Raw genomic sequence first — 144179 nt, 5'->3', positions numbered from 1 at the left:
TTGCAGTGTGCTGCTAGTTGGCAGTTTTTTACTCAAAGGTGGAATCAAGGATGGCAAAGCCAATTTTAAAACCCCTTAGCCACATCAGTGTTTATAACTCATTATCCACATTTGCAATCTTTCCCCAAAGCTCAGAAAACAGACTCAGTCTTCACCTTGTTACTGTCACATAACTCCAGCCCAGTGGTCCCTTGCCTGACCATATACTTTCCTATTGATTCTACATTAGAATAAGGAGATGAAATCCACTGAGAAGTCAAAGGCCTGTCTAGGATCAAATGTTCATTCATGCCCCCACTGGGGACTCAGGCCTCTACCTTCTCATTCTTTCTGGTGACTCATTCAGTCTAGTACAGATTCAAAAACCTCAGTGTAATTTGAACCTGATGATGGGGGAATTTCAGAGCCTGGTACCTATGCAGATTCCAAGCAATAGGGAAACTACTAATGTGCTGGGCTGAGCATTCAGGTAGCTACACTGAGCAGGAAGGAGGATGGATGGGGCACCCAGAGGGTGGAAGACAGGGTCCTGTGGACAGTGTATCTTGGTCATGGAGGTCTTATCAATATGTGGTGCTAAAGAGGAGGCTTAGGAGTTGCAGCCATGGGAAGGACTCTCCCAACAGCAAGAATAGCATGTATGAAATGTGGGGCACTCAGGAATGCAGTTATCCCAGAAGCTAGGTAGGATGTACGCTGTGGATGGAACAGAAGGTTCAGGGACAGTTAGGTGGTAATCAGACCACCTTTGGTCCATGGACAATGATCAGAGTTTCATACTTTATCCTGCTACCCTATCTTGCTCTGGTAATCATGGCATTTTCCCAGTCATGTTAATTAGCAGCATTCATCCCCATGGTCAGACCTATTAGTGGTCAGGCCTGCCCCTCTTAAAGTAGACATTAGCCAGGAAAGTGACAATCAATTATATGGAGTGGAAGAGTGTAAGCTGGTTATAGAGAGTCTTTCCTGAACTGTGAGAAGTCAGAGGTCAAAAAGAATCACAAATTAACAGCCAGGTATTCTGGAGTGAACAAATGCCTTGATCTGTGGGATGATCAGGGGAGCTCCATTGTAGAGAGCGATTATGCACCTGAGTTGACTGGTATGGGAGGGAGCAAATGAAGCTAGCCAAGGACAACAACCACTAGGAGGAACTTAGCGGTTAGTGCCTGCAGCTATCCAAAGGGCCTGACCACACATTGTCCAGATGTCAACATCTCAGAGGACATGGGCTCCAGGAGGTGAGGAAGAAAGTCTAGGCCCAGAATGTCTTCATCCTGGGCTAAACTTTCATAGCCTCTGGGCAGAGCTAAGACATCCTGGACTTGGATTTAGGCTAGAATTGAATGGTTTCTACTCCTACTGGAAGGCAAAAGTGGAAACTGAATGGCTGTATCCTGAAAATCAGTTACTTACAGGAATAGAAACTGAAACCTTACTCCACCAATGTTCCCCTCCTTGTGGAGCTGAGGCAGGCAGCCAGACTGAAATCTACAAACAGCCGAGCAGTGAGCAGGGGCAGCACAATAACTCTACTGTGAAGTGAAGAAAGAAAACCCAGGAAGACTGAACTCTCCCTTTCTAGCTCCTCTCCTCTCCTTCTCTATTGGTTCTTCCTCAGAAGAATTCAGCTTTCCACAAGTGACTTCTGCCTTCTGGATCCACCTGGGACTGGCAATTGCCTCTGCCTGAGACAGCAACCTTTCCCAAGGGAGGCAGCGATATCCCAGGAGAACTGCTGACATCTCCTCACAGCCACCCCTCTGAAGCAGGTAAGAGAAGGGATCCAAAATACAGCTTGCTAATAACTCTGCTAATAGAATGACATTAAAGGTGGATCCTTTACACCAAGGGCAGAAGAGTTTCAGATGAGGCTTACTGCACTCAGGGTGTGTTCATAGCTCCTCTCTGACATCCTTCAGGTGCTACATAGCACTCTAATATATTTTTTTGTGCTTCCAAAACATCCAGTGTGGAAGTAATATGCTTCTCTCTTACCTACATATTCCTACTGTTTTGGTTCTTCTGATATGGACCAATTTTTTTAGGAAGAAGATGGGATATGCCCTCCACATTTTCTAGAGCCTAAGCTGGAAATGTTTCCTGTGAGGTCAGACTCCCAGGATCTGAATTAGCCACAGGCAATATCTGACAGAGCCTGAAATTATGACATCCTATGTTTTCCTTACCTGGATCATTCAGGGAATTAGTATCTGAGGTTGAATTTTGAGCATGATGTATCAGAGTGACCTTTTTGCCTGACTCAATTCAAATATTTTATCTTCATGGAGAAACTAGCTCTGTTGCTGGGCTCCAACTCATTCCTTATAGACTTTTCCTAGAGCATTCTAGGTATAGTACTGCACCCATTGATCCCGGAGAGGTTTGCCACCCTTTTCTGGAATAAATTAGCACATTGATATTTCCTTAGTCTTTCCTGATGATGATGAAATAAACAATAAAACAAGGGTTTGGACCCATATAGGATCTATGTTCAAAAACTATTTGTTGCTTCAGATCCATTCTAGTCCAGTCCACATTTCTTTGATTCCCTTTGATAAGCGCTCAGGGTAGTTGAAAGAAACTTAAACTACATAGAACCCTGCATAGGAAATCCACAAAAAGCCTTCTTTCTTTATTTTTTTCAATTAAGTCATAAAATGTATTTTGTGGGTCACAGCCAACATTAAAGTAGTGGAATAGAATTCAATAAAATACCATTCAACAGAATATAATAGAATAGACTAAAGATAAAAAAAAGTAAATCATGTGACTTGATCTTCATTCAGGTCTTTGCCTGTGATTGAACATGTGTGCACGATTATCACGTGAAATGCATCTCTTACAGTGGATTTCAGTCAGAAGACTTTAAAGATGCTACTCACAGGGTTTTGTTCTTCTTTTTAAGCCTAGCTGTTTTTCCTCTAATTTAACCTCCTTGTTGGGCTCCCTTTGGAAGCTAGAATAGTCTGCTCCCCTTCCTTAGGTCAGAGGTATAATTTGGGATGGGCCATCGAAGAAGGGAGTATAGGGGCTACGATAGTATACTCTGATAGACTTTCTGCAAATGTCAATTTTCAGCACTGTGAGCCCCAGAGTCTTAAAGCTGTCCCATACTAACCCTCAATACTGACTCTCCCTGGAGGATCATGCAACCTCACCCAGAGTTATCCAGGTCTTTCCCTGGTCTCTTTGATACATGGACCTCAGCAGAGGACTGTTTACAAAGGCCCTTGGTATTTTATCTCATCTGGGTCTACTATACAGTTGTGACCAGCATCAGGGTTCAGGGCAATGGACCAGGGAATCAAGCATTGAGGGCAAATAATCTGGATGTTGGGTCCAGAGCTATAGGGTCATATATACCTTTTCTCACAGAGCACAGAAGTAAGTGCTCAGTTGAGGAGACAGGTTGGAAGGGCCTGACTTAAGTGAGATTTGGCTACATAATTATTCTCAAAAAGTGTAGGAGTAATGCCTACTTCCCCCATCCTTGTTATACAGGTCAATACCTTGTCTCAGCCCCTCCCCATAGGAGAGCAATTGCCAGAGGTGTGTGGAGAACAGGCTTTAGTTCTTCAGGTGACAGATTTAAAGAAGGATAACTAATTGTCCTGTCAATTTGTAATGAGAGATTTATAAAATATATTTCTTTTCATTAGATAGAAATGGATCAAATACCTAGTAGGTACCAGAGGCATTGGGTAAATAATCTAGAGGAATTATTTTATTGGAAGTGACAAGAATGTATTAGTATGATAATAAGCATGAACTGATACTTCCCAAATCTTCTTTTTTCAATTCCAATTTATCATTATTTGCCACAGTCTGGCTGGGCACAAAATCACGAGCCACTCAAGCAGGAACAAACTTTATTTTTTGAAACTGCAGCCAATGCCCAGTACGCGCCCGGGAAGATCACACGCAGCGTTCTCCCCAACCCCAGAGCAAGTTCCTCCCCCGGAATTCCCTCCTACTGCACTTCCCCAACCAATGGGAACTCTCCAGGAGTCCTGCAGCAGGCCAAGGTGAACAGCAGGAGTCCAATATCCATATGAATGTAAATCTTAACATAATCATATCATCTCAATGGCTAGCTGGCGTCACCTTTCAACCAAAAATGCCATGCAACTTATTACTTGGCTGTGGCTCTTAGCAATTATTATTTTATTGTGAGAAAACAGAACCCACTCAATCAGGATTTAAGAACTATATTCACTCTCTTGGGCTTCCATCTCTTAGGTCTTGGGAAGAGATGTGGTGACTTTCAAGGTAGAAAATACTATATGGAGGAGATGATCTACTCTTCCTTTCCCTAAGTATTAATGTTCTCTAAAAAGACATTTTTCAGTTGATGAAGGCAGAGTCCAAATAAAGAAAGCCCCACTCTGGTTTCTGGAAGCAGATTTTGCTTTGTGTCATTCCCTGACCTCTGATGAGTCCCGAATCCTGATCATATATCTGTGTGTAAAGGTTGTTCTTTTGTTCTGTCTCATTAATGCCTCTTGAACTCTTCTTCCCCTACTTGGTAGGGATTTTTAGGAATTCTCTGGATCCTCTGCTGCTGTAGCACAAAAGCAGCCAGACACTACGTGTAAGCAAATGGGAATGATTGTATCCCCAGTTTTACTGATGGACACTGAAGTCTGAATTTCACATATTTTAAATTTGTCACAAAATATTGTTCTTCTTTTAATTTTTTCCCCCAGTCATTTAAAAATGGAAAGCCTATTCAGGGATGTGGTCCATTACCTGTCTTAGTCCATTTTCCATTGCTCTAATGGAGAATATCTGAGATTGGGCAATTTATAAGGAAAAGAGATTTAGTTGGCTCACTGTTCTGTAGTCTGGGAAATTCAAGATCAGATAGCCACATCTGGTGTGCCACTTCTTGTTGGTGGGGAGTCTCTGCAGTCTCAATGAGGTAGAAGACATCACATGGAGGGAGAGACACCTACTTTCAACCAAGTTGAAATACCAGGTTCTTTCACTTGATCTATCAGGAGAGAATTCAAAGTGATATAGATCCATATATAAGGTTTGATCATTTGTAGAACAATCAGGGGGAATGATTCAGGGGATGCTCACTTCTTTCTGTCCTTTTTGGATTACTAGCCCCAAAGGATCCCTAACATTAATATTAAGACTTTCTAAGATCCCTAATCTAAGATCTACAGAGCCCGATCCAGGGACAGAAAATTCCTTGCACACAACCTGGAACTCACACAGAATATTTTTTCCCTGGGTTCATGACTGTGGTGAGGTCTATAATGGACACCTAGTATCTCTCTGATTATTTCATTAGGTACCTCCCTCTCCTAAACCTCCTAGAATAGGCTCCAATTAGTGGGTACACTGTTGGAATTTCCTTTACAATTATACATCAATGATGGTATGATAGGAAGAGACAGAAGCTAATTTCTATTCTTTCCCAAAATTGTTAAAGGTGAATTCAAGTAGTTGCAAATGCAATTGATTGTTATAACCAAATCAGTGACCTCAAGGGAAGTACCTAGCATCAATAATCATTATCTCAGGGAGCTAGATTTCTATTACATATGATTATCTTTGCCAGACAGAAAAATAGAATCACATTCAGAAGTTCAATTTTTGAATCCCTCACACACCTTCTATGTAATTAAAGATTTGTTATTTATTTATAATTCTCTGTTTCTTCAAACATAGTCAAGGTTGAAGATTAGGATTTGAGGAAGATTAAATGAGACAAGGCATGAAAAAGACTCAGCACTGACAGATTCACAAATATATCGCTTTCATACTGTGCGATTAAAGTTGGAGGGAGGAAAAAGAACCAGAGGAAGTCTTTATCAGAGACTATAAGACAACCAAAGAGCCTTCACCAAGAGGACTCTAACATACTGTGGATCCTGCTATGAAATATTCACATGAATCCTGGGAGCAGGTAGCATGATTTCCTCAAAGCACAAGGCAGAAAACTGGGATTTTAGGAACTTGTTTATGTTGCAAAGATCTGAGCTGATCCTCAAGGGATTCTCAGATTATTTCATCCATGGGGAAGGTGCATGTAGACCTTGGAGCTAGAAAATCAGCAGCTAGAAGAATATGGAGAGTATTGTTGTGCTGCAGGTAGGGACTACCCCAGGAGAAGAGCAAGGACAGTGGTGTCTTCAGGAAAGTTGTGAAGAGCAAGATACAGCACCATGAAACCTACATGTGTTCATGTTATGAAATTTATCCTACTGAAAGAATAGCAGGCCTTCTGGGACAGAAACCTGACTACACCAGTTGTGAGTACCATATAGGACCTCAGAAGCTTCAGGGGACCCCATTTGTGGGCCAGCTAGGGAGCGCCTTATAGGTCAGGAAGATTCTATGAGACACAAAAAAGCAACTCTGCAGCTAAAGAAATGGTCTTGAATTTCAAAAATTTCATATTCATGCACAAAGAGGTGATTAAGTACTTTTAAGAAAAGTACCATAGCAATCACAGATAAATGTAGGATTATGAAAGTCCATCAGCCAAGAAAAGTCTATGTGTTACAACCTTGAGTCGAATCCACTGGATAATTCCAACTAATTGTCTTTATAATCCTGTTCTACAAATGCTTTCAATCTCATTGCAAGAATTAAGCTAATAAGAGAAACATGTTCATATAACGTCTTGAATATGTATATGAATAACACTATCAACAGTTATACATAGAAATATAAAAATTTAAGTGCTGACTTAAAATCAGTAGATTATTCATAAAGTTGTTCTGACTTGTCTGTTGAAGCTGTAGTTATTGGTGAACATCATCTCAGTTTTTTAAGAAACACAATACTGCCAGAAAAAGAAAAAAAATCACTTTTAATAGGATTATTAACAATAATTGAACTGTTCTTGATGAAAAAAGATAACCCCAGGGAGGACTAGCACATCTTTATCAGTGAATTACTCACTATAGAAAGCTGGTCTTACCAGCATTTCCAGTCTCTTCCCACAAAATGGGGCAGAATAAGAATGTGTGCTCCCACCTCAATGACTTGCCTGACATTCTGCTGCTCAAGTTCATTGGGTCACAGTCCTGATTTGGGGCTAACCATTGACACATAAGCCCCAAGCAATCTTAGGAACTCCATAATCCCTAAGAATGTGTAAATTTCCTTAATGAATACTTTGCTTGCTCTGTTTGTAATTGAAATTCTTTGCTATCTCTTTTGTTGTATATCTGAAACCCTGGGAATGAGATGTGAACTCTCTTGATTCCTGTGTCACACTGTGTCTAACTTCCTCTATTCTATTTCTGCAGGTGGCTCCACTACTCACAAATATGGCAAAAGCCCCCAGGTCCTGTTACACTCCATTGTCTACATCCTTCACTTCTGTTGTGTCATACCATACAGGCTGGAACATTTTACCTGAAGAGATGAGCAGAAATATTGAGAAGTCCTTGAAAGAAGGAAAGCTGTTGGAAGTGGTCTCTGTGTTCAGGAGGACTGTAGAGACAGTGTCCAGAAACCAAGTAAACATTGCTGTGACTGGGGAGTCAGGCAATGGTATGTCATCCTTCATCAATGCATTGCGAGTCCTGGGACATGAGGATGAGGCCTCAGCTCCCATTGGGGTGGTGACAACCACCCAGACAAGAGGAAGCTATTCTTCTTTCCACTTTCCCAATGTGGTGCTGTGGGACCTGCCTGGCTTGGGGACTACTGCTCAAAGTCTGGAGAACTATCTGAATGAGATGCAGTTCAGCCAATATGACCTCTTTATCATCATTGCATCTGAGCAGTTCAGCATGAATCACGTAAAGCTGGCCAAAGCCATTGAGGGGATGGGAAAGAGGTTCTATGTTGTCTGGACTAAGCTGGACAGGGATTTCAGCACAAGTGCTCTCTCAAAGGGACAGCTATTACAGAATATCCAAGAGAATATCAAGGAAAATCTTCAGAAAGAGGGTGTGTGGGAACCCCCCATATTCCTTGTATCTAACCTTGACCCTTTATTGCATGACTTCCCAAAGCTTAGGAATACATTGAAAATAGACCTCTCTAACATCAGGTGCCGTGGTTCCTTAGTCATGCTTTCCCACATTTGTGAGAAGATCATTAATGATAAAGTGAACTCCTTGAAGGGGAGGTTATCCACAGAGCATGTGGAGGATATTCTTGGCATCAGGGATGCTGATGACTTGGGGAAGTGTCTGGAAGCCTGCCGATTGCTCTTTGGTGTGGATGATGCATCACTTCAGCAGGTGGCTCATAGAATGGGGACATGGGCTTTTGAGTACATGACCATCATGAAGTCCCAGGATTTGCACACTCTCTGTGGAGGTGACTGGAAAATGAAATTCATGACTTGCTTAATCATGAGGGCATTCCTAACACTTTTTAGATATATACCATTCTTAGGTAATCCTGTCATCCACCACTTCAGATTCATGAGACATAGGCGCATCCTTGAGTTAGTTGCTCAGGACACCAAGAACATCCTGATGAAGATTCTGAAAGAATGTATGCTCTCCATCTGATATCAATTTTGGGAATAGTCTAGCTGGCTCATTCTTAGGTAGAATTGGCTTGCTTCAGGATACCATTCTCAGTTTGATCTCTCTTTCTCTACTAAGAGAATCAAGTTATTTCCACTAGGAATCAAGAGATTCAACTGAACACTTTCTATTTCTTTTAAGGTTTATAATTCTTTGAAAGGAGTTAAGAAAATCACTTATCTTCCTTTCTCTAATCCTAATATATTCTTCTTTTGAGGAACAAGTATTGTTGAAATCATTAATGAAGTTTCCTGGGTTTAGTATATAAAAATTTTGATAGTAATTGTTAATGGTGATATAGATCTAAATTAATCTGTTTTTCCACTAAGACCTTAAAGTTAATGAGTGAAAATTGTGGAGTAAACATTCTACCAGAAACTCCCCAGAATGTAAAAAGTATATGTATTTTCAGGGGAAATAGAGAAACTGCATACTTGATGTTCAGGGCTATGTAGCAATGGAAATGAAATCACATTCTAGGTTGTGTGGAAGCAACCAGACTAGTCTTACATGTGTTAATGAAAAAGAAACTCAAGCAAGATCAGGATGCTGGCATCAGAAGAAATTTTTCATATTTTGTATAAAATTAACAACTCAATTTGAAAAAACACTTTAATTCAATGAGTCAAACATGGAAATTTTAAGTATAGGTGAAATATTTAAGAGATGTTGAGATGGAATAAACTTTTCCGACACAGAATTTTTGGAGGTAAACATGCAGTCCTAAGTTATAATATGAATGAGATGAGACAAATTGAGTTATGTGGTACTCAAAGCAAACTATAAAGGTACAATGGTATGAGGATGGCCTTAGACCTGAGCCTAAACAACTCCATTTTAAAAACTCCAGTTTGAAACCTGCAGTCTCACCAGACATGCCTAATGGAGCCCTCCAGTATGGCTCTCAGGCACAAGCAAGTCATTTCTCCCCACCCTGAGAAACTCATGTGAAGCCTCTGGCAGGCTGTCTTTGCCCAATAAGAGGGAAAAGCGCTGAATAAGAGAGAAAGGTGAAAAGATCAGGATGGGGACCACCAGATGAGATGTTTTAACCCCAGGGTAAATGATGTCACTGAGAGATTCAGTGGCAGCAGATAAGGGGTCAAAAGCCCCCAAATTTAGTATAAATAATAGAGCAAGTGAACAGATATTCAGCCAGCTGACAATAATGCTCTCACGCTGAGAGCCTGATAAGGACCTGGACTGACATCCCAACACTTTTCTTCATTTGCTGATCCTCTGCATTTTCCTCACCACTCTCAAACTCTACAGCCACATATTGACCCTGGTGAGAGCCACAACTTCTCCCTAGACCCTCTCCTTAGCTGGCTGTCAACTCCACCCCAGGAGAAGTCTGCCTTTGTTCCTGACCTGGGTGAGTGTGCATCTGCTGGTCTTAAAGCCTAAGGCTTGAGACTTTTAATCTGACACTTGAACTTGGCATGCAGAGGGATTGTCTGTCATTATCCTGTCATGATTAAGTGTGTTTGCAGTGCTTAGAATTAATCTAGAATTGTTAGCTGTGAATTGATGATGTCTATTGCAGTGCCTAGCATTAATAATTATCATTGTCTTAATTAAGAACCTATAGAATAAAAATTGTATTGAGTGATTTGAGTGAATAAAGCATTTACTAGGGCAGAAGTGCATGGAAATTCTTTATTTCTCCCCCTTGGACTACATAAGTCACACCTTTTGACCACTGTGACAAATGGGGGCTGGAGTTTTAGCTCAGTGGCAGAGTGCTTGCATCGCACATGTGAGACACTGGGTTCGATTTTCAGCACCAAATAAAAATAAATAAACAAGATAAAGATGTGTCCCTCTATAACTAAAAAGAAATTTATAAAAAAGGTACAATAGACTAACATCACTCAGTGAGTTCAGAGTCCATTGTTAGTTGGCACAATGAAGTGGAGAGAAGTGATAGAAACAGGCTTCATCTCAGTATTCATGTCTCCTCAGCCTGCCTTTCTCTCAACTTCCTTTTTAATTACAAGTCTCAGGATAATCTTTTTAAAAGATATATGTTATTCTCATGCAGAAGGCAGTTTGAGTGATTTCATTCTAAATATTTTTCATACATTCTGAAAGTACTGAAAGCAGAAACTGCTGGGAGCCATCAGCCAAGTAGGTATGACAATTTCCTTGCCAGCGTACTCCCATGCTATCTAGTGGAAGGACTCCTGAAAGGTGACCTTGCTCAAGGACCAGGGCGGATCCTAGCATAATAGGAGATTAGGGTGTTCCCCATTTAGAATAGGGCGTATCCTGCTGCTGAGTTCCTCTTGAGTTCTTAGGGGTCAGACAGTATATATTTTGGGAGACAGAAGCCCAGGAGTGGTGATTTGGGCAGAGAACGGGGATTTCCCCAGAACGTGTTTGTAGACGGCCGGTGTGAGTTCGGGAATAAAGAATTGCTGTTTGAATCTACAAGCTGTGTGGTGGCTCATGATTTGTGCCCAGCCAGAGACTGCGGCAGAAACTATTTTCATTACCACCACTTTCTCTGGTGCAGACATGCTGGGACTATCAATCAGAAGCTTGTCTATCATATGCAGGTAAATGTGGAGGTCTTAGAAAAAGTTTCACTACAATCTCAGTAGAAGGTGAAACACTTTTGCTCCACAGCTCAGAACATCTGTTTCTCACAATCTCCAACTGGTGATGCTAGAAACACAGTGCCAACGTTTATTCTTTTAGATTTCTTGATTCAATTTAATTTTTAGAAGGCATGCTAATTTTCTCTATCACTAAACTCGTGTAAGTTTTTGCCATAAATTTTATAGTGAAAATGGTACTCAGTATGCTGTAATAATGTGCCTTTTTGAGAAGTCGACTATTTGATTGATCCTCTCAACTTTGTAGAAAGAGAGAAAGAAGAAAAAATTCTGAGGTCTGTGAGTCACAAAATATCTCTCTGGTTCAATCCAGTGATAGGGCTTATTTTCATATAAATTTGCATTTATCTTGCTCCCAGGGTAAGGCCTGGGACTGGAACCTCATCTCTCAGAGCATGCTCATGGTCTTAGGGGGCCACTCTTGCACCCGGCCTGTGTTGAGGGATGATGTGAAGGGATTATGATAGGGACTTTGTGAGTGGCCTGTGGGGACCAGCTAGCTGGATGCCTCTCTGACTCATCCATTTAGGCCAAGAATTTCTGTAGGGCTGGTCATGGGGTTATCAGGATGAGAAGGAGAGTTTTATGGTTTGAGTGACAAAGAAATTGAGTTATCTCTTTGGAGCCCTTGTCAATCTCATCTAAAATGATTCTTCTAACTGAATGGGGGGAAAGCCAAAGTACTGAATTAGAAGAAGAACCTATTGAGAATCTGGCTGTATTCTGGTAACCACTCTTCAACTCAGGAAATGAGGAGAAAAAGAAGAAAGAAGATGAAAGAGAAACACTGTGTTGGTTTTCTAGGACTATTGTAACAAATTATCTCAGTACAGGTTACACAATATAAATACTTTCTCACATTTCTAGATGCTTAAAGTTGCAGGATCAAACTGCTGGCAGGGTTGATTTCTCTTGAGGACTCTAAGCCATTTTTGAACATGGTCACCTTCTTACTGTGTGCTCACCTGTACTTTCCTCTGTGTTTTTATAGTCTTTAAATACTTTCTTTGGTTTAAAAGGACCAAGATTGTATATTCCATTTAACCTCAATTACCTCTTTAAAGGCCCTATCTCACATTTATGGTCAGTGCTTGAACTTATAAATTTTGGGGCAGCATAATTAGATGAGAAGAAAAAAATCTAAAAATACCTTTTAGTACTAGTTGTCCTTATGTAGAAGAGAATCATGTGTCTGTTAACATAGAATTGTGTCTCTGAGAAGACTGGAATATTGTTGTGAAGTACATGGAAAGACCTGGAGGGAACATCTAGTAGCTCAATGAAATCTTAAAATGTTTGATCCGGGAAGTTGCTGCAAATACAAATGTGTTCTGACAGTTTTTTAACCTGTTGAGGCAGAAATGGAGGTCATAGTCACCAAGTCATAAGTGTACATTTGAGGCATAAGAGATAGGTCAGTCCTACATAAACCTGAAATACTAATGGAAATGAAAAAAAATATATTAAGGACAAGAGATCTTAGGCTAGTTTGTTTTGCAATGCATTCTTTTCCTTTTGTGCAATATTTAAACCAAAACTCAAACCCAAACAACAACAAAAAGACATGTTGAAGCAATTTCACTCCTTGGTGGCTTGCAGAATTTTATACACAGATGAATACAAAGAAATGTGCATGGATGTTAATAGCAGCACTGATGTAATGTGGGAATAAAATATTGTAAAGAGCTCCAAACTGAAATGTTCATTGATAGGAAATTCATAAATGAAATGTTATATATTCACAAAGTGGAAAACATGTCATAGAAATGATTGTAAATAAAAATAAATTAAAAATATATATACACAAAATCTGAGGCTATAGCCTCAAAATGTTTTTGAAAAAGACTCTTTAACTATGAGTTAAAAGAAAACAAAATAAATTTGATTTTGTTGAATTTGTTTACTATGATTCTTTTGTGAATTCACTAATAGTTAAATGACATCTTTACAAATAGAAATTATGGTTTTATTATCATTTCTTGAACAGAAATGTCTCAAACACCACCTTCCATTTATTTGTTCTTCATTATTAATTTTAATATATAATAATGTAGAATTTATAGCCTTAACAAAACTTACTGCATGAGATGATACTGTCGATCAAAAGGGAGGGACCATTTGTTGTGAAGGATAATGTAGGCTTTGTGAAGCTTTTTATGGATTTAAAATAGTTAAGGACAATGAATGAACTTGAGAAACTGACAGGTGGTTTCTTTTTTTTTTCAATTTTTCTTCATTTATTAAAAGGACCATATTTTTCTTATAATTTTAAGGTATTAAATTACTTTTTATGAGTTTTATTTTTTTATTTGTTTTAATTAGTTACACATGACAGTACAATGATCTTGACATATCATACATTTGCATCAGATGGGATACAATTTCTCATTTTTCTGAGTGTACATGTTATAGAATCACATTGGTCATGCAGTCACGTATATATCCACAGCAATAATAATGTCTATTTTATTCTGCTGACCTTCCATTTTCCCCTTCCCCTCCCCTCCCCTCCCCTCCCCTCCCATTACTTCACTCTACCTAATCTAATGTGACACACTTCTTTTTATTTTTCCCTCACATCGTCATACATGTATTCTGTATAATGATGAGGGTCTCCTTCCATCTTCCATGCAATTCCCCTTCTCCCTTCCTTTCCCTCCCACCTCTCTTCCCTATCTAGAGGTAATCTTCTTCTCATGCTCTTCCTCCCTATCCCATTTTGAGTCACTCCTCTTATATCAGAGAAGGCACTCAGCATTATTTTTTGGGGGGGATTGGCTAACTTCACTTAACATTCTGCTCTAATGCCATCCATTTCTCTGCAAATGCCATGATCTTGTTATTTTTTAGTGCTGAGTAATATTCCATTGAGTATAAATACCACATTTTTTTTATCCATTCATCCATTGAAGGGCATCTAGGTTGGTTCCACAGTCTAGCTATAGTGAATTGTGCAATCCAATAATAAATCAATTTAAAAAGTAGTATAAAAGAAATATTAATTACCATACCCTAAATTATAAAATAGAAAAGAAAAATGCAAAGTAATAATGGAACAAAGACTTTGCTTTTGAAAGGTAAACGAGATTGATAAACCCCTAACCAAGGTAATCAAAGGAAAGAAAGAAGACACAAAGGATTAAAGACAGAAACAAAAACAGTAATATTTCAACATTCACCACTGAAATCCAGAGAACTTCCAGGAATTGTCTGGAAAACTTATTTTTCAATAAACAGAGAAATCTAGAAGACTAGTATAAGGACTTGCATGTCAATAAATGGAAAAATCTAGAATATATGAATGAAAAATAGATACGAATCTAAGAGATTCAAAATTTGAATCAAAGGGATAAAAAAAGCTGAATAACAAGCAATTAGCTTGAAGCATTTGTAACAAGCCTCCAGGACAAGAGGTGAATACATGGATAAATTTTATTAGATATTCAAGGAAGAACAGATACCAGTGTCCCCCACCATTATATGTAAGAGAAAAGAAAAGACACTTCCAAAGTAATTCTACAAAGTCAGTAGGATTAAAATCACAACAAGGAACAAAAGAAAAAACTACAGGTCAATATCCTTGAGGGACATAGTCTAAAAATCTTCATAAAATACTTGCAAAGTATATTCAAAAATACATTAAAAACAATAAACATTGCCAGGCATAGTGGTGTATGGTGTGTATCCCAGACTTTCAGGAGGTTGTGTCACTACTTTGTAGTTTCAAAGCCAATTGGGCAGTTTAGAGAGATCTGGCCTCAAAGTGAAAAATAAAAGGAGCTGAAAATGTGGCTAGTACTCCTTAGTTATATCTCTGAGGTCATACACACATGCATGTGCGTGTGTGCGCATATGCACACACACACTCTTACACACACACACACACACACACACCCTAAACCATGTTCAAATTGGTTTTGCTCAAGGGATGCAAGAATAGTTCAATACATGCAAACAATAAAACTAATATACCTTATAAAGAATCAAATACAAAATCATATGATAATCAATAGCTTCAGGAGAAGCCTTTGGCAAAATTCAATGGCCTTTCAAGGACGAAGCCCTGAGTAACTACAAAGAGGAGGAACTTACTAGAACTTACTAAAGACCAAGTATATCTTTCCCTTCATAAATAAATTCTTTCTATGCACCCCAATTCTCAGCTTCATATTCATTAAGCTGTACTTTTGGCTTGCATACTAATTCTCTTATTCTATAATGACTTACCAAAGAATTGATTAGTGTATTAGTGTCAGGAGGGGGCAAAATTGCGACATATGCAGTCGAGGGGAGAAATAAAGAATGTCCAAGCGCTCCTGCCCCTTTTCAATGCTTTATTCACTCAAATTACTCAATACAGTTTCACTCTATAGGTTCTTAATCAAGAAAACAACAATCTTTAATGCTAGGCACTGCAATAGACATAATCAATTCACAGCAAACAATTCTAGATTAATTAATTCCCAGCAAAAAATTTTAGAATAATTCTAAGCACTGCAAAACACACTTAATCATGACAGGCTAATGAAAGACATTCCCTCTGCATGCTAAATCCAGAGGTCTTAAGTCTTAGGCTTTGAGTCCAGCAGATGCACACTCATTCAGACCTCGGTGATCAGGTCCAGAACCAAGGCAGGCTTTCCTGGTGTGGAGCAGACGACTGGTTGAGGAAGGGCTTGTAGGGAGGAGCTGTGGCTCTCACCAAGGTCCAGAAGAGGCAGTAGAGGTTGAGAGTGGTGAGGATCACACAGAGGCTCAGGAATGACGACAAGTGATGGGATGTCTGGTGCTCAGAAGGCTCTCCAGCTCCAGTGCATCCTTGTTTCGGCTGGCTGAATCCCTGTTCATTTGCTCTATCATTTATACTAAATTTGGGGGCTTTTGACCCCCTTTTAATACTTATGAGCTACCACTGGATTTCTCAGTGACATTATTTATCCTGGGATCAGAAACATCTGGTCTGGTGGTCTCCACCCAGATCTTCTGGCCTTTCCCTCTTATCAGGCGAGGACAGCCTACCAGAGGCTTCACTCTCTTTTTTCAGGGTGAGGGGAAGTAACTTGTTTGAGGCCATTCTGGAGGGATCTGTGGATGTGCCTGGTGAAACTGCAGGTCTTTTAAAATGAAGTTAAAATGGAGTTGCTTAGGCTCAGGCCTAAGGCCATCCTAACAGTCCACCCCCTTGACTCACAGTGTCCATGCCCAGGGGGTGCCTGAGCTAGGGTGCTGTAATTAATGCAGAGGCATCACCCATTCTGCCAGCCAAAGGCCAGACTCCATATATGTCCAAAAGTCTTTTCTCACTGTGGTTTGTTGTATTGTTCCATAACCAACAATAGTGACCATAGTCCAATTACATCTAGTTGAGACCAAATTGGTCGTAATGTACCCAGGGATTTAATTATAATATAATCAAAATAAGGTGGTATGAGAGGATTGAGCCATTTATAAGTTTGTGTTGTATGCAAGTCCCAATAGACTAATTCTGTTACATTGTCCCAATTTATCTTAATAGTCACTATAAGGTTGTCAAATGCTCTGAGACATATTGAATCTAAATACTGACTAAAATACAAGAATGAGGGTGGTTCCTCTAGTTGTACATACATAGGCATTGTAATTCCAGCTTCTATCAGTCTGTGTTCATAAAAATACAAACTTCCATCTTGGAAAATAGAGCCTGGCTTTTCCTGAATCCACCCTGGTTCTACCCATTCCTGTAGATAAAAATCCTTATGGAGCTCTCTGAGATCTGGGTTAATGCATTGCCGTAGGTTTGCACATGTATATATTGTAGAGTAAGGGAAAGAATCCTTAAAGGATTGGATTCTAATTTTATTTTTTTCTGGTTTGTTCCCATATTATGTCTTTTTTAAACTTGTCTGTAAGATGTGGGAATTGACCTGGGTTTGGTGATATGGGCTTTGGTCCTGCTGTTAAGATCAGTATTGGGGGAGGGGCGGGAGCGGCGCCGCCTCCGCCGCCTCCCGGGTGGGCGCCCTTCGCGGTGGACGCGGGCGGCCCTGGACGAGGATTTCACCACCTTAAATGGTTTTGAGTCAGTGAAGCTGTATCCCCTTAAGAAGACCGACAGCCCGTCGCGTGAACTGTAGAATTTGCAGACAGATTTATATTGGGTGCATAGTGGCGTAATGCGCTCAGACTCCTGCGAGTTCCCCTAAGTTCTTAGAGGACCGCTTTGCCTTCTGACTCAGAATTGCAAAGTTCGATAAAGAATGGCCCTTGCGGACAAGCACACAGTGAAGCGGCAGCGATTGGACAGGATTTGCGAAGGTATCCGCCCCCAGATCATGAACGGGCCCCCTGCACCCCCGCCCCTTGGTGGCACTGCTGGACGGCAGTGACCGCACCGTGGAGATGCCCATCCTGAAGGACCTGGCCACTGTGGCCTTCTGCGATGCACAGTCCACTCAGGAGATACGCGAGAAGGTGTTAAATGAGGCCGTGGGCGCCATGATGTACCACACTATCACCCTCCCCAGGGAAGACCTGGAGAAGTTCAAGGCCCTGCGGGCGATCGTGCGGATCGGCGGTGGCTATGACAACGTGGACATCAAGGCTGCCGGCCAGCTTGGGATCGCTGTGTGCAACATCCCGTCTGCAGCTGTGGAAGAGACGGCCGATTCCACCTTCTGCCACATCCTCAACCTGTACCGCCGCAACACGTGGCTGTACCAGGCCCTGCGGGAAGGCACGCGGGCACAGAGTGTGGAACAGAGCCGCCAGGTGGCCTCAGGAGCGGCACGAATCCGTGGGGAGACACTGGGCCTCATGGGCTTTGGTCGCACGAGGCAGGCGGTTGCTGTTCGAGCCGAGGCCTTTGGATTCAGCGTCCTATTTTATGACCCCTACCTGCAGGATGGGATCGAGCGGTCCCCGGGCGTGCAGAGGGTCTACACCCTACAGGACTTGCTGTATCAGAGCGACTGTGTCTCCTTGCACTGCAGTCTCAATGAACATAACCACCAACCACCTCATCAATGACTTTACTATAAAGCAGATGAGGCAAGGGGCATTCCTTGTTAATGCAGCCCGAGGTGGCCTGGTGGACGAGAAGGTCTTGGCGCAGGCCCTTAAGGAGGGCAGGATACGAGGGGCAGCCCTTGATGTGCATGAATCGGAGCCCTTTAGCTTTGCTCAGGGTCCTTTGAAAGATGCACCAAATCTCATCTGTACCGCCCACACGGCCTGGTATAGTGAACCAGCATCACTCGAGATGAGAGAGGCAGCTGCCACAGAGATCCGCGGAGCAATCACAGGTCGCATCCCAGAAAGCTTAAGAAACTGTGTCAACAAAGAATTCTTTGTCACATCAGCTCCTTGGTCAGTAATAGACCAGCAAGCAATTCATCCTGAGCTCAATGGTGCCACATACAGGTATCTGCGGGGCATAGTAGAAGGGATCATCCCTGGAGGCATCCCGGTGACTCACAACCTCCCCACGGTGGCACACCCTTCCCAAGCTCCCTCTCCCAACCAGCCTACAAAACATGGGGACCATCCAGAGCACCCCAACGAGCAATAGCAGAGAATGCTGAAAGGTAATCATTCAGATAAACTTGGGACCAAGAGACAGTGAAAATGGATGAACTAAAAGAGAAGGAATTTGACAGTCTTTTTAACTGACCCTGGACATATGCATCGTTGGTGTTGCAGTGTTAAAAGCTACAAGAGCTAGAAAACTGAAGATGTCGTCTGCTTCCGGAAGTGCTGAAAGAATAGGACGTGATTTATTAACGACCAACTTCTGTTATTGTGTGTTAAGTTTTCCATCTGTGCATCAAATCACAAAGAATAAATAGAGCTTTTTCCTTTATCAGTTCCTTGGGCACAGCAGGTCCTGAGCACCTTGCTCTAGAATGTTGCATCAAGAGTTCCAAACATCAAAATAAAAAAATATTAAGAGGAAATCCCCATCTTATGACTCTAGTCCCTTTGGTCTACAGGGGCTTGTTACCTCTTTTTGCTAATAGGAAGGCAAAATTGCTACAAAATGGGGAAAAAACTGCCTGTGTTAGACACCTGCCTGTATAGGATTGAAGACAGTACAGGCTCCTGTACAGAAGTGTCTCCTTCACAGCTGAACTGCATACGGAGCAGGCAAGTTGGTTGTAAGTTCAGTTGTACCCTCTGATGATGCAAAAAAGAAAAAAAAAAAAAAAGAAAAAAGTATTAAGTTTCACAAGCTGTTTGTACTCAAATATATTTTCTCAGTTTCAGATCCTCAGCTATTTTATTGAGTGGAAAGTCTTGAACTGCTAAGAGTTCAAGAATAATGTTGCATTTCCTTATGTCTCAGGAAACACTTTTTATGGTAACTTGTCAGATTGTCTATGAACAAACCCACTTTTTTAGACATTGATAAATTCTTTAATTCACGTGATATTTTATACAAGAACACTTCAGATGTGTTATTAGATGTGACTGATTTTAACAAATCCTATTAGATTTGTATCAACTAGTTACATGTTCTATTCATAGTCTTTTGTGAATCATTGCCTTTTTGTTTAAAAAGATGGCCTATTTTGAGCCTTTGTATAGGTACATTCCTGTTTTTGTCCCAAAAGGAAAAATGGCTATCAGAAGTATGTTTTGTTTTAGTGTGAGTTACCCTTACTGTACTTGTTTATTGTAAAAGGTGGACATTTAGCGTTCAGTGCAGTTTTCAATAAAAAGTAATTAAAATTTCAAAAATAAAAAGATCAGTATTGCAGCCTGTTTAGGTATTACACCCGGTAGTATTTCTCTTGGATAATATGCTTTACTCATAAAAATTACATATATGAAAGAGTTGCAATTTGGGATCTTGTATCTAATGAGAAGGGATGAGTCTACATTATTAATTGGGTCAGAGAGCAGCAGGACAGCTAAATTGTGGGTAAGATTATAAAAGCTTAAGCTTTTGTGGAGCAACAGTAGCAGTGGCAAATCTATTATGTTCTAATAGCACTATATTATCTATATTTCCTATATTCTGACAAAATTCTATATTGAAATGGGAGTCATGAAAATTAGAAATGAATAGATGGGTTATTTGACTTTTAAAAGCATCCCAAATGAGTGGTAGTTTATATGGGTATATCCACCCACCAGCATAAGCTTTGTGTGAAATCCAAGGGTCTAGTAACAAGCATAGCTCTGAAGTATACACTAAAAAACTACAGTGTTGTATATGAGATACAATGGCATGACCTTTCTTTACATTTTTGATTAAAACACCTGTCAAATCCTGATAAATGGTCTTGCTTTCCCGTGTTTCCAGTTTCTCTTAAATCGTAAATATCTTAATTTTCTAGTGAATCTGTTACGAATTATCTGCCACAGCAACTCAACTAAGGTGGATCTATATAGTACTTCAAATCTCGTAGCACACAGCAGAGTCTTAAACCTAAATTGAAGATTACTTACAACAATTTTGCAAGAATCATAAGGTTTGTTACAATCAATATAAGTCAAAATGTTAGCATCAAGTGGAAGGTGGAGGCGATTTTCAAACAATGTCATAAAATGATATTGTGAGTTCCACAGTGTGTTTCTCAGGAAGTCCAGGTAGGTGTTAATATAGATAAGTGAGTCCAGTGGTATCCGTGTCAGCTGTAAAGTGCAGGTAATATTCATATATTCTCATTAGTCAGAGGTGATTGTAGAGTGGTCACACAGCCAACTTCAGCAACTGCCCTGGATGCTGCACCTCCTTCACAGTGGGCAGAAAACTTTCCAGGCTGCTGAGGGTAGTCTGCACACTGCCCTGGATGCTGCACCTCCCTCACTCCCTCGCTTCCATGCCACCCTTAATCCCTACAATGCTGGAACATGCACATCAGGATCCCAGCAGCTGCCTGAAACCCACTTCAGCCCTGCCAGTCTGGGACAGGGGCACCACAACGAGCAGCCTCTGGAGAGCCACCTCTAGCCACTTGCACACCCCCGTGCCTGCATCAGTGGCCTCTCAGTTGGGGAAGCAGTAGGCCTGACTGCATGAGCAGAACCTGGAGGTTCTCTCAGTAATTAATTTTTCCCAAAATTTAGTGAGGTTAGTACCACAGTGAATATGTAAATCAAGGAAGTTGAATAGGAACTAGAAGCTACATTCCATTTCCTCTGGTATAGAGGCATCTCTGAAAACCAAGGGGAAAGGGCTCTTCAGAAAGACTGGAAAAGAATGCCTATCAGCAAGCAGAGAAGCCATTCTTCCCTAAGGACTGAGCCCTTCCTGCCAGGCCATGAAGGTAAATACACAAATTTTCCTTATGGGAGGCCATGAGGCTGGACAGTATCCAAGGAGAGGGGAGGTGGAGAAGGAGAAGGCTTCAGGCCTGAGATGATGCAGATAGAGTCCCACTCTGTGTGGTAAACCCACATGCACTGCTACCGGAGGGTGAGGATGGAATGTCGGACTGGGATTTTATGTGGGGCTCATGGCAGGAAGGGAAGGGCTTGGGACAGGAAAAGGTGTTTTTAGGCTCCCTTGTCCCACTGGAGTTGGTCATGGGAGCTGGTTGAATTCCAGGATTGGACCGGGGTTCTGCTGATTGACAAGTGTTGTAGTCAGGAGATCCCACTGATTGACGGGCATTTCTGTTGGTGCCTGATTGATGTTTCTTTCCTGTGCGGGCTGGGCTGCTTTGTTAGAACATGGCCAGTGCCACCGACCAAACAGTCATCAGTGGGGTTTTGTCACAAACATGCACATTTGGGGAATTGACGTCGAGAAGGGCTCTTTCACTTTTCCATGTCCATGTAAAGTAGGAATGGTAGACTAGCTCTTTCTCCAGATGCCTCCCAAGGTAGGCAGCATGAACACAGGTTCCTGAGAGTTGTGGTTCTAGGAGAGGGCAGCCAGAAGAAAGTCCTGCACTGAGTCTGACTAAAAGACTTGGAGCAGCAAATGATTATGACTAAAAAGGATCATTTCAACTATGATTTTTGGAAATATGATAATTGATTTTTGAGCTTGATTAGACCTTTCAAAAATACCTAGATATTTAAAATGTCAGATATATAGCAAGAAAAACTGCCTTGATTACTTCATATAGCTAGTCTTTATTATAAAAATCATTAGTGCCATAATTCACCTGCTTAGAAAAACTTCCACTAATGGCAGAGTTACTTTCTTCCCAGAACAGCTTTTAGCTATCTGTCTCCCCAAAGACACACCCAACACTAGATTTGGTCACTTACCTTTTATTTCTACTATTCACTGACCATGACATGACACCCGAGTGCTCAGTCTTTATCTCTTATTGGTTCCAGTATTATTATTATTATTATTATTATTATTATTATTATTTGATTTCTGGTCTTTTCTTAAACATATAGTTTCTCTCCCCATGATTCCTCCCTTCAGCATCTTGTCCTCCTCCTCTCCAGGGTCTGGGATCTCCATGTGGCTTCCATCTCCATGATTCCTCTCTTCACTGCCTGTCCTACTCTTGTCTAGGGTCTGGGCCTTCCATGTAACTTCCTTCCATGATTCCTCTCCTCATCGCCTGCTCTCCTCCCCTCCAGGGTCTGAATTCTCCATGTAACTTTCCTTCCCACGATTATTCTTCAGCATCTGTCCTCCTCTTCTCCAGGATCTGGGCCCCTTTAGATCATGCCATTTTTTTTCTCAATACCTTTCAGGAGCTTCTCATCTACCTCAAAGTAAGAGCCAACTTACTCAAAGAGGCCAGTGAGGACCGGGGTGGGATACAATCAGAGCCATCTTTGTTGCTGTGCCTCTTTCCCACTCTTCTTTCCCTGGGTCACTCTTTCCTCTCATGCTGCCCTCTCTGGTCTTCCAGACATAGTGAATACACTCTGACTCAGGGCTGGGCTCCCTGCCTGGAAAGCTCTATCCTTCAACCAATGTGGCTAGCTTTCTCCATTCCTTCAAATCTTGCTGACAGGTCCTCTTCCCAATGAGATTTTCACTGTTAAAAAGAAAACCCCAGACCCAAACCCTTACTCCTTGTTTCTCTACCATTTCTATATGATGATTCATTTTTTTTCTTTCTGTGTCCTCTCTTTCCATGGAAAGCAAATTTTCCAATAGGAAGAGATTTGTGTCAGTTTTTTCACTGTATCCTGAGTTCTCAGGAGAACATTTGGACTTCCATATATGTGCAAAAAATACTTCTTGAATGACCAAATGACTACCTTTGAAGTTATGGGAGGGTAGCATGCCCTTGGGGTTCCTATGACTTGAGAAAAATTAATTTTTATGTGCTAAGTTTTTCACAGTAAGTTTCCCTAGGTTATAATGATGTCACTGTGGTCTGAACTTGTAAATTAGCAATGACTTTTCTAAAACTTTATATTAGTAATTAAGGTCATCCTTTGAGTTTATTAAGAGAGTGAAATTCTAATCTTTTATAAATTTGACATTATCTTTGTCATCATGACTCAGCAGCTGTTGTGTATCACTGTTAAATCTATATCACACCATTCTTAGACAATGTGTGGGTTGCTTTTCCACATCTGGTCCTTGCCCTGTGCTCTGGTGACATAAATATGTAACTGTCTCAGCCACAGAAATAATTTGTAACACTGCTTTTACATTTAAAAATGTACTTAACAATTATAAGACTACTCTGTTTAGGCATGTTACATTGGGAGGAAAGTGGGAAACTTGGTGTGGCTGAGGCACAGTGACAAAGAGAAAAAGAAGGAAGTTAGACCACTGCATTGGGGAAGCACTCTTTCTAATGCAAGAGTTTAGAGAGCAAGGGAGCAATGACACTATGCTGTCCAATCTTCAGTAGCGTCATTTTCACTACTGTATTGAGAATGACTTCAGAACATATGACCATGGTTAGGAGAGCACAGAACAGCCCTGGGTCAGGGTGACGGTGGGTCTTGATTACATCACCACCAGGATGTGTTGATGAATTCTCATGGGTTATGTGAAGAGAGTTGTGGCAACCCAGGTGCTTTACATGTAGGGAAAGGCTATAGAGAGTGAATTAGCACAAGCCATAAGCCGATCCTTTGTGTCAGCAAAAGCCAAGCCTGGGAAACATTCCTTGCCAAAAAGGAAAGGGTTTTAACAGCCTGACACTCAGCTCTGATGTTAATAGTTATTAGATGTTCCAAGGCATTGTGCTTCCTGGGTGCAGCAGGATAATAGCAAGATGTACATAGCACTGTAACACTAGGATAACTGCAAAAAATGTTCTAGCTATGTAACTCTTTAGTGCACAAAGAAGCCTCTCTATATGTCACAAGTCTTGTACAATTTACATTAGCCCATGCATGGTTAAACTGATCATGAGACTTTATATAATAAACTTGTGGGGCTAGTTCTGGGTCATTGTTCCAGCATCAGAGGGCAGTGTCCCACCTGACCCCAGCTTTACTTGAAAATGTCTCCCATTGCCCTACTTGAGATCATTTGATGATCCTATTTGAATCATGGCAAAGGTGATGCCTTTTTGAGTCTGCAAGCTAACATAGGAGGATCATAAGTTCAAAGCCAGCCTCTGCAACAGCGAGTGCTAAGCAACTCAGTGAGACATTGTCCCTAAATGAAATTCCAAAATAGGGCTGAGGATGTGGCTCAGTGGTCAAGGGCCCCTGAGTTCAATCACCAGTACCCCAAAATATAAATAATGAAAAAGATTTTGTGCAGAAAAGTTAAAATTAAGGCTTTGTTTTGACTTTATTAATTTTGACCAGATATGTTGAAATGAAGCAATAACCTTATTGCATGTATTTGGTCAGATGTGTGTTCTTGGAGATTTATACAGTGATCATTTTCCAAAGAGCAATTGAAGTAATGTCTAAAGATAGTAATCATAAAATTTTTAATATAAATATGAGAAAAGGCTTCAATTAAGGACAAGGCTGATAAATTCTTCTGTTATGGTACCTTCAACATAGTCACATTTCTGTGTGAGAGAAGAAAGGAGGCTGCTTTTGGAAAGTCATGGTTGTCATTACTTGAGGCAATAAACTATTAGTTCCCAATGGAATGGTGACCTCCACTCACTACTTGATACTTGATTGGGCACCAGATATAGGTCCCACTCTATGCTGCCAGCTCCATTGCTGTCAGCTGACCCAGTATTCCTGTCAAAGGGTGACTGTGCCTGCATCAGAGGAGATTGATGATCCCACCTCAGCAGGCAAGCACAACCCATTTCTAAAAAAACCTGTGCTCCTTGTGGCAGCTTCCCCCAGAAATTAGACTGCAAAATAGTTTGCTTGCTTATTGTGTCCTGGGTGGTAAAAACAAGAAAAAACCTCATTCCTGAGCTCCCTCAGGATAAATGACGGAGGATTATATACATATAATAAAAATCCTTAGAAAATATCTTATTTCTCTTAGAGATGAACCCTGGTTAAGTAGAAATTTTTAGTTTTTAAAAAGACAGAGAAAAAGAAAGTATAAAATGGAATCTTTTTAATTCTTACAAATAGAAATGTTAGTTGATTTTATTCTTTAAATAAATTCATTCACAAATAAAGACTCCAGTTTGCAAGGAGTGAATATACAAATTAAATTTAATATAGTCTTACCAATCAAATTGACCTCTAGCTATTTCTAGTGCTTCCCACTGTTTTATTTTGAGTTTTAATAGGGAAAATTAGACCTTGGTTTAGGTGAAAGAAGGGCTTCTTAACTGTTTTGGGTAGGGGATATTTTCATTCCAAACTTCACAACTCAGGTTTGTCTCCGGGTCCCTGATGACTGGAGATGAATGCAAGCATTTTGCCTTGCAGAGTTAAAGACCTACACTCTTCAGCAGATGCACACACGCCCTACTCTTCACCAGCTACACATGTATGTACACAATCATCCCCAGCCTCAAAGCTGAGATTCTGCAAGCCCCTTTGCCATCTGTCCAGGAGGAAGGTGGTAATCTGATACGCTCTGTCACAGGATGGCCATCTGCAGTCCTGGTTCCCTATTTGAGATCTGAGCTCCTAGTAAGAAATCTCTTCAATTGCTTTCTCAGGTTACCCAGTACTCTATGTCATCAAATATTTTGAAACTAAATCAATGGAGAAAAGTTATATTGAGAGAAATTTCTTTTAAGCGGCGAAGGAATCCAGGTGAACATTTTAGAAGGTTATTTACAATTGTATACAGTTGGGTATTAATTGGAGCTATCAATCGGTAATCAGGCTGTGAAATATTACATTCAAAAAAGAAACTGATTTTGACACATCCATAGAATTAATACCTTTGATCAGTTGGAACTAACATAGTGAGCATAATTATTGTAAGCAAATTTAATTCCAGTACTAAAATAAGTCCACCTGTGCCATACTCTTGGACAGCCTAAGTAGAATGTGCTGTGGTCAAGTGATAGAAGACAACTCCATGAAGAGTACTGTGGCAAAGGCACACTACACACAATAGGAAGAGCCATATATTTCTTCCCCTCAATATATAGTAGAAGTGAATCATTCATGAGACCTCAAAACACACTTGCACAAAGGAAATGCATCATATATCTCATTCCACAGTGCTCTTCACAGAGGAACTGGCTCATGTTTGTGTGCAAATTGGTGTTATAAACATGCCTGGTGTCCCTCAGCCATATACACCTAGTGCATTCGTGTGGGATGGATTCTCTGCTTGTTCTCTACAAGCGGCACAGATGCTATACACAATCAAGCCAGTCTCTGATGCTCTTGGCCATTGGAGAATCATTCAGGCACATGTGGCTCTAGCACCAGGATCCTGCTCTGACTGGGGCAGCCACTGTGGGCCAGGAGCCATGCACACATAGCAGATGGGATAGAATGGACTGGAAAGGAATACCCACTCTTTAGGACAAGCCTGACAATGCTGGATCCCTTTCCAGCAATTCTCTTGCCTCTTTAATCCTGGGTGTCATCTTGCTGCTCCTCACCCCCATATCTTAGTCAAGATCTCTGCCACTCTCTACTAGTTTTAATCTTTACACACCTTCTAGGCCTCTCTTGTCATCCAGAATCCCTTTCTGCCTAATTGTCCCTTAATGCCTAGGGATGGCAGTATGGATTTTGTTCTCCTTCTAGATTCAAAGTTCCTCCTTTGCACACTGTATTCTGTGCCTCCTTGGGATCCCACATAACCCCCTGATAAATTCAATAAATTTTCTGAAGACTGTCCTAGGACCAGTTATCTAATTTAAATATCCAATTCACTAGGATCCATTAGAAATAGCAAATAGATTCCATCTGGCTTATTGTAGCTGGCCACACAAAGACTTGGGAAAGGACTGAGCAGCAATGTCTGCCATGTTCACAGGGGATAAGAACATGGTGACCTCCCAGGCTTTAATCCCCAGATCTGGATTATCTTGCCATAACTGATGTAAAAACCTGCAAGTTTCACCTGAACAGATTCTAAAGACGATGCTGGAGTTGTCTGCATGCCCCTGGCTCCACTTCTGTACGGTCAGGTGAGTGTTGAGATCAGGGACAAAGACTCAGGTCCAGAGTCTGGGACACATACTGGGTATAACTCCAAATGTGTGCTTACTTTTGGGATTGGTCTTTAGCATAGCATAAGATCATGCTTTACAATTGTCCCCACTCCCAGTCTGTCATTAGAGATGATGGGACACTTAAAGGATATTCAGCCTCTACAAGGAAGTAAACCTCCAGTGTTCTGGATTTTAGTAGTAATCGCCATAAAAATAAGAATTTCCTGACTCAGAAAAACAATTCTTTTTTTCAAGTCTCATTTTATCATGTTTAAGAGCAATTGTTGAATTTTTTAGGACTTTTCAAGAAACTGAAACCAGAGCAAATAGGCTGACTTGCACACGTTATGAAATTAAAATAAGCCATGTTTTTCACTTCCCAGAACTTCCTCATCCCACTTGTCAAAGGGAGCCCAGGAGTCAGTAATGTGAGTCGTGGACTCTTCTGACACATCCTGGATGGCACTGTATTATGAGTTGAGTTGGTGTCTTTCTTGAACACATTCTGCTCCACACCAAGGAACCCAGAGGTCATATACGTGACCACTTGCCTCTCATCTTGCTCCTAAATCCAGAACTTTCAGTTTCAAAAGAGCAAATGGAACTCTGCATGGATCATAGGGTTCTGTGGCTAATTCCATCACTTAAGATAAGAGTGGGCCAGGAACAGTTGCTGCTGTGACAGATGGCCCACACACAGATGCTTAACTTCATGTAGTTAAATCCAGCATGCCTCAGCTGCCACTTCTCAAAGGCTGCTGGAAGCAGTCTCTACTTATCAGCCAAAACTTGTCAATTCCCATGTTGTTTCCCCTCCGCCTGTGAGTTTGGAGCAACCAGCCATTCATAAAAAAGTTAAACATAAAACTTGGATACTTATTTTAAAAATGTAGGAAAAACAAACATAAAAAAGTACAAAATTAAGTGTAGAAATTTAAAATAGGAATAGCACATATAAACAAGTAATCTGAGTCACTCGGTGAATAGAACAAATCATATCCCTGTTCACTGGTCTGTGCTGATCCAACTGCTTTTACACTGCAGTGCTCTCCCAAGACCTCTGCATGGATTCTTGGCATGTTGCTTAGGGGCTCAGTAAATTGCTGAGGTTGGCTTTGAACTATGGTTTTTCTACCACAGTCTCCTAAGCCATTGGGATTACAGACATGCACCACCATGATCCACAGTCCATTAGCTTTAAATTCAACCTCATGGAAAGTATCAGAACACAGGCAAAATGTAGACAACTTCTTGGACAGAATATAATATGAATGCTCTCTAGTCTAATTTTCTTCTGAAACCTCATGAGCCCAGACTTTTTTATCCATAGTCATGTTGATATTCTGGTCTTCTGAGTTCCCACAAGACTTAGCAATTTATCTCTGCTGACAATATATCAAAGTTTTTCCAACTTTCATTTTAAAGTTTTCAGTATTCCTGACTACCAACCAGCTTCAAAGGCTTTTGAACCACATGATGAGGTTAGTGATAGCAACAACCCTACTTTTTGGTTCTAATTTCTGTTTTAGTCAGTTTTTTCATGAATGTGATCAAAACACCTGCCATGATCTATTTTAAAGAAGGGAAAAATTATTTGTGGTGTTTAGTTTCAGAAGTCTCAGTCTATTGATGACTAACTCTGATCTTCTGGCCCTCAGATGAGGGAAAACATCATGGTGGAAATGTATGGAAGGGAAAAAGAGCTTAGGGCATAGCCGTTAGGAATCAGACAGAGCTCCCCTTGTCATGGGAAAAGAGATGTCTCTGGAGAAGGATCCAAGGAGTTCCTTGAAGAAAGAGAGAACTCAGCTCAGGAGCAGCAGGTTTCTTGGCATATATGAGAGAGCAGAATTTCAGCACCTTCAATGGAGAATGTGGGCTGTCTTTAGAGTAAAAAACAGCTCTGACTTAAGCTGGTGGTTCAATATTTATAGAAGGGCTTTATCAGGGGCAGACTGGATGTGGATCCAGGAGAGAGCTGCTCAATTTTGCACCCGTTTTCCCTGCCCTTGCATGTCTATCTCATTTTACAAGGGCATAGGTCAAGGATGTGTTGCTCAAGATTTACAACTATGCTTTCTACATCTCAATGGTGTGTGGTATTTCCTTTAAGATTTATTATTTCTCTCTTTATCCTAAATCCCATTTTCACCCTCACCAGACACTCCCCCAGAGACCCTTCTTCTGTGACCCACCCTTTCCAGCTATTCCCTACCTGCAATGACCACCCATACAATCTGTGAATAGAGTTTATTTGAATGGTCTTTCTGACTCTATGTGACTGCATTAGTGCTAGGAACTGCCTGTGCACATTTGCTGGTCAATAAGCTCCAGTTGCTATGGTGATGCTGGCCAGAAGAGACTACATGCAAAGGCACTCTGCAGTTATCAAGAGTTCAGAATCCTGAGTTCAGGCTCCAGCTGTCCAGGATAGAGAATTTTGAGGAAAACAACATGATTCTAGTGTCTTTCTAGTCCTGCATCCTTCAGATTGACTGCTTCACTGAAAATTTCCCACAAAATAATCTGAGCTAGTGCTGGCTCAGTTAAACTCCATCAGAGGTTGATTGCCTGCCTGGCCTCACGTGTTTTCCTCTATGTGTGTCTATCTCTTCTACATCCCATATCACCCCTTCTCAAGTATTTCCTGAATTAATGGCCTCAGCTGTGAGAGATGAGAGGGCTGCAGCACTAATTCATTCAAGTGAATTGTTGTTTTTTCTAGTGAAGAGGAGATGCAATGTTCACCTCTGTGACTCTGATGGCAACACACCATTGCTGAAGGTAGATGTAGCCAAGGGTTTGTGCAGGAAAGAATCTGAAGTGCTTAGAAGAAAAATTAATTAATGCTGTTGTAAATATCACTAACTAGTAAAACATATGAAATGTTTTTTTTTTTTTTTTGGATTGTCAAAATTTACAGCTTATTTTTTGGTATAGAACCATAGGCCCTACAGTACCTGGAAGAGAAATGTGCAACTATCCTTCTAGAAAATGGTGCCAATCCAAATGCTCACAACACTAGAGATGAAACTCCTCTCCTGTTTGCTGTCTCTTTGAAGAAAATGTCAATAGCATAAAAACTGCTTTCACTCAAAACAAATATAGAAGACAGAACCATGGTATGCACCAACCACCATTCATTTGAAATATATTTGTTTTAACTGTGTCATATGTCAACAAATGTGGATTTTTAAGCAGGGTTTTCTTGATTAGAATAGTAACAGCTCTTGAAACTTCTCTCTTCTTCATTTTTTAAAAATCTCATGGATATATTTAGTTTGCCTCTAAAAACTGTGTCCACATTTAAAATTAAGAAGACTCATGCAAAAATCTGGAATTCAAACTTCTCTTAAGAACCAAATGTGTCCCCTGTGAGCCATGCTACTGTGTGGTGTGGTGTGCAGAGAGTGCCTCCTGCATACCATAGATGCAAACTGTAGCATTCACGCAGATGACCTACTTTTCCTGGAAACATAATTTTACAACTCCTGATTTATAGTACATTTTATAAAGATTTCATAACTTTATTTTTTTTATTAATTTACAAGAATCTGGCCTGTATAATAAATTTTTTAAAATCTTTGAACTGGAATTAAATTTTAAAATTTAGAAATTGGCATTTGATTCCTTTAAAATTATTATTATAGTTTTTTGGTATATGTGGTACTTGGGTTCATCCTGACATACTTATGTGCATGGAACTCAGTTTTAGTTTGGGGTCCTCTCTTTGCTCTCCCTCTTTGCCTTCTCATCCTCCCTCACCTGAGAATATGCCATTCTCCTTCCTCTTCTCTTATTAGACATCCTTTTTCTCATCCAGCTATTGTAAATTGTGTTGCTATAAACATTGCTGTTGCAGTGTTACCATGTATGCTAATTTTAGATCTTTCTGGAAAATAGGAAGGAGTGGAATTTCTGGTCTATATTGTGGTTATATTCCTAGTTTCTTTTTGTTGTTATTCTTAGTTATACATGATGGTAGAATATATTTTGACATATCATACATACATGATATGTCAAAATATATTCTACCATCATGTGGTTGTACATCAAGTGGATTCACACTGGTTATATATTCATATATGTACATATTAAAATTATGTCTGATTAATTCTGCTGTTAGTCCCATTCCCATTCCTTTTCCATTCCCCACAATCCACCCTGTCCAGTCTTTTCCCTTCTCCTTGCCTCACCATCTGCATATCAGAAAATTTGGCTTTTGGATTTTGGCTTATTTCACCTAGCATGATAGTCTCCAATTCTGTCCATTTATAGGCAAATGCCTTAATTTCACTATTCTTCTTGGCTGAGTAATATTTCATTGTGTATATGTAACACATTTTTATTTTCCATTCATCTGTTAAAGGGCACTTAGATTGATTCAATAGCTTAATTATTGTGAATTGAGCTGCTATAAACATTGATGTGACAATGTCACTATAGTATGCTGAATTTAATACTTCTGCTTATTTACTGAGGAGTGGGATAACTGTGTCAAATGGTGGTCTATTTCAAGTTTTCTGAGGAATCTCCACTGCTTCCCAGAGTGGTTGCAAAAATTTGCAGTCCCACTAGCAATGGAAGAGTGTACTTTTCTTCCCCACACCCTTACATTTATTATTATATTCTTGATAATTGCCATTTTGACAAGAGTGAGATGAAATCTCAGTGTAGGTTTAATTTGCATTTTCTGTTAGTGATGTTGCACATTTTTTCCTATATTTGTTGCCTGAATCCATTTTTCTTCTGTGAAGTGTCTGTTCAGGTCCCTTGCTCGTGTATTGATTTTTTTTTTTTTTTGGTGTGTGTTAAATTTTTTGAGTTCTTTATATATCCTTGGATATTAATGCTGTATCTGAGGTACAGGTGTCAAAATTTTTCTTCCATTCTGTGTTATCTCTCTTCACATTTTTAATTATGTCCTTTCCATTCTGTGTTATCTCTCTTCACATTTTTAATTATGTCCTTTTGTTAGGGGTGCTGGGGTTGTGGCTCAGTGGTAGAGCAGTTGCCTAGCATGTGTGAGGCACTGGGTTAAATTTCTGGCACCACATAAAAATAAAAAATAAAATAAAGGTATTGTGTCCATCTACAACTAAAATAAATATTTTTAAAAAGAAGCTGATAGTTTGATACCATCTCATTTATTGATTCTTGATTTTGCTTCTTGCACTTTAGGAGTCTTGTAGAGGAAATTGGTTCCTAAGCTGACCTGATGGGCCAATGTTTTCCTGTAGTATATGCAGGGTTTCTGGTCTAATGCCTAGGGTCTTGATCCACTTTGATTTGTGTTTTGTGCAGGGTAAAATATAGGAGTTCAATTTAATTCTACTACATATGGATTTCCAGTTTCCCCCACACCATTTGTTGAAGAGGCTATCTTTTTTCCAATGTATGCCTATGGTGCCTTTGTCTAGTATGAGATGACTATTGTTATGTGAGTTAGTCTCTGTGTTTTCTGTTCTATACCATTGGTATTCGTGTCTGCTTCAGTGCCAATAACATGACATTTTTGTTACATATACATATTTTAATATAATTAATATTAATTAATGTATAATAGTTAATGTATAATTAATATGCATATATTAAATTATACTCAGAGTATAATTTAACGTCTGGATTTTTTTTAGTGAAAACTAGTTTTATTTTAAAATTAAGTGTATAGCACTCATCTAATTCCACTTGTGTAGACTTCAGTACCATGCTCCCTATTTGCAAATAATATCATAACACAGATACATTTTGGTTTGCAGTCTGTACTTGAGTAGTTTTATTTAGTGGACTTGGTAAAGCCCTTAATTCATATTAATCTCTTCATAGTACACATTTAATGATGGTCCAGTAATCTTAAAAAAGAAAAAAAAAATAACAAACAGCTTTAAAGTCTAATCAATAAATTAAACATAACCCACACAACTCTCCCACTCAACCCCCTCCCAAAGCTGACAGTTGTGAATTGTATTTATATTGAAACATAATGTTTCATTAAAAACACTTCTGGTTCTCCAACACCCCAGCCCACCCTCAGTATGCAGCGATAGTACTCGATTATTTTATTCTACCCCCTCCCCAATAAATCCAGTGTTCTTAAATATAAATTGGGAAAAGTATTAATAAGATTTTTAAAAAGGCATATTGTTCTATATAATAAGAATGACATAAATCAATCAATAAAAGCATTTGACAAGATATTAAATCACCACAGGCACTTCCGTTGTTTCAAGTTAGGATCTCTATCCCAATATCTTACATTCATAGCATTACTGAGGTAATTAAAATACTGAAAATTGGACTTCAGGTTGCTGGTTTTGTGAATTGAAAGATATACTGTCTTTTGAACATGCTTCCCCTCCAATAATTCAAGTTTTCTTAAGGTAAGAACTAATAAATCTGCTCCCATTAGCAGCCTTTTAAGAGGAGAATTGATGATACTTTCAGAAAATAATTTCCAGTCTTGAAAATTGCCATGAGTGAGTGTGGTTACCTGAGTGGTTTTTTTAATTTACTGGACTAATAAATGCACATCATGCCCTGTGTATTCTAAGTGTAAAAGTTATTTTCTTTTTAAGGAAAGGACTTTTCTCTAAGAATTCATGCTGGCAGGAGCCACCCATCCACACAACCACTGGAGCCATTTGGATCAGTCCTTTGCTGTTTTGAGCCCCTTCCCTTCCTCACAAAGGCCATTGGCTTGAATACTGAGACTTCTGCTGCATACCTACCACATTATTATATTTGTCTTCAATGAACATTGTGGTGGCTGCAAATCTGCCGTGCAGATGCCCCTCTATACAAGTGCTATCTTTCAAAAAAAAAAAAAAAAGCACAAATAGACACACCTTAATAATTTTTAAACCAGAAAGTATCCCTCCATCAAATCTCTCTTCTCTCACTAACATGAGAGCAATGTATATAGTTTATTTGTTATTATTACTTTTTACTTTTTAAGTTTATTCCTCCCAAACATTTTCTACCAAGTTTCCCTCGCTATAATGACTATTATTGTGTTTTCACTCATTATCAGTACAGTGAAATATGCCAGGGCAGTTGTGGGCCCAACCTAATGAAAGCAGCAACTGAAATTTAGAAATTGAGTACTCTTGCCTGTTTAGACCAACTAGCTAGATTCCATGGTTGCTTATAAATCCTGTTTCCTGGGGTACCCTCTTTCACCACTTCTATTCAACATAGTTCTTGAAATACTGGCCAGAGGAATTAGCCAGACAAAAGAAATCAAAGGGATATGTATAGGAAAAGAAGAATTGAAACTAGCACTATTTGCTGATGACATGATTCTATACCTAGAAGACCCAAAAAACTCCACTAGAAAACTTCTAGAACTAGTAAATGAATTCAGCAAAGTATCAGGATATAAACTCAACACCCCCAAATCAAAGGCATTTCTGTATATCAGTGACAGAGCCTCTGAGAAGGAAATGAGGAAAACTACCCCATTCACAATAACCTAAAAAAATAAAAATAAAAAAAAACTTGGGAATCAACTTAACAAAAGAGGTGAAAGATCTATACAATGAGCAATTAAATCTACAGAATCCTAAAGAGAGAAATCAAAAAAAAAAAAAAAAAAAAAAAAGGAAAGATCTACTGTGCTCTTGGATAGGCAGAATTAACATTATCAAATATACCATACTACTAAAAGCACTATACAGATTTAATGCAATTCTGATCAAAATCCCAATAGCATTCCTCATGGAAATAGAAAAAGCAATCATGAAATTCATCTGGAAAAATAGCTAAAGAAATCCTTAGCAGGAAGAGTAAAGCAGGTGGTATCACTATACCAGACCTTAAACTGTGCTACAGAGCAATAGTAACAAAACAGCATGGTATTGGCACCAAACCAGGCTGATAGACCAATGGTACGGAATAGAGGACATATAGACTAGCCCACAAAATTACAATTGTCTTAAATTAGTCAAAGGTGCCAAAAACATGCACTGGAGAAAAGATAGCATCTTCAATGAATCCCTGTTCATTTGCTCTATCATTTATACTAAATTTGGGGGCTTCTGACCCCCTTTTAATACTTATGAACTACCACTGGATTTCTCAGTGACATTATTTATCCTAGGGTCAGAAACATCTGGTCTGGTGGTCTCCATCCTGATCTTCTGGCCTTTCCCTCTTATCAGGCGAGGACAGCCTACCAGAGGCTTCACTCTCTTTTTTCAGGGTGAGGGGAAGTAACTTGTTTGAGGCCATTCTGGAGGGATCTGTGGATGTGCCTGGTGAAACTGCAGGTCTTTTAAAATGAAGTTAAAATGGAGTTGCTTTGGCTCAGGCCTAAGGCCATCCTGAGGATTAGTCCCACCACATTCTATAATTGTTAATGGTATACTTAAAACTGATGCTATCCTTCTTATTAGGACTCTGTGGCCTTATATTTGTTTCTAGGCTGTTTGGCATCATTATGTGCATATGAGAGATGATATGTAAATACAATAATTTTTTTAAAAAAAATCTTACCTTTGAGTCAACTGAGGAAGAAAAATTACTGTGATAGTTCTTTATATTGATTTCCTCCATAGGAGTGGTTTCAATCACATTTTTATTTTTAATATCAACATCACAGTTTTCAGGTAAGGTTTCAAGTTTGGGTTCCTCAGTTTCATTTGTTTCTTCTACAAAAATAAAAGCAAAATAGAGAGTACAGAAAAAGCTCCACAATTTTAAATCAATAATCAGCTCTGCAATAGATACTCTTCAAATATTTTACCATCATTCTTCGATTCATTAGAAGTGTGAGGTAATTCTCCATTTTCTTTGGGGATATCCTAGGAAGGAAAAAATATTTAGGTGTAATATGCACTAAATTTGAAAAATTAACTTAATATTTTCCATTACTGCAGGATACAAGAGAAGGAGAACATGTTTCTGAGCCATTCCAATGTAAACTCAATTTAATCTTGCCACTTACTAAGCTATGTCTGTTCATGGGGTGAGGAAGATGAGAGATCTCCAAAATGTTATTCCCCTTACCTCCAAGATAATTTTACAAATACTGACATCCATTAAATCATTTTATTAATCCAAATGACCTAAGATGAAATTGGAGCCATCTGTAGTTTAGAGTGCTTTTGAAAAAAAAACATTTTTAGAAATTTAAAATAATTATGTGTGATATTTTAATGTGTTTTTGTGACTTATATTGGCATAAATTATCTCTTGAAGGAAAATATGAGACCTAAGCTTTAAGAGTATCTTATAAATAAAACTGTTAGAAATCACAACAGAATTAGTTTTGACCATCTTGTTTGTTAAATAGCTAAAAATGCATGTTAATATAAATGTTGAGCCTTCCAAGATAGAGAAGAATGACAAAAACAACCTTGTGGGGCCAATATCACTGAATGAAAACCTCACAGATACTAAAAGGAAAAATTAACCAAATAACCAAAGAATGGAGACAGAGATGACTCAAAGAGCATACAATGAAGAGAAGTATTCTTCAAGAGAATATTGAGTCTTGGATTAAATAATTTAAAAAAATAAACAAGGAGTGAGAAACAAATGTTCCTCTTAAGTCCAAATCTATGCTCATAATTAGAGGATGCTTGAAGAATACTCTGGTTCCTACTTTCATATTTATGAAACTTCCCTGACTAGTTTGCATGTTCTTTATGGCACTAATTCAAGATAACTCATCTGAATTTATACATCCCAGATATCAAAAGAAAATTCAAACTTAAAGCATATTTTTAGAATTCAATAGTTAAATAACAGTCATCTCATGAATGCTATGTTATTTAGAACACTTCATTGTATAGAAATTTTTTTCTAAGCCAGGTGTGGTTGTGCACCTCTGTAATCCCAGTGGCTTGGGAGGCTAAGACAGGAGGATTGCGAATTCAAAGCCAGCCTCAACAATGGTGAGGCTCTAAGCAACTCAGTGAGACTCTGCCTCTAAATAAAATTCAAAATAGGGCTTGGGATGTGGCTCAGTGGTAAAGTGACCCTGAGTTCAATATTTAGTACCCACCCCGCCCCCAAAAAATAGAAAAAGAAAAAAAAAAAAGAAAAAGAAAAAAAAAAAAAGAAAAAGAAATTTTTTTCATATGTTTTTACACATTTATTCATGTTCAAAAAATTAAGAAGCTATTTTCTTACATTTGAACCATATTGTAGCTGCTCCAGGATATATGTAAATATATTTATTAACCTTGACTAGCTTATTAAAATTTAAAAAGCTATTAAATGAATATTTAAATAACTAAGTAAAAAACTTCTAAAATATGAGATCTCAGAATGTGACATAAGTATTTGAATATTTTAAAACTATGATACAAAAAATATAAATCTAAAGTCTTATCATATGGTTATTGAGAGTCTATGCTTCCAGTAGTGGTTATTATTTTTCATAAGACATCTATTTTTCAATAAGATAAAGAGTTTCAAATATACTCTTAGTGGAAAGAGTCAGAGGGCATGAAGAAATCCCTTTTTAATGCAAACATTTTTATAATGTTATTATATTTTTATACATTTATTTACTTAGTTTTATATGATGCTGAGGATTGAACCCCTTGCCTCACAGTACATGCTAGGCAAGTACTGTACCACTGAGCTACAACTGCAGCCCCGAATCTAAACATTAATATACCTATTCTAAATTTGTATGTTTCCATAATTTCTAATGTTACTTTAGTGTGAAAATGGAGCCAAGGATAGAAATAATGAAAAAAGTCTCTTAGAAATATATTGAGTAAAATATAAAGGGTCTAATAAAAAAAACTCTATCTAATGTGCCTTATTTATTTCAAATTAAAGGCATGAGGGAAATTTCATGATTCTACAAAAACTAATTTGGGCATGAGTATTATAAATCATGTAAGTATGCTTTAAATGTCACACTAATGTAAATCTAACAAAAAAATCCTTGACCAAATTTCCTAATGCTTCTGCAATAAGTAATTTATCCCTGATGCAATTTTTATATCAATATGTATTTACCAGTACAATGTTTCTTCCATCCCCCACCAAACTAAACTCCTCAAGGGAACATTGGCATTTGTACAAGATAAAAAATATCAACATAATTCTCTTAAAATGGTTTTATCTGAGCAAATTTTCATAAAATAGATCAGGAAACCATTGCTAAGTTTTAACACCTCAAAACCAAAAATTCAGAGCAAGAAAATTAATTTCACAAAAGATCACTTTACCTTGTCATAATATTTATAGTTGGTCTCATCCAAGGTGAGACAATGATCATCAGAATCAGTTTTATTGGAAATCCTGTAAAGCGAAAATGTGTAATAAAGTAGGTGGATAGTATTTTTAATAAACTCTGGTAAAAACTTAGATTTAACTTTATTAAATTGTATTTCTTGACTGATATGATTAAAACATAACTTCTGTTTTATAAAGCTCTTTCTGCCTTCACTTTATTTAAACTTTGAAATATTCAATGAAGGTAGTCTTAATTCCATTTCAGACTGACAGTCAATGTATTGGCAGAACATGAGAATAACTTATTCTCAGAAACTGCCTGTCTTGAAGGCTGAACTTAAAATCCAATTAATAGCTGCCACCACACACACACACATCCACACACAAACACACACACTAAGTAAGGTAGTTTAAAATGGTGGTATTAGTTCTTCAGCATGGATATCACCTACTGAAAATACCACATTGTGCAGCGTGTGGTGATGCGTGCTTGTAATCACAGCAAATTGGGAGGTTGAGGCAGGAGCATTCAAGTTTAAAGACAGTCTCAGTGAATTAGTGAGGCCCCCAACAATTTGGTGATATCCTGTCTCAAAACAAAACATAAAATAATAGGGCGGGGGATGTGTCTCAGTGTTCAAGCACCCCTAGGTTTTGTCCCCATTGCAAAGAAGAAAAACAAAAACAAAAAGAAGACAGCAAAAGTGAGGCACTAAGCAACTCAGTGAGACCCTATCTCTAAATAAAATTAAAGGTAGGGCTAGGGAAATGGCTCAGTAGGCAAATGCCCCTGAGTTCAATCCCTGGTACCAGAAAAAAAGAAAGAAAAAAAGAAAAAGAAAACATGAAACCTAAAAAAAATTTTAAACACTGAATGTTCAAAGTCAAGAAATGAATGTAGTTGTTGTTATTGGGAATACTTATTATAAATGTATTATAAATCCCACTTTATTCAAATCTACATAAACTAGCAAGCACCTATAACCTTTACAGGCCCTCAGATACCCAAGGGGAAAGACTGCTAGAAAAACAGAGTACTGGTAATCATACCTGTGTTTCCCTAAATATTATCTAAATATCCTCCTTCCTCTGGGATTCCACTCCCCATTCCCTCATCTGCAGGACTCAGTGGGACCCTCCAAACTAACCTACATTGTATGAAGATGCAGATTCCTGATACAAGTTACACTCAAAGGACCAAGAGTCACAGTTCCTTCTGCTTGTGGGAAACAAACTGAATGGAGTCTCAGTCACAGGCCTTAGCATAAACATTTTACCAACTACCTAACTGAAGCTCTTCGATGACTTTGCCAGCCAATTATTTTCATGATCTACTATATGTGCACATAAGAAGGACATCAATGAGTTGAGAAAAAAAGTAGAGGAGAATGGACACTTGCTATAGGCTGTAGATCCTTGTGTCCAACAAATTCTAGTCCCCTGGGTTTTTAGAGTCTCTAAGGCACTCTCACATCTCTAAACTCTGGGGACTTTTCCCAGTGGCTCAAATTATTTTAACATCTTTCACAAAAAACCTTAAATTTTGTCACATCTTCCAGTTAGACAAACAAGAAAATAACAACCTATCAGGACTTCCTTCAAATCCTATTTTTAATAGGCCTTTCTAGAGAGTTTCCAATATTGTATGTCTTTAATATCCATTTTGTGTTAATCAAACTGGTCATAAACCTCAAGGTCTTGGTCAGTTTTCTACAACCCTTATTTCTACTCAACACAATTCTGTTTCTCTTCAGTTTTGCCCTTCCCTTTGTTAGTGTCACTCTGATACTCTATCACTGGGCTTACTTAGTAATCCCAGTCTTATCCACTTTAGTTGGCTGTCTACAGACACTCCCTAATCTGTTATGAACACATTTACTACACAATGATAATCAGGAAAAGTACTGAGTTAGCATGAAGGAACCTCAGTTGGAATCTTATTGCTATTCCTTTCTATATCCACAAAGTCCCTTTCATATCTATATGTTTCAGGGTCATCATCATGACCACCATTTGGCCAGCATGACAAATACATATTGGAGGGTGAGAGGGTACATTGATAGGTGAAAAATTCCTTAAAATTTTTAAATTCTCTGAGCTTTTGATTTTGTTAATAGGAAAAAATGAATATTCAATTGACACAACATTAAAAAGTAAAGAGAGCACAACAAAAAGTAAAAATAAAAATTCAAGAAAAGATTTTCATCATAGAAAAAGAAAACAAGATTATAAAAAAAAAAGTCTTCATAAAAGTAAATAGGGGTAGTAGCCTGAAGGAAAATGTAGCCCTTGATTTATGAAACAGTCTATAAAAACAGAGGTCAAAGATACATGGGGGTAGAATACTGAAGGAAACCAAACTGGGAAATCAGGAAGTAGAGATATCAATTAAAATATTCTCCATATGGAGCCTTAATATATTTAATATAACATGGTTTACTCAAAGGTATCCTTAACTTCAAGTAAAATGACTCCTTTCCAGGACTAGCCTGTTCTTGTTTATGAAGAAAACATGATACCACAGCTTTGTGAGATTTTTCCTAAAAATCTTTGATGTACAAAAAAAATTTGTTATCAGTGAAACTGTCAAAAATATCAGGACAAACTCTATATCCAGGCTTCTCAGGTAAATTATGAATCAGAATTAACACACAACTGACTCTGATTTTCTGAATTGATGATACAGACCTGCTTCTTGATTCTAGTACAGCACTGGCATCAACCTACACAGTAGTGCAATACAATGGAGTTGTCAGCCAGCAAGCTTACAGTGTAACTACAGGCCTGGTACTTATTAATTGTGGGAACATGGGACAATTAGTCAACTTCTATGAATGAGTGAGAACTGCTTAATTAGTAAATAACAGGTTATAATACCACAGACACTTTCAAAGTCATTTCGATGACTTTAACAAACAAGTGTTAGATACAGTTGTCTATCCTAGACTGGAACACTCAACAAATATTTGTTCCTTTCATTTTCATTCTATAATTAGCTATCATACAATTTTTTTACTCTATAAAATCCTACCTTTTAAAATTGTCATCCATAGAATCTTCATCCACTATTAAAGAAAAGAGTAAAATATGTATTTAATCAACAGTAGAAAATATAAAATATTAAAAGTGTATGAGTCTGATGCTTTTTTATAGAGTATTCCTCTAGGTCCATATATGGAGCCTTTTCTAGAGTGAATATTAATTATATTTCTGATAGGCAATTAATTCATCAAGAACTCTTCAGTGTCATACTTTGTACTATTTAAATGCAAGGAAGATGCATGGGATTTATCAAAATTTGATACCTAAAAGTAAAAGCAAACAGTCCCATGACTGTACTTTTATCTAAAAGTTAGAAGATGGAAGGAAACAATATCATTAGCAGATTCAGGAGCATAGAGATGAAAGTGTCAAACAAATAGCATGATTTTTCTGGACTCATTGCACTAGGAATAATTATCAGAGAATATTCTTAGGCTGTTATGATACACAATAGCTCCAGATTTTCAGTCAAAACTGCTCAGATTAAAATGAAACCCTTTACCACAAGGAAGGTGGATGCATGGACAGTGTACTTTGCTGCATGGCAAAACTCAAGAAAACAGACCAGGGACTGGAATGCTTACATAGACATTCCAGGTTAAATTTGAGGAGAGCTAAACAGAAATTGATATGTTTACCCTCACTAATCCTGTTCTGGTGAAGATATTATTCTCTAATTTCCAGATGCTTTCTCTCTTATGTCTAATACAAACAAGGCATTACCTCCAATGCAGGAGGTGTGTGTGTGTGGGGGGGGGCACTAAAAAGATGACATCCTTGAGAGTTTGTACATTCTGGTGTATACTTTGTTGTCATAGGAAAACTTAGAAGTACTAGGGAGGTAGCAGCAACTTGACATGTAGAAATAGCTGATACGAGAAAGGATTAAAGTAAACTATTATGCTTTCAGAATGTGCCAACCATTGTCTCTCTGATGAGAGAAAAAGTCCTTTCCAACGCATTTAAATTATGAAACAAAACAATGTGACTCTTTCGGCATTTCCCCCAAGAGAAAATCTACTGATAGGATACAGAATGGAGCTTAATGGTAGTGTGTTGCAGAGAATGCATGAATCCTGGGTTCAATCCCTAGAACTAAAATAAAAATAGTAATAAAAATAATAAAAATTTTAAAAGAATGTCAGTTCTGTTAAAATTAAACAGTCTGATTTCATACTCTTCTATGAAAATATTAGAATTACTTTTTAGATTATTTGAAGAATGTCATTAATTTGTAATGGCAAAAACGTAAAGCATGTAGTATGAGTAAATCCGAAGGGGCTTATACAAAGAAGGGGACATAATTTTAGACAATGTTGGATTTGCTAAATTTAAAGCACTTATGAAATTATTTTACTCAATATACTACCTCAAGCAGTTTGCAATGTAATCATTTTTTCTTTGTTTTTATTGGTTCTTTTAATTTAAACATAAGAATTCATTTTGATCAAATTCTACAGCTTCGTTTTTTCTTTTAAATTCGGTCCCCAGTAGATACCCTTTTTCTGCCCCAACCTTGCTTTGTTTCCTTTCATCTACTGTACTGAACTGTTATTTATATCCTTTTTTAAAAAAATTAGTACCTTGGGGACATACATGTTGATGAGATTTACTATGGAGCAGTCATAAATGTACATAGCAAATTTCATTGAGATTCTGTTTTAGTCAGATTTTTTATTGCTATGACTACAGGACCTGACCAGAACAATTATAGTGGGGAAAGAGTTTGTTTGAAGGTTTCAGATGTCTCAGTCTATAGACTGCCAACTCCATTCCCTGGGACTCGAGATGAGGCTGAACATCATGGTGGAAGAGTAAGGCATAGGGAAGCAGCTCACTTGTTGAACAGAAAGCAGGGAGAGACTCTACTCACCAGATATAAAATATCAAAGGCTACTGCCGCATCAATGATCATAGCAGCATAATTCACAATAGCTAGACTGTGGAACCAACCTAGATGCCCTTCAATAGATGAATGGATAAAAAAATGTGGCATCTATACACAATGGAGTATTATGCAGCACTAAAAATGACAAAATCATGGAATTTGCAGGGAAATGGATGGAATTAGAGCAGATTATGCTAAGTGAAGCTAGCCAATCCTTAAAAAACAAATGCCAAATGTCTTCTTTGATTTAAGGAGAGCAACTAAGAACTGAGCAGGGGGGAAGAGCATGAGGAAAAGATTAACATTAAACTGAGATGAGTGGTGGGAGGGAAAGGGAGAGAGAAGGGAAACTGCATGGAAACGGAAGGAAACCCTCATCGTTATACGAAATCACATATAAGAGGTTGTCAGGGGAAAGGGGGGGAAGGGAGAACTGAACAACAACAGATGAGGTAGAGAGGGAAGATGGGAGGGGAGGGGAGGGGGGATAGTAGGGGATAGGAAAGGCAGCAGAATACAACAGTCACTAATATGGCATTATGTAAACATTGTGAATGTGTAACTGATGTGATTCTGCAACTTGTATTTGGGGTAAAAATGGAAGTTCATAACTCACTTGAATCAAATGTATGAAAGACGAAAAAAAAATAGAATAAAATAAATTAAAAAAAATCAAAGGCAAACCTCCAATGACGCACATCCTTAGCCGCACTTTACCTGCCTTCAGTTACCACCCAGTTAATCCCATCAGGGGATTAATTCACTGACTGGGTTAAGACTCTCATAGCTCAATCATTTCCCCTCTAAACCTTCTTGCATTATATCACACATGAGCTTTTTGGGGACACCTCACATCCAAACCGTCAAAGATTCATTCTGACAACTGAAAAGGAGATAATTTCAATTCATGTTTACTACTCGATTTCTAGAAAGTTTTCCTATGGCAAGGCTGTAAAATACATTTTGATGACCATTGTATAAACTATGACTTCTTGAGATTGTCAGATTCCACTGAGAAGATTTTATCTGGTCCCAGTAGAGTAGGATACTACAGTTAGCATTGTGTTGTACAGCATGATCCAATTTTTTTCAATCCTTTTCATTATGTGGGAAATCTTTATAGACTTCCTGCTTTTTCTGCATGTAATCCATATGCCCTCATGTCCTATACTGGTGAACAAAAATTGGAAAACAAGGGCTATAAATGTAGTCCCTCATAGACAATGTGCCTATATCACATGATGTAATGTATTCAATCACTAGCACCACAAAAGAAAGAAAAACTAAAAAGTATTTTGTAAATGACTACATTTAATTACGTTGGAACTTTAATATTTTAAATATACTATACTTTTCCAAATATAAGGTTACTCTGGAAAAAAATATTCCAGATATAATAGAGATCAGTGGTTGGAAGCGGTTACGTGTGTGTTGAGGTGATTAGGAAGAGGATAAGGACAATAAAACATTTTGTTTCTGAAGCTACAACTATGAATACATGCTATTATTCATTTTTCTAAAAACCACAGGTTGTATAGCACCAAGAAAGAATCCTAATATACATTAAATATGTGAGTAATAATAATGTATAAATGTAGGCTCATCATTGGTAGCAAGAGTATGCCCCTAGGAGTGGACATTGATAATGGAGGAGGACTGTGAAAGTAAAGAAAGTACAGAAGAAAATATCTCTGTACCTTCCATATTTTTCTGTGAATTTAAAACTATGTATTAGGTTAAAAAAATAAAATAAAACAAAACTATGTATTAGGGACCAAGGATATACCTCAGTGGTAGGGCACTTACCTGGATGCATAATGCCCTAGATTTGATTACAGTACTGTACACACAAAAAGTTAACTAAATCAAAAAATAAGATACTCACTGAGCTGACCATTAATAGTTAATATATATTATGGCAAGGCAGTCACCTCCAAATTGGTGATAAAGATCAAAGCAATAGAATATGGCTATTCTCATAAGTTGAAGAAATTGAATAATTTAATTACATATTTATGCAAAAAAATAGTTTAAAAATGCCACAGAGTATTTCACCTCATTTTTTTAAATGAGAAAACTCATTTTTAGTTACACAAATAATTATTTACTAAATACATTCAACTTATAGAAAAAAAATATTAGAAAATACATTTGCTCTTTGGAGCAATCTCAATTCACATTTTGAGTAGATACTGGAATTCAGACATTTGCCACATCCCTGGGCACAGAGACTATAGTTCTTCTTTTGTTTTAGAGAGAGAGAGAGAGAGAGAGAGAGAGAAAGAGAGAATAAATTTTAATTTTTTTTTTTTTTTTTTTTTTTTTAGTTTTTGGCGGACACAAAATCTTTGTTTGTATGTGGTACTGAGGATTGAACCTGGGCCATACGCTTGCAAGGCCAGCACGCTACCACTTGAGCCACATCCCCAGCCCACACAGACTATAGTTCTACAGGCAGAATATATGACTTTCTGGCACAACCCTCATAATGCCAAAGCTCTGCAGGTATGAAGGACTTTCTGCTATACAGGCATTGACCATTGCCCTGGGCACAGACTAGGAGTGTGTGTGCACATACAACTCATGTAGAAGAAATTCTTGACTAGATTTTGCTTTGTGTTTTTTTCTTTTTAATTATTAACTTTGTCATTTTGTTTCATTACTTTTATCTTATTGTCATAATTTAATAGAATTTTTAAATTTTTCTTCCAATTTCTCATTCTTCCTTTTTTGAAAATTAATTTTACTTTTATGAACCTTTAACAATTTAATGGATCCTAAATATTTTATCCCTTTCTTCTCTGTTGTTACTGGTGTTTTTTTTTTTTTTTTTCTTGTTGATTGTTTCTGTATACCTCTATCTAGTTTGCCTTCATGCTGTATTATTGTTGTTTGTCTTCTTCCATCTGCATTGGGGATCCAGCCCCATTCCTTGAACACATTGGCAGGTACTTTGCAACTTCTAAAAACCCACAGCAAAGGTCAAGAAAAAATGCCTCTTACTTTCCACCAAAGACATACATTCCCACTTATAACTTGGCGGGAACTTCAAGTCAAATAACAGGGTAAATAAAAGCCCCCAGCTGACATGTACCCATGTTGGTATGGATCGAATGTACTATAATCCAGTGTCTGGCAGCCACCCTCATAGCATGAGCAGAGAGAGGTGAAACAACTCTGTTTACAGAGCTGTGCAGGTATGAAGTCTGCACCAAGCAGCACCTCAACCTAGGTTGTTGGAGGATGCGACCAAGATAAGATGGTGCCTGGCAGTTTGCCAGGAAGAGTGGCTTGTGAGGCAATGCCGCTGACTCATCAAGATGGTGGGGACTCCTTATTGGCTGATTGCTGTATCTGTAGAGGAGCAATGCTATGATTGGATGATGCTGATTGAGTCATGCTTTATGTAAATCAGTTAGATATATATACCTCTGCTGTTCTGCAATAAAGCAGTTAACTTCAGTTACTTTCAGTGACCACTTCAACCTTCAGTTGCTTGTCACCTCTCGGTTACTTTGCCCAGCTGGACTGCGGCACTAGGATGTATAAAGAACATGTGCAGACATTGGACACTGAATTTGAGCAAACTAGTTTTTCATGATATATCATTATATCCAAATGAATCCCCATATAATATATACAATGGCCCTACAATTTCTAAAGTATAAAAATTATAACATCAAAATCTCCCTATTTTATTAAAGGATAACAGTTTATAGAAAAAAATTGCAATGTTATACAGATTTTCCCAATTCAAATACAACATTTTCAGAAAAGAACAGTATTAGATTCTGCCTAATTTGTCAAGTAGAGTTGGATTTACTGCACAATCTTCTAAAGAGAATTGGATTATGTGTGCAGGTGCCTCGTCACTCAGGTTCATTTATCTAGGCTTTCTTGTAGAGATAACAGAACAAAAGGTCTTTCTTTTTTTAGACTTTCTAAGACTGAACTTTATCTTTTAAAGCAGTGAGTTGGAGGCACTCACAACAAAAATCCTGGAAGATTTAGGAGAGGAACTGAGACATACATCTGCTGAGTGCTCTGTGCAGGTCGAGCATAGCCCTGTGGTCTATCTAAAGTACATGAGGTCAATTCAAATGGTGGTGGTGGGGGTGGGTATTGCACCTCTTTGAAAAAAATTGCCAGGGATGTGTCTGGATGAAAACTGGCTGTATGCAGAGCCAAAACATGAGCAGATATATCAGGTACAGTCAATCAACTCCGCTGAGAGCTCTTGGAATTGTTGCCTCATTGCTGAACACAAAATATTTGGAGCGTCTCCTTAGCAATGGAATCCTGAGGTCAAAACAATTTCATAAGGGCCTTACTATATGGACTGTCTGTATGAGAGATCAGGAACCACTGCATGTTTATACCTGTAAGATGCAGTAGACAGCTTACCTCCAAGAATGTTGGATGTTAACACTGTATGGGCCTTGGGAATAGACTAGCAGGAATGTGCTGAAAACTCTGATCAAAAAATGTGTGTATGCCTTCTGAAGAGTTTGTAGAGTACAGGTGCACAGGGTACTGCCTCTTTCAAAGGGGTCCTTTGAGAATAATGATAGTATGAGAGAAGGGTTGTTTAAGAATTCAATTGACAGAAGAGTCCAGGAAATGTAGGGCAGAATTGGTTCCAGTGATAATTTCTAACATTCACCAGAAGAAGTCACAGATTCTGCAAGCATGCCATATCTGCCATGCTCCCAGACCGTGCAATGAAAACCCTTACAGACTTGGAGTATTGCACGTTCCAAGATCTCTGACTGCAGAAATCCAGAAGATATCTTTGAATTACAGACTTGTCTCCAGCCTCCATGGACCACAGGACGTGTCAGGCAGTTTCTGCATTTGATAGAACTACATATCAAAGTACAAAATAAGTACTGAGAGTGAGTTTTGCTGTGCAACTTGCAAAGTTCTCTCAGCTGTTATGGGTGTGGCCAAAGAGCAAGAAACAAGGGAGCTCAGCTTGTACACTTAGAGTAGTTTTGATTTACTAGAGATGTTGTTATCATCGATATCTTTAGTCGAGTGCACATTGTTATTTATACTCCTTGTTTTCAGTTTGTAGTGTTTTAGAGATAATTAATTATATTTATTTTATTAATAGTTGATACATGTTTTCTTTTAAGCTTAGACTGTTGCCATTGGCTGCTCTCTTCCCTTAAAGAGATGCTGGTGAGTGAAACTAGTACATAGGATATGCTCAGTTGCAGACTTGATGTTGAGATATGAACCTGCATAAGACATATTCCAAAGATAAATCTGCATAGTAGAACATACGTAAAAGTGGACAAAAGGTCCACCCAAATGCATGCAAAATTTTAGCCTACTAACACACACAAGGAGACAAGATGACACTATCAAAATTTTCATAATTTTCCAATAACTGCATCCATGTTCTTTTTCTAATATCCACTAATATAGTAGGATTAAAAATATTTATTGATTCTATTGATTTCTTACATCAAAGGAATTGAACTAGGAAGTTATTGTTCGTATCCTAATAGCAAAGGACTCATCCTTTTGATTTTGATTCTATTAAACAGGCAGTTTGTGTCTGATTTGGGCTGATTATCTGCCTCAACACAGACACTGAAGTCAAGAGAAAAATGAAACTTTTAACCTCTGCATGAATGAGAGACAAGGTAAAACTAAAATTTTAAGGCATTGGAAATGATGATGTCTTAACTTGAATGTGTACAATGACTACTGCAGTTATGTATCTTCATACTTTCAACTGGTTACTCCTAAATCTGGAATTTATTCCGCATCATTTAAAAATGCTACACAGATAAAAGCAAACAATATTTTTAGATATTGCTGATTTGCTATGCTAAAGTTTACCTTTAAGCTGCCATGATTTCTAAAGCTATTTTCATTCATGGTCATTTAAATACTTTTAGACTTAAAAATTAAATTTTATATTTATACCCAAATGAGTATTCTTTAAAGTAATTTCACTTGGAGTAATTTATCTTCCAAAGCAAGAAAAAAATGAATAAACCAGAATTTTAACTTGACATATTTACATACCAGTTTCTGGTCATGTCCAGTTCCATCAGGTGTCTCATTAGTTTTAGACAATGATATGTCAGAATGTGACTTTTCTAAAAAAATGTATAGATTTATTAAACAGTTATAATGTGTAAAAATCTGTGCAAATAAAAAGTAAACATTTTTATCTTCTAAATTTTATTTATTTTTAAGCTTACTTTTTGGTGAGTAATTATTTTTTAAAACTTTTTAAATTGTTATTTGTGTATGGATCTGAGGACAGTACCCAGGAACTTGTGTGTCTCTGGCAGTAATTGTACCACTTACTTTTAAGTCCTTATTCCAGGCCTTTTTATTTGAAGACAGGTTTTCTACAAAGTTCCCTGACTGGCTGAAAAGCTTCCCTTGGCCTGAATCAGTCTCCAAATATTTGCAATTACACATGTGTCCCTCTGTGTCCAGTATATATTGAGATCATTGAGGAGTAATTCTATTGAACCAGTACTTCATAACACCACTTGGGGAGACAGTAGGGGTTTAATGCATACAATAAGTCAGAAGTTCATCTACTCAAAGTAAAAGAAAATGTCATGAAAAAAATTTAAATTATGAAGAAACAAGAAGCATCATACTGCCTACTATCTCTTCACCCAAATAATAAGGTTTCAACAACCATTGGACATCAATTTTGTTGTCTCAAGTGATCGATCCCATTACAACTTCATCAAAAGAATGCAGTGTTCCTTTCTGTTATTTTCCTTTCTTGACTTTTATCTTTTTGTTTTTATATTTTTATCTATTAGGACACACACTGTTTGGTGAATGTTCTCTGACTGTCCTTATTATTCCAGACACAAATTGATGTTGCTCTTCCTAGGATTACCTCAGACAGTGAATCAGCTTTGGCACTGGGGAATAACCTCTTGACCTGAAAATTATTCCTTTCCCTTTCTAGTCCCTTGGCTCCTACACTTGAAGGGGCTGCTTTCACATCACATTGTCTCAACAGTTTAATTTATTTCCACACATAACTGAGTTTGTGGTAAAGCTGGAGGAGATAACAGGCATCAGTGCTGGTGTCTTTTCTAAAGATAGACATGAACACTGACATAGGAGGGAAGTTTTGAGACAGAGGCCAGGAAATGGAGAGAGAATGGAAGGCTCTAGCATGATATAGAAGCAAGTGTTAAAGGGGACAATATTTAGTAACCATAGGGATTGGTGAGGAGAACATCCAGAGAACAGTTCCAGTAGGGAAATGCTAATGATGCAGAGGTAGGAAGAATTAGTATTCTGCCGCAGTCTGGCTGGGCACAATTCAGGAGCCACTTGTCAAAAGAAACTAAATTTATTTTTAGAACCACACAAGATAAACAAAACAGCTCCTCAGGAAAAAACCCTCAGAGCCCAACTGCCACCACCGGCTTCCCACAAGCCACACAACCCCAACAACCTCTTCCTCCCACAATCCTCCTGCTCTTGAGGCTGATTGGCTGGGTCGCATGGGCGGAGCCAAAAAAGTCCCCCAATGAGCAGCTCCGTGGTCTGAAAGGGCAGGGAAACAGCCCAATGAGCATCACCGCAGAGGAGCCAATCAGCTAGTTGTTGCTGGGGCCGCTGTGAGCCAATCATCAGCTGGCAGTCTGAAAGTTTGCTGGGGCCCCTTCGGCTGTGGCTCTCAACATCTCCCCCTCTCTGTTTAAACAACAAGCATGTGGCTTAGGGACCATGTCTGCCTTAGGTTGTCCAATAGTACATATGGTGCTTACCCGTTATTGGATGAGCTGACCTCAAGGCGTCAGCCTCCTGTCTTAGGTTGGTACCATAGTAATTGGATCTTACCCGTCATTGACTACCAGTCCAGTATACAGCCACACCTGTGTAGAGGTCTTCGTACCAGCGGGGGGGTGAGGTTCTTTGCCTCACCTCTGTTGGCCCCCAAATTTTAGCTGAACGATCATGACAAACAGAAGGGAGGAAGATACACCAAGCCAGCTGACGGCTCCTTTTGGAAAAATTGTACCACCGATGACACCATCAGCATGTATACCCCAACACTACCAGAAGTTGCTGCACTAACAGATAGTTCACAATGTATACAAGTGAGTTCACAATGCATATAAGTGATACATAGTCCAGGCAAGTTCTGCAAGCAGTTCAGTGATGGCTATTGCAGAAGCTGTAGATTGGTTTTATCTTTGTCTTCATGCACTGGGATGAAGATAGGAATTCTGACAATAATGGCTAAAGAAAAATTATATAACATTATATAACATTCCAGAAGGCACTAAAAGAAAACAATTTTCTTAACAATTTACATTGTCTTCACTGAAGATAGGAATTCTGGCAATAATGGCTAAAGAAAAAATTATGTAACATTCCAGAAGGCACTAAAAGAAAACAATTTTTTCTTAACAATTAATTACATTATCTTTAAGAGAATTATTAAATATATTGAAAAGGAAAGGTGAAAGTAAACAAACAGATCTGTTAACCTCCTTATTTGTTCACATTTTAAAACAATCTTCAACAGCTGTTTACCCAATTTAAATTAAACCATTTAAATCACGTGAATAAAAAAAAAAATTATTTGGATCCATTTTTTCATGAGCACTCATCATATATGACATATGGACATATGTATATTCAAACACAAAACACAAGTGTGCACACATAATACATACGACACATAACATAATAGTAAAGGCCTTATAACATTTTACAGGTGAAATCTCCATTGCAATGTTTAAAAACTCTATAGTCAAAAAATAGGACTGATCAGCAAAACATTAACCTAGGTCTGTATGAGCTCAAAAAAAAAATATGGGAAAGGGCAATAATAAAATAGATATTGAAAAAAGCATTCTGGTTCTGTCATAGATGTAAGAATAACCAAACTGGAGTTCTGGATATCACATCTTCTTTTTGGTCTGTAGAAATCGCTTTAGTTAATCTGTCTGGAATCCAAATCAGCTGCTGTTCTCCCTGTGGAAACACATAAACAGACCCCCGACTCCAGACAATCACTGGGTCAGGACCTTAGTTAATCTCTCTGGAATCCAAATCGGCTGCTGTTCTCCCTGTGGAAACACACAAACAGACCCCCGACTCCAGACAATTACTGGGTCAGGACCTTTCCATTGTCCTGTTAGAATATCCTTCCAAAGTACCTTGGGCTTATATACATTTTTTGGACACATATGCCTTTCCGCAGCACTAAGCCCTGATGAATCCAAATTTAAAAAGTTTAGAGTAAAAAGGGTTATTTTAAGTTTATCTTTGGGGAATATATACCCCTTCCCAATTCCTTCCTTTTGCTTTAATAAGTACATTTTAATAGTTTGATGAGCTCTTTCAACTATGCCTTGTCCCTGTGGATTGTATGGGATTCCTGTTATATGAGTAATGCCAAATGATGAGCAAAATTGTTTAAAAGAGGTAGAAGTATAACCAGGGGCATTATCTGTTTTTAACTGTTTTGGAACGCCCACAGTGGCAAAATTTTGTAAGCAATGAGCTATAACATCTTTAGTTTTTTCTCCGGCATGAAGGGAGCCCATCAAAAATCCAGAAGAAGTATCAACTGTAACATGCAAATATTTTAATTTTCCAAATTCTGGCAAGTGTGTGACGTCCATCTGCCAAATATGGTTAGGTATCAATCCTTTAGGATTGACTCCAAGATTAACTTGTGGTAAAAAGGTCACACAATTTTGACATTGTTTTATTATTTGTCTAGCTTGTTCCTTAGTTATTTTAAAATGCTTTTGTAAAGTATTAGCATTGACATGGAACTTTTTATGAAAATTTATAGCTTCTTCTAGTGTAGAGAAAATATGTATGTCATGTGTAGTTTTATCTGCTAAATCATTGCCCAAACTAAGGGCTCCAGGCAATCCTGTATGTGCCCTGATATGTCCTATAAAGAATGGATCTTTTCTGTCCCAGATTAGACTTTGTATAGTGGAAAGCAAAAAGAAAATAGTAGAGGAAGGGGAAATCCTACCAGCATCTTCAAGGGATACTATAGCATTAACTATATACTGACTATCGGAAAATAAATTAAATACAGAATTTTTAAACATCACAAAAGCCTGTAATACTGCCTTAAGCTCTACCTTTTGAGCTGATTGTTTGGGTACTAAAAATGTAAAAGTTTGATCAGGTGTAACTATTGCTGCTGTACCATTATTTGATCCATCAGTGAATATATTTGGAGCATTCCCGATAGGTGTTTTTCTTGTCATTTTTGGAAAAATTACAGGATGCGATGACCAAAAAGACAATAAAGGATTAGATGGTAAGTGGTTATCAAATGAAACATTAGATTTGCACATGATTATTGCCCAAGTATTTAACTCATTAGCTAACTCATCAATTTGATTCATAGTATATGGAGTAATAATTTTATTGGGAGAAATTCCAAACACTCCCTTTGCTGCTTTTATTCCTTTGAGTATTAATTGTCCTACAGCCTCAGGATACCTAGTAAGAATAGTGTTAGGAGAATAAGATAAATGTATCCATAATAATGGGTCTTCTTGCCAAAATACTCCTGTAGGAATATTTTTTGTTGGTAGTACAATAAATAATAAAGGCAAACTTATATCAATTCTATCCAAATGCATATTTTCCATATATGTTTCAATGATTTTTAATGCCTTTCTTGCTTCAGGCATTAACATTCGGGGTGAATTTGGATCTGGTGGACCTTTTAGGATATCAAATAAAGGTCCCAACTCTCCTGTTGGTATACCTAGATAAGGCCTTATCCAATTTATGTCTCCTAATAACTTTTGAAAGTCATTAAGTGATTTGAGTTGATCTACTCGTATTTGAATTTTTGGTGGACGGACCATGGTTGAGGATAATAGAACTCCTAAATAATTAATTGGAAAATTTAATTGTACTTTATCTATTGCTATCTCTAGATTATAACTTTTTAATAAGTTTGTAAGTGTGGCATAACAGTCTAGCAATGTGTTTTTAGCTTTGTGTGCTAATAATACATCATCCATATAGTGAAATATTTGTAGTTCAGGATTTTGATTTCTAAGTGGCTGGATTGCTTTGTTAACATAAATTTGACACATAGTTGGGCTGTTAGCCATCCCTTGAGGGAGTACTTTCCATTCATATCTCTGATCAGGACCTTCATGATTCAGTGCAGGGATAGTAAATGCAAAACGTGGACTATCCTCAGGATGAATTGGAATTGAAAAAAAAATAATCTTTAATATCTATAACTAAAACATACCAAGTTTTTGGCAAAACAGACAATTGAGGAATCCCCGATTGAGCAGGTCCCATAATAACCATCTCATTATTAATGGGTCTTAAATCTTGCAATAATCTCCATTTACCAGATTTCTTTTTGATGACAAAAATGGGAGTATTATGGGGAGATACAGAAGGTTGTATATGTCCTTCTGCTAATTGTTGTTTGACCAGATCATGGGCTGCTAGTATCTTTTCTTTAGTCAGGGGCCACTGAGGAACCCATACTGGTCTTTCTGATTTCCAAGTAATTTTTATTGTCTCAGTGGCCCTTTCTGAAAATCCAACCTATGTCTGTCTGTTCCTTGATCTATTTGTATTGGTGCTGCTATACCTTGTTCTTGTTTTCCTAATCTTTTTCCTTTCCTAAAACCTTGTCTAGTCATAATAGTGGGTGCATTTTGGTTGATGTTATTTGTTAATGTCAAACCTAATTGATCTAGGACATCTTGTCCCCATAAATTTATAGGAAGATGATCCAATACATATGGCTGTATAGTTCCTTCACATCCTTCAGGATCCTTCCAATCTAATACCATTGCACTTCTATGGGGATTAGTCGCCACTCCTAGGCCTCGAAGCGTTTGAGTGGCTTGTTGTAATGGCCAATGTTTTGGCCATTCTTGACGAGAGATGATGCTAAGGTCTGCACCTGTATCCAGTAGCCCATTAAATTCATGTCCTTGAATATTTAGTTTTAGCATGGGGCGAGAATCTAAATTTAAAGACAGCATAGCCCAATCTACACCTGTGGAGCCTAATCCCTTGGAACCTCTTTCTATAGCACGACTGGAAAATTTATCATGTAGGCTTGGTATTATTAGTAACTGTGCTATTCTATCTCCTGGTGAAATTACTGATATACCATTTGGAGAACTGGCTATAATTTTTATTTCACCTTCATAATCGGGATCAATTACCCCAGGACTTATCATAAGTCCTTTTAGAGTAGAAGAGCTGCGTCCCAATAATAAGCCTACTGTTCCTTTGGGAAGAGGTCCTTTCACCCCTGTGGGAATGATTTGAACTCCCATTTCTGGAGTTAGTACTGATCTGGCGGAGGCGCAGATGTCCAACCCTGCGCTCCCTCTGGTTTGTCTGATGAGGGATCTGATGGACAATGTGTCCTGGGCACTACCCTGATGGGGTTGCTGGGTTCCTCCAGTGCTCCGTATATTTGTGGTTTTGGGCCCCGGAGCATTGGGCCCCCCTGTCCATTTTTTGGCAATGGAGCCAATGCCTTTCTCCATGATATCGTGGATAAACACTTGGTCCTTGTTTGTTTTTTGATAATGGAGTACCCTCTATGGTGGTTTGAGAACGGCATTCATTAGCCCAATGTCTCCCTCTATGGCATCGTGGGCAAATACCCGGTATTCTACTCCTTTGATACCTAGTTTTGTTAAACCCTCCTCCTATGGGGCAATTCCTTTTCAAATGTCCTGTTTGTTCACAATTGTAGCATGTTCTTGGCCTGGAATCTAAAGCCTGTTTTACTGCAGCTGCCACAATTTGCCCTTGTTCATTAATGTCTCTGGCATCTAAAGCCTGTTTTCCTGCAGCTGCCACAATTTTCCCTTGTTCATTAATGTCTCTGGCATCTAAAGCCTGTTTTACTGCAGCTGCCATGACTTGCTCTTGTTCATTAATGTCTCTACATAATTTAATATATGTGTTTAAATCTTCATGTTTCCATGGTCTAATGATATCTCTGCACCAACGATTCGCTTGGTCATAAGCCAGTTGTTTTATTAATGGCATTGCTTGTTCTGTATTCCCAAAAACTCTGGTAGCTGTTTGAATAAGCCTATCTACAAATTCAGCATAAGATTCATTAGTTCCTTGTATTATCTTAGATAACTGACCTTGTAAACCTCCATGTCCTTGTAAAGTCTTCCATGCCTTAACTGCATCTACAGCAATTTGTAAATATACACCAGGATCATATGCAATTTGTTGCTGCTGATCCTCATAATATCCCTTTCCTAACAACATATCTAGATTTCTCTGAGGATAACCAGCTGCTGCATTTCGCCTAGCCGTCTCCTTGCAAAATTCCTCATTGGCAACCTTCCATAACAGGTATTGTCCTCCATTTAGCACAGCTTTACACATATTAGCCCAATCTGCTGGCATCATGTTCAAGTTGGTAATGGATTCGACCAAGCTTACAGTGAAGGGTGCTTGAGGACCATAGGTTGTTACAGCCTCTTTTAGCTGCTTCACTGTTTTGAAATTTAAAGTATGGTAAATTCGCTGCCCTCCTACCTCAAATACAGGGCATGTTAATACTTGAGATCCTGTCTCAGGATCTGAACTATCCACTGCGGGGGTTGGGGGCCTCTCAGCATATGAAGGTGGCCTTGTCAGTTGGACACTTACGTCCTCTGGTGATAGAAAGGTGTTAGTAGCAGTCTCCTGTAGAGGTGGTGCTGTTGGTTGGACACTTAAGCCCTCTGGTGATGGAAAGGTTTTAGTAGCAGTCTCCTTTTGTAACTTTCCCCCTGATGGCTTTTTCTGCTCTAAACTTTCTTTCTCTGTCTGATTAGCTCGAAAGACCTTCTCTTTTACTTGAATCTTTTCCTCTTTCTGACTAACTTGAGAGACCTCCTCATTTACTTGAATCAATATGTCTTCTCCTTCCTCTACCTTTGTCTGAATTGAAGGTTTTGGACTAAGAAAACCAGATACCAATGCCCACAATGCCAATGTGCCAGCTGGCAGAGTTCCTGGGCTGTTCTTTTCTATTCTTTTTAAATCTTCACCATGATGGTTCCATTGTGATATATTTAACAACTCCTCCTTAAAAAGCCATGGGCTACATTTTTGCATTGTATCAACGTATGCCCTGACTGCTCTTGATTTTACTGGGATGCCTTCTTCCTCTAACAATTTACTTAACACTCTTTCAGTTTGTTTTTTACTAGTTTCTGATCCCGTATTTCTACTATAATACAACCCAACAAGATGACGCCAAACAAAACCGAGACAGAATGAAATAAAAATGGAACAACAAAAATTCATTATAGCCTTTCTATCCTCCTTACATGTGCATCCGTCCTTTCTCCCTATCTGTTCCTCAGACGTAAATAGTTTTTCCTCAGAAGTGAGCGGTTTTTCTTCCGTCTCACTCATCTCCAGGGACAGGCAACTTAAAACAAAAATGAAGCAAAACAAAAGAGGAATCTTAAAATGGCTCCCCATCCTCTCACCCTGCCCTCAGGGGCGAGCAGTTTACTTACCCTCAGTCGCTCCCCGTGCGAGCCACCAAATGCCGCAGTCTGGCTGGGCACAATTCAGGAGCCACTTGTCAAAAGAAACTAACTTTATTTTTAGAACCACACAAGATAAACAAAACAGCTCCTCAGGAAAAAACCCTCAGAGCCCAACTGCCACCACCGGGTTCCCACAAGCCACACAACCCCAACAACCTCTTCCTCCCACAATCCTCCTGCTCTTGAGGCCGATTGACTGGGTTGCATGGGCGGAGCCAAAAAAGTCCCCCAATGAGCAGCTCCGTGGTCTGAAAAGGCAGGGAAACAGCCCAATGAGCATCACCGCAGAGGAGCCAATCAGCTAGTTGTTGCTGGGGCCGCTGTGAGCCAATCAGCTGGCAGTCTGAAAGTTTGCTGGGGCCCCTTCAGCTCATCAGCTGGCAGTCTGAAATTTTGCTGGGGCCCCTTTGGCTGTGGCTCTCAACAGTATTCTGAATGGTTTTTAGAAATTTAAGAGGCTTTGATAGTGTCAATGTAAAGAGGGTTGATGGTCATATATGCAGGGTAGTTAGACCACACTTAATGCTGTGGGCAGGGGAATGTGAGGGGCATGCACATAAAAGCAGTTGAATAATGAGAAGGCCACAAAGCAGTGTGAAGTTCAAGCAGGTCTGAATTGAGGGAATGTTTCCAGAAATACAGAGGATAGAAAATTCCAATGACATGTGTAGTATGATTCTAATTAAATGAACAGTGTAAGAATCTGGGCTCCTTGGATATCAGATTCTGGTCGTGACTTACTTGAGATTTCCATTGAGATGTACAATAAAACAGAAGAAATATAAATAATGCTCTCATTTGCCATGTAGTTTCTCCCATGACAATATCTTCCTTAGTTGAGGGAATTCATTTGCATCCTTGGTGGGTAATTTTCCTTGAACCTGGATATATCAAGCTGACAAGTAATTCCATGAAGTCAGTGGGTGAAACTCAGTGGAAAAGTAACTGCTTAAAACATTTGGACTCAGTCCCCACAAATGTAAGAAAAAAAAAGTATTTTGGGATTTATATCTCTTAGTCTAAATTGTAGGAAAGAGTGTTCTCCCATAAACAGTGTTTATTTTACAGGAAATGAATAAATTAGAATTTGTGATACTCTATTGTGTAAATACTTCCTTTAGATATGACCACATGTGGGGTGAGGGGCATGGAATATAGTTTGCATAAAGCCCAACAAATGTCCATGGAATTAGTAGATTTACTCAGTGTCATGATAGAGGTGCTACTGTCTTCTAGATGTGCTTTTCCTGTGTTTCCCATACTGGCCTTGACCTACTGACTTCAAGAAAAATCTCTTTCCTTGGTCTCACAATCATCTGAGACGATAGACCAGCTCTACCACAAGGTTTTTAAAACTTGGGAGAGATAGAAAAACCACTTCATAATCCCACAAACAGATGTAATGTTGGAAATTTTTATTGTAGAAACAGCTTAGTTATTTTTTTAACAATATTTTTATGCTTTTTCTGAAAATTTTTAATATATTGATACAAACATAGGTACTGATGTAATTGGGCCAAATTCCCTCAAAATATTTTATTAAAAAAGAAATGAGTGTAAAGTCCACTAGCATCTTAGATGTTTATTATAGTTCTTTGCAGAAAATTGTACTGCAAAAATTACCTGATTTTTTTATCCAGGCTTCCCTCTTTGCTTTAATTGGAAGAAAATCTTTGCATTTCATGGCATCCTCAGTCTCCTTGCAGACAAAATAATTAGTAAATACTGTGTACTGACTCCAGTTTTCGGTGAATAATTTAACATAAATAATATAACATTTTAGTGTAAATGTTATGTTATTATATATTATCATATACAATATTACTTATTATATACATATATTTTAATTTAACATAAACATGCAATATAAAATAACATAATTTAACGTAAATAAAATAATTTAGCACAAACATAGAAGATGATTTACCTTCCAGGAATCACTCGAGTCCCAAGATACTGAAAAGCAAGCAACAAAATTTGTGACAAAACCACCATAATGGGGCTGGGGATGTGGCTCAAGCGGTAGTGCGCTCGCCTGGCATGCGTGCGGCCCGGGTTCGATCCTCAGCACCACATACCAACAAAGATGCTGTGTCTGCCAAAAAACTAAAAAATAAATATTAAAATTCTCTCTCTCTCTCTCTCTCTCTCTCTCTCTCTCTCTCTCTCTCTCTTTAAAAAAAAAAAAAAAAACAGCATAATGTTCCGGTTGAATTACTATGGAGTTTACTTTGGCTTTGGGTGTTCTATGTTTCTTTTCATATGTTCTATGTTTCTTCATATGTTCTATGTTTCTTTTCTATGTTTCACTGTCTTCCTGAACTTGCTGCCTTTATAAATCTTTATCCCCATTTTTTCCCTCTGCTTTTCCTATTTGTACATTTTTTGTGATAAATATGTGTGTATAATTGCAACTGTTAATTCAGCTCCCAATTTATACTGTGGCTTAAACCTGATAAGATACCTCTGATTACATTTCTTTTTCCTTACTTCCTACTTGATAGATATGTTACTTGAATAGATATGCATATTTTAGATCAAAATTCCATCCAAATATTTTTGTATACTACATAGTTCTTACCTTCTCCATATCCATCTACTCTTCTTTCTCTTTGATAGGCCTCACCATATATATGAGAAACTCCCACAGTTAGATGATGCTCAGAGACCCTCTGTTAAGATTATGTCAAAAATTAGTTGCATAGAAATATCATCACCACTCTCTTTAGAAATCACCTAAATTTCTAATTTTATAATTATGGGAATTAAATATAATACAAATACATTTTGAAAAGTGAAATGTTCCATAGAAGAATACAATGTATGCTTTACAGATTCAGCTGTTTTTTTTTCCATCTGGCTACTCATGGGGTAAAACCAGGATGAAAACATAGTAAATGTATTCACTGACAACATACTAAAAGATGAGCATATATCCCAAAGCAACTGACCTCAGTATAAATACTCAACTTTTTATTTCCCACCAAAAATAGGAACACAGTAGAAAACTTATTTAGAACTCTTTTTAGAAATGTCTTTGATATTATACAGCTCTAAACATTTGCAGCACTGGGTTGACATGCTTCTTAGTGTTAAAGTATGATACTTGGTGTGATAAGATAGTCTGAATTATGTCACATAGAGTAGAAATGAAACACTGTTGTACTTCCTTCATATTGGTCCTTTGAATTTTCCAAAACCTAACTTTCAGAAAAATATTTACTGAGTTGTAATCTAGTTCAATAAAATCAGAAAGTAAGAATAAAAATATGTTGATATTTTACCTTGATATAGTACACCCACTTTGGCTCAAGTATGCAATACTTTTCATTGAAGAAAAACTAAAAAGTCTTCCAATGGAAAATGGTGGCAGCATGGATACATACAGTGTTTACTGACTGTTTCCATATATGGAATCAGATTGACTGTTGTGTGTGAATGCAAGATGAAAAAGAGGGGCTGTGGGACTCAGTAGAGAGTCAATACAGAGAGCCTGTTACCAGATAAAACCCAGAAGTATTGGCTTTTAGAATAAGAAAATAATTCATAGAAGAAAAAGTCTACAGCTGTGCCAGGGAAAACTTGATGAATGAAAGATAAGAAGATCCCCTCTAGTGGACTCAGGAGAATTTCACCAAACCAATTAGTAAGTGGAAAAAAGAAGTGGACCATGAACTTGCATGTTGGTCAAGTTCAGTTGGGATTTGACACTGAGACCTAACCATTGTCAGGCACATTACACAGAGAAAGCTATACAACAAAAGGACTCACACATAAAAGTGAAAGAGAAATCCATCTAAATGCATGCAAAACTTCAGCCTATTAACAGACTACATGAGAAAACAAGGTAATAAGACATCTCCAAAATTTCATATTTCCCTGAGGTATTCCAAGGACTCTTTTTTTCTAACATCCACTAAAGTGTTAAGATAAAAATGCTTAGTAATATTTATTAATATCCTACAGGAAAAGAAAATGAACTGGAAAATTACTGTTTGTACACAAAGGTCCCTTTCTAGAAGATTTCTATTTGATCAAAAGGCCTATTGTAAGCCTCAACATAGACAATGATTTCAAGGGATAATGAAGCTTTAACCTTACCATTAATGACTGGTAATGTGAAATTAAAATTTTCAGCTATTGGGAGTAACTGTTCTTTAATATTAAGTATATCAGTGGCAATCACAGTTACATATGTTCATAATTTCAACTAGTTATTTATAAGTCTCATAGTTAATGTTTTCATCATGTAATAAGGTTATTCAGAAAAAGGTGACTCAATTACTAGGATAAAATTCATTTATAGGTTGCTATGATTTCCAATGTTATTTTCACATTCATGACCAATTAGATTGTACTAGACCTAAATATTAATTTATGATGTTTAGATTTCTAAAGAGTTTTAGAAAAGGTCATTTCATTTGACCTAATTTACATTCTAAATGCAAGAAAAACAGGATGCAATCAAGAATTCAAATTCACATGTTTACATACCTGTGGCTGATTATTTTCAGTGCCAAAAAGGCTTTCTTCCTCTTCCTCTGATGTTACATCTAACAGTTTTTCTTCTGAAAAATGGACAGGTTTACTTAAGTTACTTAGGACTCCTAGAAAGTCTGACAGTCTATCAAATTAAAAATTAATAATAAGTTTTATTTTAGATGATCATTTATTTTTTAAACTATTTTTTTGGGGGCGCGCGCGCGCGTGTGTGTGTGTGTGTGTGTGTGTGTGTGTGTGTGTTTGTGTGTGTTCATTCATATCTTGTGGTTTTATTCAGGGAGTTTTGCCACCTTGGCAATCACTCTATCAATGAGCGGTATAGCCAAACCTATTGTACTTGGAGATAGGGTCACTCTAAAGTGATCAGGGTGTCCTGAATTATGCCATTCACCCAACTCAGCCTTCTAGGATGCTGTATTTAGGTGGAACCAACTGTATCCAGCAAATATTTACTACTTTTTGGAATGCTTTTACTAAACCAAAACTTCAAAACTCATCAAGGAAAAACTAGATATCAACAGGTTTAATGCATAAAAATAACCCAAAGAATTATCAACTCCAGATAAATTAAAAGTTCTCAGAAATACTTTAAAAAACAGCAAAATATCAAAATTCACAGTTTGCTATTTTCTCCTCATAATAATAACTTTTCAACAACCACTCTTCATCAATATTGTTTTCTTAATGACTGATACTTTTCACACCTTTGTCAATGAATACCTTTATATCTAAAATGTTTTTTTTCCCCACTATTCTGACAAATTGGATTTTCTTCTTTTAGAAGTTAATCTATTTGTTCAGTCCTTTAGGACTATGGCTATTCTTCCTGATACAAAGTGTTTTCCCCTGCCTTGGGGCTACCTTAGCAATCCAACAACTATTCTACTTAGGACATACAAATTGACCTGTGAAATTACCTATATAAATCGAATCCATTTGCTCCTAGATTGTTGGGGATGTTTTTATATCACCTTGGTGTCAACAGTCTTATCTATTTGAACTCATAACTAGTAAGTTCTTGGTAAGAGGTAGTGGGAGAAAAAGGTGGCTTTTCTGGAGGTTGGGTTGAAGACAGACTTAAGGAGTGAGATTATCAACCAGAGGCAGGAAATGGTAAGAATATAGAAGGCTTAAATGGGTCAGTATTTGTATGACCACATAGGGATGGGTGAGGAGTAATGACAGAGGACAGCACAGGCAGGGGAAGGGAAAAAGATACACAGTTGGGCAGAATTTTTATCATAGTAGATTTCCAAGAAATTTGGGATGGTTGGACATGCACATTCTAAAGAAGGTTGATGGTCATATATCTAACTATACCAATCTCAATGCTGTGGGCAGGTAGACATGAAGGGACTGTACATGTATATAGATGATTTCAAGGGATAATGGAAGCTTTAACCTTAGCATTAATGACTGGTAATGTGAAGGTAGCAGAATACAACAGTTACTAATATGGCATTATGTAAAAATGTGGATGTGTAACCGATGTGATTCTGCAATCTGTATTTGGGGTAAAAATGGGAGTTCATAACCCACTTGAATCTAATGTATGAAATATGATATGTCAAGAGCTTTGTAATGTTTTGAACAACCAATAAAATAAGTAAATAAAAATAAATAAATAAATAAATAAATTGAATGAATGAGAAGGCAACAGTGTAGTGTGAAGTTCATGCAGGCATGAATGGAGGGAATGTTTCCAAAAATACAGAGAATAGAAAAGTTTCAGTATCCTGTGTAGAAATAAGTTTAATAAAATGAACAAAGTTTAAAAAGCTGGGGCAGCTGAAATGCATCCTCTCAGTTTCCTTTTCATTACAGTCAAAGTTACCTAGCTTATTTCCCCTTCCCTTTAGATTTTCAAAAAGAATTTTCTAGAGTTTGGTCTTGAGTCATTTCCTTTTACATTCTTGGTTTGGATTATTCCTACTACGATTTCTTCCCCATTCAGCAACTGTATCTTAAAATATACATATCGAGATTTAACCCAGCAGTGCTTTATGACTAAGCCTCATCCTTAGCACTATTTATTTATTTATTTTTGAGACAAGTTCTTGCTAAATTGCTATGGCTTCACTAATTTGCTGAGGCTGGCCTTCAACTTGCAATCCTCCTGCATCAGCTTCTGGATTCATTGGGATTATAGGTGTGTCACCATACTTGGATGGAAATATAATTGTTATAACTTCCTCTTTTTTTCCTTTTCCTTTGCCCAGAGACATGCTGGGAATAATAACTACATTTATGCTTTCACTGTATCTTGTTATATCTGAACTAACATGCAATGGCTCTTCATTTTAGACTTCCTAAAGTGTAGGTCATTCCCTTGCAACTCAGAATTTGGTGTGTGGGTAAAGAGCATTGAAACTATCTTTAAATGTTTTAGAAATGTAAGCAAAGACCTGTTGAGTGAGAATGTGCATTTTGAATATGGTCCCCAACATATGATTTGCTAGAATTTGAGCATTCTTGGGTATAATTAATCTCCTACCAATTCCTCTAACTTAACTTGCCTCTTTGAAATCCTCCTATTTTGTTCCCAAATTGTAGGTGTATTAGCATTCATAATCTTTCCAATGAATGTCTTATCAGGTTATACTTTTCTGAGCATTTCATGATATATCCTACCCCTTTTATTTCCAGATTATATTATTCTTTACCATAATTACTTTCCTAGGAAGTATGGCATACATTTACTTATGGCAAACCAAATGTATCTCTTAATAATCCAGCATTCATTCCTTCATTACTTTCCAATATTGATTAAGAAAACAGCTGTTGGAAAATTTTACTGTATATCTCAAAACAGTTTTGGTACTAAAAACTCACAAATTTTTCTAATGCTCTGCTCTTCTACTAATATTTAATCTGAATTTACCTTCCTTCACAATGTGCACTTACTTCTTTTTCTTTTCTTTTTTTATTGTTGTCTGTGACCTTTAACTTTCTTATTCTTCATTCTCTCTTCTCCCCACCCCTTCTTTATTTCCAAACTTTCCTCTGATCTAAACAGGTCTTGAAATGGAATTCAACTGCACTAGAGACACTTTATATTTAATCTGTTGCTGAAACTTTATAAGATATATTACGTATTACCATTTCACTTTTTTTCTTACTACATACTTATTAGGTTCATTTCATCAACTATTTTAATTTATTAGTGTCCATGTTTTAAATGAAGATCATAGACAATGTTATTTTACAGTACATGGTTCTTACCTTCTATGTCTGGTTATACCCCACTTCCGCTCTTTGATATGCATCACCAGATAAAAAATCAGTGCATTTCTGAGGAGGACTCAGAGACATATCCTGGCAAAAAGAATATCAATAATGAGTTGCATAAAGGTTTTCTAAGGTGACACCCAATTTTCCAGGTTGAAATAAATTAGATTTTAAAAATAGAGAATTACACATTGAAAACTGACACATTTTATACCATAAGCTCATATATCCTCTGCAAATAGGGAAAATTTTACCTTCCTTTGGCTAATGAGCTTATAAACCAGAATAGAAGGACCATAGAGAAAAAAATATATATATATATATATTTAAGAAATCTATATTTCTTTTTAAACTTTTATTGAATGGAAAATTAGTTTTATAATATGATGAAGTTGTAAGAAAAAACGTTTCTTTATTTTACCTTAATATGAGAGCACACAATAAATAGAGTCTCCAGTTAAGAAAAAACTACAAAAAGGTATACCATGGAAGAAAAATGGTGGTGTAAAATCATAGTGTGCTTAGTGACTACACCCTGAATTTGAGTCAAATCAACTAGTGTATGTCTTTGCAATGAGATAGAAGGCTGTAGGAAAAAAACTGGAGTGCAAATGCAGGGCCAATGAAGTACATAAATATTGTATTTTTAAAATAAGAAATAAAGTAAAATAATAATAATAGATAGCAGCAGTGTTAGGTGAAAACTGGCTGGTTCAAAGAGGAGAAGCTCCCCTCATGTGAGCCAAGACTCTCTGCAATTTCAAGAAAATCATGTTCTTAAATTCCAATAAACAGTTTCCACAAAGGGGGAAGTTTGTTTCTGCCTGAGATGTCAAGGGAGGATATGTGTACTACAGATTTTCCCCAGAAATATCAAAGTGCTTGTCCAGGAATCTTCTCCACTCAGTGTCCTTTTCCTAGACTTTCTTCACAGGAGATCAGAAATCCCAATCTTTACTTTCTTGTATTTATAAGACCCCACTATGATATGATTTCACTGGTTCAGGAGGCACCCACAACAAGAATCAGACTATGTCTAAAAGAGAAACTGAGACAAAGATCTGTTGGGGCCTCTGGGATGCTGTAGTCATTCATGGTCACATGGTCTACACAAGGTGAGTTTCATTTAAATGTTGCTGTAGGAAATCTGATAGCAAATGTTGGGGTTGGTTGTAGTAGAAAAGTTGCTGCTAGACTCTCCACAGAGTTGAGCTGATCTTTCATGTCTGACCACCTTACTGTGCTCAGAGGCATTTGAAGGAATAAACCTTACTTCTTCCACTGAAATAATATTAGTCACTTCCTAGGTGATTCAAGTAGAGCACTGAGGGGGCTCCCCCTTTAGAAATATTTCATTGCTGTGACTCTGTAAGAGAATCATCTTCATGTTTTATACCTCTAAGACATAATGACCACCTCTCTATACTGGAATTGTGGATTTCCACCCTATTTGCCCAGGATCAGAGCAAAGATTGACAGGGATGTGCTGAAAACTCTGGTCAACAGAAAATGTGGTCTGCTGCTTGGCAACTTTGTAAAATGATGGACAGTGGGGATAATTCCCTTTTGAAATTGGTGTTTTGAGATTAGGGACAGGAACAGAGATATGTTGTGTGTGGTTTTGTGAGGTAGAAGATTCATGGAGAGCTGGGAAAGAGTTTCATGGAGAATTTGTTGTCTAGATTTTCACAAACCAAACATGGATCCTAAAACCAGTCCACCTCTACAATGCTTAGAGATGGAGCAAGCCCCACAGGGGCCTAGAATCTTGCATATCCCTGAACTCACTGACAGTCAAACTCTGGAATTGGCAGTCTTCAGTGCCAACTGGCCCATAGGCTCCTTGTGTGACAGTTTTGTTGACAGTTTCTATTACGACCACACTCCTATGGTCACTTATATTATTTATATAATAATATATAGTATATAATACTATATAATATATAATGCTATATAAAACATATATATAGTTCCTGATTCACTTCTACTTCTGGCAAGGGTTCCATAACACTCCCTGGTATGCAAGGATGAAAGGATTTCACATTAAAGTCTCCAAAAAAATTACTGGCCTGTTTTGGGTAGAATTGAAAAACAGCGTAAATATAGTTGCTCCACAGAAACCACCCCAAACTGGTGTATTATACAACTAGAAGTTGTGGAAACAAGTGTCTACATTTTAATTACATTAGCAAGGAGAAATCATATACTTTTCTTGTATTTTTCTGGGTTTTATAGTTTTTATCTTTCCAATTCATATGATCTTTTATTGTTTTATTGTTTTTCTTTGCACTTGCTTTGTTGTTTCTCATCTGTATCTTCTCAATTTTTATTTTGTGATTTTTATCTTCATTCTCCTTTCTTTGCCCCTCCACCACATTTTGTTTGTTTGTTTTGGCACCAGGGATTAAACTCAGGGTATTGAACCACTGAGCCACATCCCCAGTCATTTTATATTTTAATTAGAAATAGAGCCTCAAGAATTGCTTAGTCCCTCACTAAGTTGCTGAGGTTGGTTTTATACTCATGATCCTTCTGCCTTAGCCTCCCAAGATGCTAGAATTACAGACATGCCCCAGCATTCTGAGTCCATTTTTTGCCTATATATTTTAATATTAATTTTGGAATCACTAGTGCCTTATTTTTTGTGCATTGTACATTATCACTTCTTATCGGTTATTAAAGTTAGAGATCATTTTAAATAAGGTTTTTTTTACAAATTTACATGTGATTTGCTTCTAGGCTTTTGCTATTACTGGTAGTTATTCTTTATGTTTGGGATGAGACATCTGGAACTTTTGTCACACTGTGTTAAGACTTCCACAATGAAACATAAACCGTGCTCTGGTTATATCAAAAGAGAAATCTGCTCAATAAAATGACCACAGGTAAGGAGGGAGGAAACTATTAGAATGCATGCACAAACCTATGCATTTTAACCCAGAAAACATGAGAGAGCAATATGATAAGACACACACCAAATATTCCTAATTCCTGAAAACTTAATCCATGACATTTATGTGGAACATATACTGGAAAAAATTTAAATAATTGATTGTAAAATAATTGAGGCACAAAGAGAAATAAAAATAAATTAATGAAGTCAATAAAGATCTTTAAAAAACACCCTAATGAGGAAATAGAGTTTCTGTAAAAAAATGAAAGTGATAAACATTAACTCAAATATATATCAGAGTCGGAAGTATCACCAATATACTCTATCAGCAAAAGGAAGAGTGTTAAATCTTGATGATGATGTGGATGAAGTAGAGTTCCGTACAGTAACAAAAATGAGAGACTTTATACGAAAAAAACAAAAGTTTTAGGACAAGTTTAAAAGACAAAATTGAAGACTTGGGTCTTGAGGAAGGATTGGAGATACAAATTTCATAGAAAACTTATTCAGTGAACAACACATATGTAAACAGTGCCTTAATTGTGGAAACAATGGACATCCAGGCACAGGATGCATTTTGAAGCCCAAATAGATGTGGCCTAAACAGAACCTGTCCAGGTCATATTTTAGTTAAAATGCCAAAATTTCAGAGCAAGGAATTCTATGTATAAATTCAAGAGAGAAGCAAGTCACTTATAAATGCTGATAAATCTGAATAACTCTAAAGGCCAGTAGTACATTTCAAGCACTGAAACAGAAATACTGCCAACCTAGATTGCTATCTGTGTCAGTTATTCTTCAGAATCAAAGCAAAAATAAAGACCAAGACAAGAATTAACTAAAATAATTCATGATAACTAACTTATCATTGTAGCATCAGATACATAGGGGAATCTGATATGCACAAGAAGAAGATTAAAATCAATCATGAGAGCATAGGAAAGAATACATTTTACTAGAAAAATAGATAAGCAGATCAGAATTAATAGTGAATCCTATATTGAAAAGCAAGACACACACCTCACTATTTTAACACTGAATACAAAATGTCTTAATTCATGATTATCAATCTGAAAGTTATAGCCTAAAATATCAAATTAATTAACAAGACCAAAATGTATATTGTCTGTAGGAAACACCACTGACTTCCAAAATGTTTGCAGACTAAAAGTGAAAGGATGGAAAATGATATCCCATGCAAATGAAAGAAAGGCAAGAAAGGGTGGTTATTCTCATACTTGACAAAAAAAATTCTAAGCAACAATCACCCAGAGGTTATAAAGAAGGTAACTGCATATTGATAATGGGAAAATACAACGATAATATAAATGTCTGTTAATATTTATGCTTGAATAGTAGAGCACCCAATTTTATATATAATAAACACTATTTATCCTAAAAGGAAAAATAGGCATCAGTGATGTAAGTGCAGGTGACTTTAATACAACACTCTAGTGACTAGATCAACTGGATAAAATATCAACAAAGTTCCCAGAGTTTACCTCATAGCAACTTAACAAATGCCTGTAAAATGTTCCAACTGATAAAAAACTACACATTCTTTTCAGCAACACATGGAACTTTATAACATATCAGGTATTAGCATACAAAACAGTTTTAGTAAATGCAGAAACAATTAAAATAATTCCTTCCAACTCATCCCATTAGAATGAAATTACAGTAGAAAACCACATACATAGCCTTTTTTAACACATGGTGCTGGGAAAACTGTGTATCTATATGAAGAAGAATGAAACTTGATCCCTATCTCTCACCTTTCGAAAGTCAATTGAAAGTAGATCAAAGACATAGGAATAACACTAGAAATGTTGCAACTCCTAGAAGAAAATGAAAGCTAAACACTCTAACATATTGGCATGGGCATCAATTTCTTTAACAAGACCCCTAAAGTATAAGAAATAAAACCAAGAATCAGTAAGTGGGATTGCATGAAATTAAGAAGCTTCTGCACGCAAAGAAAACAAATGAACATGACAGAGTTGGAGAATATCATGCTAAGTGAAATAAGCCAATCCCAAGAAAAACCAAATGCTGAATATTCTCTCTGATAAGTGGATGCTGATCCATAAGGAGGGCGGATGGGAAATGGAGAAACTGCGATTGGGCAAAGGGGAGGGAGAAGTGGAGAGGGAGCATGAGGCAGGAAAGATGGTGGAATGGGATGGAATCATTATACTAGGTACATGTATATCATTATACTAGGTACATGTATGTATACTAGGTACATGTAGCATCATACACATATGGTGTATGATGCTACATCGTGTATAACCAGAGAAATGAAAAGTTGTGCTGCAATTGTGTACAATGAATTAAAATGCATTCTGCTTTCATATATACCTAATTAGAATATATAAATTAATGAATGAACAAAAAAGAACATAAACAGAAAGCTCACAGAATGGAAGAAGTTTTTTGACACCTGATTTTTCAATAGGGGATTAATATCCAGAATATGTAAAAATCTCAGAAAACTTATCACCAAAAAACAAATTACCCAAATAATAAATGGACAAAAGAACTACAGAGAGACTTCTTAAATTATGAAATACAAATCACAAGATTATATGGAAAAATGTTCAATATATCTAGCAAAAAGGGAAATACAAATCAAACTACATTAAAATTTTATCTCACTCCAGTTAGAATGGCGGCTATCAAGAACACAAATAATAAATGTTGACTAGGGTGCAGGGAAAAAGGTTCACTCATACATTGTTGGTGGAACTGCAAATCAGCACCACCACCCTGGGAAGCGTTATAGAGAATCTTCAAAACATTAATAATGAGATCACTATTCCAGTCTTTGGTATGTATCCTAAAGATCTAAAATCACCATATTATAGAGAGGCAGAAACATAAATTATATAGCAGCACAATTCAACATAACCAAGCAATGTATTCAGTCAAGGTATGAATCAGCAGGTTAATAAATAAAGAATGTATATATGAGTTTTAAAAATAATTTTATTTGTAGATGGATAAAAATTCTTTTATTTTATTTAATTATTTTTATGTGGTGCTGAGGATCAAACCCAGTTTCTTATATGGTAGACAAGTGCTCTACCACTGAGCTACAATCCCAGCCCCTGTAATGTCATAAATTAGAATGAAATTATGGCATTTGCTGGCAAATGAATGAAACTGGAAAAGGCAAGGTTGTGTGGATAAAGGAACATTTGTACATTGTTGGAAACACTGAAGACTAATATGTTCACTCTGCAAAGCAGTTTGAATATTCCTAAAAAAAATCTAGGGATCAAACCACAATAGAACCAAGATATTTCTCTCCTGGTTATTTTTTGTAAAAGAACTAAATAAAATCAGTATACTATAGTGATATAGCTACTTCAAGTTTACAGTAGTCCAAATCTTAATTATTACATTGTAAAATCAACCCAGATGCCTACTGATGGATGAAAAGATTAAGAAATTGTTGTATGTATACACAATGTCATTCTACTCACCCATAAAGAATAATTAAATTATGGAATTGGCTAGTAAATGGGTGGAAATGGAGAATACCATGTTAAGTGAAAAAAGTCAAACTCAGAAACTGAAGGGTTGAATGTATTCTCTAATATGTGGAAGCTAGGGTAAAATGAAGAAAAGGAGGAAGGAAGGATAGGATATCAAAAAGATACAGGGAAGATCAGTAGTGTAGTAGTAGAAGATGGAGGGGCCAAGTAGAAGGATAACAAAGGAGAGTCAACAAATAATGAATTCTTCAAAAATTATGTCATGTACATATATAAATATACCAAAGGAAATGTCATCTTTCTGTTTAAGTAAAAAGAACCAATCAAAACTAAATAAATAGAGAAGGGAGCATATGTCTATCAGAGTAGAGGAAAGAGAAAAATGGAGGACTGGAAGGACAGAGGGAGAGAGGATCAGGAGAGAAATTGAATCTTGAACTAAAATCAAATTCCATGCATGTATAATTTTGTTGGGATAAACCCGAAAAAACTACTAAGTATAACAATGACTATATATACTACTATGTATTCAACTTCTATGTATAACTATTACAATCTAATAAAAATAAGATCATAACATATATCCTCAGTTTTAATGGTAATTCTGGGACACTAATGAACATCTGGTTTTCAAGATTCTTTTATTCTTATGCCATTTTAGTTGCTACTTAAAACAATTTATAAATTGAGGCAAAATATAACTCAGAAATTTTGCATATTGATGAGCTTCATAGTGATCTGTATGGATGAACTGTTTTTTGCATAATGAAAGACAATAAACCAATTACATTTTTAAGGCACAAAACTGAAGAGAAAGAGATAGTATTGCTTGCAGTGTGAATAATTGTTTTTTTATTTATAACAATGTGTAACCTAAACAAGCTTTAAAAATTCCAATGGGAATATGATTTTTATAGTATACATAAGAAAATGTGTTTAAAATTCTAATTTATTAGAATTGGAAGATAGCAGAATAAAGGAAGCTTCATTCCAAGCTGTGCTGTGTTAAAAGACCAAATAAGTGGGTATACAGCTTCTCAGCCTAGGTAGGTGAAGGAGAAATTTCACCAAAATTAAATATTGGACATTCAAAGAGACGTAGGGATTCCAAAATTTGAGTGCAAAAATACTGAAGAAAGAAAGTGCCATTGCCCATGACCAATGGCTGCCAGAAGTGGATTTGGCACAGACTTGTTGACTTACAAGGGGTAGTAAAGGAGGTTGCATAGCAAGCTGCATCTTTGGAGTGTCTTGATTCAGAGAAATCTCACATCAGAAACACTGCCTAAACTCATGTGATCCAGAGACTGCACTAGATGCTTAAAAATCATGCTCTGTTGGAAGGGGAAAGGGAAGTTCTATTCATTTCTCCTTTGTGTTTGGCAGCTCAAAGACCATCTGAAAGGGGCCAACAATATGAGTGGTTGAGGGGGAATGATGTCAAGGACTAAATCCAGAAAGGCTATGCTCTGGGGACTCCAATGAGTGTAGAATCATCCCCCCTGAACCACAATTAGATTTCTTGGGAGGCTTCTGAGAACCAGATCCATTGAAGAAATTGGCTGCTGTGTAGCCTAAGAGTAGGTCAATCTAGTTTCTTCAAAGAAAGCCAGGTACAACAAAACCTAATTAGACTGAGGCCAACTAGATCTCAGTGCCAGCAGCTAGAACATCCCTTAAAGAAAGCTGCAGAAGTGGTAGCCCAGGAGTGCATCAAACTGGTCTTAATGGACACTACTAACCCATCCCCCTTCATGCAGAAAAGAAGAAAATGTCTCTTATGTAAAACAGCTTCAATCTTAGGCCACTACAACTAGTAACAAAAAAAGCAGGAAGAGGTTAACACCCACTTCCTTTGCTCTATCAGTACATAACTAAAAATTATACATAATGTTAGTACATAATTTTTAGTTGTAGATGAACATAATACTTTCATTTTATTTATTTATTTTTTATGTGGTGCTGAGGATCAAATGCAGTGCCTCATATGTGCTAGGCAAGTGCTCCACGACTGCATAACCATCCCAGCCCTCTCATTCTCTTATCTTCTGGTAACAACCAAATTCTGTTGTTCTCTCTCCCTCTCTCCCAATACATGTTTTCTTCTATTTTCCTCATCTTCTTCTAATCATTACTGCCAAATGTCTTCTGCATTCTCTCTGTTCACTTTCTTATAAATCTTAACTAACTTTGTAAGACATTTCTTTTTTTCTACTTAACTGCATTTTTAACATTGTAGCTCCTGCCCCCCACATTTAATGCTAATACAATCGTTAGTATTGTAGATTATATGACTGACACTTGCTATTGACTTTAAAGCCACAGATAGTTCATGGTTATTGTTTATAATCTGACAATTGCTAAATTCACTACTCCTCTTTATGGCTACATTAATGTTGAGACATCAGAGCAGGATCTAGGTATTAATGTTAACTCTGTGGTATATTATTTGGAACAGTTATCACTACTGTTTCTTTGAACCCTATTCTGTGATGTGTTGAGAAGCCACAGGGACACTAAGAATTCACAGGATAAAAAATGTACTGCTGAACTAAACATTCCCTGACATTACTTTAACCCAAAGAAGCGAGAAGATAAATCCCCTGAACTATCAACAAGAATCCAAGGAGGAACAAAAGAGAGGAAAATCGGGGCCCATGCACATAAGTTTGTCAAAGTAAACAAAGTACCATGTATAATTATAAAACTATAATAATAATTTTAAAAGAAAGAAAATTGCCAATTTCTAAATTCTAAAATTTAATCCCATTTCAAAGATTTTTATAGTTTTTATACAATCCAAATCTTTTAATTGATAAAAATACCAAGAAAAGTATGAATTCTTTATAAAAATATACTATAATACAAGAGTTGTATATTTATTTATTGAGGCAAATAGATCATCTGAGTGAATGCTACATTTTGCCAGCCGCAAACTAGAGAACACTCATCTGTGCTATTAGGAGGCACTCTCTGTCCACCACACCACACAGTAACATGGCTCAAAGGGGCCTCATTTGGTTCTTAAAAGAAGCTTGGATTCCAGATTTCTGCATCAGTCATCTTAATTTTAAATATGGACACAATGCTTAGATGTAAATTAAATAAATTCATGAGATAAAGAAGAAGATGGACAGAAATTTCAATAACTGTTACTATTCTGATCAAGAAAACCCTGCTTAAAAATCCACATTTGTTGAAGAATGTCACACTTAAAAAAAACGTATTTTAAATATTTTGGAAATAATCATGTTTGGTGTATACCGTAGTTCTGGCTTCTATATTTGCATTGAGTGAAAGCAGTTTTTCTGCTAGTGATGTTTTCTTCAGAGAAAGAGCAAAGTGAAGAGGAGTTTCATTTCGGTTGTTGTGAGCATTTGGATCAGCACCATTTTCTAGAAGGATAGTTGCACATTTCTCTTCCAGATATTGTAGGGCCCGTTGGGTTTATACCAAGAAATAAACTGTAAATTTTGACAATCGAAGAAAAATATTTCATATGTTTTACTAATTAATCATATTAAATAGAATTAATCAATTTTTCTTCAAAGCATTTCTATCATTTTTTTTTCTGCAGATATCCTTGGCTACAACTACCTTCATCAATGGTGTGTTGCCATCACGGTCACAGAGGTGAATATTACATTTTTTCTTCACTAAAAAAGCCACCAATTCTGGGTGGCCAAAGGCACAGGCATAATGTAGAGCAGTCCTATGAAGGCAAGAGGCTTTGTTAGAAATTCATAAAGCATCCTCTCAAAATACATGATTATTTATGCAATTATCAACATTAAAAAGTATGCAAGTCCTCTACTATTTTTTAAAGAAAGAACAATATTTACTAGCTGTTAGTACACACTAAGTTAATAAATGAGCAGCCTATTCTGTTGACTTTCTGTTTTGTCTTTCTTTTTTGGATACTGCTAGGGACTGAAGCCAGGAGCACTCAATCCAGGAGCCATATCCTAAGCTCATTTTTATTATTATGATTTGTTTTAAATTTTGAGGCAGAGTCTCCATAAGTTGCCCAGGCTGTCATTTATTTATTTATTTTTTTAAAAATTAATTTTTATTGTAGGTTGTTCAAAACATTACATAGTTCTTGATATATTATATTTCACACTTTGATTCAAGTGGGATATGAGCTCCCATTTTTACCCCATATACAGATTGCAGAATCACATCAGTTGCACAACCATTGATTTACATATTGCCATTCTGGTGTCTGTTGTATTCTGCTGCCTTTCCTATCCTCTACTATCCCCCCTCCCCCCTCCCCTCCCCTCTTCTCTCTCTACCCCCTCTACTGTAATTCATTTCTCCCCCTTATATCAGGCTGTCATTTAACTTGCAATGCTTCTGCTTCATTCTCCCAAGTAACTAGAAATATAGGCATGAGCTACTGGGTCTGGTCCCACTGATCTTTTATTTTTGATTTTTTTTTTTTTTTTTTTTTTTGGTGCTGGCATAGGAACCAGGACCTGGAGCCTCCTAGATAAAGTCTCTACCATGGAGCTATATCCCATCCCAGAGTGTCCTACTTGCCTAGAATGTGCATGGACCTTGAATTTAGATCAACATTTGCTTGAATTCTACTTTAACCTCTGTGACATGCTATTTAGTTCTCCTATTCATCAATTTTATCTCCAATCAAATACTGATTAAAATTAGTAGTTACCTACTGGGATGATAGTGTGATACTTAAAATTAAAATCTATGTAAAATGTTTGAACAGTTTCTAGTACAAGCAACAGTTGGCTATTGTAATTATAATTTTTGGCTATTGTAATTATTACTATTACTATGAATCAACAGAGTAAGTAGGGACTATGTATTTCAATTAGTCTTAGATGCTCTTTTTTCTATCATTTTGACATCACTGACATTGGAAAGCCACTACAAGTATAATGGCAGCATTCAATTTTTTTATTCATACATGAAATAAAGGACCATCACACAGTACCTTACCTTAAGTGAAATGTGATACACACAAGAGGTCTACAGTGGTTATAGTAATATGAGTGCCATTTAAATTAATTTTAGTTGTTAAAAATACTATAGGTAAGGAGAGATGAATGATAAAACAATAATAAAAGACCAAATTAAAACCATGGTAATCCTTGCTTTTCTTTTTTTAAAGTAATTTAAAGCTAAAGGAAATGTAGGACTCAAATGAATTAGCATGGTTCACGCTATTCAATATTTAGATTTACAGGATATACATAAATCAGGTGTTTCCAATGTTCCGTTTTTAACACTGCTTTAACTTTTAAAATGGGCAGTTTATAATTTCCTACCAGAGTGCTTCTGTTTGAAATGGAAGAGGAAAAGTTTTACTTGAAATTGAGTCCTATCTCTGAAGTTTTAAACTTCTGATCAATCAAACATAAAGCTTTTAAGAAAGAGTCTTAAGAGTCATTATTTCAATTACATACTAGGTATTCAGAGTATGGGTATAAATGAATGAAATAAAAGAACAGATAAGTATACTTGAGTTCACTTTTTTAAGCAAAAATTATGAAGGAAAGCAATAATTTGGCAGTAGTAATAATCTTTATTACTTGTTCTCTTTTTTATCATCATGCCACTAAAACAAAATTATTAACCTAAAATTGCATGTATGTAACAAAACATATCTATAAGAAATGTAATTATATCTATAAGCACAGATGAAAAGTTCCCCTTTGCTTCTACATAGAAATGTACTAGAAGAAAACACAAATGCCTCTTTATACATTTTATATTGGCAAGAACTTTCCTAAGAAAGAAAGAACTGAAAAGAAGACTTACTTTTTTCCTACTTCTTTTAAAAATCTTTTATTTACTTATTTATTTAATTCTGGTGCTGAGGATTGAATGCATGGCCTTGAGTTTGCTAAAGCCAAAATGACTTATATTGCACAAAGCACTCTTTTTTTTTTCAGATGCTCAAGTAACATTTGAACATAGGAAAAAACATTTGTGTTTCTGGTAAGAGAAGGAATTTAATTTAACAAGAAATAAAATATATTTCAGAGCTATAAAATTTTGAGGATGCAGAGAACTTGTACTTACTCTGCAGCTTAAGGTTCAGCTACTTAAGACTCACTCCTCAAATAGATGATTTGATGGTAAATTCTGTGCAACATTCAGAAAGTATATGTTTCTACCAATTCTAGTATACTAAATATTCTTTCAGATATTTTCATGTTTTGTATTTTATCCTGATGTACTCACTTATATTTTGGCTGTTGGCAAAGAAGTAATTCATAAAAGTTTACAATGTATTTTGATACCCAGATTGGCAAGACTTTGTCTACCTCATAAACATTTTTGTAGTGTCATCATGATCTTAAATACTGCATGCAGGTGGGACTCAAAAATGTTATAACCCTGATATTTTAATTAATTTTTTATTTTAAAATTTTTGTGAAATTGGTAACCATAGAAAGAGCTCACACATTGGAGACAATGAATATTCCTTTTCACAAACACTGTCACCAGGGCACAGACCTACTATGGATAGCCTTTGTCCCTTGAGAACAAGGCTGAGCAAGGGACACTAGGGGAGAAGGAGGCAGCCTTGTGCAGCCTGGGAACCTTCTGTTTGCTGCTCTCTTGTTCTTCTGACTGAAGGCCTGCACTGCCTGATCTTGTGGACCAATGCTCTGCTCTCTCTGTTTAAATAAACAAACAAACAGTAAGAGATAACTTCAGAAAGTATATTGGAACAGGGGAATCAACAAGTTTGTGCAGAAAGCTATTGGCACATTTTTTTAAAGTGTAATCTGCCTGAAGTGGTACAAAATTAGGGAAGCAACGTGTGTTTAATGCTTGGAAAATGGGAAAGCTGCCAGAGAACTCTATTGTCTGCTCTCTTGAAAAGTAACTTAAGTGAATGGAATATTTTCAAAAAATTCAGGGCTATTCAACAAGCCTTGCTATGAAGTTGGTTGGCTAATGAAGATGACATCAAGTTATCCTTCAGAATTTGATGAAATAGTGAGTTAGGCATGTGAGAAATAAGTAATATCTAGTGAGGAGTGAAAGTGCTCCTCCTAAATGTACTAGTGTGAATTAAGGTAAAAAAACAAAAGAACAACAACAAATGTGGAGCCGTGTTCTTAATTCAAAGAGTTCTAATAAAGGTTCCTCAGTTGATAACAGATAATGGGTTATATTTGAAGAATTTTTTTAGCCCTGTTGTTGCTATATTATGAGTAATATTTTTTTCTCATTATGCACTTTTCTACAATGTATGTGACCTACTTGTGAAAGTGTGTACATTAACAATAAACTGCTGTATGTACATAATCCTTAAACAATTAGTTTAACAATTAGGAATTATATGCCCCCGGGAAACCAGCTACAGATTTGTTTTTGTTTTACTGCTCATTAAGTCTGCCTGGGTGCTAGACCTCCAAGGTTTGCAGGTGCCTGGTACAGAAGCTCCATGGGAGTATGAAAGTCAAGTATCCTGTTGAAAGAAGGGTTGGTCTCCCTCCTGCTCTGTCCCCATGGACAATAGAGAAGACCCATTACCCTGCTTCCCCCAGTTGGCCCCTTGCCCTTCAGCCCCTGACTTCCCAGATCCCATACCTGTTCTTTTTGTCCGTGTCATCAACATGACTTCCACGAGCTAGGAAATATTTCACTCGAGGTGAATCACCATTTCTGACAGCCTCGTGAAATTTGTAAATCTTATTTTCCAAGCGGTAGGCAACAATTTTCCTCCAGGCCGAGTTCATTGTGAGGCATTGGATACTCGCTCCCCTAGGGGGCTTCCTCTGCCTCCAACTCGGATTCTTTGAACTAAAGATTAGCTGAACTAAATCACTGCAAAGCGCCCCAAAGTATAGCCGCTGCAAGATTAATATCTCTCCACGATAAAATACCCGTTGCCAGGCAACACCAATAAACAGAACTGTTTGTGGGGGGCATGGCCTCTTGCTGGATAGAATCAGCTAGGCCACCAGTGATTGGCTTCTGGCAGATTTACCACCTACTAGTCAGCTATTGGCTCTTCTGTCCAGTAGTAGATGGAAGTGTAGGATATGCAGTATTATAGGTGGCGCTAGAGCGGAAGTAAAAGTGGTTGCCTCAGGCCCAATACATCCAATATTGGTGGGGGAAGGAAACTTTAACCTTGATGTCACAGCTGCAGCAGCAGCAGCAGCAGAGATAAAGCTGGATGAAATTTAAGCCTCATGGTGCCAAAACAAAACTTACTGAGCATGGTGCAAGGAGAAGACCTACCTGAGCTTATGGAAGGACAATCTGTGGCATGTAGATTCACTACCTCCAAGGCCACCCTGCTGCACCCAACATTCATGGCAGGCCACCTGGAGTCCCCAAGACCCAGGGGCCAGTCTGCAGTTTAGAGAGGGTAGAGTGATGTTTGGGCTTACTCTCTTTGGGGGCTATGCTCTGGCCAAGCTCTTCTTTGGAGTCCCTGGGTTCTAGCATCCTAGGCAGCTCAGAGTCATGGCTTGAGATTTTCCACCATGTTTCATGCCCTGTAGTATGCCAGGAAGTACCCTGCCTGAGCTGGAGCAGACACCCACAGGCTAAGAATGAGATTCTGCCAGTTCAGTTGTCCCTGTGTCACTGGGGATACCCCCTCCAAGACAGCTGCCCTTTTCAAGCTGTAGTTGTTTACCTCCATGAAGGATGAGGACACTGGGATGAGGCTCCAGGTGATGGCTCAAAGTCTGAACTTGTCCAGGGTACCTGCTCTGCAGTCTTCCAGACACCAGAGGCTGATGGCTGGGTAGATCAGAACATCAGGATGCTGAATGCCTGGTCTCCAAGAAAACTAGCTTAACACAGTCTCCTCAAATCTATATATCCCTCCCACATCCACCTGGTTCCTAGCATGGCTCTAGGGGAATTTAGCACATGCAGTAACAGAGACACAAACTTTTGAGGAGTAGCCAGTAAATTCGCCAGATATAATAAAAAGCATATCTGCTTGCCCCCTGCCCCTTCCTTTTGGACTAGCTTTCCTTATGTACTTTCTTTTATTCTATTTAATTTCCCATTTAAAATTGTAATCAGTCAATGATTTATTGTGGATCATGGTGGCAAGGTGTAAATCTTAGGAAAGACTTTTTTCCACTGATATTTATTTATTTATGAGGGAGGAAGATGGAGGGCTAGAGGGAGGCAACATCCTGGATCGCTCTGTGATCCAGATCTCACCTAGTCAGAATACTGCATCTCTGAGAGTGTTAGAAGACCCCTATACACCTGCTCTCTGCAGAAATCACCAGCACTGTGACCCTGCAAAGGGTTCTGGGCCTCAGTTTTAGAGCAGGACACCTGGCATTTGAGCAGGACCCATACCCCAAAGATCTAGCTAAGGCAGGCCTCATGAGCACCTTAGCAGAATCACCTATCAACACATCTGCAGCTCTCCAAGACTTTGCTCTACTCCCATGCAGGTCACTCAGCTGCTACCTACACACAGCACCATGCCATCCCCAGCTTCCCCTGCCTCACCAGACTCGCTGGCAATGAAAGAAGACGGCCTCCATCTTGGCTCAATAGTCTCACCATATTAGGTGGGGGCAGCTCCCAGATCAGATCTTCAGCAGCCAGGTACCAAAATCCCAACCTTCCCCCCTCTCCAGCATTGTTAACCCAACACAGTAGCTGACCAACACAGGTGTGCAGTGCAATCAGGGAGCTTCCCACGAGAGCCCCTGTGTGAGAGGTTCCTCAATTGAGAACTGCTAAGGGAGACAGGACGAAAGTTTGGAGCCTAACAGAGACCAGGAATTGGGGAATCTCCAGGCAAGATACGGAGATAGTACCAGGTGCTCAAGTCATAGACGTGACCCCCAAAAAGAGACTCATGAGGTGCAGTTTCCCTGCAGGGACTGGCAGGTGCTACTCCCTGCTTCCAGAATCCCTGCACCAGGACCAATCTTTCTACCCTGGTTACCTCCACTCTCCTGAGGGCAGAGACACCAGCTTACAACAGAAAACCCCTTCTATGGCATGAGAAGAGAAGCAGGAAAGATACAGATCTCTAAAATTAGCAACAACCCCAGTTTCTTCCTTTGAGATTTTTTCCCCCTCTTCTACTCCTCTATCCTCCGGCCCTCACATCCCCACCGTATGTGAAAACAAGAACTTTGCATGAAATAGGACTTAGAGGACTGAGTCATCTGAATAATATAGCATAGAGTTGTTGTATCTGCCATTTTTTTTCTTTTCCTTTTTTTCTTCTTTCATTTTTCTTTCCCCTTCCATAATTTGCTATTTTAACATGTGCATTTTTCTAAATATATATGTGTGTTGGTTTTATGTACTGTACTGTCTTCCCAAGTACTTGTCTACCCTAAATTACTTCCTGTCTATTCTCTTGCTACTAACCCTCTCCATTAGATTTCTCTTTTACACTTCCTAAGGTATATTAAATCTATATCCTCACATCCTACCTCCTCAGTATATCATCTTATACTCCACCCCCAGTTCATTGTCCACCATCAGAAACAGTAAACCTTTTTACAAAACTGCTGATTATATTTTAGATAATAATTGAATCCAACATTTCTGTACATTGAGACTAAACTGTAAACGTCTTAATAACAACAAGTTGTTCACAGGTGGCATATTGTTGATATTGGGTTCTGTTAACATTGTCCTTCCCCACAAAGGAAAAGAACCCCACAAAGGAAAGGTCTTGGAACCCTAAAAGAGCACTACAAACCTGTAGGGTAAAACCAATAACACTGTAGACCCACAGAGATGAAAAGGAAGACACATGAGCAACATGAAAAGAAAAAGAAAGAAAATGCCCCAAATAAATCAAGACACCAAATTATTAGAATCATTGGAAGCCATATCAGAAGAAATGACAGATAAGGAGTTCAGGATGTACATGGTTATAAGGTTCTGTGAACTCAAGGAAGATATAAGAGAGCAAATACAGGCAGTGAAAGATCACTTTGACAAAAAGCTACATAAACAAACACAGGAAGCAAAAGATCATCTCAACAGGGAGATAGAGGTTCTAAAAAGAAACAAACAAACAACAATAACAACAACAACAAAAAAAAAAAATCCAGAAATACTAAACCAAATTGAAAGCTCAAATTAAAGTATCACCAACAGAATAGACCACTTGGAATATAGGACATCAGACAATGAAAGCAAAATATATAATCTTGAAAAGAACAGAGGCCATACAGTGATAATGATAAGAAACCATGAGCAGAACAGTCAAGAAATATGGGATAGCATAAAAAGACCAAATTTAAGAGTTATTGGGATAGAGGAAGGCATAGAGGTCCAAACCAAAGGAATGAACAATCTATTCAATGAAATAATATCAGAAAACTTTCCAAACATAAAGAATGAATTGGAAATCCAAATTCAAGAAGCCTACAGGGTGTCAAATACAAAAAGTCACATCAGATCCACACCACGGCACATAATAATGAAAACGCCCAATATACAGAACAAAGAGAGAATTTTAAAAGCCACAAGAGAAAGAAATTAGATTACATATAGGAGAAAAACAATTAGGATAACAGCAGATTTTTCAACATAAAACCTGAAAGCTAGAAGATCCTGGTACAACATATATCAAGCTCTGAAAGAAAATGGGTGCCAAACGAGAATCTTGTATCCAGCAAAATTAAGCTTTAGACTTGAAAATGAAATAAAAACCTTCCATGATAAATAAAAGTTAAAAGAATTTATATCTAGAAAACTGGCACTGCAAAACATCCTTGGAAAAATATTCCATGAATAGGAAGTGAAAAACAACAATGAAAATCATCAGAGGGAGGTAGTAGTACCCTAAAGGAAAAACTAATCAAAGAAGAAAATCAAGTCAAGTTAACTAACAAAAATAATCAAATGTGGCTGGGAATACAAACCAGGTCTCAATAATAAACCTAAATATTAATGGCTTAAACTTACCAATCAAAAGACATAGGCTAGCAGATTGGATTAAAAAAACAAGACTCAACAATATTCTGCCTCCAGGAGACTCATAGGAAAAGACATACACAGACCAAAGGTGAAAGGTTGGGAAAAATCATACCACTCACATGGACTGCAGAAGCAAGCAGGGGTTTCTATCCTCATATCAAATAAAGTAGACTTCAAGCCAAAGTTAATTAAAAGGGATAAAGATAAACATTATATATTGCTCAAGGAAATCATACACCAACAGGACATAACAATCATAAATATATATGCCCCAAACAATGGTGCAGTTATGTTCATCATACAAATTCTTCTCAAGCTGATATTTATTTATTTATAATTAATAATTTATTTATTAATTAATGGGGATTGAACCCAAGGTACTTTACCATGAGATACATCCCAAGACATTTTTATTTTTATTTTGAGACATGGTCTCAGTAAATTGCTGAGGCTGGCATGGAACTTGTGCTTTTCCTGATTCTGTCCTGGATTTCTGGAATTAGAGGCATGGCTTACCTTGCCTGGTTTCACTTTTTAATACTATCATTTTTATTTTATTTTATCAACAATAATGTGTTGTGTATTAGTTTTAATTAGTTTTACCTGATAGTAGAATTCACTTTGATTATGCACTTTGATATATCATACATAGATGGGATATAATTTCTCATTTTTCTGAGTGTAAATGTTGCAGAATCATATTGGTCATGCATTCACATGTATACATACAATAATAATGTCTGTTTCATTCTACTATCTTTCCTAGCCCTATATCCCCTTCCCTTCCCTCCCATCACTTCCTTCTACCTAGTCTAAGGCAATGCTATTCTTGCCTACTATCCCCTGCCTTATTTTGGAATTAGTATTCGTATATTAGAGAAGACATTTGATCCTTGGTTTTGTGGGATTGGCTTATTTCGCTTAGTATGATATTCTCCAACTCCAACCATTTTCTGGCAAATGCCATATTTTTTCTCTTCTTTAAAGCTGAGTTATAGTCCATGAACTATGTGTACCACATTTTCTTTATCCATTCATCTATTGAGAGACACCTAGTTTGGCTCCATAGTCTAGCTATTGTGAATTGAGCTTCTATAAACATTGATGTGGCTGTGTCACTATATTCTGATTTTAAGTCTTTTGGGTATTAGTGTGGGATAGCTGAGTCAAATGATGGTTCTAGTCCCAATTTTCTGAGGACTCTCCATACTGCTTTCCATAGTGGTTGCACCAATTTGCAGTCCTACCTACAATGTATGAGTGTATCTTTTTCACCACATCCTTGCCAACATTTATTGTTGCTTGTATTCTTGATGATTGCCATTCTGACAGGAGTGAGATGAAATCTTAGAATAGTTTTGATTTGCATTTATTTAATTGTTAAAGATGTTGAACATTTTTTTATACATTTGTTGATCAATTGTATTTCTTCCTCTGTGAAATGTCTGTTTGCCCATTTATTGGTTGTGTTATTTTTTTTTCTTTTTTTCGGAGGTGGATGTGATAAAGATTTTCTCCCAATCTGTAAGCTCAAACCTCATCTTATTGTTTCCTTTGCTGAGAAAAAAACTTTTTAATTTGAATCCATCACATTTATTTATTCTTGATTTTACTTCTTATGCTTTAGGAATCTTGTTAAGGAAGTCAGATCCAATACTGACATGGTGAACATTAGGGCCTATTTTTTCTTCTATTTCTAGACACTTTGGGCACAGGGCCTCTTTTCTAGTGCCTAAGTCTTTGATCCACTTGAGTTGATTTTTGTATAGGGTGAGAGATAGAGGTTTAATTGCATTTTGCTAGGTGCCAATTTCCAGTTTTGCCAGTACCACTTATTGAATAGGCTATCTTTTCTCCAGTGAATGCTTTTGGCACCTTTGTCTAGTATGACATAACCATATTTATGTGGGTTTGTTTCTGTGTCCTCTATTTTGTACCATTGGTCTACAAGTCTATTTTGGTGCCAATGCCATACCATTTTTATTACTATAGCTCTGTAGTATAGTTTATGATCTTGTATTGTGATGCCTCCTGCTTCACTTTTCTTCTAAGGATAGCTTTAACTATTCTGGGTCTCATTTTTCCAAATAAATTTCATGATTGTTTTTTCTAATTATATGAAGAATGTCATTGGTATTTCAATAGAAATTGAAATCTGTATAGTGCTTTTGGTAGTATGGTCATTTTCACAATATTAATTTGGCCTATCCAGGAGCATTGGAGATCTTTTTATCTTCTGAGGTTTTCTTCAATTTCTTTCTTTAGTGGTCTATAGTTTTCACTGTAGAGATCTTTCACCTCTTTTGTTATATTAATTCTTAAGTTTTTTTTTTTTGAGGCTATTGGGAACGGAGTCATTTTCCTAATTTTTCTTTCAGTGGATTTTTGCTGATGTATAGGAACATGTTTGATTTATAAGTGTTTATTGTATATCCTGCTACTTTGCTGAATTCATTTATTAGTTCTAGAAGTTTTCTGGTGATATTTTTTGGATCTTCTAGATATAGAATCATGTCATCAGCAAATAGTGATAGTTTGAGTTTTTCTTTACCTATTTCTATCCCTTTAATTTCTTTATTTTGTCTAATTGCTCTGGCTAGAGTTTCAAGGATGATGTTGAATAGAAGTGGTGAAAGAGGACATCCTTGTCTTGTTCCAGTTTGTAGTGGGAATGATTTTAATTTCCTCCATTTAGAATGATGCTGGCCTTGGGTTTAGCATATATAGCTTTTACAATGTTGAGGTTTGTTCCTACTATCCCTAGTTTTTCTAGTATTTTGAACATGAAGGTGTGCTGGATTTTGTCAAATGCTTTTTCTGCATCTGTCGAGATGATTATATGATTCTTGTTTTTAAGGCTACTAATTTTAATTCTATTACATCTATTAATATGATATATTACTTTTATATTTTTATCTGTTGAACCAATCCTGCATCCCTGGGATGAATCCCACATGATCATGGTGCACTATCTTTTTAATATGTTTTTGTATGCGAATTGCCAGGATTTTATTGAGAATTTTTTGCATATATATTCTTCAGGGATATTTGGTCTGAAGTTTTCTTTCCTTGATGGCTCTTTATCTGGTTTTGGTGTCAGGGTGATATTAGCCTCATAGAATGAGTTTGGCAGGGTTCCCTCCTTTTCTGTTTCATGGAAATTTCATGGAATACTTTGAGGAGTATTGGTATTAATTCTTTGAAAGTCTTGTAGAATTTGGCTGAGAATCCATCTGGTCCTGGGCTTTTCTTGGTTGGTAGGCTTTTGATGGCATTTTCTATTTCATTACTTGAAATTGATCTATTTAAATCATGTACGACCTCCTAATTCAGTTTGAGTAGGTCATATGTCTCTAGAAATTTGTCGATGTCTTTCTATTGTATTAGAGTATAAATTTGGAAGTTTCCAATTTTTTCTGGATTTCAGACATGTTCATTGTGATATTTCCTTCATCTTGTATTTTAGTAATTTGAGTTTTCTCTCTTTTTGTCTTCATTAGCATGCCAGGGGTTTATCTATTTTATTTAGTTTTTCAAAGAACCAACTTTTTGTTTTGTCAATTTTTTTCAATTGTTTTTTTTTTTGTTGTTGTTGTTGTTTGTTTCAATGTCATTAATTTCAGCCCTGATTTTAATTATTTCCTGTCTTCTGCTTTTGGTATTGATTTGTTCTTCTTTTTCTAAGGCTTTGAGATGTAGTGTTAGGCCATTTATTTGTTGGCTTTTTATTCTTTTAATGAATGTACTCAATGCAATAAACTTTCCTCTTTGTACTACCTTCATAGTGTCCCAGAGATTTTGATATGTTGTATCAGTGCTCTCATTTACCTCCAAGATTTTTTTTTATTTTATCCTTGATATCTTCTACTATCCACTAATCATTCAATTGTGTATTATTTAGTCTCCATTTGTTACAGTAGCTTCTATTTTTTTTAATTGTATTATTTATTTCTATTTTCCTTCCATTGTGGTCTATTAGAATGCAGGGCATTAGCTCTGCTTCTTTGTATTTACTAAGAGTTGCTTTGTGGCATAAGATATGATCTGTTTTAGAGAAGGAGCCATGTGCTGCTGAGAAGAAAGTATATTTGCTCATTGATGGATGAAATATTCTATATGTGTCTGTTAAATCTATGTTATTGATTGTATTATTTAGTTCTATAAATTTTCTTTTAGTTTTTGTTTGGAAGATCTGTCCAGTAGTGAGAGAGGTGTGTTAAAATCATCCATTATTATTGTATTTTGGTCTGTTTGACTCTTGAAATTGAGAATAGTTTGTTTGATGTACATGGATGCTCCATTGTTTGGGGCATAAATATTTATAATTGTTATATTCTGCTTATACATACGTCCCTGCTTTTCCTCTTCTGATTAACTTTGGTTTGAATCTACTTTATCTGAAATGAGAGTGGAAACACCTACTTGTTTATGCAATCCATATGAGTGGTAAGTTTTTTCCCATCCTTTCACCTTCAGCCCGTGGATGTCTTTGCCCATGAGGTGAGTCTCTTGAAGACAGCATATTGTTGGATCTTACATTTTAATCCAATCTGCCAATTTGTGTCTTTTGATTGAAGACTTTAGGCTATTAACATTAAAGGTTATTATTGAGATATGATTTGTATTCCCTGTCATTTTGATTTATTTCTGATTTTTGATTTGTTTTAGTTTCTCATTTGGTTGAATGTCACTTTACTATAGATCTTCCCTTTGCTGGTTTTCACTTTTTCCCCCCACTTTATCCTCAGGGAATATTTTGTTGAGAATGCTATGTAGTGTAGGCTTTCTAGTTATGAATTCTTTTAATTTTTGTTTATCATGGAATGTTTTAATTTTGTTTTCAAATTTGAAAACTTTGCTAAATATAAAATTCTTGGTTGTCATCCATTTTCTTTCAGAGCTTGAAATATATTATTCCATGACCTCCTAGCTTTGAGGATCTGGGCTGAGAAATCAGTTTGGATGTGAATTGTTTTACCTCCCTATATGTAATTTGACTTTTTTTCTCAAAGCCTTTGGGATTTTATCTTTATTCTCTGTGTTAGTCATTTTCATTATAATGTGTCTTGGTATGGGTCTGCTGTAATTTTGTACTTTTGGGATCCTGTAAGCTTCTTGTATTTGATTTTCCATTCCATTCTTTAGGTTTGAAAATTTTTCTGCTATTATATCATTGAAAGATTTTGGATTCCTTTGGTTTGTATCTCTGCTCCTTTATCTATTCTGATAACTCTTAAATTTGGTCTTTTCATGTTATACCATAATTTTTGGATGTTATGTTCATGGTTTCTTACCATCTTTTCCACATGTTCAACTCTACTTTCAAGATTGTATATTTTGTCTTCATTGTGTGTGGTTCTATCTTCCAAGTGATCTAATCTGTTGGTGATACTTTTAATTGAATTTATAATTTGGTTTACTGATTCCTTCATTTTGAGGATTTTTATTTTTTTAAATCTTTATTGAAGTGGTAATTCACATCCAATATTTTTCTTTGATTTCTCTCCTTATACTATACTTCACATATCAGTTTAACCATATACGGTCTGAACTCCTTCTTAGACATTTCTTCTACTGTGTTATCAGTGGCTTCTGTTGTTGAAGCATCTTGGTTTGTTTGGGGTGCCTTATTCCCTTGTTTTTTCATGTTGTTAGTGTTCTTTCCTACCTAAAAGTATGGATCTAAGTCAAGATAATTCTACCCTGTAGACCTATGGTGTCCCTGAAGGTTTCCAGTGCTTTGCCTTTACTGGTAAGATCAATATCAATAGGACCCAATGAACACAATAACTTAACCTTATAACCTAATAACTCCCTTAAACCTAATAACTCCCACTAAGGCATCTACTGTTTTCTCACATAGAACCAAAAAAAATTAATTAGTTCAATAACTATCTATAGTATAAACAAAATATTTGCTAAAACAATTTATGATTTAAAATGGTGAATGAGAGAACAGAGGTAGTGTAGTATGCGATATTCATGAGGGAGGAAGATAGAAGCTAAAAGTAAAAATTCACAGGAAGTGTGGAATAATAACTGACAGAGATTGACTGTTGGTTGGAGAAAGTAAGTCCAAGAAAACAGAAAAGATAAAGGAAGAATACAAAGAGAAAAAAAATAAAGACATAAGAATACAACAAAAATGCAAAACACCATTCGTATATCATTGTCCTTCACACACTGATGCATAAAAAACAACCTGTTCCAAATATGGTAGAGAGATTAGTGAATTAAAAAATAAATTAAAATAAATCTTGCTGTAAAGTCGAACTGTCAGTGTTCATCAGTTTCTCAGCCCTATCTCTGACATCTCTTGGGATCACCAAACCCAGATCAGCCCTTGCAAACCCAGCCTCTATCCCACCAATCTGAGCTTCAGATACCTCAGGATTGGCCACGCTGCAGTCCCAAGATCTCAATGCTGCTCATACTTGCTGAGAGACCACCAGGGATACACTCATGCAAAGGAGCAACTCTGAGATGCAGCAGCAGCAAGACAATGGCCACCAGCACTCTCACCAGGAAGACCCCAGACTCCTCCAAACCTTCTAGCACCCCCACACTGGACCTGCATGTTCAGCGGGAGTCCCCAGACAAAGGCTGGCATCCAGGTCTCTGCACTGGCTGATGTCCCCAAATGGGTGCAGTCACATGCAACCAAACCTTAAGTCACCCTAGAAGTAGTCCTCTAGGCTATGGTAGCAGCGGTAGTGGTAGTGGTTGATGGCAGCGAGTCAGCAGTAGTGGTGGTTGCAGCGGTAGCTACAATAGCAACTGAGGGGGCATTGTATCTAGGTGATCTCCAAGGTCAGCAGCAGTGTAGGCTTCAGTTGCATCCAAGGCAGTGGTTTCCTTCTGTGGCAGTAGCATCCAGAAAGAAGACCTCCATACAATCTCAGGTTGGGGGAAGCAGAATCAGAGGCAGCAATGGAGTTAGTGGCGCAAGTGGCGGTTGATTGACAGGAGACTTCAGGTTCAGCAGCAGCTACCTCGGAGGTAGCAAAGGAATTCACCTCGAGGTACCTGAGGCCTTGCCCAGAGAGGAGACCTCCAGGAAGATCGGTGACTTCTGCGGTAGTCCAGAAAGAAGACGTCCAGGTGATCTCAGGCTGGCAGCTGCAGAATCAGAGACAGCAATGGTGAGGGCGGCGGTTGATTGACAGGAGACTTCCGGTTCAGCGGCTTATTTTTAATTTTTCTTAATTATATTTTCTATATTTTGTGCAGTTTGTTTTTTATTTAAATATGTCATGAATAATTTATTTATATAATTTATTGTAGATAGAATACATATTTGACAGATTTGACGTTCTTATAATAAATTTAGATTTTTTTTGTTAAATGTACTACTATTTAATTTCAATGATTTAAAAAAATATGACAAATTCTGAACCTGTTTTTGTTTTTTAGTGCATTCCAGTTATAAATAATGGTGGGGTCATGGTTAACATTTTCATAAATACACGTAATTTTCTTCATTTCAATACTCAGTAGTTTCTTTTTTCGTGCTTTCTTCTGTCCCCTTAGTCCCGTTGTCCAGCACTACTGTTCTTCCATTTATTTATTTATTTTCATTAAAAAAAAATTGTTCCTTTTAGATATACATGACAGTAGATTGTATTTTGAAATATTGTACATACATTAAGCATAACTTATTCTAATTAGGACCCCATTCTTGCAATTGGACATGATACACAGATTCATTGGTCTTATATTCATATATGAATATAGGAGTGTTGTGTCTGATCCATTCTATTGTCTTTCCTATTCCCATCCATTCTCCCTTCACTTTATTTCCCTTTGTCTAATCAATTGAACTTATATTTTTTCATCCCCCTGCTCCTTATTGTGTGGTATCCACAGAGAGAATATGGGGCCTTTTCTTGTGGGGGGGGGGGCGGGGGTAGTGAGGATTGCTTATTTTGCTTACCATGATATTCTCTAGTTCCATCCATTTGCCAGCAAATGCTATAATTTTATTTTTCTTTATGGCTGAGCAATATTCCATTGGGATTAGTGGAAAGTGGCTTTTCTCACAGCTCTATGACTCTGAACTCAGTGAGAAAACTATTTCTCTCTGAGGGGAGTGAACAAAAGCACTTGACTGATACTCAATAGTGGACAGATAAGCTTGAAGACTGGGAAACTGACAGTACATCAGACAAAGATGAGAAGACAATTTTAGCTGAGCTCCTGGAAATTGTGAGGAAAATTAGTAGACAAAATGGAGAAAAAATATTAAAAAGTGCTGGGGAATTCTTGACATGGGAAATTCCAGGATCAGAGGGGAAGCCTGCACTGAGCTAATCTAGAGGCTATTTGGCTCATTAAAATGCATGAAAGTCAGCTGGGTCTGTCTAAGCCCAGCATGGTATCTTCATGCAACAGTAGCACCAAACTGGATTGGGAACTTAGATCCATGAGTTTGGCGCTAAGTCCAATACATGAATTCAGCAGACACCAACCAAGAGCTCTAAACTGAGCCTAACAAATCAGCAGAATTTCTGGCACAGAGAATTTCTGGCATGGAGACCATTTTGCAGGGGGTCATACAGGTTGGAAAGGCCAGAGGAAACCCTTGTTCCAACGCTCCCTTGAACCTGGCAGCACATAGGACTAGTTGTAGGCAACTCAGCGAAATCTTATCTCTAAATAAAATACAGAATAAGAGTAAAAATTTTTACTCCTCCCACTTCAGATAGAACCCTAATATCGATAGTATACAAAGAACTCAAAAAATTAAACAAGAAAACAAATAACCCAATCAACAAATGGGCCAAGGACCTGAACAGACACTTCTCAGAGAAGGATATACAGTTAATCAACAAATACACTAAAAAATGCTCACCATCTCTACCAATCAGAGAAATGCAAATTAAAACCACTCTAAGATACCATCTCACTCTAGTAAGAATGGCAGCCATTATGAAGTCAACAACAAGTGCTGGCGAGGATATGGGGGAAAGGGTTCCCTTATACATTGCTGGTGGGACTGCAAATTGGTGCAGCCAATCTGGAAAGCAGTATGGAGATTCCTTGGAAAGCTGGGAATGGAACCACCATTTGACACAGCTATTCCCCTTCTTGGACTATTCCAAACAGACCTAAAAAGAGCATACTATAGGGATACAGCTACATCAATGTTCATAGCAGCACAATTCACAATAACTAGAATGTGGAACCAACCTAGATGCCTGTCAATAGATGAATGGATAAAAAAAAAAGTGGCATTTGTACACAATGGAACATTACTCAGCACTAAAACATAACAAAATCATGGCATTTGCAGGGAAATGGATGGCATTAGAGCAGATTATGCTAAGTGAAGCTAGCCAATCCCTAAAACACAAATGCCGAATGTCTTTTTTGATATGAGGGCAACTCAAAACAGAGCAGGGAGGAAGAGCATGAGAAGAAGATTACCATTAAACAGGGATGAGAGGTGGAAGGCAATGGGAGAGAGAAGGGGAATTGCATGGAAATGGAAGGAGACCCTCATTGTTATACAAAATTACATATAAGAGGATGTGAGGGGAAAGGGAAAAAAGAGAGAAATGAATTACAGTAGATGGGGTAGAGAGAGGTGATGGGAGGGGAGGGGAGCGGAGGGGGGATAGGAAGGGCATAGGAAAGGCAGCAGAACACAACAGACAGTAGTATGGAAGTATGTATAAACGTGGATGTGTAACCAATGTGAATCTGCAATCTGTACACGTGGTAAAAATGGGAGTTCATAACCCACTTGAATCAAATGTATGAAATATGATATGTCAAGAGCATTGTAATATTTTGAAAAACCAATAAAAAAACACAGAATAGGGCTGGTGATGTGGCTCAGTGGTCAGGTGCCCCCAAATTCAATCTCTGGTAACCCCCATCACCCCAAACACACACAAAGAAAGGGTATTGGCTGGGAGAGCCCAAAGGCAGATACTTTGATTCACAGAGAGGTCATTGTGATTTTTCCTGTTTCAGCAACAGATTCACATTCTTCGTGTTGGCTTAGTAGGTTAACCACATAGTTTGACTGAATATGTGCAGTTTGAAAACAACTTGTATGAGAAGCAATGAATCACAAGAGGCAGAGGGATCCAAAGGCAGGTTCTTACTAAGATGACAGAGTGTTGGGAATCGTTCCCTGTAGCATTACCAGGTTTACATTATTCATTTGAAAGCACAGGGTCAGTGCTCATCGTGGCCAAATATATGTAGTTTGAAAATGGCTTGTAGGTCTCCATATATGTGCTCCCCTAGCCTCCAGTGAGCACTCTAGGGAAAAGAGTAAGCAGAGAATCATTAGTAGGTGGTACCAGGGTTTTGTAGTCTAATGTAATCAAACACTTAAACTTTTCATAAGTTTTTAAATTTTTTACCCTTTAAATTTAATTAATTCGCTTATTTATTTATTTTATAGTTCTGGAAAAAGAACGCAGAGTCATTCTATAATATAGTTACATCTTCAGGCCTTGCTTATTTTTAGTTTTGAGGCCATCTCACTAAGTTGCTGGTACTTGCCTTCAACTTGGAATCCTCTTGCCTCTGTCTCTTGAGTCACTTGGAATTAAATGCATGTGCCAATGAGTCAGATAAGTTTTGAACTTTGAAGGAAACAACAAATGCTTGTCATGAATGTACATGGAGGAAGCTATTGGTATTACTAAAAATGGGCCATGGGTATAAGAGTCAGAATATCAGTTCTGATTGGTGGAAAGAAGCACATTAGTATATCTGCATCAACTTCACTTTGATCATGATTTATACATGCACAATATAACCAGGTAGAACTCCAAGAGGGTGTAATGGAAGGTACAAATGAAGAAATATTTCCACCCCTTGCCCTAGACATAGGTCTGACCTGCTGAGAAGTCCTGTGGTAAAGCAACTTGCCAGACAGGCACAGCCTAGGGGAAGTCAGGAAGTCCTAAACACCTCACAGTTTTAACAGGTCACAGGGCATTGCATGCACACACAATGCCACATGGCTCAGGGGAAATATTCTTGGCAGATCTGAGGAGACAATTTCCAGTCAATGTGGGAGGACGAGGGTCTTGTCAGAAACCTAGGAATCCAACCCTCCTTTTAAGCACAGGTGTGAAGGGAAGGGAAGGTATAACAGTGGAAATTTTCAGGCCCCCCTAATCCCAGGTGGGTGTGGTGCCTATGATGTTGTTGTTGCATGATCTTACCTGGGAGGTGGAGCTCCCACAGTTCAGGTTCTGCAGGAAAGCTGCAACAGTTCACTAAAGCTACCTTGCATTCAAGTGCATCTTTAGACACTTTTCTGCTCCTTGTAGTGGCCTTGGCTAAGGCAGAGACCAGCAAAGATACTGAGGGTGATAGGTGATGCCACACTTTGTCATAAGCATCAACCCTGATCTTCTGCCGATGATAGAACCAAGCCTGGCTCACTGTTACTCTGAATTCTATGCTTCCAGATCTTAGCGTGCAGTCTAGGCTTTATTCTTTTTGTTGTGCTGTGTCTTGGAACTAGCAGTTCAAGAGGCACCAATCTCTTCGTACAGCCCCTGAGCAGCTCAAGACGCGCCAGTCTCTTTGTACTTCCCTAGATTGGCTAGGTAATTTAATGCCCCAAGTTAGGGCCCAAAGGACCTTAATAAATGTGATTCTGGGGCAGCAGTATGGATGCAAGTTTCCACACAAGGACACATCACCGCCGGCCAATAGCCTGCAGCCAAGCCAAGTTTACAACTTCAGAGAAACTCTTCTGCTCCTTCCAAGAATTCATTCCTCTTTATTCTGACAGCAATTGTCTAATATGTCCCGACACTGGTGCTGTTACATCCTGGTCATCACCAATTCCTATGGAAAAAAGTGTACTTCAGCTTAACCTGATTTTCCCAGGAACTTGCTCAAGACAGCATCTCTTCATCTAGCATATGGTTCCCCAACTGTGCCTACTCAAATTCCTTTTAAGTTTGTCCAGTGTAGCATTATTAATCCAATGTGCCAATACTGGGCCAAGAGAACACTCAGGAATGTCTTTCTGGGGCCCCAGACTGGGTGCTGGTTTGCACTCTTACACGGTTCCCAGCCCGACCTGGGGCCAAGTCAAGGACACTTCCTCAGAGAAACAATTCCCTCTCCCACCCCGAATTTCCTGCTCTCTATTCTGCCATGAATGGTTTCAGAATGCCTGAAACCAGAAACCTTAAATCCCAGCTGTCCTCAATTTCTGTGGGAAACATTCTATTTAGCTTATCATCCTTCTAATAGTAATTAAGGCAGAGCAAATTTCTCAGTCCATCCCCTGGCTCCCATCTATGACCAATACAGCTCTGAAGTCCTCAGGGGGGGGGGGGACTTAGCCAATCATAGGCCAGAAGAACCTAGCCAATCATAGGCCAGAAGAACCCTGAGTGATGAGACTTTCCAAGTCCTCATCCTGGGTGCACTTATCCATCCATATGAACTTCACATCCAGACCCAAACTTGGGACCAATGACATCTGATAACCAGGAGAACCTACACTTCTTTTAGGACATTCTTCCTCTGTTTTTCTAACAATAATATCCTCAGGTTGTGTGTAAAAGGCAAGTTTTTATCCTGATTCACCTACGTTAAAAGAAAATTTATCTCAACTTTAGAGAACTGATCCTAAAGTTATCACAGGTAAAGTATACCCACATGTGACCAATCTTCTAAGTCTTGTCAAGGGAAGCGTAGCTATAATGTTCATGTTTGGGCCATAAGAACCTACAGGAATGTGCCTTTGTAATTTGGTCCTAGTAGGAACAGATCTCCCTGCATGCAACTTTTACATGTCACCACAAATATTTGGCCTATCCAAGCACCCTCACTAATATAAATATTTCTTATTTTTCCAGGAATTTCTTTATCCCTCTTCATCCCATAAATGGCCTCAGGTTGCCTGCAGCTGGCTCAGTTGGAGACTGTGTATCACCTGCTTCTGTGACAAAAATTTTACTTCCACTCTTTCTGCTTCTCCTACTAGTTGGAATGCAGTAAGGTTCTTCATCCAGTCCTTGGATATTCAGCTATGAATACTAGATCTCCTTATAAAACTGGCTAGGAGAAGAGAAGGTAATTCACAAGTCCAAAAGATGTGCCAGAAGAATCCACAGAACTCCTCATAAACATGGCTTTATAAGACATCAGACTTTGCAGGTTTTCATACATGAGCACATCACAGCCCATTCATAATCTGTAGTCAAGCCAAGACTTTCCCCTGAGAGAAAGTGTTGTTCTCTGCCTAGGAATTACTTCCTCACTCTTATGCCAGAAGTCACCTCAGACTATCAGAGACTGGCAGTCTTACAGCATTAGTGTACCCTATTTCTTTAGAAAAACCTTGACTTCTATTTACCCTGAATTTTCTTTTTATCTAGCACCTGGATCCCACTTGCAATCAATTCGTCACTTCCTAAGTAGGGCTATGGGAGGAGTATTTCACTGAGCCAAGTTTGGGACCAAGGAACCCTCAGGAATGTGGCTTTCTGGGGCCAAATCTTAGTTTCAGGGATCCAGGTCTGCATGCATCACATGCTGCCACCAACATGAGGCCAAGCAACACCCATTTCTCTGGAGAACATTTTATCCTGATTCTTGGAAATTATTTCTCATTATTCCTGCAAGAAAGGTATTCAGATGGCCTGAAAAAGGCAAGTTTGCATTCTCAATTTTTTTTCTACTTTTAAGGGAATCCTTTATCTCATTTTTTTTCTAAGCTGCATGTAGGGTTATCACAGGCAAGTCCCTACATGTGTCTGCTGGCTCCCTACATGTGACCAAACTCTCCCCTTCTAACTCTGTTGAAGAAGAGGTTATTGCAATATTTACATTTGGGCCAAAAGAAACCTCAGGAATGTGACTGGGATCCCATTCTGGGATCAGGAGTCTAAGCATGTGCACTATGTATCCTGCCTCCAACTTTTGGCCTAGACATGCCCCCATGTTTGTTCAAATGTTTCTCCTATTTCCAGGAATTTCTTTACAGCTCTTTCTACCACAAATTGAGTCAAGTTGCCTACCATTGGAACACTGAATCCTGAGTATCTCCAGATTCTTCTCCTAATGGTGTGAGTCAGACAAGTCTCTTCATTTATCTCCTAGAACCCCAGCTGAGAATAATCAAACTGTCGTAAGCCTGTCCAGGGGAGTGTAACTCCTATTCCCAAAGGTTAGGCCAGTGGTGCCCTCATGAGTGAGGCTTTCTGGGGCATCAAAAATCATGTAGGTTTCCATGAATGTGCATTTCACGATCCATTCAGAGCCTGGAGCTGAGCTATGCACACCACCTCAAAAAAGATTTATTACTCAGCCATAAAGAAGAATAATTTATGACTTTTACTGTCAAATGAAAGGATCTAGAGAATATCATGCTAAGTGAAATAAGTCAATCTCTCAAAAGCAAAGGTTGAATGGTCTCTCTGATATGTGGATGCTAATACACAGAAGAGGAGGAGATAGAGGTTCAGTGGATTAGACAATGAATATTGAAGGGGAAAGATGGGGATACAAATAGGAAAGACAGTGGAATAAATCTGACATAAGTTTCTTATGTACATATATAAATCCACCACAGTAAAATCTCAACATTGTGTACATGCACAAAACTGGGATACTATTTACAAAGAATAACTCCATCTTTGAATAACTGTGTCAAAAGAGACTCTACCATCATGTATAACTAAAAAGACAATGTGTGTATGTATGTGTGTTTATATATATATATATATATATATATATATATATGTGTGTGTGTGTGTGTGTGTGTGTGTGTGTGTGTATACATACATTTATGTATATAGAAGGAATCAGGTCTAGTGTTCTATAGTATATTAGGGTGACTATTATTAACAAAAAATTATTATTTATTTTGTGAAAAAGGAGGACACAGGAGTATAAATGTTTTAAACACAAAGAAATGATAAATGTTTGAGAAGGATATTGATTATCCTGAGTAGGTCACTGCAAATTATATTCATAGACTGAAATATCACAGTGTACCCCATAGATGTAGACAATTATCATGTGTCAATTGGAAAAGAGAAAGAAACCCTGAAGAGCTAGCTATCCCCTTCCACCACCAGGATGAAGAGAGAAGGCACTGACTACAAAGAACAGGCCTAAGACAGGCAATGCAAATGACAGAAACTGGATCTTGATCTCCCCATCCTTCAGAACTATAAGAAATAACTGATTATTGTTTATAAGTCAAAGAATAATACAAAGTGAATGTCTGAATATAGCACAATGGATTGTAATTTTATATATAGCTAAAATGTATCAATTAAAAAATGAATAAATTGAATGAAGACCACTAGAGTAGAGAAAGGAGATTAGGGGAGGGAGTAGGGAAGAAAAAAAGGGCATAATATGGAAATTTCAATGGCAAAAACTGTGTTATACACATTTATGAATGTCAGGATGAATCCCTACTATTATGTATACAATGTACTAAAAAGAAGTCAGAGTAAAATAACATAATAAAAATAATTATTCTAATAATAGGTATTTTCTTTACCATCTTCTAGAAGGAATGGTTTCAGTCTGCCTAAAACTGGCACACTTACATCCTGTGTGTCTACTATTTCTGTGGAAAAATATTTACTTTACCCTGTCCTGCTTCTCTAGCAGTGCAACAAGGGCCATTTGTTTTTCAGCCCTTGACTCCTGAGAGCTGATCAATAAATCTCATAAATGCGGCCAGGGAGAATTATTACAATGCACTAATGCCCTAAAATTGGGTCATAAGAACCCTCAAAAATGCATCATAACCTGAGATCAAGCCAAGGTAATCACCTGAGAGAAACATTTCTCCTCCTCCCAGGGACTTCTGATTGCAGCCTACCTGACCTCTTCTCAATTCCTACAACTTTCTGTGGCAGAAATCCCATGTGACTGGCATCTCTTAATCTGAAGCTTTGGGTTTCTGCTCATTTTTTTTTTTTTTTTGCTCATCACTCTCTGAGAGGCAGTCCACAGAGACTCTGACCCTGCTACACTTTGCCTGCTCTCTTAGGCCTTCTTTTGAAACAATGTGAATACAATATGCAGTGGGACCCTCCAAGACACCCTAACTCCAAAATCATGCAATCCTGCAGAATCAACATCTTGTGATTGATGCCAAGATCTAAAACCATGTCAAGCAAAGCCTCCTGGGGATCGCAGCTGTAGCAATCTCTGAGTGCCCAGCTAACTGATCATGGTGAAACAAATTCCAAGAATTCTCTATGCAGGGAGAGTGCCCAACTGGTGTATTCTCAAAGAACATTTTATTTTTACACCCTTGATCCTGAGATGAGTGTGGTTTTGATATTTCCTGGGATGTTGTCAAGTCATCTTTCCTATTGTTTCTGGGGAAGGTGATTGTTGTAATCTCTTTGCCATACTTTCCTTAACCCCAATTTTAGTCACTTTTTACCAAACTTCTAGGTTTTTAATTCTTTTTCTCTGCTTTCAGCTTATTATCACAGAAAACTTGACCAAATACTGCTAGAAATATCCATGATATACTCTGAATTCTATGCTATCTTGAAATTTCTACCTCAGATAAATTAGTCCATTCAGCCTCAGAAAGTTTGGGGATATTGGCAAAATGAAGACAACTTCTTTACCAGAATGTAACACAAATGGCCTCTAGTCCAATTTCTAATAGAGTCCACTGTCTTTAGTGTCCACTGTCTTTTGACATTCTGGTCTTCTGAGTTTCCTCCAGAATTACCCATTAAACTCTGCTTAAAACAATCTAAACTTTTCCTTCTTGTATCTGTAAACTTTCCAAACTCCTTCCCTCATACTTAGCAATGCTTGGCATTGCCATTCCTTGCCTTGTCTTTATTAATATGATTTGGTCATAAAGGGAAAACCAAGCCTTGACTATCCTTGCCTTTTGTTGCCTTGTCTTGCCAAGGACTGACTATAGAATGAGGCTTGAGTTGTTTTGCCTTACTTTGCTTTGTCTCACAATTCTTGGCTATAGAGGAAAAGGCCAGTTACTATGGCTTGTCTTCACTTCGAATGCATTGCTTGGCTGTTGAGAGGAAGCCAAACCATTCCTTTACATGTTTTGACTATCAAGGGGAAACCAAGTATTGCCTTGTTTTCTGTGGCTTTGCAATAACTTGCCTTGCCTTTCCATAGGTTGAGCATAGTGGGAATGCATTGTGTATCTGGTTTCCCCTGATTTCCATAGTTTACCTATTGGGGAAAGGCAAGGAAGTCAAGGCAGCTTTGCTTGCTTGCATATTGATAAGCCAGGACAATCTAAGCCAATCCAATCCAAACTTTGTCTTGTTTAGCCTTACCACATCATGGCTTGGCTATTGCTGGAAGCTAGACCTGGCTCATTCTTGTAGGTACTTGCCTTGAATTTCCATTATTTGAATATACAAAGGAAGCAAAACATGCTCTTTCTGTGCCTTGTCTTGGCTTGCATTGCTATGCCTTGGCTCTCAAGACGAATCCAAGAATGGCCTTTACTACCTTTGCTTTGCTATGCCTCACCTAACTTCGTTATGGTTTGGCTATCAAGGAGAAGGCCAGTTTTGTCTTACCTTGCCTTGTCTTGACTCCCATGGCTTGGCTTCTAGGAGAAACTAGGCTGAGCCATGTTTTTCTTTCTCTCTCTTGCTTGTCTGCCTGGCCTTGCCTTTCTTTGGCTATTTAGGAGAAACCAAGAAAGTCTAGCTGAGCCATGCCTTTTATTGCCTTGCCTTGACATGGATTGCCTATTGAGAAAAAGCCAGGTCAAGCCATTTCAAGACATGCCTTCAGGTCTTCTTTGCCTTGCCTGACCAGATATAAACATACCATAAGGAATGAAAATGTGCCACTCCAAGACTTGCCTTGCTTATGTTGTGGTGCCTGGATGTGATGTATTGAGCAGAAGGCAAGCAGTACCTTGCGATCCTTTGACTTATGTTGTCTTGCCTTGCTATGTCCTGACTATCAAGTGGAAGCCAGACTTTATCTTACCTTGCTTTGCCTTGGGTTGTCATACTTTACCATGACATGGCTATTGAGAGGAAGCCAAACCAGGCCAAGCTTTGCTTTGCCTTGCATTACATTGCCTTTCCATGCCTTGGCTATTAGTGATTAGCCAAGTCAAGGCAATCACAGCAAAGTCTTCTCTTGACTCCCTTAATTTGTCTTGCCTTTTCATATTTTGGGTATTTATAATCCAATTTAGATCAAACCAACTTGCTGTGCCTTGTCTCCTCTTGCCTTTCTATGGCCTGATGTGAAGAGAAGCCAAGCTAATTCTAGCAAGTCAAGGCATGCCTTGCCTTACCTTGCCTAGTTGTACCTTTCCATGGCTTTGCTTGGCTATACTTTATTTTACTATAAAGAAGACAAGTACAGTAAAGCTATGCCAAGTCAAGCCTTGACTTGCTTTGCCTCGCCTTGGCTATCAAATCAAAGCTAAGTTTGCTTTGCCTTTATTTGAAATGCCTTGCCTTGACTTCCCTTTCATTTCCTTGTTTTGCCATTGCTTGGATATTGGAGGTAAGCCAATACTTTCTAGCTTTGACTTGACTAGTCTAGCCTTGATGTGTCTTGCCACGGTTTGGCTATAGAGGGAAGGCCTTTCCTTGCTTTTCTATGGTTTTGGTATCAATGAGAAATCAAGAATTGCCTTTATTTAACTTATTTTATGTCAACATGGCATGGGTAATGAGAAGGATTCAAGCCTTGCTAGTCCTGACTTATCTTGATTTTTATTGTCTTGCTTTTCATTGCCTTGTCATCATATGTCTCTGGAGAAGCTAAGCTATGTCCAGTTTAGCCCAACCCAGCCCAGCCCAGCCAAATATTCTTTTGCCTTGTCTTGCTTTGCCTTGTTTTTCATTGCCTGGTCATGGTGTGACTCAAGTAAAAGCCAAGTCAAGACTAGTTACACCCAATCAAAACAAGCCCAGTCATCCATTGCCTTGTCTTCCCTTGCCCTCCTTCGCCTTGCCATGTTTTTGCTATTCCAGAAAAGCCCAGACTAGCCAACCCAAGACTTGTCTAATTTGCCTGACTTACACAGATGCCTATCCTGTCCCAGCTAATGCCTTTGTTGCTCAGGGACTCCAGCTTGTGCAAATTTTACAGAATTCAGACCTTCCCTAGATGGCTCTCCACTGGAAAGAAGAACTGGAAGGGTCAAAAGTTGACAGGCCTCACACAAAATCTCCTGAGGGGTTTCAGGGATTACTCCACCTGAACTGGGGTCAAGGCACCTTCCACCATGCGGCCAGTGCAATGGTTTCATTAATGAGGTTCTTGGCATAAAAGTTAGCTAGTGAGATCGAAATAAACACACAGACTCAGTTACCTTTTTCTATGACCAGGTCTGAGACGGCTCCCCTCTCTGGTTCCCACCTCTAACCACCCGGCAGGGCAGCAAGGCTTACTCAGGGCTAGCAGGAGAGAGAGAGAGAGAGAAAGAGAGAGAGCACGCCAGGGAGTAGCCTTTTATTGGGGAACAAGAAATTCAGGGGATAATTCCATCCAATGAAGGTTGAAGGGGGGCCGCACTCCAAGGTCAGGGTCAGTGATTGGGCCTCCGGGGTCAGTGGTCAGTTACACCCCCACACGGACAGGTTCTCTCAACAGGAGAGGGCCGGGAAAGCTCCGACACAGCCAGAGCACCTCAGACCCTAACCGGGAGTCACCCAGTCACGTGTGAGAATGGCTCCCGACAGCACCTGACAAGTACATCCTTGAGATACCTGTAACACACCACTCTCCTCTGGCCTAGAGCTTGTTCTTAATGAATGGTGAGGTGGATTTGTGTTCCTACTTCCTGAACCTACCTAGGGCTCAGTCATCTTTTCCCTTTAAGAGCAGAGTCTTGGTTTCCAGGCTCCCTCATCTTTTCTCAAGAGATCCAGGTATTGAAATTTCTAAAAGCTTTTCATAAGAGACAGGAAACTATCCATAGAGGGAGGATACAGAGATAATTTCTTATGAGCTGCTCAAATGGGAATAAATAAAATCTCTTTCATGGGAGCACAACCTTCAAATTTTTCCTAAGGGCACCTTAAATTCTGACCTCATTACCCCTGGATATGTGCAGTTTTAGAGTGGCTTATAGGAACAAGAGTGAAATGAAAGTATTAATTAGCTTCCAGATTCAAACAGAATTCACAAATTAGTCCTACTTGAATTGAATTCTGCTGCAGCACAGGCTTCAGTTTCTTCCCAGGGGCTTTGTAGTCAATCAGGCCCAACCAGGCCCAATATCTGCATTTGGAAAAGCTAGAATGAGCCGGAGGGAAATGTTACATAGAAAGCTTCTCCATACTGAATCAAACCAAATTCTTAATTTTGACATTTGGAGTCAGCCCAATATTCCCATACATCTCTGGGACCCTTTAGGTCCAGGACTCAGATTTGATGCCTATGTGCAATTTGTAAACTGCTTTTTATAGAAGCCAGGGAACTTTATTTGGAGGGAGTCTTCAGATGAAATTTCTTCATAAACTCAAGGGGGCATTAAGGAATTGTCTTTCAACACCCTACATCATGCACATTCATCCTAAGTGCACTTTTTTTAGTCAGCTTTTGGTTTCTGCCGTGATTAAAAGACCTGACAAGAACAGTTTTAGATGGAAAAGTTTACCTGGTGACTCAGTTTCAGAAGTCACAGTTCAAAGAGAGCTGGCTCCATTCCTGGAGGTTCAAGGTGAAGCAGAATACCATGTTGGAGGTATGTGGTGAAGGAGAGCACATCAGGACATGGTCACCAGGAAGCAAAGAGAGAACTCTTCTCAATGTGGACAAAATATATAACCTAAATGCATGCCCCCAGGGACCCACCTATTTTAACCACACACCATCTGCCTGCTGTTACCTTTCAGTAAATACCCATCAAGAGATTAATGTATGGAACAGGTTAAGGTTGTAATAATCCAATCATTTCACCTCTAAACTCTCAGGCTTTTTCTCATAGTGATCTTTTGGAGGATACCAAAATGTAAACCATAACAATACTGCAAAAATCCTGAACTCAATACAGCTAAATATCTGCATTTTGAAAATAGGTTATGAAAACAGGAGTGAAATAAATGTGTCATGTATCTTCCAGAAGCCAATTCAAATGAAACCATGAAAGAGTCTTGCAGAATTGACTCTTGCTACCACACTGGCTTCACTAATTACACTGCTCAACAGGGCCTTGTATCTGCCTTTAGAAAAGAGCTAGAAAAATCAGGAGGGAAGTGGGAAGTAGAGAAAATCTCACAATGAAGAATCAAACTGAATTCTTAATTCTGACATTTGAAGTCAACCCTTGTTTTAAGTTTAATGTTTCCAATAATATCTGTGGCCCATTAGGCACAGGACTCAGATTTGAAGCTATGAGCAATTTGTGATCCGTTTTTATAGAAGACACAAGAGTGTACTTAGAGGGAGTTTGGAGAGATAATTACTGTCATGACACTCAAGTAGGATTAAGAAATTATCTTTCATGGCAAATAAACAAACAAAATTAAACAAAAAGACCTTTACATTTATCTTAAGAATACCATAAGACCTGAGAAAAATACAGCCAAACATGTGCATTGTGAAAACAGCTTATAGGAATAAGAGTGAAATGAAAGTGGCAGGAAGATTTTAGAAGCAGGTTCAAACTTAATTCACAAATGGGTCCTACTGAATGGACTGCTGCAGCAAGACAGGCTTTACTTTCTTCCCAGGGGATTCCTAGTTAAAGTGCTCAACAGATCTAATATCCAGATTTGGAAAAACTAGAATGAGCAAGTGGGAAATGGTACATGTAGAAAGCTTCACAATGCAGCATCACACTGAATTTTCAGTTCTGGCATTCAGAGTCACTCAGAACTGTATTCTATACACCTGAATATGTGCATTTTGAAAATGCCTCATACAGGTAGGAATGAATCACAATTAAAAGGCAGTTTCCCCATGCCAAAACAACTGAATTCCCAAAGGGGACTTACTGAATTCATTACTTTTCCTATAGCAGATTTATCTTTCTCACCAGGGGTTTAATAAGTACATTGCTCCACAGCACTGAGTATCCACATTAAAAACTGGTAGAATGAGCGAGAGTAAAATGTTACTGTAGAAAGCAGCACAATGTGTGATCAAACCGAATTCTCAATTCTGGCATTAGGAGTCAATCCTTGATGAACTACAATATGCCATACCTCTCTATAGCCCCAGGTCTCAGATTTGAAGTCTAGGTGCAATCTGTACATTTCTCTTCATAGAAGATGGGAATTGGTAATGGTAGAGAATAATCCAATTTAATTTCTTACATAATGCACAAGGGGGTATTAAGAGAAAAGTAGTTTAAGTCAGTCCTGAGTTCACCTGCATTTCCAAAGCATCTTCAAGCTTTTCTCAATGTATCTGAACACCTGCATTTTGAAAATACCTAATAGGAATAGGAGTAAACTGCAAGTGGCAGGCTGTTACTGTGAAATATTATTCCTTAATGCCCCTTTGTGTATTAGATTAAAAAAATTGTATCTACTAACTTCCTACAACTAATGTTTTTCATCTCCCACATAAAGCAACTTACAAATTACACATATACTTCAAATATGAGAAGAGGTTCTAAAAGACCACAGTGAGCTATGGCAATACTGTAATTCATTAAGAAAGAACTCCCAAAGCCAGAGTTGAACATTAATTTTTATCATGCATTTTGAAACTCCTTACATGTACTGTTTCACTCCTGCTCATTCTAGCAGTTTTCCTTATGCAGATATTGTTTGCTGTGGAGCATAGAACCTATTAAACCCATGGGAAGAAAATGAAACTGCTGTTGCAGCAGTAATTAAAGGTAAAAAACATTTGAGAATTAAGTTTGCATCATTCTTTGCAAACTATCTGCCACTTGCAATTCTCTCTTACTGCTATAAGGAGTTTTCAAAATGTACATACTTGTCTGTATGTGTGCAGATACCTTGAGTCAAATGTAAAGTTTTGCTACTGTGAAACAGTACACTTTAATGCTCTCTTGAGCATTAAGAAATAAATTGCATCTCCTAACTCCCTACCACTACGATTTTCCCATATAATACCAAAGGCAGTTAACAAATTGCACATAGATTTCAAATCTGAGACCTGGACTAATGGCCTCAGTAAGGGATGGCAACATTTTGATCCAATGTCAGAGTTGAGAATCAAGTTTGATCATGATTGTGAAGCTTTCTATATGTATTCTTGCTCTTTCTAGCAGTTCTCCTAATGCACATATTGGATACTATGGAGCAATATAACAATTAAGTCACTGGGAGGAAATTGAAATTGCTGTTGCATCAGGAGTAAGTTCAATAAGAACCCTTGGTATTCACCATCAACCATCAGTTGCATCAGTTTGCATCAACCTTTGGAAATTACCTGCCATTTGCAATTCATTTCTAATTCTCTAAGTTTTCAAATTGCACACTTGCAATACAATATCTGTATTGTATTGTATCTGTATCTGTATCTGTATTGTATTTAGACCCAAAGATATCCTGAGGACAAAAGTGAATAGAGGGTGCTGCTTTTAAATACAATTCCTTAATGTCCTTCCTCCTGAGAATTAGGTAAGAAATTACATCTATTAACTCTCTACCACTACCAGTTTCTATCGTCTAAGAAAAGCAGTTTTCAAATTTCACCAAGACTTGAAATCTGAGACTAGAGCCTAAAAGGCCTCAGGAAGGTATTACAATAATATAGTTCATCAAAGAATAACTTCCAATGTCACAAAAGAGAATTCACTTTGATGATTCTTTTTTTTCCCTTCATTTTCCCCTACTCCTCACAAAAGTATATTGGCTGGGCTATTGCATTATACAATTGCCTTCATAAGATTGTACATGGTGGTAAATCAAGTGCTACCTAGGTTTCTTTACAGCACAAGTTCCAAGAGTGAAATTTAGTATATTTCAGTTTGTAGCAAACATAGTCACAGCATTAGTCAGCTTTAAGTTCACATTTTAGATTTTTTTTCTTTCTGAGGTATGAATATCTCTATGAAAGAAAAATGAACCTTCTTTGAGGTACTGCACTCCTAACACAAGGATAAAAAGAAATGTGCCACCACTTTGAACCTCCTACAGCCCTGCCTTATGGAATAGGTACTCCAAAAGATACAGTGTCCATGCAGTCTGGAACCCAGGCACCTGGCTTTGTCCCAGAAACCAAGTGATGGGTATGCTTTTCCTCCTTTGTAGAAACTTATTTTAGCAAAAGTTTTAATACCAAGCATTAACTTAGTAGAAAGGCAAAAATCCAAACTTCCACCTAGAAGAAGTATTTTTTCTTTTCAATTTGGTATTAAGTATTTAAAAACAAAGATTGAGTAGAGTAGGATGGTTTTATAAATCAGCAATAGTTGTTATTTCTCTATAACCAGCAGAAATTAGCAGTACAGTCTCTTTCTTCATGTTTCCTTTTTTGTTGTTGTTGTTATTGTTTTTGAACCCTGACAAAAAGAAAAGACTACTAACTTTTATTTTAAATCAAATTAAAGCAAGCTTGTATTTGTGTACACAAAGGCTGGCCAGCAACCATCTCACCTAAAATCCCGGGCTAGAAATCAGTACCCCAGCTTTCCAGGAACACAGTTTTATAGCACAAAAAGTTGCAAAGGGGAGTGTCTTGAGAACTTACAGATAACAGGATTTTGACAAGCATAATACAAAGGCAGATAACAGGTTAATTATGTACATGGCATGATATTTGAAGGTAGGGAGTAAATTCAGCTCTCAATATTAGAATTTATGAGGCACTGCTGAGGTTTCAGAGAGGGTTGTTTCTGGTCAGGGGGAGCCAGGATTTATGAGGTTCCATTAAGGTTGTTATCTGGTCAGAGAAATTCAGGCATGGGTGAGTTCAAGGCATGGGCAGGAATTCCAAACAAGTTTAGAAATCGTAATAATTTATAGTCAAACAGAAATTAACTTTTCATAATATATGATATATTTGGGAAAATAACTATAAAAGAAGAATAGGATGTCTTCTAATACATAGAAATTATGTTAAAAATCGGATATGCTTACTCTCTTGATTTGATCATTATTCAGTGTGTACATGTATTGAACTATATATACTTCACCCCATAAATATGTTATGTATCAGCTTTTAAAAGAATAAAATAAGTAATAAAAATTAGAAAAAATATCAAGTATCAGTGAGGGTGTGTAGCCAACTTAACTCTCCTACACTTTTCCTGTGAATGTAAAGTGATTTAATTTATGGCTTGGCAGTATTTACTAAAGCCTCACATCTGTTTACCCTATGGTTCAGAAGTTCTATTCCTAGAGATACTCAACAGTAATTTACCTACAGTACCTATTTTCATAAAACACATTTATTAGATATTTATAGCATTATTTTTAAGAGTCCCAAACTGCCAATTATCTCAATGCTTATTCTGGCAGAATGGTTAAGTAAATTGACATAAATTCTCACAATGAAATGCTCTACAGTGTTCATTATTGAGAATGAACAATCTACAATTAATCACAAAAATACAGATTAATCCCAAAGTCATTGTGTTGAACAAAATAAGCCAGCTATGAAATAAGTTGATACTGTATGACTACACATGTAGATTTTAAACACTTGCTAAATTAATATATAAGGTTGAAATCAGGTCAGTATTATCCCCCAGGGAAACAAAATAGTGGACAGAGGGAGGATAAGGGACCTTCTGGGTTAATGGTAATTTGATGCTCTGAATGCTTTAAGGGTGCAAATGGTTTGTGCAAATCTACTTACGATAGGAGTGCTTTTTATTAATTTTAAAATATCCACCTTTATACATTGAAGAGTATCCATCAGTATACATTAGAGATTGCAAAGCCCCCCTCTGACTTGGGTATAAATGCTTTCATCATATTTTTAAAACAATAAGTGTTTAATGAGTAACATTGAAATGTGAAGAATGCTGTATACTTTTCCACACTGTGGTTTTGTGTAGGGGTTAATATTTTTAAGTGTGCTAATCTTAACAACTGCAACAGTGTTCTAAAATCCTGTGGCTAAAAATAATGGATGTTGTTTAAGCAATGAACATAATTGAGCTATAAAAAATGAATTTTCCTTCTAATTTTTTCTCAGTTCTGGCCAAGAAAGAAATGAAAAACAGGTGAATAACAAAGCTTCCTGTCTATAGGGTTCTAAATATGCCACCAAAGAGTAATCAGTTTTTGTCTTTTTGTGCCTGATATATTTCTCTCACCATAAATGGTGTTGTAAACAGCAGATTTTATGTTTCAAAGGCAAATATCACATGATCTCAATCAGATGTGAACTCCAAAAAGAATTGATCTCATAGAAGTTGAGAGTAGAATGGTGAGGACCAGGGTCTGGGGAGAACAGTGAGAAGTGGAGAGGAGAAGAGATTAGTCAAGGGGCAAAATGTTACCATTTGGTAGGACAAATATTTCTAATGTTCTATGGCTCAGTAGGGTGTATATAGTTAACAATAATGCATTATGCATCTCAAAATTTAAAAAAGAGGATTTTTTAATCTACTTGCCAAAAAGAATTGATAAATGTATAAGGTGAGGGGTATGCTATTTACCCTGAGTTGATCTCAACTTAAGGTACACAACTGAAGGTACACAATGGCAGGTACACATGAATCAAAACGTTGCATCACATTGTATTTCATAAATATGCAAGATTATTATGTGTCAATCAAAAAATCATTTTTTAAGAACAACAACTGTGGGAGAAAGTGAGAAATACATAGAGGAAGAAAAGCAAGAGCTAATAAACAGGCTGAAGTCCCATGTACCAAGTACTCTTCAAATAAATTTACACTTTCTTTCTTTTACTCTGCCTGCCCTTTCAAATCACCTCCTCTCCCTACTTTCTTCTTACATGTTCCCTGCAGATAGGACTGAGATATTTTGGTCTTCACCACAATAAATAAAAATTTCCATGCAATCTTTTTCACCATTCAAAGGTTTTAATAATTCCCTTAAATATATTTAAGCATTAAGTTGAAGGATGAGTGGTAGTAATTGTATTAGTAATTGTATTTGTTCAATGAATCCCTGTGGGAAAATTTTTCTCTATGAGAATAGCTCATTGAACAAATACAATTACTAATACAATTACTACCATGGCTGCTGGGATATATGAGCTCCCTTGACATGCAGGTGGGAGGTGTCCCTTGCCTGGAGATTAGTGTCCCCTCTACCATGGCTCAAGCTGTATATAAGCTCCAAAAGAGACTCACATGGGAGAGGTATCCCCACTGGAGGAGCCAGTCCACTCTACCCTGGCAGCAGCAGTATAGGAGCTCCCCCTGACACCCAGGTGGGAGGGGTCTCCTGCCTAGAGCGGTGAGTCCCTTCTACCCTGGCTTGGCGGTGTATCAGATCCCCCAGACACCCAGGTTGGAGGGGTCTCGAGCATGGATGGGCGAGTACTCTCTATTTTGGCTGAGGTGGCATAGGAGCTCCTACTGACACCCAGTTTAGAGCGGTCTCTTGACTGGAAAGGGGATCCTCTATTCCCTAACTGCTGCAGTATTCCAGTTCCTCTGGACACACAGGTGGGAGGGGTCTACCCCCTGAGGGGCGAGTCACCTCTTCCTGGCTGCAGCAATATAGGAACTCCCCCAACACCCAGGTGGGAAGGGTCCTCTGCCTGGATTGATGAGTCCCCTCTACACTGGCTGAGGGGGTATACCAGCTACCCGCAAAACCAATGTGGGAGGTGTCTCCTGCCTGGAAGAGCAAGTCCCTTCTATTCTGGCTGCTGTAATATAAGAGATTTAACCCCCATTTAACCCCAAGATGGGACCGTCTCTCACCTGAAAGGGCGAGTCTCCTCTAACCTGGCTAAGGCGAATAGGAGTTACCCCCATTATCAGGTGGAAGGTGTCTGTCACCTGGAGGTGCCAGTCGCCTCTACCCTGGCTGCTGGGTTATATGAGCTCCACCTGACACACAGGTGGGAGGGGTGTTCCGCCTGGAGGGGCATGTTTCCTCTTCCCTGGCTAAGGCGGTATATGAGTTTCCCCATTCCCAGGTGGGAGGTGTCTCTCGCCCGCTGTGCAAGTTGCTTCTAACCTGGCTGTTGGGGTATATGAGCTCCACCTGTCACCCAAGTGGGAGAGTGTATTCCGCCTGAATGGGCGAGTCCCCTCTACTTTAGCTCTTGCCATATAAGAGCTCTCTGTACACCCAGGTGGGAGGGGCTTCTGCCTGGAGGGACGCCTTCCCTCTTCCCTGCTGTGGCAGTATAGGTACTCCCCCCACCCCCAGGTGGGAGGGGCCTCCCGCCTCTAGGGGCGAGTCCCCTCTACCCTGGCTGCTGCAGTAATCAAGCTCCCCTGGACACCCAGGTGGGAGGGGTCTCCCTTTGGCAGGGCAAGTCCACTCTACCCTTGCTGCAGTGGTAGAGGAACTCCCCCTGACACGCAAAAGGGAGGGGTCTCCCGCCTAGACGTGGGAGTCCCCTCTACCCTTGCTGCTTTGGTATAGGAACTCCCCTAACACCCCATTAGGAGGAGTCTCCTTCCAGGAGGCTACAGTCCTCTATACCTTGCTGCAGCGGTGTAGGAACTCTCCAGGACACTCAGGTGGAAGTGGTCTCCAGTCTGGAGGGTAGAGTTCCCACTACATTGCCTTTGGCAATATAGGAGCTCCTCTGACACCCAGGTAGGAGGGGTCACCAGCCTGGAGGGGAAAGTACCCTCTACATTGGCTGCAGTGGTATATGAGCTGCCCCCACACCCAGGTGGAAGGGGTCTCCCACATGGAGGGGCCAGATCTCTCTACCCTGGCTGCTGCAATACAATAGGTCTCCTGACACCCAGTTGGGAGGAATCTCCCACCTGGAAGGTAGAGTCCCCTGGACCCTGCCTGTGGTGGTATAGGAGCTCTCACTGACACAGAGGTTTTAGGTGTCTCCCGACTGGAGTCATGAGTCCTATCCACCCTGGCTTTGGAGATATAGGAGCTCCTCCCACCCACCCAGGAGGGAGGGGTCTCTTGCCTTGAGGGGTGAGTCCCATCTAAATGGTTGCAGCGGGATAAGAGCTCCCCCTAACAACCAGATGAAAGAGGTCCCCTGCCTGGAGAGGCGAGTCTCTGCTACCCTGGCTGCAGCTGTATACCTGCCCAGCTCCAACACCCAGGTTGGAGTGGTCTCCCACTTAGAGGGGCAAATCCCCTCTACCCTGGCTAAGAAGGAATTCAAGCTTGCCCTGGCATCAAGATGGGAGGGGTCTCTCTCCTGGAGAGGTGAGTTGGCTCTCCCCTGACTGCTGTTGTATAGGAGCTCCCAAAGACACCCAGGTGGGAGCGGGCTCCTCCCTAGAAGGGCAAGTCCTTTCTCCCCTGGCTACAGTGGTGTAGGAGCGCCCCTGACACCCAGGTGGGAGTGGTTCTGCAGCAAGGAGGGGCGATTCCCCTCTACCCTTTCTATGGTGGTATAGGAGCTTCCCTCTACCATACCCACGTGGGAGGGGTTTCCAATATGGAGGGGCAAGTCCCCTCTACCCTGGCTGCTAAAGAATATGAGCTCCCCCTGACACCTTGGCGGGAGGGGTCTCCTGTCTGGAGGGTCAACAACCCTCTACCCTTGCTAAGGATTTATACAAGCCCCGGGTGACACCCAGTTGGAAAGGGTCTCCTTCCTGGAGGGGCGAGTCCCCTCTACTCTGGATACAGTGGTATATGAACTCTACCTGCCTGGAGGGGTGAGTCTCCTCTACCCCGGCTATGGCAGTATAATAGCTCCCCCCACACACCCAGGCGGGCATGGTCTCCGGCCTGCAGTGGCGAGTTTCCCCTAACCTTGTTGTGGCATTATAGGAGCTCCCCTGGACACCCAGGTGAAAGGGGTCTCTACCCTGGAGGGGCGCGTCCCCTCTACCCTGGCTATGGCAGTATGAGATCGCCCCCTGACACCCAGGTGGGAAGAGTCTCCCACCTAGAGCAGCAAATCACCTCTACCCTAGCTGTGGAAGTATACCAGCTTCCTCAGACAACCAGGTGGGAGGGGTCTCTGGCCTGGAGTGGTGAGTCCCCTCTATCCTGGCTTTGGTAGTATACAAGCTCACCCCAGCAGCCAGGTGGGAGTGGTCTCCCCCGTGGAGAGGAGAGTGCCCTCTACTTTAGCTGGTGCCATATAAGACCTCCCAAGACACCCACGTGGGAGGCGACTTCCCACTGCAGGGGTGAGTCCCCTCTACACTGGTGGCGATGGTATATGAGCTCCCTTCTACACGGAGATGGTAGGGATCTTTGCCAGGAGAGGCGAGTCCCCTCTAACCCTGCTGTGGCAGTATACAAGATCCCCCAGACACCTAGGTGGGAGGAGATTCCGGCCTGGTGTGGGGAGTACTCTCTACCCTGGTTGGAGCCGTGTACTAGCTCCTCTGACACCCAGTTGGGTGGCATCTCCTGCCTGGAGGGGTGAGTCCCTTCTACCCTTCCTGTGGAGATACAGGAGTTTCCCCAGACATCCAGGAGGGAGGGGCGAGTCCTCTCCACACTGCATGTGGAGGTATATAAATTCCCTCAGACATCCAGGTGAAAGGGATCTCCCGCCTGGAGGGGCGAGTCCCTGTTACCCTGGCTGCAGCTGTATAGGAGCCCCTTCTACAAACCGAGGTGGGAGGGGTCTCTTGCCTGGAGGAGCCAGTCCGCTCTACCCAGGCTGCAGAAGTATAAGAGTTCCCACAAACAACCATGACCCTTTCCATTCACCCAGGCCCAGGTGCTAGCGCTTGGCTCTCCATTACTGGGTCCAGCACCTCGCTTGAGCCTGGCCGCCCTTCTTGGGGACTCTGGCACTGCCCAGACCCTCTGATTCCCCGCCCCTCCTTTCTAGTCGGGGCTCCTCAAATGGGTCCTGGCTGCCCACCGACCCCACCCCAAACTCTGCATCACAGGTATCATCTAAAAGTGCCTGCCTTGGCCCCTCCTTTGGTCCAGGTCCCTCTCTGAGGATCTACTCACCTGGGAGAGAGGAGTGGAATTGGCTGGCCTCTGCACCCTGAATGTTCCAAGTGGGAAACACAGCCCTGCCATAGGCCTGTGTCCCCTTCACTGCCTGAACCTTGATGCCTGGCAGTAAACATGTGACTTGCTCCAACCCAGCCCTTTGAATCCCCTTCTCTCTAGTACCCTCTTGCCTTGCGTGATGCCCCAACCCCAGCCCAGCCTTCCCTAACCTTGGTGTGTTGCGCTTCAGTCCCAGGGCCTGGCTGCTCCCCTGAACTCCTGACCCCTTTCCTCATGTCCTTTAGCATAACATGGAGTCTCTTTGTGTTAGGTCTGACCTGGAGGCTTCTTGCTTGTGCCCTCCAGCGGGCTCCCCTAGGTGCCTTGTGCTTTTGTCTGTCTTCTGGTCCTCATGCAACCCCTTCTTTGCCTTTCCCTCACAAATTCCTCTGGCGCTTGTGGGTCTCCTTCTCTTTGGGTCTCTCATCCAAGAACGGTCGAGTGGGTCCCTTTCCTGGGCTGCTAGCTTGGGTCCTGGGTCTCTCCCTTCTGAGCAACTACCAGGACCCTCTGCCATGCCCTGCCGTCACCCTCCTCCTGTCCCCCTTCCCTTGCCAGGCCTCCTTTGTCAGGCCCCTGGCCCTAGATTCTAATCTAGGCCAGGGCACCTTATGGGAAACAGAGCCCTGCCTCTCACCTGGGCCCCTTGCTCTTTCTGGGTGCTTGGTTCTATACCCAGAACCCTAACACCTGACAGTGTCCCTGGGCCTGTACCTGTCTGTCCCTGTTGGATCACCTGCCTTCCCACCCAAGTCTTGTCCACTGTCCTGAGCCCCCTGCCCCACCCTAGCCCTTGACTCTTCATTCCCTGTCCTGGCTTCCTGCTTGAACCTCTGATGGCCCTTGTTGCCCAGAGCGTGCCTGGCTGTTGACTGTGGTCCCCTTGCCTGGGCTGCTTTCCTGCTCCCCTTGGTGTTCCTGCTCTGCAGTCCACTAGTGCTGCCTGCCTGTTCAGCCCTGCACTTCCCTGTTATCCCCTAACGTGGGCCCTCTTCTAAGTCCCTTACCTTGGCTCCTTGTTGGGGTCCAGGCCCTACCCGACCAGCACCTGTCCTCCGGCACTTCTTGCTGTACCTTTCTTTGGCCCTCCTTTTATTCCTGTCCCTGCCAAGCCCCCTTTCCTGACCCCTTTCCCAGGATTCACACACGCCAGGGGAGTGGACCTGGCCTATTGGCCCTCCTGGCTCCCTAAGGAATAAGTAGCCCTGCCCCTTGCCTGGGCCCTTTGGCCTCCTTCAACCCAGGTCCTGCTCCCCAACCCTGACACCTATCCATGGACCTGGGCCTTGAGCCTTTTTTCCTGAAGATCTACTCACCTGGGCAGAGGATCCCAGAAGTATACCTCTGCAGAGGTATACAACCTCCCTCAACACCCAGGTAAGAGGGGTGTAAGAAGGGTGTTCCTCCTGGAGTGGGGAGTCCCTGCTCTGTAGCTGTGGCAGTATACGAGTCTCACACCCCTATACATCATGAATGGTAAGTTTGATATCATTTCAAAATATTTAATATAGGTTTCCCACAGAAGTTGTACTGCAACAGTTACCTGATTTGAGTGTCCATGCACTCTTCTTCCATTTTACCTTTTTTTGGAAGAGAATCTTTGCTTTTGATGGTAGGCTTGATGTGCTTAGAAACAAGATATTATATAAATGTTTTACATTGTATCCAGCATGCCTTCAATAATGTAACATAAACAAAAAAGTTGAATTATCTTTCTGGAAGCTTGGTAGTTCTGAGATACTAAAAGGAAAATGACATAATATTCAGAAAAACCTGAATATAACAAAACCACCCTCATGTTCCTACTGAATGAATATGGACCACAATCCTGGTGGTTATCATTGATAAAGACTACTTTAACTTTGGGGTTTCTGTGTTTGTATGTGGCTCGTTGTTGAGTATAGCCACAAGACTGATATGTACTAAATGTAAATTGGGTTTTGTAGAATTTGAAGTTAAGTTTCCAGTGGTAAAATCATGTTTCAATGACAAAAAATACAGAAATATTGTTTTAAATACCAATGTCAAGGTGCAGAATGCTGCAGAGCACAGTATCTGTATTCAAAGGAGCAAGGAAGGAACTGTTGAGAGCCACAGCCGAAGGGGCTCCAGCAAACTTTCAGACTGCCAGCTGATGATTGGCTCACAGCGGCCCCAGCAACACCTAGCTGATTGGCTCCTCTGTGGAGATGCTCATTGAGCTGTTTCCCTGCCCTTTCAGACTACCAGCTGATGATTGGCTCACAGCGGCCCCAGCAACAACTAGCTGATTGGCTCCTCTGCGGTGATGCTCATTGGGCTGTTTCCCTGCCCTTTCAGACCACGGAGCTGCTCATTGGGGGACTTTTTTGGCTCCGCCCATGCGACCCAGCCAATCGGCCTCAAGAGCAGGAGGATTGTGGGAGGAAGAGGTTGTTGGGTGTGTGGCTTGTGGGAAGCCGGTGGTGGCAGTTGGGCTCTGAGGGTTTTTTCCTGAGGAGCTGTTTTGTTTATCTTGTGTAGTTCTAAAAATAAAGTTAGTTTCTTTTGACAAGTGGCTCCTGAATTGTGCCCAGCCAGACTGCGGCATTTGGTGGCTCGCACGGGGAGCGACTGAGGGTAAGTAAACCGCTCGCCCCTGAGGGCAGGGTGAGAGGATGGGGAGCCATTTTAAGATTCCTCTTTTGTTTTGCTTCATTTTTGTTTTAAGTTGCCTGTCCCTGGAGATGAGTGAGACGGAAGAAAAACCGCTCACTTCTGAGGAAAAACTATTTACGTCTGAGGAACAGATAGGGAGAAAGGACGGATGCACATGTAAGGAGGATAGAAAGGTTATAATGATTTTGTGTGGTTCCATTTTTATTTCATTCTGTCTCGGTTTTGTTTGGCGTCATCTTGTTGGGTTGTATTATAGTAGAAATATGGGATCAGAAATTAGTAAAAAACAAACCGAAAGAGTGTTAAGTAAATTGTTAGAGGAAGGAGGCATCCCAGTAAAATCAAGAGCAGTCAGGGCATACGTTGATACAATGCAAAAATGTAGCCCATGGCTTTTTAAGGAGGAGTTGTTAAATATATCACAATGGAACCATCATGGTGAAGATTTAAAAAGAATAGAAAAGAACAGCCCAGGAACTCTGCCAGCTGGCACATTGACATTGTGGGCATTGGTATCTGGTTTTCTTAGTCCAAAGCCTTCAATTCAGACAAAGGTAGAGGAAGGAGAAGATATATTGATTCAAGTAAATGAGGAGGTCTCTCAAGTTAGTCAGAAAGAGGAAAAGATTCAAGTAAAAGAGAAGGTCTTTCGAGCTAATCAGACAGAGAAAGAAAGTTTAGAGCAGAAAAAGCCATCAGGGGGAAAGTTACAAAAGGAGACTGCTACTAAAACCTTTCTATCACCAGAGGGCTTAAGTGTCCAACCAACAGCACCACCTCTACAGGAGACTGCTACTAAAACCTTTCTATCACCAGAGGGCGTAAGTGTCCAACTGACAAGGCCACGTCCATATGCTGAGAGGCCCCCAACTCCCACAGTGGGTAGTTCAGATCCTGAGACAGGATCTCAAGTATTAACATGCCCTGTATTTGAGGTAGGAGGGCAGCGAATTTACCATACTTTAAATTTCAAAACAGTGAAGCAGCTAAAAGAGGCTGTAACAACCTATGGTCCTCAAGCACCCTTCACTGTAAGCTTGGTCGAATCCATTACCAACTTGAACATGACGCCAGCAGATTGGGCTAATATGTGTAAAGCTGTGCTAAATGGAGGACAATACCTGTTATGGAAGGTTGCCAATGAGGAATTTTGCAAGGAGACGGCTAGGCGAAATGCAGCAGCTGGTTATCCTCAGAGAAATCTAGATATGTTGTTAGGAAAGGGACCTTATGAGGGTCAGCACCAACAAATTGCATATGATCCTGGTGTATATTTACAAATTGCTGTAGATGCAGTTAAGGCATGGAAGACTTTACAAGGACATGGAGGTTTACAAGGTCAATTATCTAAGATAATACAAGGAACTAATGAATCTTATGCTGAATTTGTAGATAGGCTTATTCAAACAGCCACCAGAGTTTTTGGGAATACAGAACAAGCAATGCCATTAATAAAACAACTGGCTTATGACCAAGCGAATCGTTGGTGCAGAGATATCATTAGACCATGGAAACATGAAGATTTAAACACATATATTAAATTATGTAGAGACATTAATGAACAAGAGCAAGTCATGGCAGCTGCAGTAAAACAGGCTTTAGATGCCAGAGACATTAATGAACAAGGGAAAATTGTGGCAGCTGCAGTAAAACAGGCTTTAGATGCCAGAGACATTAATGAACAAGGGCAAATTGTGGCAGCTGCAGTAAAACAGGCTTTAGATTCCAGGCCAAGAACATGCTACAATTGTGAACAAACAGGACATTTTAAAAGGAATTGCCCCATAGGAGGAGGGTTTAACAAAACTAGGTATCAAAGGAGTAGAATACCGGGTATTTGCCCACGATGCCGTAGAGGGAGACATTGGGCTAATGAATGCCGTTCTCAAACCACCGTAGAGGGTACTCCATTATCAAAAAACGAACAAGGACCAAGTGTTTATCCACGATATCGTGGAGAAAGGCATTGGGCTCCATTGCCAAAAAATGGACAGGGGGGCCCAATGCTCCGGGGCCCAAAACCACAAATATACGGAGCACTGGAGGAACCCAGCAACCCCATCAGGGTAGTGCCCAGGACACATTGTCCATCAGATCCCTCATCAGACAAACCAGAGGGAGCACAGGGTTGGACATCTGCGCCTCCGCCAGATCAGTACTAACTCCAGAGATGGGAGTTCAAATCATTCCCACAGGGGTGAAAGGACCTCTTCCCAAAGGAACAGTAGGCTTATTATTGGGACGCAGCTCTTCTACTCTAAAAGGACTTATGATAAGTCCCGGGGTAATTGATCCCGATTATGAAGGTGAAATAAAAATTATAGCCAGTTCTCCAAATGGTATATCAGTAATTTCACCAGGAGATAGAATAGCACAGTTACTAATAATACCAAGCCTACATGATAAATTTTCCAGTCGTGCTATAGAAAGAGGTTCCAAGGGATTAGGCTCCACAGGTGTAGATTGGGCTATGCTGTCTTTAAATTTAGATTCTCGCCCCATGCTAAAACTAAATATTCAAGGACATGAATTTAATGGGCTACTGGATACAGGTGCAGACCTTAGCATCATCTCTCGTCAAGAATGGCCAAAACATTGGCCATTACAACAAGCCACTCAAACGCTTCGAGGCCTAGGAGTGGCGACTAATCCCCATAGAAGTGCAATGGTATTAGATTGGAAGGATCCTGAAGGATGTGAAGGAACTATACAGCCATATGTATTGGATCATCTTCCTATAAATTTATGGGGACGAGATGTCCTAGATCAATTAGGTTTGACATTAACAAATAACATCAACCAAAGTGCACCCACTATTATGACTAGACAAGGTTTTAGGAAAGGAAAAAGATTAGGAAAACAAGAACAAGGTATAGCAGCACCAATACAAATAGATCAAGGAACAGACAGACATGGGTTGGATTTTCAGAAAGGGCCACTGAGACAATAAAAATTACTTGGAAATCAGAAAGACCAGTATGGGTTCCTCAGTGGCCCCTGACTAAAGAAAAGATACTAGTAGCCCATGATCTGGTCAAACAACAATTAGCAGAAGGACATATACAACCTTCTGTATCTCCCCATAATACTCCCATTTTTGTCATCAAAAAGAAATCTGGTAAATGGAGATTATTGCAAGATTTAAGAGCCATTAATAATGAGATGGTTATTATGGGACCTGCTCAATCGGGGATTCCTCAATTGTCTGCTTTGCCAAAAACTTGGTATGTTTTAGTTATAGATATTAAAGATTGTTTTTTTTCAATTCCAATTCATCCTGAGGATAGTCCACGTTTTGCATTTACTATCCCTGCACCGAATCATGAAGGTCCTGATCAGAGATATGAATGGAAAGTACTCCCTCAAGGGATGGCTAACAGCCCAACGATGTGTCAAATTTATGTTAACAAAGCAATCCAGCCACTTAGAAATCAAAATCCTGAACTACAAATATTTCACTATATGGATGATGTATTATTAGCACACAAAGCTAAAAACACATTGCTAGACTGTTATGCCACACTTACAAACTTATTAAAAAATTATAATCTAGAGATAGCAATAGATAAAGTACAATTAAATTTTCCAATTAATTATTTAGGAGTTCTATTATCCTCAACCATGGTCCGCCCACCAAAAATTCAAATACGAGTAGATCAACTCAAATCACTTAATGACTTTCAAAAGTTATTAGGAGACATAAATTGGATAAGGCCTTATCTAGGTATACCAACAGGAGAGTTGGGACCTTTATTTGATATCCTAAAAGGTCCATCAGATCCAAATTCACCCCGAATGTTAACGCCTGAAGCAAGAAAGGCATTAAAAATCATTGAAACATATATGGAAAATATGCATTTGGATAGAATTGATATAAGTTTACCTTTATTATTTATTGTACTACCAACAAAAAATATTCCTACAGGAGTATTTTGGCAAGAAGGCCCATTATTATGGATACATTTATCTTATTCTCCTAACACTATTCTTACTAGGTATCCTGAGGCTGTAGGACAATTAATACTCAAAGGAATAAAAGCAGCAAAGGGAGTGTTTGGAATTTCTCCCAATAAAATTATTACTCCATATACTATGAATCAAATTGATGAGTTAGCGAATGAGTTAAATACTTGGGCAATAATCATGTGCAAATCTAATGTTTCATTTGATAACCACTTACCATCTAATCCTTTATTGTCTTTTTGGTCATCGCATCCTGTAATTTTTCCAAAAATGACAAGAAAAACACCTATCGGGAATGCTCCAAATATATTCACTGATGGATCAAATAATGGTACAGCAGCAATAGTTACACCGGATCAAACTTTTACATTTTTAGTACCCAAACAATCAGCTCAAAAGGTAGAGCTTAAGGCAGTATTACAGGCTTTTGTGATGTTTAAAAATTCTGTATTTAATTTATTTTCCGATAGTCAGTATATAGTTAATGCTATAGTATCCCTTGAAGATGCTGGTAGGATTTCCCCTTCCTCCACTATTTTCTCTTTGTTTTCCACTATACAAAGTCTAATCTGGGACAGAAAAGATCCATTCTTTATAGGACATATCAGGGCACATACAGGATTGCCTGGAGCCCTTAGTTTGGGCAATGATTTAGCAGATAAAACTACACATGACATACATATTTTCTCTACACTAGAAGAAGCTATAAATTTTCATAAAAAGTTCCATGTCAATGCTAATACTTTACAAAAGCGTTTTAAAATAACTAAGGAAAAAGCTAGACAAATAATAAAACAATGTCAAAATTGTGTGACCTTTTTACCACAAGTTAATCTTGGAGTCAATCCTAAAGGATTGATACCTAACCATATTTGGCAGATGGACGTCACACATTTGCCAGAATTTGGAAAATTAAAATATTTGCATGTTACAGTTGATACTTCTTCTGGATTTTTGATGGGCTCCCTTCATGCCGGAGAAAAAACTAAAGATGTTATAGCTCATTGCTTACAAAATTTTGCCACTGTGGGCGTTCCAAAACAGTTAAAAACGGATAATGCCCCTGGTTATACTTCTACCTCTTTTAAACAATTTTGCTCATCATTTGGCATTACTCATATAACAGGAATCCCATACAATCCACAGGGACAAGGCATAGTTGAAAGAGCTCATCAAACTATTAAAATGTACTTATTAAAGCAAAAAGAAGGAATTGGGAAGGGGTATATATTCCCCAAAGATAAACTTAAAATAACCCTTTTTACTCTAAACTTTTTAAATTTGGATTCATCAGGGCTTAGTGCTGCGGAAAGGCATATGTGTCCAAAAAATGTACATAAGCCCAAGGTACTTTGGAAGGATATTCTAACAGGACAATGGAAAGGTCCTGACCCAGTAATTGTCTGGAGTCGGGGGTCTGTTTGTGTGTTTCCACAGGGAGAACAGCAGCCGATTTGGATTCCAGAGAGATTAACTAAGGTCCTGACCCAGTGATTGCCTGGAGTCGGGGGTCTGTTTATGTGTTTCCACAGGGAGAACAGCAGCTGATTTGGATTCCAGACAGATTAACTAAAGCGATTTCTACAGACCAAAAAGAAGATGTGATATCCAGAACTCCAGTTTGGTTATTCTTACATCTGCGACAGAACCAGAATGCTTTTTTCAATATCTATTTTATTATTGCCCTTTCCCATATATATTTTTTTTTGAGCTCATACAGACCTAGGTTAATGTTTTGCTGATCAGTCCTATTTTTTGACTATAGAGTTTTTAAACATTGCAATGGAGATTTCACCTGTAAAAAGTTATAAGGCCTTTACTATTATGTTATGTGTCGTATGTATTATGTGTGCACACTTGTGTTTTGTGTTTGAATGTACATATGTCCATATGTCTTATATGATGAGCGCTCATGAAAAAATGGATCCAAATAATTTTTTTTATTCACGTGATTTAAATGGTTTAATTTAAATTGGGTAAACAGCTGTTGAAGATTGTTTTAAAATGTGAACAAAAAAGGAGGTTAACAGATCTGTTTGTTTACTTTCACCTTTCCTTTTCATTATATTTAATAGTGCTGATAACGCCAAGGTCGCGGGTTCGTTCCCCGTACGGGCCACCAAATGCCGCAGTCTGGCTGGGCACAATTCAGGAGCCACTTGTCAAAAGAAACTAACTTTATTTTTAGAACTACACAAGATAAACAAAACAGCTCCTCAGGAAAAAACCCTCAGAGCCCAACTGCCACCACCGGCTTCCCACAAGCCACACACCCAACAACCTCTTCCTCCCACAATCCTCCTGCTCTTGAGGCCGATTGGCTGGGTCGCATGGGCGGAGCCAAAAAAGTCCCCCAATGAGCAGCTCCGTGGTCTGAAAGGGCAGGGAAACAGCCCAATGAGCATCACCGCAGAGGAGCCAATCAGCTAGTTGTTGCTGGGGCCGCTGTGAGCCAATCATCAGCTGGTAGTCTGAAAGGGCAGGGAAACAGCTCAATGAGCATCTCCACAGAGGAGCCAATCAGCTAGGTGTTGCTGGGGCCGCTGTGAGCCAATCATCAGCTGGCAGTCTGAAAGTTTGCTGGAGCCCCTTCGGCTGTGGCTCTCAACAAGGAACCTGAGATGTTCAATGTCAAAGCTGAATTTAAAATATGGTAGTACATATCTCAAGTGAAACCTGTCAAAATTATATAGGCCATTTTATTGTAAATATGTATCCTGTCTCTCATTTTTCTTATAATTTTCTTAGTAATTACTAAGTCCAGAATTTTGATAAGATTCCTGGGAAAAGTATATTACATTTCTCATCAGAGAGAGTTTTCTGAACTAATTAGCTCATATTATTAGAATAGCAGCAAAAACCTGTATGGGTGTTTTATCATACCCATATGGGAAACTGGTACATCTTCTTTTCCTGTATCCTCTGTTTTAACCAACATATTGTTTCCTTTTCCACTCTTTTGCAAGATACTGGTCTCACATCCAAGAAAAATATTATGATAAAGCATAAAGAATTCAGATATTGCAATCCACAGGGAAAGTGTTCTAAAACCTGTATTATTAGAATTATTAGATATCCATATCATCTGAATTATTAGATATCCATAAACTTTTGTATTTCAGTCATTGGTATATACACTAATAATAAATTATGAGTTTTGCTGTTTGAAGATAAACTCCTCTTGACGTCTAGTTGAAAATTACTCTGGGATGGCCTATCTAACAACTTTTCAAGTATTTTCCTGAAAGGCCTGGTTGATCAGAATGTTAGCTATCCAGCATTCAGAATTTAGTTCAGTGATAGAGTACATTTCTGACATGCCCAAGAACATGGTTTCAATCCAAATCACCAACAGAGTAATAAAGCAATAATAATAATGACAATAATAAATAAAAATGAAAATATTTTCTGTCTACAAAACAACCAATAGTTCAAAAATGTTTGCTTGCTCATCTGAATAACTCTATGGATGCTATATTCATCATAGTGTCTAATAGATATGGTGACACAAATTGGTAGCTGCATGTTGCCCTGATTCTTCTAGAACCTATTGGTACCAATCATCTCTGGACCAGGAAGACTCTCACCTTTGGTTTGAAGGCAGACAAAATGAAAACACTATATAGCATTTTCGCAGTTTCCTTGTTTTCCTAGCTAGCTTCTTTGGTCCCACCCTTACTTTCTCTTCCCTTTAGCTTTTCCAAAAGAACCTCTAGTGTTGGAAGGTTTATTCTTTACATTTTACATTCTTTGTATGAATTATTTTCACCCCTTCTGGCCTAACAATGTAACAAATTTTTCTTAGAAATATGATTTCTATGTCTTTGTCTTTTGAGCTCTTCACAACTTCCAAGTGACATGCTCAGAATGAAAGCAAGATTTATGCTTGTACTTGAACTGCTTGTGTCCTGAACTATAGGAACAAAGAGCTGTTTATTTATATTTCCCAATGGACATCCTATTGGTGGCTCCAAAATATGCTGTCTGAAGATGAAGATCTTTGGAGTCACCTTAGAATATAATTGACATGTAGAGGCAAAGACCCGATGAGTTAGAGTGAACTTTTAAACATTATCTACAAGAGACGATTCATTACAGTTTCAAGAGTGAACTTGTTTGTCTTACGATAGCTCTACCTTAACTTGAATGTAACTTTGTGTTTCCCTAGTAATCCACCCTCAAATGAAAATTTAGAAAGAGCAGTAATCTTTCCAAAGTGAATTTTAGATATCTGTAGATTTGTGGATCACTCCATAACAATTCATACTTCTTTCTAATTCCCTAATTTATTTTTCTTACCTATACTTTTTGTAGGTAATAGCAACATATTTTGTGTTACTAAATTTTACACATTTATAATCATTTGTGATAAACAAAATTAACACTGTGGGGTCACTTCTTCAGTGCTCTTTTTTTTTTTCCAACTATGACTAAGTAAAGAATATTGGGAAAATTTTACTCAGGAACTGGAAACTCACAAATTCTTTCCATACATTGAAATCCCTGCTTTATTCCTTCTCATATGTGACTTGAATTTGTTTCTGTTCACTGAGTACCAATGTTTCTACGTCTTTCATTCACTCCCTGTGCTCATTGCCTTTCTCAGTGTTTGTTCCTTCTTCTTCTCCTCTTTTCTTTACTTCCAACTTTATTGTGATTGAATAATGTAATGAATTACAATTCATATTTTAGTTCCTTTAGCAATATCCCCAATTTAACCTGTGGCAGAATCCTAATGATATATCCCACTTATTACCTACTTTTTCCTTAAGACCTATATAACAGGTATATTCTTACAGTTATAATATTATAATATTCATTTTAAGGCAATATTCTCACCAATTTTTTATCATTTGTGGGTCTTACCTTGTTTATGTTAAATTATTTTATTCTTTGCTCCTTCATTGAACTCACCAAATATACCAGAAGCACACACCTCTGGATGATACTCAGAGTCACTCTGGTGAAAGTATTATCAATAATGAGTTGCATAAATATTTCATCATTACTCTTTAGTCATCACCACATATCTAGTTGTAAAATCATCATAAATAGAAATTAAGCCACTGCATTTTGAGCAACAAAACTTTCCATAAAACACAGTATCCCAGGCTCTCCAGATTAAGATGAGCTCTTACATTTGTTTGCCTACTGATGGGGTAAAACCAGGATGAAAGAGATGTGTTCCCTCACAACAATCTCACAGATATTCATATAACCAAAACACATAGCATCAGTATTTAATCATTCAACTTTGCATTTCCTAGCAATTCTACAAATACAATAGAAATTTTCTTTGAAACTGCTTTAAGAAATGCACTTGATTTTTTATAGTATTCAACATTTTAAACACTGAAAGGCCTTTTTTTTGTAATAAAAGAATTTCAATTCTTTCATATTGTGTAGGAATGTCACACTGTGGCACTTGCTTCATTTGAGTCATAGCCTTCCAAAATTTAATATCTTTCAGCAAAATAATCAACAAGTTGAAATCTCATTTTTAAAAAAGGAAAATGTGGTAAGAAAAATGGGTCACATTTTACTTGAACATTATAGCACACACAATTTGGGTAGAGTATGCAATACTTTTCTTTGGAATAAAAACTAAGAGGTATTCCAAGAGAGAAAGGTGGTAGCAGAGAATTATATAGTTTTCAGAGATGGGAGTCAGTCAAAACAGTGTGTAAGCCACATGATGAAAAAGGCGGTCTTTGGGAAAATATTGGACAGCCACTACAGAGAGCCTGTGACCAGATGAGACCCAGAAATATTGGCCTTTGAAAGAAGAAGTGCATTCATAATACAAACAGGCAGCAGAAGTGCCAGGGGAAAAAATTGCTGGAAGAGAGTCATCTCTTACCTTTTGGCCTGAGAAGAATCTCAATGACCCATTTAGAAAATGTAAAAAAGCATGACATAGACAGTTCTGAAAATAAGAAATATAAATTGCCTACAAATATATGAAAAAATATTTTACATTTCTAGCATTCAGGGCAATACCATTCAAAATTGCATTGATATTTTAGCTCACTGTATTCAGAATGACATTTATAAAGTATTAAAATAATATGTGCTGGTGAGGATGGGGGGCAAAGTAAAATCATACACTGTGAGACTGAAAATGAAATCTTCTATTCTGGAAATCAGTATGGAAATTTTTCAGAATACTAGGAAGATGATAACTGTATTACCCAGGTTTCCCACTCCCTGCTCTTAATACCAATGTACTAATATCAATATATACAGGTGACACATAAACTTCAATGTTGTCGTGCTATTAAAAAAAATTTAATTGTGTCACAATTAAAAAAAATATGGAACTAGACAAGATTCCCATCAACAGAAGGACAGATAAAAACAAACGAGTTTAAGCAAATTAGTTTATAATGATACACCAGGTCAAAATGAATCCCCATATAGTGTATTAAGACAGTGCCCTAAATATTTCTAAAATATAAAAATTTTAACATCAAAATTTCCCTAAATTTATATAAAAATAATATTTTACAGCAGAAGAATAGAAAACTTTCATAGATTACTCTAATTCAAATACAACATTTTCAGCAAATGAGAGACTTGGATTTTCCCTGAGATGTCAAGGAAATTTGATGTACTGCCAAATCTTCCAGGCAGAATTGGGAGGCATGTGCAAGAGCCTCTTCACTCAGCAGGTTACTTTACCTAGACTTTCTTCTTGGGATATCAGAAAAAAAAAAAAACACATTCTGTTTTTAAAATCTTAAGACTGAACTATGGCATAAAACATTGTTTTAGAGGCACTCACAACAAGAATCAGGTGAGTGTACAAGAGAACCTGAGACATCAATGTGCTGAGAGCTCTGGAGGCCTAGAGCATGGTCCTGTGGTCTACTTAAAGATTAAAAGATTATGGAACTTTCATTGAAATGTGGTGTTTGCAGTTCTGTGAAAGAAAGTGCCAGAAATGAGTCTGGTAGACTGGCTGCATGCAGCACAACACACATGGTCAAATATACCAGGAATGTTCAACCCACTCTGCTGAGAGGCACTTGGAGTTGTTGTCCACATTTTCACCACACATGTGGTTGGTGGACCATCCTGGAGATTACTGTAGAGTCCTGAGGGCAACACCCATTTAGAAGTGAGAGATCAAAAACAGCTACATTTCTTCTACCTCAAAGTCACATAGCCAGCTCTCCTCAAACAGTGGTGGAGGATCACCCTGATCATATGGGCTCATGATAGTGAATGACAGGAATGTGCTCAAAGCTTTCTTCAGGAACAGATGGGTTTTGTCTTTTGCACAGTTTGTAGCATTTAGGGCCAAAGGATCACTACCTCTTTCAAATTGGTAAAGTTCCTACATTTGATAGACTCATCCTGAATACGAAAACAAATAACGTAGCTGAGAGTTCTTCTGCAACTTGCAAATTTTCCTCAACATTCTCTGTTGAATTGGGGTGGTGGGGGGAGGTGGCAAGGAGCAGAGTTGAGCTTTTAAACTCCACTACTGTATTAGCACTGTTTGAGCTACAGCAGATAAGGAAGGAGCTGGAGTATGATTACTTCCTAGAAATAGCCTCAAAGCTATCTATTTCTAAAATTAGAAATCCTGGATAGAAGAATCTCCATTTCAATGACATTAGTATTTAAAAAATCTGAAAAGTCTCAGTGATGTTGCTCTTGTCATTTTTTTGTCTGTTTTATGTATGGGGTTTCCACATTATTTGTCTTTTCATGTTCTATCTGATTTATAAGGTAGTATAATCATTTAACCTGTGGATCCCTTTTTTAGTATCATTTTTATTCCTTTCCTTTTTTCATCTTCATTGCATTTCACTCTTATCTCCTCTTCTTTCATGGTTACTCACACCATTATTTGTTCTGCTTCCTTTTTAAAATATGCCCTGATAATTTTATTATCACTAAGTCATGTTTTTCAGCCAGTTGGGCATTGTTGTTTTCTTTTTATATATATTTTATTGATTTTATTATTTTTTAAATACACGACAACAGTGGTATGCATGACAATCCTTATTACACACATAGAACACAATTTTTCATATCTCTGTATAAAAAGTATGTTCATGCCAATTTATGCCATTATATGTGTACTTTTTTGCATTAAAATTCTTAATATATATAAGGGGGGTGACTCATAGTGGGGTAGGGAGGGAGAGCATGGGAGGATTAGATTAATTCTAGATAGGCATTTTTTCAACTGATTCCATTAATTTTGTGGTTTTATAAATTCCTTTTAAAATATGCAGATTATTTATAATAATAGGTGATACATGTTTTGCTTTAGGCTGTGGTTGTTTCCAAACTTTATTCTCTCCCCTTAAAGAGATGCTGGTGACTGAAACTAGCATGTTTAATATTTTCATTTGTAGACTTGATCCAGAGATATAACTCCTGTCAAGTACATATCCCAAAGATAATCCTGTACACTAAAAGCACACAAACATAAAAGTGGAAGAGAAATCCATCCATATGCATGCAAAACTTCAACCTTATAACACAGACAACAGGAGAAAAGGAAGCATTATGACACTTCCAAAATTTCACAAGTTCCCATTAACTACATTCAACATCTGTTTTCTAACATCCACTAAAGAGGTAGGATAAACAATATTTTTTACAATGCTTCAATTGCTAGGATAAAGTTTATCATTAAGCTTCCCTGATTTCTAAAGCCATTTTCATGTTCATGTACAGTTAAATTATTTTAGATTTAAATAATAAGTTATGATGTTTGAATCCCAACAAAGTACTTTCTAAGAGGTCATGTCATTGGCCTAATTTAACTTCTAGAGAGAAGAAAAAGAGAAATACACCAGAAATTTAAATTGACACATTTACACACCTGTTGCTGGCTATTTTCAGGGTCATCAAGCCTCTCCTGCTCTTCCACTGATGACATGTCCAAATGTGGCTTTGCTCATGAATGGCATGGATATACTTAAACTACTTAAAACTGTCACAGTAAGTGAATATCTACCAAATAAAGAGGTATTATATTAACAATGATATAATTTAATTTTCACAATTATAATTTTAAATTAATCATAATTTAGGTGAATATTAATGTTATTTAAATCTTCTTTTTATTGTTGTTTGTATATGGGCCTGGGGATTGTACCCAGGGACTTGTGTATCCTTGGCAAGAACTGTACACCTACTTCAAATTCCAGGACTTTGTATTGGAGACAAAGAGTTTGTAAATTCCCTGGTTTGCTGGAAACTTGATGTCAGCCTGCCTCAGCCTCCCATGTATCTGCAATTCCTGGTGTGGCCCTCTGCAGCCAGTGCATATTGTGTCTTTTAGAAAGTAATTTTACTGATCCAACACTTCAGAGCCACTAGAGGTCACCATGTTCATTGTATATCATAACTCGGTCATTAATCCAGTCAAAATAAACGGATATTTCACACAAAAAATAAATAAAATTACAATGAAAACAAGAAATGTCACGCTGTTCACTATCTGTCTCTTTGACCTAATAGTAACTTTTAAAGAACCACTGTATATCATTTTTGGTGTCCTAAACACACCTTTATCAGTAACTTCATGTTCCTTTCCTTTTCCTTTCCATTTCTTTTTCTTTCTTTCTTCTATTAGGATTCACTGTTTTTTAAAAAGCTTCCATGACTTTCTGTTATTCCTGACTCAAAGTGGTTTTGATTCCCTAGGACTACCTCAGACATTGAACATGAAACCTGAAAATTATTCTTTTCCTTGTCTAGTCCATCAGTTCCTGGACTTGAGAGGGCTGCTTTTACATCAAGTTGGTATCAATAGTTTTATTTATTTCCATCAATAATTGAGTTTGTGGTAATAGTTAGAGGTGATAACAGGTGCCAGGATGGTGTCTGCTCTAGATGTATAGATGTATAGAGACTTGAGGAGTGAGATTAATATCCAGAGGTAGATAATTGTGGAAGTATGGACGACTGTAGGATGACATAAATCAAGGGTTAAAAGGGAGAGTATTCCTCTGATGATATAGGCATTGGTGAGGGAATTTGCCAGAGAACACTGAAGTCCAAAAAAGGCTAACAATATACAAATCTAGGCAGAATTGGTACTGTGAAATTTGCCTAGGAAAGTTAAGATGCTTGGAAATCCATGTTTCAAAAAGGACCAACGGTCATATATGCTGTGTATGCATATAGAGCTGGAAAACTCTCAATGCTATGGACTTGTGAACTTGAGGAGCATGTGCATGAATGGAGATGAATAATGAGAAAGTGACAATGCAATAGGAAGTTGATGGATGCATGCCTGAATGGAGGGAATGTTTTCAGAAATACAAAGGATAGAAATTTTTCAGTGACCTGTGTGGAATGAATTTGAATAAAATGAATAAATTAACAACTGGGCCTCTAGAATGTAAGATTCTGCTCCTATCTATTACTCAAGTTTTCAAATGAGATATGTAATAAAACACAGCACCTGTGGATGTTGCTTTCATTTACCATAAGTTTCTCCTAAGGCAATATCTTCCTATGTTGAGGGAATTCATTTAGGTGCTTGTTAATTTTCTAAAACTTGGATATAACAAAACCATTAGTAAATCAGAGAGGTCTGGGGTGAGGCTCAGTGGTCCATCAACTGCTTAACATTCAAAAGGTTGTGGGTACAGGCCCAAAGTTGAGAAAATAACAAACAACAAGTCAAAGAAATATGAGGATACACTTCATTGGTATGTGTAAGTATTTATGGATTTAATAAAGTTAATCAAAATTTCAAGAAAAGATTTTCTTCATAAAATGTTTATTTTACATGAAAGGGATAAAATAAAGTGCATGTAATTATACATTTTATTATTTTTTTGCTACAGACTGATCACATGATTGGTGAAGGGCACAAAACAAAGTGGTATATGAAGCACAACACAGGTTCCACAGAATTATTCGATTCATTAGGTGTAACAGTACAGTTGATATTGTCTTGGAGATGAGATTTTCCTGTGTTTCACACACTGGCCTTGACACCTGGATTCAATCAAAAGCCATATCACATGATTGTGGATTCTAGCAAGGCTCCTTGGAGCTCTTTTTAAACATAGGGGAGAAGCAAAATCATCCTCATCATCCAATTAACCAGTGTAATAACTCCAATTTGGGAACTTCAATTAAAGAAACATTTATAAGTTATTTTTAAACATTTTTCTCACACTTTTACAGAAATATTTTGAAATGTGGATGTGATTATCAACCCAGACATTTTTGGCCAAAACCTTCAAACCCATTGTGGAAAACATGTATATCATGAGTGGGATGTTTGCTTTCATTCAATAGTTGTAAAATAGGTTTTCCAGAGAAGTCGTACTACAAACATTACCTGATTCTAGTGTCCATGCTTCCTTCATTCATTTTGTTTTTCTGGGAAGAGAATCTTTGATTTTGATAGTTGTCTTGATATGCTTAGAGTTAAGATATTATATAAACATTTTACATTTTATCCAGCATGCATTTAATTGTGTAACATAAACATAGAAGACGAATTACCTGGCTAGAAGCCTGTGAGTCTTGAGGTACTGAACTGAAAATGAGATATACTCAACAAAACCTGAATATAACAATACTAACCTCATGTTTCTACTGAATGAATATGGACCCGAGTCCCAGTGGTTGTCACTGATAAAGACTATTTTAGCTTTGGTTTCTATGTATGTATGTAGCTTATTGTTGAGTACACACATCATTGAAATGTACTAAATCAAAATTGGGAATATCAGTTAGTAAATCTTGCAGTTAAGTTTCTTGTGGTAAGAATACCTTTGTGGGTGCTAAAAGCATGCACTGGTGAAAGCATAGCATCTTCAACAAATGGTGCTAGGAAAACTGGAAATCCATATGCAACAAAATGAAATTGAATCCCTATCTCTCACCATGCACAAAAGTTAACTCAAAAATGGATAAAGGATCTAGGAATTAAACCAGAGACTCTGTATCTAATAGAATAAAAAGTAGGCCCTAATCTCCATCATGTGGGGCTAGGCCCCAATTTCCTTAATAAGACACCTATAGCACAAGAATTAAAACCAAGAATCAACAAATGGGATGAATTCAAACTAAAAAGTTTTTTCTCAGCAAGAGAAGTAATATGTGAGGTGAATAGGGAGCCTATATCCTGGGAACAAATCTTTACCCCTCACACATCAGATAGAGCTCTAATCTCTAGGGTTTAAAAAGAACTCAAAAAGCTAAACACCAAAAAAACAAATAACCCAATCAACAAATGGGCCAAGGACCTGAACAGACATTTCTCAGGAGAGGATATACAATCAATCAACAATTATATGAAAAAATGCTCATCATCTCTAGCAATCATAGAAATGCAAATTAAAACTACTCTAAGATACCATCTCACTCCAGTAAGAATGTCAGCCATGATTAAAACAAACAATAACAAGTGCTGGCAAGCATGTGGGAAAAAAGGAACCCTCATACACTGCTGGTGGGACTGCAAATTGGTGCAGCCAATTTGGAAAGCAGTATGGAGATTCCTTGAAAAGCTGCGAATGGAACCACCATTTGACCCAGCTATTCCTCTTCTCGGACTATACCCAAAGGACTTAAAAACAGCATACTACAGGGACACAGCCACATCAGTATTTATAGCAGCACAATTCACAATACCTAAATTGTGGAACCAATCTAGATGTCCTTCAGTGGATGAAGGGATAAAAAAATGTGGCAGATGTACACAATGGAATATTACTCAGCACTAAAAAATAATAAGATCATGGCATTTGCAGGGAAATGGATGGCATTAGATCAGATTATGCTAAGTGAATTTAGCCAATCCCAAAAAACAAATGCCAAATGTCTTTTCTGATATAAGGGGGGTGACTCAAAATGGGGAAGAGAGGAAGAGCATGGGAAGAAGACTACCCCTATATAGGGAAGAGGGGTTGGAGGGAAAGGGAGGGAAAAGGGGAATTGCATGGATGGTGGAAGGAGACCCTCATTGTTATACAAAATACATGTATGAAGATGTGAGAAATAAAGAATAGTGTTACCCTAGATTAGGTAGAGAGAAATGATGGGAGGGGAAGAGAGGGGATGGAGAGATAGGAAAGATAGAATGAAACAGACATTATTATTACTATGTGTATATATATGAATGCATGGTCAATGTGAATTTACCACCTGTATACTCAGAAAAATGAGATATTGTATCCCATGTGATTCAAATGTATGATATGTCAAGGTCATTGTACTGTCATGTGTAACTAATTAAAACAAATAATAAAAAAGAACACCTTTATGATGGCCATAAATACATAGAAAAGGGTACATATACCAATGTGAAGATGCAGAATGCTGAATAGCAGAGGTATCAGTATTCAGAGGATCAAAAAAGAAGTTGAGAAGTTCAATCTCAAAACCTAGGAATAATGTGGCAGCACATACATCAAGTGACCTATCAAATTATTTAATCCATTTTAAGTATCCTGTCCCTCATTTGTCTTACAATTAATAATTCCAAAGTTGTTATGAGATTCCAGGGGAAGGTGTACTTTCTTTCTCATCAGAGAGAGGTTTTTGAACTACTTGAATCTGATATATGCTTTAAGAATAACAGCTAAAACAGTTATTTTTTTACACATGTGAGAATCTGGTGAATCTTCTTTTCCTGTATCTTCCACTTTAACCAAGGTCAAGTTTCTTCTTACTTTCTTGTGCAATGATGCAGTACCCACATTCCAGAAAAAAAAAACATACAATGAAATGTAAAGTGTTCATATATGGCAATCCAATGAAACAGTGATAGAAACCTTGCAGAATTTTCAGATATAAATATTGTGTTTCAAATTCACTTGTATATACACTAAGAGTAATAGTCTTGATGTTTGAGGAATAAACTCTATAGAGACTTCTGGTTAAAAAATGTGTCGGGTGTAACATAGACAACATTTCAAGGATATTCTGTAAGGACTGGCATATCAGAAAATTAGGTATCTAGAGAACAGAATTAAGCTCAGTGATAAAGTGCATTCCTGGCACACCCAGGGACATAGTTTCATTCCCAAGCACCAATAGATTAGTAATAATAATAATAGTATCAATAATAATGGAATAAGACAACCAATGCTTCAAAAATACTAGCTTTCTCATCAAAATGATTCATATGGACCTCGCACACGTCATGTATCCTGGTAGTTTTAGAGGGGAGAAATTTGTACGTCCATGTTGCTCAGATGCCTAGGGCCTTACTGGTGCCAGTCATCTATAAACCAGGAATAGTCTCACCACTGGTTTGAAGGAAGATACACTGAAATCAAATGAATTACATTCTCACAGTTCTTTTTTCTTAGCTAACTTCTTTAGTTCCTCCCTTATTTCTCCTTCCCTTTAGCTTTTCCAAAGTAACCTCCAAAATGGGGACTTGATTCTTTCCATTTTACATTCTTTGTATGGATTATTCCCATTTCTTGTTGCCTACACATGTAGCAAATTTATCTTAGAAATGTAATTTCTACATCTATGTCTTTTGAGTTCTTCCCACTTCCCAAGAGACATGGTCAGAATTATAGCAAAATTTATGCTCAACCTGGATCTGCTTGTTTCCTAAAGTGTAAGATCCACTAGTGTTCATTCTGATTTCCCAATGAGACATTTTTTTCCTGAACACAAACTGTTCTATCTATGAACCATACTCAATGGAAAATCCTTAGAATGTAATGGAAACATAGAAGCAAAGACCTGCTTAGTCACAATGAGCTTTTGAACATAGTCCCCAAGAGATGATTTAATACAGTTTGAGAGATCCAATGTAAACTTGGTCATCTTCCAATACCTGAACCTTCACTTCAGTGTATCTCTGTGTTTCTTCCTAAGATAGTCCCCTCAAATCAAAGTTGAGAAAAATCTGTAATTTTGCTGAAGTGAGTTTTAGTTATCATGGATTTGGGCATCACTGCATAAATACTCATATTTCTTTATACTTCCCCATTTGCTCTTAATACTCTATATTTTTGTCCTAGGTACTACATATATGTTGTACAACATCAAATTGTATACATATGCAAATTTTTATGGTAAACAAAATTAGTTCTGCAGGAAGGCCCCTTTACTCCTCAATTCATTGCCAACTGTAACTAAGTCAGGAAGGCTGGGAAATTTTTACTCTACTACCAATTCAATTTTGGATCTGAAAACTCACAAATTCTCCCCACATTTGGAAAATCCTCTCTTTTATATTCTCATATGTGACTTCAATTTCCTTCCCTCAACTAAGAACTACTTGTTTGTCCTTCATTGACTCCCTGTACTACCTGCCTTTCTCTGTCTTCATTGCCACTATATTTCTCCTTTTCCATGTTTCTAACTTTATTGTGATCAAATATTGTAATGAATGGCAACTCATAATTCAGTTCCATTATACATACCCCCAATTAAACCAGTGCCTGAAACTTTATAAGACATACCAGTTTTACTTTTCTTTTTCATTACTAGCTATTTAATAGGCATATTTCTTGAACAATTACAACAAGCTGGTGCTCAAGTCTTAAGGCAATATTCTGTCCAAAATGTTTTGTTTCCTATATGGTTCTAACCTAGTGTATGTCCATTTCATGTCTTCTTTGCTCCTTGATAGGACTCATCAGAAACATCAGAATCATAAAACTCTGGATGTTGCTCAGTGTCACTCTGGTAAAATTGATGTCAATAATGAGTTGCATGAAGATTTTTTCATCACTGTTTAGACATTAACGTATTTCTAGTTGTGAAATCTTGATAATTGGGAATTAGACCAATACATTTTGAGCAAAAAAAGTTTTCCACAAGAGACACTGTTATATGCACTCTGATTAAGCTGAGCTCTTATTTTTATCTGGCTTTGATGGGGTAAAATCAAGATGAATGACATAGGAAATGTGTTCCCTGACCACAAACTCACTGATGTGCCTATATCTAAAACAATTAATGTCAGTAATTAATTAGCCAACTTTGCATTTCCCACCAAATCTATGCATGTGGTAGACAACTTATTTAAAATCATTAAGACAAATGCACTTGACATTAAACAGCATTCAACATTTTAAACAATGGAGGCCAAATTTTTAGTGTTAAATTATGATACTTGATAATGATAAGAGGATTTCAATACTTTTTGTGTAATAATGACACACTGTTGTACTTGCTCCATTTGAGTCATCAGAATCTTCCAAAATTTAGCATCTTTCAGCAAAATACTGCAAAATACTTACTTCTCCTTAGAAAAAAGAGAAGCTAAAATGGGAAAGTTGCCTATATTTTACTTGGATGTAATAACAGAAAATTTTTGTAGAGTAGGTAACGCTTTTCATTGAAGACACAACTAAAAGGTATTCCAGTGAAGAAAAGCTACAGTACAGAATTATACAGAGCTTTATGACTATTTGCAGACATGGAGGTCAAAGGAACCAGTGTGTGACTGCATAATGAAAACCACAGGCAATGGGTAAACACTGAAAGGCCAATACAAAGAGCCTGTAACCAGTCAAAACCCAGAAATACTGGTTAAAAGAAAAAAATGCATTCATAGAAGAAATACACTGCAGCAGTGCCAGGGAAAAACTAGCTGTATGGCAGACAAGAAACTCCTCTCTTGTGGGCTGAGGAAAATCTCACTAACCCAATTAAGAAAGGGAGAAAAGAAATATATAGACAGATCTCAAAACAAGAAATACAAATTGCCTTCAAACACATAAAAAAAATGTTCAACATCTCTAGCACTCAAGGAAATACCATTCAAAATTATATTGGAATTTCACCTCAACCCAGTCAAAATGACATTTATCAACTATTCAAATTACAAGTGCTGGTGAAGATGTGGGTGGAAAAGTAAAATAATACACTGTGAGACTGAAAATTATGACTGCCCCTCTGGAAAACAGTGTGAAGATTCTTCAGAATACTAGGAATATGACCACAATATCACCCAGATTTCCCACTCCTTGCTCTTATTCCCAATGTAGTATAATCAATACACTCATGTGAGACATGAACTTCAATGTTATAGCAGAGCAAGTCACAATTAGAAAGTTATGGAAATAGCCCACATGCCAATAAACAGAAGAATGTATTTTTAAAAACAACAACAACAAGTGGAGACAGTGGGCAATGAATTTGAGCAAACTAGTTTTTCATGATGCACCATTATGTCAAAATGAATCCCCACATAAAATATAACAACAGTGCCCTACAGATTCTAAAACACAAAAATTGTATCATCAAAATCTCCCTCGTTTTGTGGAAGGATAATATTTATAGAAAAAATAGAAATATTATGTAAATTATCCTCAATTCAAATACAAAGTTTTCAGCAAAGGATATTTTTGGATTCTGCCTAATATGTCAAGGAAAATTGGATGCACTGGAAGATTTTCTAGGCAGAATCCATGTGTGTGTGTGTGTGTGTGTGTGTGTGCGCAAGAGCCTCTTCATTCAGGTTGCTTTTCTAGGCTTTCTTGCTGAGATAGCAGAGAAAAATGGCCTTTCTTTTTTACCCTTTCTAAGACTGAACTGTGGCATAAAACAGTGGGAGCTGCCCCCGACACCCAAATTGGAGGGTTCCTGCTCTAAAGGGTGGAGTCCCTTCGACCTTAGGTGCATTGAGTACTCCCCGCTACACCCAGGTTCGAGGGCCCCCCCCAGAGGGGCGAGTCCCCTCGAACCTAGGTGCAGTGGGAATTGCAGCTGACACCAGTTTCAAGGGGTCCGCCCTGTACAGAGGTGGGTCCCCTCGATCCTGGGTGCAGTGGGAGCTCCTCCCAACACCCAGGTTGAGGATCCCGACACCTGGAAGTGCGAGTCCCCTTGATCCTGGGTGTGGTGGGTGCTCCTGCGATACCCAGGTTCGAGGAGTCCAACCCCTGGAGGGCGTGTCCCCTCCACCCGGCATGTGGTGGTTGCTCCTCCTGACACCCAGGTTCAAGGGGTTCCCCCCAGGAGGGGCGAGTCTCCTGGACCCTGATGTGGTGCAAGCTGCCCCCGTCACCATGGTTCCAGGTTCCCCCCCCCCCCCCCCCCCCCCGCGGAGGTGCGAGTTCCCTCCACCCTGGGTGTGGTGGGAGCTGCCCCTGACACCCAGGTTCGAGGAGTCCCCCGTGGGAGGGCCTAGTCCCCCAAGATAATGGGTGTGGTGGGACCTGCCCCCCTGACCCAGGTTCGAGAGGACCCCCCCAGTGACGAGTGTCCTTGACCCTGGGTGCGGTGGGAGCTTCCCCTGACACCCAGTTTTGAGGGGTCTGCCCTCTGCAGGGGTGAGTCTCCTCGACCTTGGGTGCGGTGGGAGTTCCCTCCAAAACCCAGGTTTGAGGGGTTCCCCGAAGAGGCGAGTCCCCACGTCCCTGGGTGCAGTAGGAACTCCCCCCAACACCCAAGTTCGAGGGGTCCCCCCCAAGGTTGAGTCCTCTGGTCCCAGGGTGCAGTGAAAGCTCCCTCAACACCCAGGATTGAGAGGTATCTCAGCTGGATGGGTGAGCCCCCTCGACCCTGGTTGCGGTGGGAGCTCCCGCCAACACCTAGGTTCAAGGGGTCCCCCCAGGCAGGGGCGAGTCCCCTTGAACCTGGGTGCGGTGGGAGCTGCCCCTGACACCCAGTTTCAGTTTTCCCCTCTGGAGGAGTGAGTCCCCTCGACATTAGGGGTGGTGAAGGTCCCCCTGACATCCAGGTTCGAGGGGTTTCCCTCCTAAGGGGAACCCCTCAAACCGTGGGTGCGAGTCCCCTTGACCATGGGTGCAGTGGAAGCTGCCTCAAACACCCAGGTTTGAGGGGTTCCTCCCAGGAGGGGTGAGTCCACTGAATCCTGGTGTGGTGGGATCTGCCCCCGACACTCCCAGGTTTGAGGAGTCCCCCCCGGGGGGGCAAGTCCCCTCGGGAGCTCCCCCCGACACCTAGTTTCAAGGGGTCCAACATCTGGAGGGTCAAGTCCTCTCCACCCTGGGTCCGGTGGGAGATCCCCCTGACACCCAGGTTCTAGGAGTGCCCCCTGGAGGGGCAAGTGCCCTCTAACCTGGGTGTGGTGGGATCTTTCCCTGACACCCAGGTTCGAGGGGTCCAAGGCCTGGAGGGGCGAGTCCCCTCGACCCTGTGTGCAGTGGGAGCTGCCCCTGACATCCAGATTCAAGGGGTCTCCACCTGGAGGGGCAGGTGCCCTCGACTCTAGGTGCAGTGGGAGCTGCACCCGACACCCAGGTTTGTGGGGTCTCCCCCCCGAGGGGCGAGTGCTCTTGACACTAGGTGCGGTGTGAGCTGTGCCCCACACCCAGGTTCGAGGGGTCTCCCTCCGGGAAGGGTGAGTCCCCTTGACTATGCCTGCGGTGGGAGTTCCCACACACACACACCCAGGTTCGTGGGGTCTCCCCCTGAGGTGCGAGTGCCCTTGACACTAGGTGCGGTGGGAGCTACCCCCCACACCCAGGTTCGAGGGATCCAACCCCAGAGGGGCAAGTCCCCTCGACCCTGGGTGCGGTGGGAGCTGCCCCCATCACCCTGGTTCGAGGGGTAATTCTTCCAAGGAGCGAGTCCCCTCGACCCTGGTCGGGGTGGGAGCTGCCCTAGACACCCAGGTTCCAGGGGTTTAACTCCTGGATGGGCGAGTCCCCTCGACGCTAGATGAGGTGGGAGCTGCCACTGACACCCAGGTTCGAGGGGTACCCCTCCTGGAGGGGCGAGTCCCCTTGACCATGCTGGTGGTGGGAGCTACCCCTGACACCCAAGATCGAGGGGTCTCCCCCCAGAGGGACGAGTGTCCTTGACATTAGGTGCAGTGGGATCTCCCCCCCACACCCAGGTTTGAGGGGAACCCCCCGGAGGTGTGAGTGAATTCGACTTTAGGTGCGGTGGGAATTCCCCCAACACCCAGGTTTGAGGGCTCCCCCCAGAGAAGCGAGTCCCCTCAACCCTGGGTGCGGTGGTAGCTGCCCCAGACACCAATGTTTGAGGTGTCCAACCCCTGGAGAGACGAGTCCCCTCGATGCTGGGTGCGGTGGAGCTGCCCCAGACACCCAGGTTCGAGGGGTCCAACCCCGGGGGGGCAAGTGCCCTCGATCCTTGGTGCCGTGGGAGTTCCCCCCCCACACCCAGGTTTATGGGTTCCCCGGGAGGGGCTAGTGCCCTCCACCCTGGGTGCGGTGGGAGCTGCCCAGAAACCCAGGCTCAAGGGGTCCAACCGCCTGGAGGGGCGAGTCCCCTTGACCCTAGTTGCGGTGGGAGCTGCCCCTGACAACTAGGTTTGATGGGGTCCAACTACTGGAGGGGCGAGTTCCCTCGACCCTGGGTGCGGTGGGAGCTGCCCCCGACACCCAGGTTCAAGGGGTCCAACCCCGGAGGGGTGAGTGCCCTTGACCTTGGGTGCAGTGGGAGCTGCCCCAAAACCCAGGTTCGAGGGGTCCCCCCAAAGTATCCAGACCCCTCCACCCTGGGTGCGGTTGGAGCTCCCCGACACCCAGGATCGAGGTGTCTCCCCCCTGCCAGGGTTATTCCCCTCGACTCTGGGTGCCATGGGAGCTCCCGCCGTCACCCAGGATCTAGGGGTCTCTCCACTGGATGGGTGAGTCCCCTCGACCCTGGGTGTGATGGTATACGACCTCCCTCTGACACCCAGGTTAGAGGGTTCTTCCCTCTGGAGGCACAAGTCTCCTCGACCCAGGGTGCAATATTATACGAGCTCGCCAAGGCATCCAGGTTAGAGGTGTTTCCTCCCTGGAGTGGGGAGTCCCCTCAACCCTGGGTGCGGTGGGAGCTGCCACCGACACCCAGGTTTGAGGGGTCCATCACCTGGAGGGGCGAGACCTTTAGACCCTGGATATGGTTGGAGCTGCCCCTGACACCCAGGTTTGAGGGGTTGAAACCCGGAGGGGGGAGACTTCTTGTCGCTGGGTGTGGTGGGGTAGCACATGTCTCCAATGGCAGCTCATTTCCCTGACTTTGACTTGCTAAGAATGGAGCAGGCTTAGATTCTGCCCTCAGGATTTCTCTGAGTTTTACAAGTTATAAATCAGGCATGATTTAGTTTTGTCCCTAATCTTTCTTCTTTGGTGCAGCAGGTTACCTGAAGGCGCAGAAATCCTGGAGCTGGACAAGACTGTTTGCCAGGTCTGAGGTTTTTAACTGCATCTCCAAGGCCTGTGAATAAATTTTCCAAAGACTACTGACCAATATCTTGGTCCAAGTATGAACACATCTCTATTGCAGTCCAAATTGTTTCTACATTTCCTATCCTACTTTTAGGCTGGTCAACTGAAATGCACCCTTCAAATAATTTTCTACCAAGTCTCTCCCAAATACGCAAACGAAGTGATTCCTCCTCACAAAACCCATGAAGAAATTTGGAGAATTTGGAGAAAGAAGTTCGTTTTGAACCCAGACTCTGGGTGGTACCTCAGTAACAACAATTCCAAGGGGCTCCCCAAATTTCAAGAAAAAGCAAATAAAACTATTAATTGTATTGACCAGGTCCTTGGCCCCAACAAAAAATTAAGCAAGACACAGAATAGGCAAAGTGCAGATGTATTGAAGGTGAACATGGAAATAGCATTCTGCAAGTTACAACTGAGAGGGCAGAGTAAGAGAGAGGCTCAAGGCCCCTGTGTCTGGGAATTACCGTTTTATATGCTGAGCTCTGGGGCACTTTCTTCCTTATGACCTGATTGAAAACTTTACCCCATTTGTTCCCATTGGTTACCATATGCTACCTGATTAGAATAGTATCCAATTTGCCCCCATTAGTTACTTCAAAAAAACTTAATTAGAACACTGTCCATATTACCTCCACTGACTCTTTTAGAATATCCAACCTGGACAGAATTTATCATGGGCCTTGAGTCCTCAGTGGTGGGAGTTGTCAAGGTAATGGGACTTATGGTAGATAAACAGGGACTTGATGACTGATTTCCCTGTCTTGTCCTCCAGTGGCTATTTCTTGTACCCTGCCTCTGCCATTTTGGCATCCCTGAACTCCTACCCAACAAAATGAGGGTTCTCAAAATTAAAAAAACAAAAAAACCCCACAAAAATGGAGCAATATAACTGCTCAAGGGGTGGAGGTAAACAGTTCTTGAGGGCTGCTCATAAGCAGACAGGAAATCTCTTGGGAATAGCTCAGTCTACACAGGTTGGTGAGTGTGGTCCTTGACTTCTCTTTTTAGGTTGAGTGCCCAGGGAGCCAGGGAAGTGTTAGTGTGATCTGGGTCCTGGGCAGCAAACTGATTATGGGGTGGATGGAGACAGGGGCCTTCCACAACCACCAGAGAAAAAAACACAGGGGTTGAGGTAGCATTAAGTATGGAAAAGTAAAAAGACAGCTATTTGGGAATGTCAAGGAGGCAGGTGATG

General features: G+C 38.9%; 2 protein-coding genes and 1 pseudogene across 2 annotated transcripts; 2 read left to right on the top strand and 1 right to left on the bottom strand.

Annotated features, from left to right (window-relative positions):
- Window positions 1-1556: 1556 nt before the first annotated feature.
- On the top strand, window positions 1557-8498 carry LOC143400347 (immunity-related GTPase family M protein-like). The gene is made up of 2 exons (XM_076857614.2): window positions 1557-1775; window positions 7278-8498. The coding sequence occupies exon 2, from the start codon at window positions 7299-7301 to the stop codon at window positions 8496-8498; it is 1200 nt and encodes a 399-aa protein (XP_076713729.2). The 5' UTR covers window positions 1557-1775; window positions 7278-7298.
- Window positions 8499-17373: 8875 nt separating this feature from the next.
- Window positions 17374-18683, top strand: LOC143399072 (C-terminal-binding protein 2 pseudogene; annotated as a pseudogene).
- A 14679-nt stretch (window positions 18684-33362) lies between these two features.
- LOC143399071 (uncharacterized) lies at window positions 33363-80093 on the bottom strand. Its single transcript, XM_077109528.1, has 5 exons — window positions 79945-80093; window positions 38751-38919; window positions 36305-36362; window positions 36055-36209; window positions 33363-33413 (listed from the first exon to the last, which is right to left on the bottom strand). Exons 1-5 carry the CDS (start codon window positions 80091-80093, stop codon window positions 33363-33365), a joined length of 582 nt encoding a protein of 193 aa, XP_076965643.1.
- Window positions 80094-144179: the final 64086 nt, after the last annotated feature.

Source organism: Callospermophilus lateralis, chromosome 5 (genome assembly GCF_048772815.1).
Source record: "Callospermophilus lateralis isolate mCalLat2 chromosome 5, mCalLat2.hap1, whole genome shotgun sequence".
NCBI lineage: Eukaryota > Metazoa > Chordata > Mammalia > Rodentia > Sciuridae > Callospermophilus > Callospermophilus lateralis.
This window is presented reverse-complemented; position numbering and strand designations above follow the sequence as displayed.

What these genes read in the sequence shown, in the direction of transcription:
- LOC143400347 (XM_076857614.2), top strand. Translation starts at nt 7,299, where the DNA reads ATGGCAAAAGCCCCCAGGTCCTGTTACACTCCATTGTCTACATCCTTC.
- LOC143399071 (XM_077109528.1), bottom strand. Translation starts at nt 80,093, where the DNA reads ATGAACTCGGCCTGGAGGAAAATTGTTGCCTACCGCTTGGAAAATAAG. An exon ending in GACACGGACAAAAAGAACAG is followed by an intron (nt 38,920 to 79,944) that starts GTATGGGATCTG and finishes TAATCATATCAG; the next exon opens with TCAAGAAATACAATTTAATA. An exon ending in CTTCCTCAGTTGACTCAAAG is followed by an intron (nt 33,414 to 36,054) that starts GTAAGATTTTTT and finishes TTCTTTTTTAAG; the next exon opens with ATTACTGGACCATCATTAAA.